This window comes from Schistocerca gregaria, chromosome 11 (genome assembly GCF_023897955.1).
Source record: "Schistocerca gregaria isolate iqSchGreg1 chromosome 11, iqSchGreg1.2, whole genome shotgun sequence".
NCBI lineage: Eukaryota > Metazoa > Arthropoda > Insecta > Orthoptera > Acrididae > Schistocerca > Schistocerca gregaria.
In genome coordinates this window covers 138,821,710-138,965,888 of record NC_064930.1, presented here as the reverse complement: position 1 = coordinate 138,965,888, position 144,179 = coordinate 138,821,710, and the positions used below count along the sequence as shown (strand labels likewise).

The window sequence follows — 144,179 nt, the reverse complement described above, 5'->3', positions numbered from 1 at the left end:
GAACATCAAACACACCCATGCCCGAGGCATCTACATCTACATCTACATCCATACTCCGCAAGCCACCTGATGGTGTGTGGCGGAGGGTACCTTGAGTACCTCCATCGTTCTCCCTTCTATTCCAGTCTCGTATTGTTCGTGGAAAGAAGGATTGTCGGTATGCCTCTGTGTGGGCTCTAATCTCTCTGATTTTATCCTCACGGTCTCTTCGCGAGATATACGTAGGAGGGAGCAAGGGAGCAATATACTGCTTGACTCCTAGGTTAACGTATGTTCTCGAAACTTCAACAAAAGCCCGTACCGAGCTACTGAGCGTCTCTCCTGCAGGGTCTTCCACTGGAGTTTATCTATCATTTCCGTAACGCTTTCGCGATTACTAAATGATCCTGTAACGAAGAGCGACGCTCTCCGTTGGATCTTCTGTATCTCTTCTATCAACCCTATCTGGTACGGATCCCACACTGCTGAGCAGTATTCAAGCAGTGGGCGAACAAGTGTACTGTAACCTACTTCCTTTGTTTTCGGACTGCATTTCATTAGGGTTATTCCAATGAACCTCAGTATGGCATCTGCTTTACCGACGATCAAATTTATACGATCATTCCATTTTAAATCACTCCTAATGCGTACTCCCAGATAATTTATGGAATTAACTGCTTCCAGTTGCTGACCTGCTATTTTGTAGCTAAATGATAAGGGATCTTTCTTTCTATGTATTCGCAGCACATTACACTTGTCTACGTTGAGATTCAAATACCATTCCCTGTATCATGCGTCAATTTGTTCCAGATCCTCCTGCATTTCAGTACAATTTTCCATTGTCACACACTCTCGATATACCACAGCATCATCCGCAAAAGCCTCAGTGAACTTCCGATGTCATCCACAAGGTCATTTATGTATATTGTGAATAGCAACGGTCCTACGACACTCCCCTGCGGCACACCTGAAATCACTCTTACTTCGTAAGACTTCTCTCCATTGAGAATGACATGCTGCGTTCTGTTATCTAGGAACTCTTCAATCCAATCACACAATTGGTGAGATAATCGATATGCTCTTACTTTGTTCATTAAACGACTGTGGGGAACTGTATGGAACGCCTTGCGGAAGTCAAGAAACACGGCATCTACAAAGAAGATTTCTAGTCTCCAGAAAAGACACCATACTCGAACATAATACGTGTTCCAAAATTCTACAACTGATAGACGTTAGAGATATAGGTCTATAGTTGTGCACAACTGTTCGACGTCCTTTCTTGAAAACGAGGATACCTGTGCCATTGTCCAATCCTTTGGAACGCTACTCTCTTCTAGAGATCTACGCTACACCGCTGCAAGAAGGAGACAAGTTCCTTCGCGTACTCTGTGTAAAACCGAGCTGGTATCCCATCAGGTCCAGCGGCCTTCCCCCTTTCGAGCGATTTTAATTGTTTCTCTATCCCTCTGTCGTCTATTTCGATATCTAGTGGCAACAATTCCACGCAATTTGGCTGCATAGATCCTGAGAAATCAGTACCCACAACAACCAAATCTGGCCGTAATAACGGCCTTGATACGCCTGGGCATTGAGTTAAACAGCGCTCGGATGGCGTGTACAGGTACAGCTGCCCGTGCAGCTTCAACACGATACCACAGTTCATCGAGATTAGTGACTGGCATATTGTGACGAGCCAGTTGCTCGGACACCATTGACCCGCGTTTTCAATTGGTGAGAGATCTGGAGAATGTGCTGGCCAGGGCAGCAGTCGAACATTTTCTGTATCCAGAAAGGCCCGTACAGGACCTGCAACATGAGGTCGTGCATTATCCTGCTGAAATGTAGGGTTTCGCAGGGATCGAATGACGGGTAGAGTCACAGGTCGTAACACATCTGAAATGTAACGTCCACTGTTCAAAGTGCCATCAATGCGAACAAGAGGTGACCGAGACGTGTAACCAATGGCACCCCATACCATCACGCCAGGTGATACGCCAGTATGGCGATGACGAATACACGCTTCCAATATGCGCTCTCCGCGGTGTCGCCACACATGGCTGCGACCGTCACGATGCTGTAAACAGAACCTGGATTCATCCGAAATAATACTATTTTGCCATTCGTGCACCCAGGTTCGTCGTCGAGTACACCATCGCAGGCGCTCCTGTCTGTGATGCAGCGTCAAGGGTAGCCGCAGCCACGGTCTCCGAGCTGATAGTCCGTGCTGCTGCAAACGTCGACGAACTGTTCGTGCAGATGGTTGTTGTCTTGCAAATGTCCCCATCTGTTGACTCTGGGATCGAGACGTGGCTGCACGATCCGTTACAGCCGTGCGGATAAGATGCCTGTCATCTCGACTGCTAGTGATACGAGGCCGTTGGGATCCTGCACGGCGTTCCGTATTACCCTCCTGAACCCACCGATTCCGTATTCTGCTAACAGTCATTGGATCTCGACCAACGCGAGGAACAGTGTCGCGATACCATAAACCGCAATCGCGATAGGCTACAATCCACCTTTGCCAAAGTCGGAAACGTGATGGTACGCATTTCACCTCCTTACACGAGGCATCACAACAACGTTTCACCAGGCAACGCCGGTCATCTGCTGTTTGTGTATGAGAAATCGGTTGAAAACTGTCGTCTCGTCAGCACGTTGTAGGTGTCGCTATCGGCGCCAACCTTGTGTGGCTGCTCTGAAAAGCTAATCATTTGCATATCACAGCATCTTCTTCCTGTCGATTAAATTTCGCGTCTGTAGCACGTCATGTTCGTGGTGTAGCAATTTTAATGGCCAGTAGTGTAGATAAGTGTTTCAAAGTTTTACTGACCTTCAAAGTAGTCACCAGCAATGTGTATAACCTGCTGCCGGCGGTGTGGAAGTCGTAGGATGCCCTTAGCAGTGCCAGTTGTGTTGACAGTTCGAGCGGCGCGGTCTGTTGCCCGACGAATTTGTAGCAGTTCTGCAGCGAATGCCGTGTAGTATTTCCTTCATTTTAGAAATCGAGTTGAACTCACGAGGGCTTAAGTCAGGGGAGTGCATCAGGTGGTACAGCAGCCCGATCAGTCAGACAAATCAGTAACAGGTTGCACTGTACGTGCTTGTTGAGCATTGTCCTGCAAAATGATGGTCAGGTCCTGCCGAAAGTGTCACCACTTCCGCCTCTAAGCTGGTCGCAGGTTGTGTTCCAAAAACGAACAGCACAGAGTCAGGTGACACGGTACCACTCTACTGGCACACGTTGGAGCCAACATCTTTCTGCACCAGCAGCCTCCCCACCATCGACACACTGCTTCCTGCAGTGTGTGTCTTTCATTCAGCCAAACAGATGGGAGGTGCGCCATCCGGGCGGTAGGGTGGATGAGGAAGAACAGTCCATTGTTGCGATGATGACAGGCGCCTCGCCCAACGACTCGCTGTGCTTTTGTTCGCTGCCAGGTCTCTTTGTACATTCTGCAGGTGCCTATAAATATCTGATATGTTCTGATTTTCCGCGAAAACGAACTCCGTGACAGCTCTGTAAGGAAAGCACTTCGATTACAGACGCCATTTTCAAGGCTACCTATAGCGCCACCACCTATCGGAAGTTCATGAAACTATAGGGACAGAAACTGAAACATTCCACGATGTCCCGCAACAAATTTCGCATTTTTTCAACTGAAATTGATCGAGAAAAAAAAACGTGTTACCTAAGAGAAATGAGGTGGCAGGAATTTCCTGCGACCTCACAAAGGACTTTGATTCTGTAAACCATGCATTGCTTGTTTACAAACTTGAAAAGTTTGGAATTAGCAGCAGTGCCCTACAATGGCTTAAATCCTAACTATCCAACAGAAAGCAAAGAGTTAGCATCTCTTCAAATGGCGCACATCATTTTTCTGACTAATATCTCAGAGTGTTCCACAAGGCCCCATATTAGGCCCAGTCCTATTTCTTTTCTATGTTAATGACTTACTATTAAATATCAGCTCCCCATCAGTTCTGTTCACAGATGATGCTTCTGTCTTAGGTGAAGATCAGGATTCGGAAAAAAATCCCCAAACTGTGATCGGTACCCTCAATACCCTTAAAACTTGGTTTCGGCCAAATGGGTTGAATCTAAACATATCTAAGACTCACTTCATGCAGTTCAAAACTAAACAGTGAAAATGTTAACAGATTAAGATTGTACACAACAACCATTATATATAAGAAGGTGACTCAGCCAAATTCTTAGATTTAAATGTAGGTAAAAATTTGAGCTGGCAGGCAAATATTGATTACCTGTCTAACAAACTGAGCAGCTTTACATTTGCAATGCAAATATTATCAACTGCATCTGACATGGACACACGAAAAGTAGCATATACAAGATACTTTGAATTCATTATTATGTATGGTATTGTTTTTGGGGTAAATTGACAAACATAGCGTGGGTACTAAAAGTACAGAAAAAAATCATTCGAAATATGTGCGCTGCAATGTCGATCATTAATTAGAAAACTTAAAATATTAACTCTGCCATTGTTATACATATATGAGATTATTATATTTTTATACACCGGACATGAATTATATGACGCTGGCAACAATCAGAGACATGAATTATTTGAGGGAAACCATTTTGTCCCGTCACATGATAATAAATACAAAGAAAATTTTATGCTCCCCACCCATCACACCACCTCAGACTGTATGCCCAGGGACCTCAATACATGGGAATGAAAATTTGTAATAAATTAAAAGGGAAACAGTTGATGCAGATGAATTTAGGTTCACTTAAAAGAAAGCTATATGAGGTATTGACACTGAAGTGTTATTACTCAGTGGATGAATTCATGGAGGACAAACTGGAAATTTGAGCTGGATACAATGTGTTACATATTCCAAGAAATATCCTTATAGCGTATTATTTGTTGTAGTGCTATTAGTTATTACTGTAAAAATAATAGTAACTGTATTATAAATTTTTGACATGTCTCTTGTACGCAAATCGAATTGGATTGCAAATGTATGTCATGAGATGAATAAAACACAATTCGCAATACACATTGAACACCCCTCCTAACAGAGTTCACAAAATATGTGCACGACAAATATGTGAAAGTCTTTTGTGGGAAGCCAAGTCACAAAGCCTTAACAGTTTAGGAGCAAGAACATCGTCCACAATCATTTCCGCTTTAATGCGTCCATACAAAAAGTTTGGACTCAGTTGCAAAATCTCTAGAAACGTGGGACACACGTTTATTTCTGCAGTTCACACTTGAATAACTTAGATTATGCCTGACTGCATGATGTACTAAACCAAGATCTGACAAGGTGCTTTCATCGCACTTTTCTTTACTGCTGAAGTAAACAAAACAGTTCGACAATTTATTTGAGTGTTCGGGATTATTTTCCCTATTCTGACGTTACTTGTACTGTGCATGTCGTGTAAGGTCAGTTTGTCCGCCGTGTGAAATACTAAAATGCTTCCTACACTAAGTACAAAACGCTCGGCTGTCGTCTAGGCGAGGGTTAACCCACGAAAACGTATCCTCGTATCTCACTGACCAAAAGAAAATTGCAGCACCGAAAAAATAGTTAATGTAGAGTAATGAAATTTCTGGAATACTTTTGTCGAGGTAGCAGAGTGATTAACATGCAAAATCACAGGCAAACGTAACCATGAGATAAGCCACTGCACATGTGATTGATAAACAGTGTAACCGCCAGAATGTTGAATGTGTGCGTGCAAAAGTGTATACATTGAGTCGTACAGATGCCGGATGTCAGTTTGTGGGGTGGAGTTCCATGTGTGTTACTCTTGGTGGATCAATACAGCGACGGTTAATGCTGTTTGTGGATGGCGCTGGAGTTTTTTTCCCTTTATTCTATTTCGATTACCCCCCCCCTCCCCCTCAGAGGGAGGGGGTGGGCTGGCAACAGCGTAATACGCCGCTCTGCACCCGACAGATAAAGTTAAGAAACATATTGAGGAGATATGACAATAAAAAGAGGTCATGAAACGGTACATGGTGAAAAAGTTGTGAAGAAAACATAAAAAAACAAAGGAGTCAGAGATGCTGATTAAAAACAATTTGGAAATAGACAGGCACAATTGAAAACACGGCGAAAGTCTGGTTTCTGTTCGCAGTAACTTTAGAAAGGGACACACAACACTGGAAACACTGCACTATAGAGTACAAAGGCATATGGGTATGGAGATGGGGGGGGGGGGGGGGGGGAGGACCCAGACACATGTTGTTGTTGTTGTGGTGTTCAGTCCTGAGACTGGTTTGATGCAGCTCTCCATGCTACTCTATCCTGTGCAAGCTGCTTCATCTCCCAGTACCTACTGCAACCTACATCCTTCTGAATCTGCTTAGTGTACTCATCTCTCGGTCTCCCTCTACGATTTTTACCCTCCACGCTGCCCTCCAATGCTAAATTTGTGATCCCTTGATGCCTCAGAACATGTCCTACCAACCGATCCCTTCTTCTAGGCGAGTTGCGCCACAAACTTCTCTTCTCCCCAATCCTATTCAATACTTCCTCATTAGTTATGTGATCTACCCATCTAATCTTCAGCATTCTTCTGTAGCACGACATTTCGAAAGCTTCTATTCTCTTCTTGTCTAAACTACTTATCGTCCACGTTTCACGTCCATACATGGCCACACTCCTTACAAATACTTTCAGAAATGACTTCCTGATACATAAATCTATATTCGATGTTAACAAATTTCTCTTCTTCAGAAACGCATTCCTTGCCATTGCCAGTCTACATTTTATATCCTCTCTACTCCGACCATCATCAGTTATTTTGCTCCCCAAATAGCAAAACTCCTTTACTACTTTAAATGTCTCGTTTCCTAATCTAATTCCCTCAGCATCACCTGACTTAATTCGACTACATTCCATAATCCTCGTTTTGCTTTTGTTGATGTTCGTCTTATATCCTCCCTTCAGTACACTGTCCATTCCGTTCATCTGCTCTTCCAAATCCTTTGCTGTCTCTAACAGAATCACAATGTCATCGATGTACCTCAAAGTTTTTATTTTTTCTGCATGGATTTTAATACCTACTCTGAATTTTTCTATTGTTTGCTTTACTGCTTGCTCAATATACAGATAGAATAACATCCGGTATATGCTACAACCCTGTCTCACTCCCTTCCCAACCACTGCTTCCCTTTCATGCCCCTCGATTCTTATAACTGCCATCTGGTTTCTATATTCCAGTTAACATTGTCAAAAGCTTTCTTCAAGTCTACAAATGTTAGAAACGTAGGTTTGCCCTTCCTTAATCTAGCTTCTAAGACGAGTCGTAAGGTCAGTATTGCCTCACGTGTTCCAACATTTCTACGGAATCCAAACTGATCTTCCCCGAGGTCGGCTTCTACTAGTTTTTCCATTCGTCTGTAAAGAATTCGCGTTAGTATTTTGCAGCTGTGACTTATTAAACTGATAGTTTGGTAATTTTCACATCTGTCAACACCTGCTTTCTTTGGTATTGGAATTATTATATTCTTCTTGAAGTCTGAGGGTATTTCGCCTGTCTCTTACATCTTGCTCACCAGATGGTAGAGTTTTGTCAGGACTGGCTCTCCCTAGGTCGTCAGTAGTTCTAATGGAATGTTGTCTAATCCGGGGGCCTTGTTTCGACTCAGGTCTTTCAGTGCTCTGTCAAACTCATCACGCAGTACCGTATCTTCCATTTCATCTTCATCTACCTCCTCTACCATTTCCATAATATTGTCCTCAAGTACATCGCCCTTGTATAGATCTTCTATATACTCCTTCTACCTTTCTGGTTTCCCTTCTTTGCTTAGAACTGGGTTTCTACCTGAGCTCTTGATGCTCATACAAGTGGTTCTATTATCTCCAAAGGTCTCTTTAATTTTCGGTAGGCAGTATCTATCTTACCCCTCGTGAGATAAGCCTCTACATCCTTACATTTGTCCTCTAGCCATGCCTGCTTAGCCATTTTGCACTTCCTGTTGATCTCCTTTTTGAGACGTCTGTATTACTTTTTGCCTGCTTCATTTACTGCATTTTTATATTTTCTCCTTTCATCAATTAAATTCAATGTATCTTCTGTTACCCAAGGATTTCTACTAGCCCTTGTCTTTTTACCTACTTGATGCTCTGCTGCCTTCACTACTTCATCCCTCAAAGCTACTCATCCTTCTACTGCATTTCTTTCCCCCATTCCTGTCAATTGTTCCCTTATGGTCTCACTGAAGCTCTGTACAACCTCTGGTTCTTTCAGTTTATCCAGGTCTCATCTCCTTAAATTCCCACCTTTTTGCAGTTTCTTCAGTTTTAATCTACAGGTCATAACCAATAGATTGTGGTCAGAGTCCACATCTGCCCCTGGAAATGTCTTACAATTTAAAACCTGGTTCCTAAGTCTCTGTCTTACCATTAGATAATCTATCTAAAACCTGTCAGTATCTGCAGGCTTCTTCCATGTATACAGCCTTTAATTTAATTTAACCATACAGTAAAGCTGCATGCCCTTGGGAAAAATTACGGCCATAGTTTCCCTTTGCTTTCAGCTGTTCACAGTACCAGCACAGCAAGGCCGTTTTGGTTACTGTTACAAGGCCAGAATAGTCAATCATCCAGACTGTTGCCCTTGCAACTACTGAAAAGGCTGCTGCCCCTGTTCAGGAACCATACGTTTGTCTGGCCTCTTAACAGATACCCCTCCATTGTGGTTGCACCTACGGTACGGCCATCTGTATCGCTGAGGCACGCAAGCCTCCCCACCCACAGCAAGGTCCGTGGTTCATGGGGGGGAGGCCAGAGACATGAGGGGGGAGAAAGGGGGAAGAAGAGGAAAAGCAAAAAAACGGGGCAGCCGATGGAGGGAGAGGGCACAGAAAGAGGGGGGGGAGCAGGGTGGATGGGAGGAAGGAGTGGGGAAGACAGTGATGGGGAAAGAAAAAGGACCTGGGGGGGAGGAGAATGAGGTCAAGGAGTGGGTAGGTGGAGAAAGAAAACAGTATGGAAAGGGGGGCGCTGGAGTTGTCATTCAATGATGTCCCATATGTGCTCGACTGGAGACGGTTCTTAGTACATCCGTAGTTGGGGAACAGTGGGACGTCAGCTGGTATAATATTATATAAATGAAGAAATTCCCATAGAACTTAGAACTACTTAAACCTAACTAATCGAAGGACATCACACACATCCATGCCCGAGGCAGGATTCAAACCTGCGACTGTAGCGGTCAGACTGAAGTGCCTAGAACCACTCGGCCACACCGGGCAGCTCCGTGAGGAAGATTGGTAGACATATCTGGTGATGAAGCAGACTGAGGCAACACGTCGACACTCTGTACAACATGTTGGGTTACAATAGCGGTATGTGGGTGAGCGTTATCCTGCTGAAAAGCACCCCTTGAAGTGCTGTTCATGAATGGCAGAACAGCAGGTCGAATCAGCTGATTGATATGAATGATGTGTGCCAATGCTAGCTGGTCACTTGGCCTGTAAGCAGTTCTGTTGACGTAAGTGATATCAGGTAGCTGTTGACCAAAGCCTTCACATACAGAACCACCCACAGCTATCATTTCGGAATGTCAAGACGGCACACATTGCTGAACAGAGCTTCCTCTATGGGAATTCAATGTAGGAACCATGTACAAAAGTAAATAATATCGATTACGGCGATAGACTAATCCTGTAGCATAATCAGAGTTATAGATTATAGTTTTACGTGATTGACTGAGCCTAATGAAGTGACTATGAATTAGTAGTTTAATCGCAGAATGACTTATAACATAACACATACGAGGGTCATGCAAAAGTCATAGCAACTATTTTTTGTCTCGAAAGAGGTAACGAAATAAGAAATTCTAAAATGCACAAATGGAAGGTTAGTTCATATGTAAGCAATATATGTAGGGGGATGAATGAACACAACCACTCTGGAATAAAGATATACACACATCAAAAAAAGTTTTGTGTGATCTCAGTTCCGAGGGTTAAAAAAAATGGTTCAAATGGCTCTGAGCACTATGGGACTTAACATCTGTAGTCAGCAGTCCCCTAGAACGTAGAACTACTTAAACCTAACTAACCTAAGGACATCACACACATCCATGCCCAAGGCAGGATTCGAATCTCATACTGTAGCGGTCAGGTGGTTCCAGACTGAAGAGCCTAGAACCGCTCGGCCACAACGGCCAGCCGAGTCCGAGGGTTCCACAATCTCTACAGAAAATTGGAACAGAGATCAACATAAACACCATTTCAGTCCTTTTTATTGCTCACGATTACCACACATTGCATGCTGTACCACCATACAGAGAGACCTTCAGAGGTGGTGGTCCAGATTTCTGTACACATCAATAACTCTAATGGCCAGTAGCACGTCCACTTGCATTAATGCATGCCTGTGTTCATCGTAGGATACTATCCACACGTTCATAACGGCACTGTTGATCCAGATTGTACCACTCCTCAGCGGTGATTTGGCGTAGATCCATCAGAGTAGTTGGTGGGTCACGTCGTCCATAAACAGCCCTTTTCGATCTATCCCAGGCATGTTTGATAGGGTTAATGTCTGGACAACATTCTGGCCACTCTGGTAGAGCAATGTCATTACCCTGAAGGAAGTCATTCACAAGATGTGCACAAATTGTCGTCCATGAACACGAATGCCTCGCCAATATGCTGCCGATACGGTTGCACTATCGGTCTGGCATTCACGTATCGTACAGCCATTACGGAGCCTTCCATGACCACCAGCGGCGTACGTCGGCCCCACATAATACCACCCCATAACAGCAGGGAACCTCCACCTTGCTGCACTCGCTGGACAGTGTGTGTAAGGCGTTCAGAATGACCGGGTTGCCTCCAAACACATCTCTGACCATTGTCTGGTTGAAGGCATATGTGACACACATCGGTGAAGAGAACGCTATGCCAATCCTGAGCGGTCCATTCGGCATGTTGTTGGGCCTATCTGTACCGCGCTGCACCGTGTCGAGGTTGCAAAGATGGATTTCACCACAGACGTCGGCAGTGAAGATGCGCATCATGCAGCCTATTGCGCTCAGTTTGAGTCGTAACACGACGTCCTGTGGCTGCACGAAAAGCATTATTCAAGACGGTGGCGTTGCTGTCAGGGTTCCTCCGAGCCACAATCCGTAGGTAGCGGTCATCCACTGCAGTAGTAGCCCTCGGGTGGCCTGAGCGAAGCATGTCATCGACAGTTTCTGTCTGTATCTCCTCCACGTCCGAACAACATCGCTTTGGTTCAGTCTGAGACGCTTGGACACTTACCTTGTTGAGAGCGCTTCCTGGCCCAAAGTAACAATGTGGACGCGATCGAACCGCGGTATTGACCGTCTAGGCACGGTTGAACTACAGACAACACGAGCCGTGTACCTCCTTCCTGGTGGAATGACTGCAACTGATCGGCTGTCGGAATCCCTTCATCTAATAGGCATTGCTCAAGTATGTTTGTTTACATCTCTGTACAGTCAAAGGGACTTTGTCTGTGATACAATATCCACAGTCAATCTCTGTGTTCAGGAGTTGCCGGCCAGAGTGGCCGTGCGGTTCTAGGCACTACAGTCTGGAACCGAGCGACTGCTACGGCCGTAAGTTCGAATCCTGCCTCGGGCATGAATGTGTGTGATGTCCTTAGGTTAGTTAGGTTTAAGTAGTTCTAAGTTCTAGGGGACTCATGACCTCAGAAGTTAAGTCGCATAGTGCTCAGAGCCATTTGAACCATTTCTTTGTTCAGGAGTTGTGGGAACTGGGCTGATACAAAACATTTTTTTGATGTGTGTAGTACGAGGAAAAAGATTAAACAATTTTTTTCATTTCAGTGATATTTTACTGTCAATTACAACAGTACACCACGATACAGGCCGAAACATGGGCCTTTGACATCTTAGAGTTCCTCGAAATAGTCTCTCAACGCATCTATCACAGACTGCCAACTCTGTGGAAGACGCCAAATTCCTGTGGCCTCACCATGAGTGAAACATTGGATTTCACGTGTCACTGCTGTGGCAATGTCTTGATTTGTTTGAAAGCGTGTTCCACGTAATGGCTATTTTCAGTTTTGGTATGAGGTCACAATTGGCAAAGTGGTAGGTCTGGCTGCAGTACTTCCCATCCCCACCAAACGAGCAGATTTCGAATGCATGGTGCCGTATGGGCTCTCGCATTATCCTGAAGAATTAATGCGTCATGTGGACTTTGGTTGGTTGGTTGGTTTGGGGAAGGAGACCAGACAGCGTGGTCATCGGTCTCATCGGATTAGGGAAGGATAGGGGAGGAAGTCGGCCGTGCCCTTTCAGAGGAACCATCCCGGCATTTGCCTGGAGTGATTTAGGGAAATCACGGAAAACCTAAATCAGGATTGCCGGACGCGGGATTGAACCGTCGTCCTCCCGAATGCGAGTCCAATGTCTAACGCATGTGGACTTTCAGCACCCTGACTAGCCCATTGTAAGTGTCACTGCAGGAAAGTGCGGCAGTATTAGAGTGCACTAAGTGTTCGTCCATGTGGATTGAACTGACACAAAATCGCTCGTCTAAACTCATAGGCTATGATGACCACTACCTTAACAGTAGAGGGATTACTATGAAATTTCTGCCTACATCGTGAACCTGGATGAAGCCATCCCACAGACTGACGTTCCAGTTCTCGCTCATAGGTCCTGGCCCAAAATTCATCGCCGGCCGAGGTGGCCGAGCGGTTCTAGGCGCTACAGTCTGGAACCGCCCGACCGCTACAGCCGCATGTCCGAATCCTGCCTCGGGCATGGATGTGTGTGATGTCCTTAGGTTAGTTAGGTTTAAGTAGTTCTAAGTTCTAGGGGACTGATGACCTTAGTGCTCAGAGCCATTTGAACCAACCCAAAATTCATCAGTGGTGATGATTCTCACAGAGCACATTGTCTTCCTGCTCCTCGTAACATGCTAGATGCACACGACATGTTTCGTAATGTGCCCATTTCTCCACTACATTTTGTGCGTGAGGCATCCACTTTGCCCCAACTTTGCAGACATGTAGCTCATCGCGTAAAATCCAGTATGGTGCTTTAATTTCTGCAGCGCCAAAGTTCTGCCGTTCTCCAGGCATCAGCCGATCTGGGTACAAGACGCTGTAATGCTACTTGAATTACGTAACCATTACGGCACCTTATCTTAACCTCTCGATACCAGTAATATTCTACTGTGTTTCTGTAAAGTAGTTGACATATTTCTGAGACAACATTCAGATTTGATTTCATTAATGTAGACGTACTGTGATACATCGATATGTTTATGTTGCAATGATATTATTCTTATGTGTATTCTTTCTTTTATTACTATGATCTTTGACGTACTTGTAACTCTGATTTTTGGGCACATAAGTGATTATTAGTTTTGTTAGAGAGTCAGACCTTGAAAAGGTCAACTCTTGGTCATGATGCTGGAAAGACGCCTATTGTAGTCAGCTTATAAAATGTGAACTTTATCAGTGAGGAAGAATTGTTCAAGTCTGTCTTGAATTGTGAAGTGATGTTTTGTGTGTTACGTGATATGGCAACAAAAGCAATAAAAACGAAGTGTTACTTAAATTCAGAGGGCTGAGTATTTTTTTACATCACCACTGTGCTAACTTTCAAAGGTTTAATCTTCAAGAATGGTTTGTGAAACACATCTATAAAACTTTTGAATATAGCAGAATAAAACCTAGGCCTCTTTGCATCCGAGCTTGGAATCATCAACACCTAGATTTTCGATGATTGAGCCCAAATGGCTGCTCAGCCCACTTTGTGGCCTCTCTTCACACTTTGTTCTCCCGGAAAGGACTGCCATCTAGTGGCACATCACACTACTGTGGATTCTTGGGGAGTCTCTTGATGCCATGGATGTTCTAGTATACTGTTGCAATTGAGAGTAGAATATGTCTCTGAAATCTGGTTTCGCAGGACAGAGCACATCAGATTGTGGAAAGGGGTCAAGGTCAGTTACTGTTAGTTATACAAGAACACACAACTTTATAGCTCAAACCAGTGCACAATTTATCTTTAAAACAACAAAGATCAATTCATGGCTGAAAGCCCAAGTAACTTCTACACAATAAGTTTGAATGATAGCTTTTAAAACCAGGATTTAAAGTAACAGCTGAAGGCCTTATTAAAGCAAAATTACAACATCTTCTCGGCTAACAGCCATAATAATATTTCAGATCATTTAAGGAATCGTTTAAAAGCCAAGCATTTACAAATTCTGGCTAAAGGCCATATTAAGGAAAATTCAAGTTAATTCTTCGGTTGAAGGCCCAATAAAAAAAATTTTCTTCACATAATAAAAGAGAGGCTTTAAAGATAAGCTTTTGCACAGTACAACAGAAAAATATCTTAAGAAAACTTGAAATATCTTGTCGGCTGAATACCCAAACAATTACTCAAGAATAATTAAAGACAACCTTAAGAGTCCGGAGCTCGCCGTCGTGCGGTAGCGTTCTCGCTTCCCGCGCCCCGGTTCCCGGGTTCGATCTCCGGCGGGGTCAGGGATTTTCTCTGGCTCGTGATGACTGGGTGGTGTGTGATGTCCTTAGGTTAGTTAGGTTTAAGTAGTTCTAAGTTCTAGGGGACTGATGACCATAGATGTTAAGTTCCATAGTGCTCAGAGCCATTTGAACCATTTTGAACAACCTTAAGATAAACATTCACAGAACACACCTTAAGGCCATTTCAAGAATTCAAGATCATTGAAGGGAAACCGTACAGACAAGGATTTACATATTACAGCTACAGATTCTGAAACAAATGCAAGGCCTAAATACAGAGCAACAAGAATTTTAAATGAAACATGGCTGAAGGCCTAATCTTAAAGTTGTTATGAATTTCGGCTGAAGGCCATATACGAAACATAAACCAGACAATATTGACACAGGGCTGAAGGCTGGCATAGTATCTGCGACCAAATAAAATGACCATCACAAACAACAAACAGTGGTGCTCGGAAGTGTTCCAAGGGTCGGCCTGGGGAGCAAACTCTAACCACAGTTTAGGTGAGACAGACAGCCAAGCGTAACACTAAACAATCGGCTTGCAGCACGCCCCATAGACAGCTGTTGAACCAACCAACCACCTAATCAATTCCCTTCCATCCGACCAACAGCACTACAACCAAAAGTATCAGCGAAGATGAAGATTGCAGCAGGAGTATGTCTTAATAATTGGCGTATAAGCACAGTCAAGGCACAACAAACACAAAAAACACCAAGCTGTCAAACTACAAGTCGTGCCAGACAGCATCAACACTGTGAGGCAATCACACTGCCGCAAAACTGTGATAACGACTCGGGAAGGTAACCGGAACGTTAACGGCCACAAAGGAAAAGATACCGCTGGTGCACTTCACTAATAAATTATAATCACTTCAAGGTTAAACACCATACAAGGTGACGGGTGCAAAATTTTGCCGACTCCAACACACCATCATGTTACTGCTTTTGGGGACAGCCCAGGATGCAACAACCAGCAATTAACGAAGAGCTGTTACAACAGTTGAGCCTTCACGACAGGTTCACTGATTACTCGACTCCAGGACGCAGGTGCGGTGGGCGACGAACTCGGCAGTTCTCGCAGCCAATGCCACACGACTCCTGCCGCGCGCCCACGCCGCCAGCGGCCCCGGTCTGACACAAACGCCACAGAGACTTCCTCGCTGCTCCGCTGCAACCGACCAACTGCGCCACACACAGTACGACACAGAAATATAACTCCTACACCAAAGAAGTTACGGCAATACTAGTATCGTATCTATGGTTCTCGGGCGAGACGTCGGATGTCATACTGAAAACTCCACAATGTTTCATCAGCGCAACTGGCCGACATCTTCAGGTGCGACGAACACACTGCTAAGGCAGGTTTTTTTTCTTTGTTGTGATTTCATTCCCCTGCCCCATATGGACAGGGGAGGGGTGCTAAGGCAGGTTTTTTTTCTTTATTGGAATTTTAAAACCTGTACAACAGGCACGCTGTCAGCAGCGTTCTATACTGCTCGTCAGCCATAGGATACAAAATGAGAAAAAAACAGAAAGATTACACATAGGTTACAGAACGGTGGGCAAGAAAACAGTTGACACAGAAAGACAAACACGGAGCCGTTCACATTCGACGATAGTCCACACTTGAAATTGTTGACACGACGCACAAATACGGAAGACGGCGATGGCACAGGTGAATGATGGAGTGCGACGGTGAAGACTGAACACTAAACATGACGGCACACACGAGACACTGATGGCGATGATCTCCGGCGCGAGAAAGTCCACGTAGCGTGTGCGAGTCTGGGGACCTGCCAAGAGGGGAAGAAGGGTGGGGGGGGGGAGAGGTGAGAACAAGACGCCAATGGCTGAAGACATAGGAGGAGGAGTAGAGGGACAGGGGAGGGGAAGCCCGGGGGAGGAGTGGGGAGAAGGGATGAGGGAGGGAGGATGCCCAAAGGAACAGAGACAGGAAGAGGGAAGGAGGATCAAAGTTGGTAGGAGGGGTATATGGAGGGAAGGAGGAGATCATCAGGGAGGGGGAGCTGGCGGAAAACACCTTGGGAGAAGGTAAGGAGGGTAGAGAGATGGAGACCAGGTGGGACGTGGGAATACAGGTGCGGCAGTGGGCGGGGGTGGGAGAGGATGGGCGAGACAAGCGGGTGAGGAGGATCGAGTTTGCGTGAGGTGTACTGGATCCGTATCCTCTCAAGGAAAAGGAGGAGGTGGGGGATTGGAATGAGATCGTACAGGATCCGCATGGGGGAGGGGAGACGGATGCGATAGGCGAGGCGGAGAGCATGGCGTTCAAGGATTTGGAGGGATTTGTAAAAGGTAGCGGGGGCAGAGATCCAGGCCGGTTGGGCGTAACGAAGCATAGGGCGGATCAGGGACTTATAGGTGTGGAGTATGGTGGAGGGGTCCAGACCCCACGTACGGCCGGAAAGGAGCTTGAGGAGATGGAGACAGGAGCGTGCCTTGGCTTGGATTGTCGAGAGATGTGGGGTCCAGGAGAGTCGACAGTCGATGGTGACGCCAAGGTACTTGAGGGTGGGGGTGAGGGCGATAGGACGGCCATAGACGGTGTGATAGAAATCAAGGAAGCGGAAGGAAGGGGTGGTTTTGTCTACAATGATCGCCTGGGTTTTGGAGGGATTGACCTTGAGCAACCACTGGTTGCACCAAGCGGTGAACCGGTCAAGATGGGATTGGAGAAGGTGTTGGGAGCGCTGCAGGGTGAGGGCAAGGGCAAGGAAGGCGGTGTCATCGGCAAACTGGAGAAGGTGGACGGGGGATGACGGCGGCGGCATGTCCGCCGTATACGAAAGGTACAGAAGGGGGGAGAGGACGGAGCCTTGGGGCACACCGGCGGAGGGAAAAAAGGTGTAGGAATCTGTGTTATGGATGGTGACAAAGGAAGGACGGCGGGAGAGAAAGGAGCCCATCAGACGGATGTAATTAATGGGAAGGGCGAAGGTTTGGAGGTTGAAGAGGAGACCGGAATGCCATACGCGGTCATAAGCACGTTCGAGGTCCAGGGAGAGGAAGATTGCAGAGCGACGGAAATTAAGCTGTGCAGAAAGGAGATGAGTGAGGTGAAGGAGAAGATCATTGGAAGAGAAGGATGGCTGAAAGCCACACTGGGTGATGGGAAGGAGGCGGTGCTGGCGGAGATGCTGGTGGATGTGGCGGGTGAGGATAGATTCCAGGACCTTGCTGAAGACTGAGGTAAGGCTGATGGGACGGTAGGAGGAGATGGCGGATGGCGGTTTATCAGGTTTAAGGAACATCAGGATACGTGAGGTTTTCCACAGGTCGGGGTAGTAACCAGTGGACAGGAATATATTGTAGAGCCTGGCCAGGGTGGAGAGGAAAGAGACAGGAGCTTCACGAAGGTGACGGTAGGTGACTGACCAGAGGCAGTGTTGTGTTTTGTGCGGAGTGTAGCAATGAGATCCTGTGTAGTGATAGGGGCATTGAGTTCTATGTGTGCAATGTTGTCCAAGTACTGGAAACCAGGCGCTAGGGGAGGGACAGAGGTGTCAGTTCGATCGCGGACATCCGGGAAGAGGGAGTAATCGAACTGGGGATCATCGGGGATGGAAAATACATCGGAGAGGTAGGAGGCAAAGTGATTGGCCTTACTAAGGGTGTCAGGGAATGGGTGATCATTATGGAGGAGAGGATAGTAGGGGGAGGGTTTAGTTCCGGTAAGGCGACGGAAGGCTGACCAGAACTTGGACGAGTTGATAGGGAGGGAAGCATTCAAATGGGTGCATGTCTGTTGCCAGTCCTGGCGTTTCTTGGCTGTGAGCAAATTACGAATATGTCGCTGGAGTTGCCGGTGGCGTCGTAGTGTGTCCGGGTCACGCGTGTGGAGGAAGGCATGATAGAGACGATGGGATTCACAGAGGAGGAGGACAGCCTGTGGGGGTAAGGTAGGATGGTGGGGGTGGATGGCGACAGTAGGGACGTGGGTCTCCACGGCCTCAGACAAGGTCTGCTGGAGAAAGGAGGCGGCATGGGTTACATCGTCAGGGTGGCGGTAGGTGAAGGGGTGGCTATCGACCTGGGTGGAGGGGGTATCCCGGTAGGCATTCCAGTTGGCACAGGAATAGTCATGGATATACTTTGGGGGAGAGTCATTACGAGGGTCAGGGCAGGGGCGACGACAGTCGGAAACGGTGAGGAGGACAGGCAGATGGTCGCTACCAATAGGTTCCAGGACATCCACTGTTATGCGGCCAAGGAGGTTAGGGGAGGAAAGGATAACATCTGGAGTGGAGTTGGAGTCGGGACGGGTGTGCTGGGGGATGGGAATGAGGTCCCCTTGAAGGGAGGAGAGGAACCGATGCCACCGCTGTAACTGGGCGGTGGAACGACTATGGATATTGAGGTCGGCGGCGATCATGTAGGAGGAGAAGGTACGGTCAATGTGGGAGAGGAAGTCGAAGGGAATAGGGACGTTAGGGCGGACATAGATGGTGGCGCAGGTGGCGGTAAGGCCAGGGAAGAAGAGACTAAGGATCAGGTGTTCGGTGGGGTCGGGAAGGAGAGGTTGGAGCCGTACTAGGATCTGACGGCGGTGATCAATGGCAACTCCACCACGCGCAATTGGGATGGGATTATCGGAGCGGTGAAGGAGGTAGGGCGACGTGTGGACGGTGTGGTGGGGTTGGAGGAAAGTTTCATTGAGGAGGAAGGCATCCATGCGGTGGGTGGCAAGGGCGTGCAGGAAGAGGTTCTTGTTGGCGGGAAGGGAGCGGATGTTGTTGAAAAGGATACGGTGCTGTCGCGCCATGACAGGGATTTAGACAAGGGTGTCAAGACGGGAGAAGGTTAAATGGGCCTGGTTGTTGGAGTAGGTGGCATACATTTTCAAGTGGGAAATGGAACGGGCGGTGAGGGAGATCTGTTGAAGGGTGTGAGGGCGCTGGAAAGGGTGGACGTTTTGTAAGACAATGGTGAGATACCTGATGATGTCCTCAGGGGGGGGGGGGGTGACGAAGGGAATTGCCAGGAGGGGTGGGAGCGTCCAGAGGACGGACAGGTACAGTGAGTTCAGGAGTGGTAGGAGGGGGTCGGGCTTTACACTTTTGGGAGTAGGTGGGATGGGGGAGATTGCAGGTATTGCAGGAGGGAGGGGATTGTAGGTTAGGGCACTGCCGGAGGAAGTGGGTTTGCTTACAATGTGGGCAGGTGGGGGCCTCGTGGCACTCAGCTGTTGGGTATGCGTTATAGTGCAGACACCTCTGGGAGCGCAGGGATTGAGGAGGAGAACGGGAGGGGTCGACATAATAGCGCTGATGGAAGAGGAGGTCACCCTCCTTCAATAGACGGTGAATGGAGGGGGCGTCCTCGGAGAAAACCCGCATAAGGCGGGTGGGGCCGGAGGAGTTGAAAATGCGGCGGACTGCCCGCACCTCCAGTGTGGGATGCGCCTTGAGCTCCGCCAACACCTCCTCCTCCGTGATCGTCGGACTGAGCCGAGTGATCACAGCGGTGAAGGTCGGCGGGCAATGCGGGGGTTGGGGTTGGCGGGTTGGAGATGGAGAAGGAGCAGGGGTGAGGGAAGCATTGGGGCCAAAACGGGTGATGGGGAGTCGGGAGAGGATGTCAGTATGGAGGGTAGGGCTGGGGGAGGAGATGAGAACGGAATCCCGTCTGGGAGTGAGGAGAGAGACAGGGGCACCAGGGACGTGTTGATGGAGGAGGAGGGAGAGATTCCGGGCCTCGAGAAGGGATGGATCCGGACGGGAGAGGAGGTGTTTGTATAAAGAAGGGGGGAGGAGGAGGAGGAAGTGAAGGGAGCAGGGGCAGGTGGGGAGACATCCATGGCATCCTGCGAGGGGGAAGGAGGATGGGGTGGGGCCTTTTTGGGAGCAGAGGAGGTGGCGGTGCCACTAGGGCGTTTAACGGCGGCAGAAGGGTGGGTGGTGACATGAGGGATGGGAGCTATAGGGAGGTGGTGGGAACGGGCAGGTCCTGGCGTGGACGCAGCAGATGGCGCTGGAAATGGTGACGGTGAAGGCGACGGCGGAGGCGGTGACAGCGAAGGCGATGGGGAGAGTTGGGCGTGGGCAGTGGCCCGATGGGCCACCACCCTAGCGGGAGCTGCAGTAACAGGCAGGGGGAGTGGGGGGAAAGGATCAGAGGGAGAGGAGCGGGAGGAAGAAGCTGGAGAGGGGGCGACAAAGAGTGAAGTCGAAGGGAGAGAGAGGGATGGAAAAAGAGGGGTGTGACTGGGCACACCATGTAGTGGTGGTGGTGGCGGCAGAGGGGGACGTGTAGACTATGGCTGTGGTAGTAGTGGTCGTAGTGGTGGTGGGGGCTGACATGATGACAAGGATATAGTACACAGGACAAAAAGGAAAGGGGAAGAATAAGAAGAAAACTGGGGACAGATGAAGACGGATGAAGACAAAGACGAAGACGGACGACAAAGACGGACGACGACCAGAGGTTCCACGCTGCTGGCGCGGAAGCTGAAGCTGACGCCAACTGGCAGGAATGCCGCAGCTGGCGCTGCTGCCGTGGACGGGGCCGGGGCTGCTGCTGCTGGAGGTCGGGCTGGCTGACCGGACCGCTGCTGCTGGAGGGGTGGCTGGCTGCTACAGGCTGGACCGTGATGCTGGTCGGGACCGCTGCTACTGCTGCTGCTGCTGCTGCTGCTGCTGCTGGAGGGCTGGCTGGCTGGCTGGCTGGCTGGCTGGCACCTGAAACCGTAGCGTTTCGATTAGTGCAGGAACTGCACAATCGAAGGGCGGTAACCTTATGGAATACCGCCGGAGAATGTGCTAAGGCAGGAGCAGAGCCCCCTATTTATGCCAGTCTTAGGCAGGAAGTGTGCATGCGTGGAGGCGCCAAATTCGATGGCCAATAGCGACGATATCAACCGATAGCTGGAAGGACAGGAACGCCACCTACAGGATGAAGAACCAAATACTTCGGCACACGCACTGAGAGTGCCCCAGCTCTGTCGGAAGCTGCAGGCAAAAATCTACATCTACATTTATACTCCGCAAGCCACCCAACGGTGTGTGGCGGAGGGCACTTTACGTGCCACTGTCATTACCTCCCTTTTCTGTTCCAGTCGCGTATGGTTTGCGGGAAGAACGACTCCCAGAAAGCCTCTGTGCGCGCTCGAATCTCTCTAATTTTACATTCGTGATCTCCTCGGGAGGTATAAGTAGGGGGAAGCAATATATTGGATACCTCATCCAGAAACGCACCCTCTCAAAACCTGGCGAGCAGGCTACACCGTGATGCAAAGCGGCTCTCTTGCAGAGTCTGCCACTCGAGTTTGCTAAACATCTCCGCAACGCTATCACGCTTACCAAATAACCCTGTGACGAAACGCGCCGCTCTTCTTTGGATCTTCTCTATCTCCTCCATCAACCCGACCTGGTATGGATCCCACACTGATGAGCAATACTCAAGTATAGGTCGAACGAGTGTTTTGTAAGCCACCTCCTTTGTCGATGGACTACATTTTCTAAGGACTCTCCCAATCAATCTCAACCTGGTACCCCCCTTACCAACAATTAATTTTATATGATCATTCCACTTCAAATCGTTCCGCACATATACTCCCAGATATTTTACAGAAGTAACTGCTACCAGTGTTTGTTCCGCTATCATATAATCATACAATAAAGTATCCTTCTTTCTCTGTTTCGCAATACATTGCATTTGTCTATGTTAAGGGTCAGTTGCCACTCCCTGCACCAAGTGCCTATCCGCTGCAGATCTTCCTGCATTTCGCTACAATTTTCTAATGGTGCAACTTCTCTGTATACTACAGCATCAGCCGCGAAAAGCCGCACGGAACTTCCGACACTATCTACTAGGTCATTTACATATATTGTGAAAAGCAATGGTCCCATAACACTCCCCTGTGGCACGCCAGAGGTTACTTTAACGTCTGTAGACGTCTCTCCATTGAGAAGAATATACTGCTTGCTAAAAACCCTTCAATCCAGCCACACAGCTGGTGTGATATTCCGTAGGCTCTTACTTTGTTTATCAGGCGACAGTGCGGAACTGTATCGAACGCCTTGCGGAAGTCAAGGAAAATGGCATCTACCTGGGAGCCCCTATCTAGTATTTTCTGGGTCTCATGAACAAATAAAGCAAGCTGGGTCTCATACGATCGCTGTTTTCGGAATCCATGTTGATTCCTACAGAGTAGTTTCTGGGTTTCCAGAAATGACATGATACGCGAGCAAGAAACATGTTCTAAAATTCTACAACAGATCGATGTCAGAGATACAGGCCTATAGTTCTGCGCATCTGCTCGACGACCCTTCTTGAAAACTGGGACTACCTGTGCTCTTTTCCAATCATTTGGAACCTTCCGTTCCTCTAGAGACTTGCGGTACACGACTGTTAGAAGGGGCGCAAGTTCTTTCGTGTACTCTGTGTAGAATCGAATTGGTATCCCGTCAGGTCCAGTGGACATTTCTCTGTTGAGTGATTCCTGTTGCTTTTCTATTCCTGGGACACTTATTTCGATGTCAGCCATTTTTTCGTTTGTGCGACGATTTAGAGAAGGAAATGCAGTGCGGTCTTCCTCTGTGAAACAGCTTTGGAAAAAGGTGTTTAGTATTTCAGCTTTACGCGTGTCATCATCTGTTTCAATGCCATCATCATCCCGGAGTGTCTGGATATGCTGTTTCGATCCACTTACTGATTTAACGTAAGACCAGAACTTCCTGGGATTTTCTGTCAAGTCGGTACATAGAATTTTACTTTCGAATTCACTGAACGCTTCACGCATAGCACACCTTACGCTAACTTTGACATCGTTTAGCTTCTGTTTGTCTGAGAAGTTTTGGCTGCGTTTAAACTTGGAGTGAAGCTCTCTTTACTTTCGCAGTAGTTTCCTAACTTTGTTGTTGAACCACGGTGGGTTTTTCCCGCCCCTCACAGTTTTACTCGGCACGTACTCGGCGCGTCCACGCAGGCACCTTGACTACCCTCCCGGTGTCAACAGAACATTTATGGTGGCGATTCGTCATCCGTCGTATGACCAATGGTACTCCTCTCTGCTCGAAGCGACTTCAATATGGCCAGTGCTGGATCCCAAGCTGTACTGAGCTCAAAGCCCGTGTCTCTGTTTACAAGATTCGTCGAGCTACATATCGCCACTGCTTCCTTAATAACACTGTCACAGTACGGACTCGTCGATGCGAGAATTTTGGTATGTTGATAATTCATAGAATGGCCTGTACTGAGGCAATGCTCAGCCACTGCAGACTTCTCTGGTTGCCCCAGACGAGTGTAGCGTCGGTGTTCAGTACGTCTCTCTTCTACAGTGTGACAAGTTTGTCTGATGTGCGACATGCCACAGCTACAAGGAATCTCGTAAACGCTGGGCCTTCTTAGGCCAAGGCTGTCCTTAGATGAGCACAAGAGAGCTCCGAGTTTTGCCGGCGGACGAAAGACACATTTGACTTGATGGCTCTTGAATAATCTTAATATTTTTGAAGAGACACCGTAATGTATGGCAAGGTGACCATTTCCCTTCGGTTTTCGCCTTCTTCCACTTCCTCACGTTGGGTAACCTGGCCATTCTATGAATTATCAACATACTAAAATTCTCGCATCGACGAGTCCGTACTGGGACAGTGTTATTAAGGAAGCAGTGGCGATATGTAGCTCGACGAATCTTGTAAACAGAGACACGGGCTTTGAGCTCAGTACAGCTCGGGATCCAGCACCTGACATATTGAAGTCGCTTCGAGCAGAGAGGAGTACCATTGGTCATACGACGGATGACGAATCGCCACCACCATAAATGTTCTCTTGACAACAGGAGGGTAGTCAAGGCCCCTATCGGCTGATGTCGTCGCTATTGGCAATCGAATTTGGCGCCTCCACGCATGCGCACTTCCTGCCTAAGACTGGCATAAATAGGGGGCTCTGCTCCTGCCTTAGCAGCCCTCCCCTGTCCATTTGGGGCAGGGGAATGAAATCACAATAAAGAAAAAAAAACCTACCTTAGCAATGTGTTCGTCCCACCTGAAGATGTTGGCCAGTTGCGCTGATGAAATTGTTGTTGTAGTGGTCTTCAGTCCTGAGACTGGTTTGATGCAGCTCTCCATGCTACTCTATCCTGTGCAAGCTGCTTCATCTCCCAGTACCTACTGCAACCTACGTCCTTCTGAATCTGCTTAGTGTATTCATCTCTTGGTCTCCCTCTAGGATTTTTACCCTCCACGCTGCCCTCCAATGCTAAATTTGCGATCCCTTGATGCCTCAAAACATGTCCTACCAACCGGTCCCTTCTTTTTGTCAAGTTGTGCCACAAACGCCTCTTCTCCCCAATTCTATTCAATACCTCCTCATTAGGTATGTGATCTAATCTTCAGTATTCTTCTGTAGAACCACATTTCGAAAGCTTCTATACTCTTATTGTCCAAACTATTTATCATCCATGTTTCACTTCCATACGTGGCTACACTCCATACAAATACTTTCAGAAACGACTTCCTGACACTTAAATCTATACTCGATGTTAACAAATTTCTCTTCTTCAGAAACGCTTTCCTTGCCATTGCCAGTCTACATTTTATATCCTCTCTACTTCGACCATCATCAGTTATTTTACGCCCTAAATAGTAAAACTCCTTTACTACTTTAAGTGTCTCATTTCCTAATCTAATTCCCTCAGCATCACCCGATTTAATTTGACTACATTCCATTATCCTCGTTTCGCTTTTGTTGACGTTCATCTTATATCCTCCTTTCAAGACACTGTCCATTCCGTTCAACTGCTCTTCCAAGTCCTTTGCTGTCTCTGACAGAATTATAATGTCATCGGCGAACCTCAAAGTTTTTTTTCTTCACCATGGATTTTAATACCTACTCCAAATTTTTCTTTTGTTTCCTTTACTGCTTGCTCAATATACAGATTGAATAACATCGGGGAGAGGCTACAACCCTGTCTCACTCCCTTCCCAGCCACTGTTTCCCTTTCATGCCCCTCGACTCTTATAACTGCCATCTGGTTTCTGTACAAATTGTAAATAGCCTTACGCTCCCTGTATTTTACCCCTACCACCTTTAGAATTTGAAAGAGAGTATTCCAGTCAACATTGTCAAAAGCTTTCTCTAAGTCTACAATTGCTAGAAACATAGGTTTGCCTTTTCTTAATGTTTCTTCTAAGATAATTCGTAAGGTTAGTATTGCCTCACGTGTTCCAACATTTCTGCAGAATCCAAACTGATCTTCCCCAAGGTCCGCTTCTACCAGTTTTTCCATTTGTCTGTAAAGAATTCGCGTTAGTATTTTGCAGCTGTGACTTATTAAACTGATAGTTCGGTAATTTTCACATCTGTCAACACCTGCTTTCTTTGGGATTGGAATTATTATATGAAATATTGTGGAGTTTTATCTATTACATCCGACGTCTCGCCCGGGAACCATATATACAACATGTCCGTCGGGAAAGCCTCAAGCAACACAATACTAGTATCGATAAACGCTGCTGCTGCCACTGACGGAGGCTCGTTGCGACAGTAACTGAGGGAGGATTAGGACACCACTTGATGGTGACAAAATGCCCAAAAGAAAACACGGCTTTAGCACGAGCCAACCACGGCTCAGTCTCAAGCGACGAACTTTGTTTCGTCTTTTTTCTTGTGCTATATTTTTATTGTGGTGGTGGTGGTGGTGGTGGTAGAGAGAGAGAGAGAGAGAGAGAGAGAGAGAGAGAGAGAGTTTTCATCTACCTCCACACATGAGATGTTTACATACAAACATCCTCCCACTTGCATATTACAGTTTCCTTGACTTTTGCAATAACTCACATAATACACCACTTTCATTGCAATGTGGTTCTATGTTTTTCAACACAAAATGCTGCTTACTAATATAATTACCACTCAGACGTTTGGAGTACTTGAATATGAATTTGTCTTTGTATCTGGGTAAAAGCTACATAGTGGTAAGCCTCTTACAATTTTTTGCGGTTTATGTACAATATACACTCCTGGAAATGGAAAAAAGAACACATTGACACTGGTGTGTGAGATCCACCATACTTGCTCCTGACACTGCGAGAGGGCTGTACAAGCAATGATTACACGCACGGCACAGCAGACACACCAGGAACAGCGGTGTTGGCCGTCGAATGGCGCTAGCTGTGCAGCATTTGTGCACCGCCGCCGTCAGTGTCAGCCAGTTTGCCGTGGCATACGGAGCTCCATCGTAGTCTTTAACGCTGGTAGCATGCCGCGACAGCGTGGACGTGAACCGTATGTGCAGTTGACGGACTTTGAGCGAGGGCGTATAGTGGGCATGCGGGAGGCCGGGTGGACGTACCGCATACGACCGAGGCACAAAGGGCCAACACCCGGCATCATGGTGTGGGGAGCGATCTCCTACACTGGCCGTACACCTCTGGTGATCGTCGAGGGGACACTGAATAGTGCACGGTACATCCAAACCGTCATCGAACCCATCGTTCTACCATTCCTAGACCGGCAAGGGAACTTGCTGTTCCAACAGGACAACGCACGTCCGCATGTATCCCGTGCCACCCAACATGCTCTAGAAGGTGTAAGTCAACTACCCTGGCCAGCAAGATCTCCGGATCTGTCCCCCATTGAGCATGTTTGGGACTGGATGAAGCGTCGTCTCACGCGGTCTGGACGTCCAGCACGAACGCTGGTCCAACTGAGGCGCCAAGTGGAAATGGCATGGCAAGCCGTTCCACAGGACTACATCCAGCATCTCTACGATCGTCTCCATGGGAGAATAGCAGCCTGCATTGCTGCGAAAGGTGGATATACACTGTACTAGTGCCGACATTGTGCATGCTCTGTTGTCTGTGTCTATGTGCCTGTAGTTCTGTCAGTGTGATCACGTGATGTATCTGACCCCAGGAATGTGTCAATAAAGTTTCCCCTTCTTGGGACAATGAATTCACGGTGTTCTTATTTCAATTTCCAGAAGTGTATATACATACAATACATCAAAATGTTGGCTAATATATTGTTTCGGACTTTACTTTGACACAGAATTATATGCCATCTTGCGGGCATTGGAGCAGATGAGACATTCTCCCAGTGTTAGATTTCTCGTCTGTTGAGATTCTTCAAGCGTCCTTTACTCTCTCCAGCGTTTGTACCCAGCAGATAAAGGAACCCAGTCTATCCACGACGCCCTCCTCCAACTACAGCGACTGGGAAAGCAGGTGTCTTTCTGCTGGGTACCAGGCCACGCGGGAACTCTGGGGAATGAAAGGTCTGATCGAGCAGCTAAGGAGGCGTGTTGTGCTATCCCACTGCATGCCCTCATCTCGCTGTTGAGGTATGAAGTCCTGTGTCGTTGGGAACATGAGTGGCTAGAAGTGATCAATAACAAGCTCCATGTGATCAAGCCCACAACTCGGCTGTAGAGTACTTCCTTCCAGCCATATTGACCGCACGAGGTCATCCTTACTCGTCTTCACATCGGCCACAGCCCAATGACGCATGGATTTTTACTCCGTCGAGAGGACCCACTGATGTGTAGTGCTTGTGGCGTGCAGATCACGATGCACCCCCATTTTATTGGACTGCATTTTATTTGCTGACCAGCGGACTTCAGCAGATTTGCCGGCGGATCTGCGGTCTATTGTATGCAATGCTCAAACGAATGTGGTTCAGGTTTTAAAGTTTTGAGAATTGTCCCACATTTTTGACAAGATTTTGGGGAGATATTTTTAATGTGTTAATGACGTGGCTGCCTCACCCAAATTTTTTTGTAAGTGGTCAGCCAGGCAGACGAGGGGAAAACAAATGGACTTGTGGGGGGGGGGCGGACAGGATGGAAGGGGGGGAAGAGGGAGCCCAGGGAAAGGACAGAAGAAAGGAAGGGGGTCAGGATCAGAGTTGATAGGAGGGAATAAATGGAGGGAGAGGGGGCATGATCCGGGAGGGGGAGTTGACGGAAGCGACCTTGGGAAAGGAGATGGAGGGTGGGGGGGGGGGAGGGGGCAACAGTGAAGGTGCGGCAGTGTGTGGGGGTTGGAAAGGAGAGGAGCAACCAGGGCGTGAGGGGGATCGAGGCGGCGGGAGGTGTAGAGGATGCGGAGATGTTCGAGGAACAGGAGCTCATGGGAGAAAGGAATGAGGTCATAGAGGATCCGTGTGGGGTATGGGAGGCGAGGACACTTCCTGGGGTGCCCCGTATAACAGAGAGGAACGGTTTGCATTACATGTTGATTGGGTAAAAGACGGAGAGGTATGTCTTAGAAGTTGATTGGGTGAATGGCGTGACACAGAATCTCCCCCCCCCCCCCCCCCCCCCGACCCCTCCACCCACTCACTTGTAATTGATGACGTCACACCAACATCAACCAATCGGCTACAAAAGACATTACTGGGTACAGTCGCTCCTGTATTTACTCAAAATGTGATGGGCTAAACTGCGATTTTCCGATATCAGTGATTTCTCTGAACGCAACTTTTATTTATTTATTTATGCATTTATTTTACCTGGAAAGATTAGGGCCTTCAGGCCCTCTCTTACTCCTAACCAGGCATGCTCAAGATTGAACGAATTTCAGTTCTACATTAAGGACATATAACATGTTATACAGTATTAATGTTAAAGAAAAAAGTAGAGATTATAACAGTAGTACAATGATAATTATACCAATCAAAAAAATAATTATAACAATCAAGAATAATAATAATAATACTAATGTCTATGTATGTGAAAGTAAACATATTTTTCTTTTATGAATGTCAGTCCCATTGTTAGTTGGGAATTTTCTCGTTATGTTCTTGCAGATTGTGAGTTATTCTCATCGAGCAGAGAGATAAGACGATAGAATGGAGTGAAAGAGATATAGAAGAGGTAGCTAGGTTAGAGGACGAGAAATAGAATTTTAAATTAGAAGCTATGATGGAGAGGAGAAAGAAAGAGATGAGAGGTGCACAGCAATGGTGGCTATACCGTCCCTAATATGTAAGTTTTGAGATCCCTCTTGAATGTTGAGTAGTTCTGGATAAGACGCAGATCACAGGGTAGCGCGTTCCATAGTCGCATGGCTGACATGGAGAATGACACGGAGAAAGATTTTGTGTTACGTAAAGGTACAGCCAAGGGGCTAGACGCATCCGATCTGGTGTTGCGATTGTGGAATGATGATAGGTGTTTAACGTGAGAAGATAAGTGTTGGGGGCACCAGTGGCTAAGAAGTCGATGAAGTAAGCACATCGAGTGGAGATCGCGTGCCGTATGTGGGCGTATCCAACCTATTTGGGAGTATGAAGGACTGATATGATCATACAACCGAATATTGTACACGTATCTAACGCAAGCATTCATCACTACCTCGAGGCATCTAGAATTTTCACTATTTGTGCCGTGTTGAACTACATCACAGTAGCAAAGATTAGACAAGACTAGTGTTTGGACTAATTTTTGTTTAAAATTGGTTGGAACTATTTTTCTAAATTTTTGAATCGCATGTAGGGAGGGAGAGCAATTTCCGGTAAGCTGTGACTACTTTTCAGTATCTGTTATTCTTAACTGTGATTTGTCGCAGCTAAGAATCACAGTTAAGGAATCCAGGTCGTGTATACCTCCACACTGTACCACTGGTATTTCTGCGATTTCTGCTACTCCAGCGATTTCTGCGACTTACCACAGTATGAAAAACTTACATATGTCCACACAGAAAATTACTCCTCAAGAAACCTGTCATTAGCAAGTATGTTTTACATTTGTTCTTCCGTTGTCTTTAATTTTGTATTAAAGAAACATTGAGAAAATATTAATACTGTAATTAATATGTAAGTAGCCATACAGTAACATAAAAGTTCGTGTTTAGAAAATGAATTCTAACATATTATTATCTTCACATGTACCCTTACCACATTTCAGTCACTCAGTAAAGAGATAATTCAAAATATCAGTGTGAACAGATCTGGAGAAATTGCCACTGCGTCTTTAGACTCAGCCGAGAGGTTGGTTTCCAAATGTTTCGATGAACTTAATTACTTAAGTGGGATAGTTCTTGCAAATGTGAAATATACCCCATTGGGTGCCTTTCATTACAGCAAATATTAGCAATCTTCTTTGTCAATTACACTGCTTGTAATTAGTGACAGCAAAAATGTTTAATAATCCTTGTGATTTTGCAGGCGCAGTTCCGCCTCTGATTACTGGTTGCTGTACGTATCTATCCACATCAAGGCTGTTGAGAGAGAATCGTGAAGAGTCAAGACAGCTCTTAGTGGATTTGCATTTTGAAAGTGCCATAATTGTGAAATAAGTGATTAAACTGTGTTTAATTGAAGTTGTTATGGGATTTTAAAGGAACGATAAATGTTAACTACAGTAAGTGAATAATGGAAACCTCATTTTCCACATGTTAAGCCGTCCTATACCCGTAAATTTTCCGCCACTTATTTATTGGTAAACACTTGCTGGAGAGTGACATGCCCCCCCCCCCCATCCCCCCTTTTCCACACAATCTCAGTGTGTCACCGACCTGTAACATAGCCCGAGGTCTAGAATATGCATTTTGAGGCTGTTGATATGAAAGTGGGAAGTACAGATCTTCCAGTTAAATTAGGAATAGTTTAAGTGCATTACTTGAAAGTAACACAGGAAAAACTTCCTTATGTAGGTGATTGTAGTGTCGGCAAAATGTTCTTGTGTGTGAAGTTGCCATGTAGAACACCAGGTGTAAAACTCTTCTCCCGGATCTTGAACTGTGTCGGAACAAAAGTGAGGCATCCATATGACTCAATAATTCTGTTTTCATTTAATTTCACTTGTACGGATGTCTGAGTTCTGTTGTGTTGACATTGCATAGTCCTGTAGGCATGTGGAGTGTTAACCGAAACTGCCATATCGGAAACAGAATCAAACACATTTTTTAGGTTACTTGTCTCCATATGATATTTTCAGGAGAAAAAGGTAATGTTGCTTCTTATTAATATAATACTTTCTGAGTCACACCTGTGTTTGACCAACCATAACTGGTGCTGAATGTGCATGTCGTCATATAATATGCACACACAGCACATCGATCTCGTGAGGCACAAGGCTCTCATAACGAAGTACGTGCGTCGGTCAACAGATGGTACTAGGAAAAGAATGTTAACTGCGCTCTTTAGCTGCTATTTGTTACTTCAGGTTGCGATTTGTCGCAGAAGTCACAATTAGACTCGATAGCGAATCGCAGAGAAAGCGTAGTACGAACTTTGGCCAACAGATGGCGCTGTTAACTGCGCTTTTTTAGATGCTGCTTGCGACTTGTCACGGAAATCGCATTTGGACACGATAGCGTATCGCAGCGATGAGCGTAGTACAAACTTTGGCCAACAGATGGCACTGATAAACTACCTTGTTTAGTTGCTACTTATGACTTCTAGGTGGCGTTGCTTGTAGCCACTACTTGTCACTGAAATCGCAGAAAGCAGTACGAAATTCGGCCAACAGATGGCTCACGGCGTTGACCGTGTAATGCTAGTTGCGACTTCTGTGACTGAAATCGCAGTTACATTCTGTAAAGTTGTTCTTGTGATATCTGTGACTTTCAATCACTGTGATTTCTAACAGATACGTAATTTTCTGTCCACTATTAACTCTCTAAGTTCGCTGTCAGGCCACTCCGGGCGCTACTGTCGGTAACGTGACTCTACACTTTTCGTGTTTTGTGTTTGCCTTCTTGTGCTCTTGCGAAAATCCAAACATTACGTTCTTGAGGTAATACATAAGAGTCTATAGAGTTGATAAACATTAAATGAAAGTGTTGGAGCTAAGTTAATCCCTCGTTTTATTCTTACAGTCGGTTTGGGTGTGTGAAGCAGTTTGCCGATACTAGACTGTGGCCGATACCTTGTCATCATGCTGTAGTTACTGTTTTGTAACACTATTGTGCTGGTTTATCTTGTTTACTGCGCAGATTTGAATGTGATTTTATTTCTTACGTAATGGACTGTGATTAAATAAGATTTGCCGCCTTCGGTTATCGTTCGCGAAGGCTTGTGAATTCCGTATATAATCCTGTCGGGCTACGATTATCACAACAGAATACCTGTGTTATTTTGTAAAGGGAAGTAGATAATTTTTCAAAAAGGATGTTAGCGTGTATTTTGTATAGACAATAACCTGGTTATGATGGCAGAACGATCAATACCTGTGCCCGATTGAAGGTAATCAATAACACGTTATAGTCGCCATATTATTTATGGCGTTTGTCGCATGTTTCCTATGTGTCTGGTCGAAGCCGACGAGTCATATCGAACATTCCTGCCTCTCCCACTGTCCGTCAATTATGACGATGTCAGGTCGACGTGTTATATAGCTGCATGTCAATTGGTCGCGATTTTTTGCCTGTTCGATTTAAATCACTACATGTATCTTCCGTTGCTTCGTAACACAAGCGGCACAGGCTGTAATTTGTTGTGGGAGTTACTGGAGAATTTGCTCTACGCCGCGAATTGCAGCTAAAGTGGTAAGTAAATATTTAGTGCTTTGTGATCGACGAGAAAATGGGAAAACTGACATTTACTGTCGTTATAAAGTTGACTGGCATACACCACGTGACAGATTCTTTATAAAGAGACGATCCGAAACAAGGCGAGAGTGGATTGTATTGCTCCAGATTGCGTGAGCATTTTCATTGTCTTAGTCAGTAGGCTATTTCAGATTCAAGCACCAGCAGTTATTTCGTCATGTCAGAGACTGATTATATTGGATAAAAGGAAATTCTGTAGCATGTAGTTATTCTGATGCATTTTCTGCGAATTTCAGTGTACTCGAGTGTGTAATTTGTTAATGCAGATTCCAATGACGTGTGCCTTTTATTGTAGTTTTAAATAAGACTAGGGGAACAGCTGTGTCGAAAGATGTGATGGGGTGTACTTGGAACAGAAAAAGCAGTTAAGTGCAAGTTTCATTACAACAGAGCATTAAACAACACCAGAACTCAACAGAACATTCACCATAGGTATGGACAGGTGGAAGTAATTTTCCTAAATCAGTTTTCTTAGCGGTAATTAACCAATATTAACATCTCGATGATAATAAGGAATCCTTTATTTTTCCTGGGATTACAACTTGATAATAAATTCAGTTCGGAGGAGCACACCACAGAACTGCAGAAACGCCTCAACAAATCTGTGTTTGCAATTAGAGTGTTAGCAGACATAGGCGACATAAAAGTGAAAAAGCTTGCATGCTTTGTCTACTTTCATTCCATAATGTCATATGGTATAATATTTTGGGGTAACTCTTCAAGTCAAACAAAAGTTTTCAGAGTCCAAAAGCGTGTAATACGTATTATTTGTGGAGTAAACTCATGGACGTCTTGTAGAAACCTCTTCAAAGAACCGGGTATACTAACTACGGCCTGTCAGTATATTTACTCCTTAATGAAATTTGACCTAAATAATATATCTCTTTTTCTAACAAACAGCTCAGTTCATACATACAATACCAGGAACAAAAATGATCTGCACAAGGACATAAAAAGCACTTACTTTAGTTCAGAAAGGGGTCCACTACTCAGGAACACTCATCTTCAATAATTTGCCAGCAAACATGAAAAATTTAGTTACAAATAGAGATCAGTTTAAAAGGAGCCTGAAATACTTACTAGCGGTCAACTCCTTCTACTCCATTGACGAATTTTTTAATACAAACAAATGATGTGTTGTATATATTTATACTATTAGTCTTGTTATTTCAGCTTAAAAAAAAAAAAAGAAATAGAAAAAGGTGACATGTTCCACATCCACGAGGATCTCCTCAACACGGATCTATGGAACGAAAAACTAATCTAATCTAATCCGTGCAATGTGTGTGTGTTTTTCCTAATTTTTTGGTTTTAAGCCTGTGGCACTCCCAGTATTTTAAAGACATCTGAATGGCAGTAGATGCTTTAAGTTGAGTATATAACTATGAATGTGGGCGAGAAAAGAATAAAAGAATAGCTCTGTCAAAAATGCATATTTAAGTGGACTGCAAAGAGTCTGTGAGTTTGGTTTTTCTTTTCGTGCCTGTCAACCCACAACTAAATTCAATGAATAAATATGATAAGGATTTAAACTGCAGCCTGTGTGATGGAGAAATACAAATTCTGTTGTTTCTTATACTGATGAGAATATGAAGGTAAACCTGTGGGATTATATAATAGTATACGTTAAGGCATTCTAAAAATAAACAAGCAAGTATTGGTGTAGCATAGAACTGCAAACTCAAGTCTATTTTAACATTTTATTCTTCATGTAGAACATTGATATCAACTCAGTATGTGGTTTAATTTCGTAAATTAACTTTAATAGCTTAAGAAGTTTCTTTGATTGATCATAATTCTGAATTTAGAATTTATGTGGGAAACACAAGATACGCCACATGTGATGTTGACAAAAGTATACCACAAGCCACTGCTATGAAGAAACAGCAGCAACCGATACTCTTTTGTTTCCATTGCATATTATTTTTATTTTCTGTCATTTTGTGATTGTGTGTTCCAACTCTTCATAACATGAAATTTTTAAATTGTTTGTCACTGCACTCTTCGTTCATCAGCGTGTCTTAGATTTATTTCCTGCGGAATGTTTAATTTGCTGCAACTGGCAGGCGATTCAAAATATTGCCTTTTAGCTGTATCTTGTAATAATAATGGAAATTGAATATTAATATTTTTAACTGTTAGCTTGCTTTTCAGGGACTTAGAACTGCAATTGTGGAGGAAAAAATAAGTGGATAGAAAAAGAGGAAAAAAGCACTGAAGCACACTCCATGGTAAGTGGCTTCCTTGCATCTCTTACCACTGCTTCATTAGCTTTGGTATGTGCTATGTTGTGCAAATAAGCCCATGTGGATCCATCAAAATGTACAGCATCAGACGACTGCTTGGACTTGTTACATAACAATGTTGTGTTCAGTGATGTCAAGCTGTGCAGCATATTTAAAGTAGATTGTGTTTCAGCATTTTTTTTTTTTTTTTTTTTTTTTTTTAATGTATGACTGAGTGAGTGACTGGGTCTTGGAATGTCAGCAGTCAGTGTGCTCAGGTTTGTTGTATTCTTTTAAGTTGTCAGTTTATAGTGGTATTTGTGAATTATTGGAACATTTCTCTTCAAAATTGGCATGATTGTGGCTACACATTTGTTTTATTTTTAGAAATGGCTACTACGATAAATTTTCTGCAGTTATATGGCAACAGGATGATCCACTTGTTTCTTGGCCACAGTTTGTTGATGGCCTTTTATGCAGACAGCTTGTTGGTTGTCATGCCCACATAGAAAGCAGCACAGTGGTTGCAGCTTAGCTTGTACATCACATGACTGATATCAGAGGTAGCCCTGCCGTTGATGGTATAGGTGATGTTTGTTAGTGGACTAGAGTGGTTGGCGGTGGTGGTGGGTAAATGTATGGGACAGGTCTTTCATCTAGGTCTATTGCAAGGATAGCCTATGAGTCATGAGGTAAGAGGTTGTGAGCACGGGTTGGTGGGAATGGCCAAGTATATTGTGTAGGTTCGGTGGACGGCAGGATACCACTGTGTGGGAAGGATAATGGGCAGGACTTTTCTCATTTCAGGGCACAATGAGGGATAGTTGGAACCCTCGTGGAGAATGTAATTCAGTTGCTCCAGTCCTGGGGGTACTGAGTTACGAAGGGAATGCTCCCCTGTGGCTTGACAGTGGGACTTTGGGAGGTGGTGGGAGACTGGAGAGATAAGGCAAGTGAGATTTGTTTTTGTACAAGGGTTGGGAGGGTAATTACGGTGTGTGAAGGCTTCAGTGATATACTATAAGTTTGTTTCGAGAGGGACTGCTTGTCACTGCAGGTGCGTGAGCACGGTTGGCTACACTATGTGGAAGGGACTTCTTTCTATGGAACAGGAAGCACCCGTTGAAGTGGAGGTATTGCTGGTGGTTAGGAGATTTGCTATGGATCGAGGTACTGATTTAGCCATCTTGGAGGTGGTCATCTAGGAAGATGGCTTGTTTGTTGAGTGGGGCCCACCACTGCCTACTCCAGTCAGGTCATAAACATCACCAATCTCATAAAGGCAGAGCTACCTGTGAAACAAATCGTGTGATCTATGTGTACATGACAACCAACAAGCTGTCCATGCAAATGGCTGCCGACAAACTGTCGCCAAGAAACAAGTGGATCACCCTGTTGTGAGCACGCTGACACTCAGTCACCTCTCTCATCTTGCCCTGATGCTGCTGCTCATAGTGTGGTTTCAGTTGCCTGAGACTGCAGTTGTGTGTGTGTGTGTGTGTGTGTGTGTGTGTGTGTGTGTGTGTGTGTGTGTGTGTGTGTGTGTGTGTGTGTGTGCGCGTATTTTTGGCAAAGGCCGTACTGTCCAAAAGTTTTATTTGTGACAATTCTTTTGTTATGCCTATCTGCAACTCAGCATCTCCACTATATGATGAGTAGCAACTTTCCTTCTTGTAATATTATCACTTCTCTCTATTTTTATGTACTTTGTGCGAGAATTGACCAGGCCATACTCAGGGCATTCATACATAGGCCATAGGTCTCAAAAAATGAGGTACTAGAAAGTGCAAGTAGTATTTTTCGTCACACCTACCTTTTATACACTCCTGGAAATTGAAATAAGAACACCGTGAATTCATTGTCCCAGGAAGGGGAAACATTATTCACACATTCCTGGGGTCAGATACATCACATGATCACACTGACAGAACCACAGGCACATAGACACAGGCAACAGAGCATGCACAATGTCGGCACTAGTACAGTGTATATCCACCTTTCGCAGCAATGCAGGCTGCTATTCTCCCATGGAGACGATCATAGAGATGCTGGATGTAGTCCTGTGGAACGGCTTGCCATGCCATTTCCACCTGGCGCCTCAGTTGGACCAGTGTTCGTGCTGGACGTGCAGACCGCATGAGACGACTCTTCATCCAGTCCCAAACATGCTCAATGGGGGACAGATCCGGAGATCTTGCTGGCCAGGGTAGTTGACTTACACTTTCTAGAGCACGTCGGGTGGCACGGGATACATGCGGACGTGCATTGTCCTGTTGGAACAGCAAGTTCCCTTGCCGGTCTAGGAATGGTAGAACAATGGGTTCGATGACGGTTTGGATGTACCGTGCACTATTCAGTGTCCCCTCAACGATCACCAGAGGTGTACGGCCAGTGTAGGAGATCACTCCCCACACCACCATGCCGGGTGTTGGCCTGTGTGCCTCGGTCGTATGCAGTCCTGATTGTGGTGCTCACCTGCACGGCGCCAAACACGCATACGACCATCATTGGCACCGAGGCAGAAGCAACTCTCATCGCTGAAGACGACACGTCTCCATTCGTCCCTCCATTCACGCCTGTCGCGTCACCACTGGAGGCGGGCTGCATGATGTTGGGGCGTGAGCGGAAGACGGCCTAACGGTGTGCGGGACCGTAGCCCAGCTTCATGGAGACGGTTGCGAATGGTCCTCGCCGATACCCCAGGAGCAACAGTGTCCCTAATTTGCTGGGAAGTGGCGGTGCGGTCCCCTACGCCACTGCGTAGGATCCTACGGTCTTGGCGTGCATCCGTGCGTCGCTGCGGTCCGGTCCCAGGTCGACGGGCACGTGCACCTTCCGCCGACCACTGGCGACAACATTGATGTACTGTGGAGACCTCACGCCCCACGTGTTGAGCAATTCGGCGGTACGTCCACCCGGCCTCCCGCATGCCCACTATACGCCCTCGCTCAAAGTCCGTCAACTGCACATTCGGTTCACGTCCACGCTGTCATGGCATGCTACCAGTGTTAAAGACTGCGATGGAGCTCCGTATGCCACGGCAAACTGGCTGACACTGACGGCGGCGGTGCACAAATGCTGCGCAGCTAGCACCATTCGACAGCCAACACCGCGGTTCCTGGTGTGTCCGCTGTGCCGTGCGTGTGATCATTGCTTGTACAGCCCTCTCGCAGTGTCCGGAGCAAGTATGGTGGGTCTGACACACCGGTGTCAATGTGTTCTTTTTTCCATTTGCAGGAGTATATATGAGTCTTCTCTTATAACTCCCATATATGAGGATCCAATTGCACCTTCAACTTGCAACATGAAATTGCTTGTGTAACAGTTTTTTTGTTCTTAATTAACTCAAAACTATGTAATTTCTGGTAGGTTATGTTAAGTGTATATGAAGTAAATTTGTTAAACAATAGGGATTCATACTGATGCTGAACTTGTTGGGAAACACATACCAACCAAGTTTGCAAATAAAAAAAAATCATTCTCAAGAGCGTCCTACCTTATGCGAAAACTTAGACATGTGGTTTAATGGTAATCATCTCTGTGCAACGTACTTGGGGCTCTTTCAGTGATGTATCATTTAAAAATTACAAAAAATTCCATGAGACTGGCTGACGGAAAACTCAAATTAAATTTTAATAGTTTGATAATGTGTACAATGTTAATATGTAAGTTTCTATCTGTACCCTTTGATCTGACTACACTACTGTTATTTACAAGTGACAAATCCTATTCCATGTAAAATAACTGGTGAATAAATAAAAATCATGAAACTGGAATATATGATTAAAAATGGTAGCATATGGAGAAGGCTGAAATGCAATATCCTAATTAATTTTCAAATATGTTTTCATTAATCATTCATATAACATTTTGTTCACTGTCATTAAAATACTTTGTCAACTAGAAATTCTCTCTTAGAAAAGAATAGAAACATGGAACAAGTTATTTATTTTTGAAGAGTACCATAGTTCATATTAAATACATAATACATGTAATATGTGGAGACTGTGTCTGCTTAAATGCCCTCCTTACAGCTTGCTCCACATTTGCCCATCTGTGAAAGTGAAAGAAAAATCTGATGATGGTGTGAATAAAGAGGTAATTCTAGAATTTATGTGACTCTGTGGAATTAAGCAGTGTTTTGGAGTGGCACAGTTGAAGTGGACATAATGGAATGGACGACCAATATATGTTTACTCACATTAGCATCCTGGTTTATACTGTAGCAGGAATAAAGATGGACGCACAGTAACATTGTACTCCCCCAATGAGAAATGAGGAAAAGCAGGCAAAATATTGATTTTTTTAAAAAAACTGTATGCTGTATGGATTAAAGTATTGTCTCTGAGCAAGTGAAATAGTTTAAGCAAGTGCCTTTGTAGATTAGCTTCCTCATATATATGAACACAAATAAGAAATCAGCAAGACCATAATGATACACATACAAAACAACACATGAAAATTGTTGCAATGTTTGGGATTCACACCAGAAATTCCTTCTTTTGCCTACATTGCCTTAACAACTATGCTATCCATGCATCCTTCCTGATCAAACAAGTGAACATTACAGTCATGATCTCTCTGATTTTTCTGAATTCTTACAGGGTTTAAAGGTAAGTGGTAAGAAAAAAGTTCCTGAAAGCAGTATGACAGAGTTCTGGGGAAAAAATCGAAAAAATCAAATTTGAAGAGTGGGAGATTTGAATGCTGTAAGTACAAAAGTAGTCATTATATAGTCACTGGTAGCCCAGATCTTGGAGTAATACTGTAGTAATCATAAAGGTGGTGGTTCAGACCGCACTAATAGCAACCACGTTTTACTGTTATTCAAATGCTGTATTTTTAACAAGCATGAAAGTTAATTAACAAACACTGAATCATAATTTTTGAATAAAAACAAAATTTTAAATTTCTAATCATGTGTAAATATGAATAATCCTAGTAAATTAAAATTTGGTATAAACATGTGATGCATCAAATAGAAGATAAAATAATCTCATGTGTGTTTATCGAATTTTAATTCCTTATTTTAAGACTAGTAATTAAAAAAATGTAACATTAATTAAAAAATTACAATTTAGTATTTATTAATAAACTTTTCCATTTGTTTAATAGATATGGGATTCAAAGAGACATAAAAAGTTGCTACTAGTGAGATACAACCAGTGACTTTATAGAAACTGTTGGCAAGGCATTGACATTCAATTCATAAGTCTGTGAAGGAGTTCAAAGGTGGGCAGTGTGTAAGGTTCCCTTATCAATTAGTTACCGAGTTTCACATTAAATGGATTATTTGCAGAATAAATTGTAATCTGCATCTACACAGAAACTCTGCAAACCTCTGTACGATGTGTGGTGCAGGGTACCTTGTACCGTTAATCGTCATTTCCTTTCCTGTTTCACTCGCAAATAGAGCGAGGGAAAACTAACTGTAGATATGCCTCCGTATGGGCCTAATTTCATGTGCCATATTTTCATGGTCCTTATGCACAACATATTTGGGTGGCAGTAAAATCATTTGGCAGTCAGCTCGAAAGGTGGGTTATATATATATATATATATATATATATATATATATATATATATATATATATATATATATATATAATGAATCCATCCACGGATTCCCATTTGAGTTCCTGAAGCACATCCATAATATTAACATGTTAAAACCTAACAGTGACAAATGTAGCAGCCGACCTCTAAATTGCTTCGATGTCTTCCTTCAATCTTATCCAGCATGGATCCCAAACACTTCAGCAATACTAATGAATAGGTGTCCTATATATGGGTCCTTTACAGGTGTGCCTCTCTTTCCTAAAATTTTACTAATAAACCAAAGTCAACCGTTCACCTTCCCTACCACAGTTCTCACATTCTCATTACATTCAATACTGCTTTGCAACACCACGCCCAGGTATTTAAACGGCTCTACAGCATCAAGCAGTACACAAGTAATACTGCATCCAAACATAAGAGGTTTGTTCTTCCTACTCATCAGCATTAAGTTACATTTTTCCACATTTAGGAATAGCTGCTGTTCATCACACCAACTAGAAATTTTGTGAGTCATGTTGTATCTTTGTGCACTCATTCAACTTGTGATACCTTACCATACAACACAGCATAATCAACAAACAACCACAGGTTGCTCCCCACCAAATCATTTATGTATATAGAGCAGTCCGACCACACTTTCCTGGGGAACTCTTGACAATAGTCTTGCCTCTGAACACTCACTGTCGAGGATAACATACTGGATTCTATTACTTAAGAAGTCTGTGAGCCACTCGCATATCTGTGAACTCATTCCAAATGCTTTTTCCTTAATTAACAGCCTGCAATGGGGCACCGTGTCAAATGCTTTCTGGAAATCTAGAAATCTGTAGTATGCATTATATCATGTGAAAAAGGGCAAGCTGAGTTTTGCACTAATGATGCTGTCAGAAATCATGCTGATTCATGGACATAAACTTCTCAGTCTAAAGAAAGTTCATTATATTTGATCTGAGAGTATGTTGAAGGATTCTGCAGCAAACCGATGTTAGAGATATTGGCCTGTAATTTTGCGGGTCCATTCTTTTGCCTTTCTTATACATAGGAGTCACCTGTACTTTTTTCCAGTTTCTTGGGACTTTGTGCTGGGGAGAGAGTCATGATAAATGCTGTAGAGTACTCTCTGTAAAACTTAACTGGGATTCTGATGTGGGATGATTCAATTTATGTTCACATCACAAATTTATTTGTAAATACAGGGTGTTTCAAGAATGACCGGTATATTTGAAACGGCAATAAAAACTAAATGAGCAGCAATAGAAATACACCGTTTGTTGCAATATGCTTGGGACAACAGTACATTTTCAGGCGGACAAACTTTCGAAATTACAGTAATTACAATTTTCAACAACAGATGGCGCTGCAAGTGATGTGAAAGATATAGAAGACAACGCAGTCTGTGGGTGCGCCATTCTGTACGTTGTCTTTCTGCTGTAAGCGTGTGCTGTTCACAACATGCATGTGTGCTGTGGACAACATGCTTTATTCCTTAGAACAGAGGATTTTTCTGGTGTTGGAATTCCACCGCCTAGAACACAGTGTTGTTGCAACAAGACGAAGTTTTCAACGGAGGTTTAATGTAACCAAAGGACCGAAAAGCGATACAATAAAGGATCTGTTTGAAAAATTTCGACGGACTGGGAACGTGACGGATGAACGTGCTGGAAAGGTAGGGCGACCGCGTACGGCAACCACAGAGGGCAACGCGCAGCTAATGCAGCAGGTGATCCGACAGCGGCCTCGGGTTTCCGTTCGCTGTGTTGCAGCTGCAGTCCAAATGACGCCAACGTCCACGTATCGTCTCATGCGCCAGAGTTTACACCTCTATCCATACAAAATTCAGATGCGGCAACCCCTCAGTGCAGCTACCATTGCTGCACGAGAGACATTTGCTAACAATATAGTGCACAGGATTGATGACGGCGATATGCATGTGGGCAGCATTTGGTTTACTGACGAAGCTTATTTTTACCTGGATGACTTTGTCAATAAACAGAACTGGTGCATATGGCGAACCGTAAAGCCCCATGTTGCATTACCATCGTCCCTGCATCCTCAAAAAGTACTGGCCTGGGCCGCCATTTCTTCCAAAGGAATCATTGGCTCATTTTTCAGATCCAAAACGATTACTGCATCACGCTATCTGGACATTCTTCGTGAATTTGTGGTGGTACAAACTGCCTTAGACGACACTGCTAACACCTCGTGGTTTATGCAAGATGGTGCCCGGCCACATTGCACAGCCGACGTCTTTAATTTCCTGAAGGAATATTTCAATGATCGTGTGATTGCTTTGGGCTATCCGAAACATACAGGAGGCGGCGTGGATTGGCCTCCCTATTCACCAGACATGAACCCCTGTGACTTCTTTCTGTGGGGACACCTGAAAGACCAAGTGAACCGCCAGAATCCAGAAACAATTGAACAGCTGAAGCAGTACATCTCATCTGCATGTGAAGCCATTCCGCCAGACACGTTGTCAAAGGTTTCGGGTAATTTCATTCAGAGACTACACCATATTGTTGCTACGCATGGTGGATATGTGGAAAATATCGTACTATAGAGTTTCCCAGACCGCAGCGCCATCTGTTGTTGACAGTTGTAACTACTGTTATTTCGAAAGTTTTTCTGCCTGAAAATGTACTGTTGTCCCAAGCATATTGCAACAAACGGTGTATTTCTATCGCTGCTCGTTTAGTTTGTATTGCCGTTTCAAATATACCGGTCATTTTTGAAACACCCTGTATGACTACATGCTGATCATTTATACTTTTCTGTTCCTTTCATCATTATTATTGCTATTAAATATACAGATATGTGGTAGCATTTGTTATCTACAATCTTTTACACATCACAATAATAGAAATACACCTTTGGAATAGGAGGAGTTTTCAAGGAGAAACTAGTACAGCTTGTTTTCAGATTTCACTTTGCAGTCTGTCAGACATTTTATATCACCAGGTGAGTTTCAAACATTTTAGTTGCGGCATTGTGCAGCCCTTCTGTCTTAGTCAATGTGTTGAGTGCGATTGAAAGTGGAGAAAAGGGAGTTTTCTGCTGTTATTTCACATTTCCATTTGAGGGGGTGAACTGGACAGATCAAAACAAAATTGAATGATGTTAACATGGGTTCTGCATCCTCATTGAAGACCATTTACTGTTGGATTAATGAATTTGAACGTGATCATACAAGCACCAAAGAAGAACTGTGCTTTGGTGGTAAGATGATGGCCACTGTTACTTGTGATTCCCAAGGAATAATCTTCACAGATTCTTTGAACAAGGTAGGACCATAATGGGATGCTACTATTTTTCATTGTTGGATCATCTGAAACTTGCATTGGCTGTAGAAAGACCAAGGTTGGCACACAAAACAGTGCACTTTCACCAGGATACGCCACCATCTCACACATCAGTGATAACAGTGGCATGAACTGGGCTTTACATTAGTTCCTCATCCACCCTATTCACCAGACCTTGCTGTGAGTGAGTTCTTCCTGTTCCCTAGCCTGAAACTTTGACTTGCTGGGAAGAAATTTCATAAAATGAGGAGGTGATAGTTGCAGAGTTTGACAGAACGTGTTTTTTCCGCTGGGGTGGAAAAGTTGAAGGATTGCTGGATCAAATGTATTATCCTCAATGAAGGTGGTGTCGACAAGATGGGTAAGCTGATTATGAAACAAACGTTTCTTTCTTGCCTTTTTACCACGTGCGTCAAACCACCCTCATACATCATGATCATTTACATATACGAAGAACAATAGGAGACTTAAGATTGAGTCTTGGGGAACCCAATATGTGATTTCTCACAACTCAGAACAATGTTCCTGGACTACTTTGGTTGAGTGGTGAAGTACAACTTTCTGCATTCTCTTAGTTAGATACAAACCCAAACTGATTATCTGAGGATGTTATTGTTGCTTAGATGAGACATCTTCTAGAATACATCACCTCAAAAATTGTGGAAAATGAGGTTTGCAGTGAAACAAGTCAGTAGTTATTGACATCTCGATCACCTTTAATCTAGGGATTGACAATATTGTATTTCAGTTGTTTTGGAAAGGGCTTTGAGGTAGTAATGCATTATATATTTCAGACAACACATGGCTTATTGTATGGGAACAAATCTCTCATACTGTGTTGGAAACATCATCAAACCCAGATGGACTTTTATTTTTGAGAGACTATATTATTTTGTTAACATCGAAAGGAGAATTTGATGACGCATTCATATTCATTCATATATCTTGTTCCACATGGCACTCTCCTAATCATTATTGATGCCACCTCTCATTACAGTAACAACCGTAATGTCCATGGTCTTACTGCTATTGAACAAAACCTTTCCCAATGCCCGACAGATTCCAAACTGGCAACCTCCTTCCCAGTCACCATGACCCACTATACCCTCACCCACAATTAATTCTCCTCTGAAAGTATTACCTACAAACAAATCTGGTCTGGGATACTGCTATGGGCACCCACATGGCACCATCATATGCCAACCTATTTATGGTCTGTCTAGAGGAATCCTTTCTAGACACAAGGAGCCCTGAACCCGTCATCTAGTTCAGATTCATTGATAACATATTTGCTTTCTGGATCGAGGGTAAGGACAACCTAGCTGCATTCCTGCAGAACCTTAACAGATTCTCCTTCATTCGCTCTACCTGGTCCCACTGAGACCAACAAGCCACCTTCCTAGATGTTCACCTCTCCTCAAAGATGGCTACATCAGTACCTCTGTCCATATCAGACCTATTAACAATGAGCAATACCTCCACTTCGTCACCTGCCATCTATTCCATACCAAGAAGACCCTTCCGTACATCCCGCCTGCAGGTTCGGGGGTTGGAATAGACCCGCGGTATTCCTGCCTGTCATAAAAGGCGACTAAAAGGAGTCTCAAACATTTCGGCCTATACGTGATGGTCCTGTCTCGGGTTCAACTTTCATCTTTCCAAATTCTTCCACAGAGCGAGCCAATTGGGGAAGGGCGCCTTACGTGGTGCATTTTTGTCCATCATGCATTGAGACCTCTAGCCAGCTTTATCGTCAACACATTGCTGTCCCTCTCATTCTCCATCTCCTGGGTGCAATTTTCACTATGCAGTGTATCTTTTTGGGGAGGCGATGACCATGGACTTTATTGCGCCAAATATTCAGCATGGTAGCCAGTCCTTTGTAGTGGGGCCGCCATGTACCCTGTTGGTTGTAGCCCTCTGACAACACATGGATCGCTCTACTGATGCCTGTGCCGTTAACTCCCCGCATATGCCAAGGAGTAGATGCCCATCTCGCTGGGGCATCAGGACTCCCGGCAATGGCCATCCTGTCATGTGGCCTTTGCTATAGCTGGGTGGTGCCCCTTGGTTGGAGTCGGTGACATCAGGGTGGATGACACGCAATGAAATGTGGCACATCATCTCTTGCTGGTGGCTGGCCACCAGCAGTCTCTAAGCATTCGAGGGCTCACTTTAAAGCTAACGTGTATGATCCCAAACTGTTCCCCTCCCTGACCACACCATGGGAGGAAAGATAGGCTATGAATGACAGCGAAACGTATTCGCACTGGTATCTCATCTGTACCAGAGCTGATGGGGAATCTTTTGTGTCTGTGAAGCCTCAGTTCTTTGTAGAGCATTTAGAGGACACATTCGGGGATTGGGGGGGGGGGGGGGGGGCTTATCCAAAATGTGGTCCAGGTCAGTCTTGATAAAATCATCATCCTCTGCTCAGTCACGAGCCTTGCTCGCTTGTGAGAAGCTGGGGGATGTTTCAGTTACTATCACGCCCCATAAAAGCTTAAATATGGTCCAGAGCATTATTGTCCACAGGGATCTTCTTTTACAGTCCAATGACAAGCCACACGCCTACTTAGAGCAACGAAGTGTCCATTTCGTCCGGCACTTCCACCTGCGTCCGAGGGATCATAAAGCTGCCACCAGTGCCTTCATCTTGGTCTTCGGGTGACACACATCCCGAGAAGGGCAAGGTGATGGTCTACCACTGTAATGTCAAGCCATATATTCTCCCTCGATGCAGTGCTTCAAGTGTTGTAAGTTCAGCCATATGTCTTCCAGCTGTGCTTCCAGCCTCATATGTCATGATTGTGGTTGTCCATCCTGTCTCAATACTCCATGTGCCCCATCTCCCATCTGTGTCAACTGTGGAGAGTACCATTCCTCTTGCTCGCTGGACTAAGATTCTACAGAAGAAATGGAAAATAATGGAATAAAAGACCCTGGACCAACTGACCTACACTGAGGCAAAAGGGAAATTTGAACGGCTTCATCCCGTGTGCATGACGTCATCTTATGCTGCCACTGTCACTCCTGTTACAGTCCCATCAGCTGCACCACAAACAGTCAGCTCTCTTGAGTCAAAGGACCACACGTGCCCCCTTGATGGTGGGGAGCACTTCCCTCCCTGTTGCTCCCGCACCACCTACCTCTGGAGCAGCACCCCCTCAACCACCGGTCCCCACTTCTAAGCCGGAGAATTGGAAGTCATCTTCAGCTTCTCTCACTAAGAAGGCATCCCTTGGGTCACTCCCTTCCCAGGTTCCTACCAGCAACACAGCAGACACCCACCAGTGGCTGAAGAAGCCACAGGTCACTGGTCATCGAGCTTCACGATCATCTTCAGTCCCAAAGACTGACTCCAAGAGGCCCTCCCAGCAAGGCCAACCCAGGGAACAGCGCAAGAAAGTGAAATTGAATACCCATAAAACCAAGGAAACTGCAGTGGCACCTACTCCACCGCTACCTACAAGCTCTGCGTCTGAGGATGATATAGAGATTCCGGGCGTTTGCTGAGGACCTAGATATCGCCGGATCCTCAGATGCAATGGATGTCACTCGTGCGGGTACTCAATCGGTGGCAGCAGGTGTCCCAGTTGCGTAATCTACCTCCCGAGTCCCTTCACGCCTTTCTCAGCTGTGGACAATGTCATCCTCCAGTGGAACTGCATCTAGCTTAGCTCCAACAACTTCTCAGCCTCCACCCTTTCCTCTGCATTGCTCTTCAAGAAACTTGGTTTCCGGCAATGTGCACCCCTGCCCTCTGTGGCTACCGGGGTTATTATAGAAACCGGGCAGCTTATGAAAGGGTGTCTGGTGGCGTCTGCATCTACGTTCTTCACTCCCTTCACAGCGACTCTTTCCCTCTACAAACACCTTTAGCGGCCGCCACTGTTTGGGTGTGGATGCCTCAGGCTGTTACTGTCTGCAATCTGTGTCTTCCACCAGATGGTGATGTCCCACAGTATGTCCTGGCTGCGCTGATAGCCCAATTGCTGCCCCCTTTTCTGTTACTGGGCGACCTCAATGTCCATAATCCTCTTTGGGGTGGATCAGTGGCAACAGGCTGAGGCGCCACTGTTGAGCAAGTATTGGCACAGCTTGACCTTTCTCTTTTAAATACTGGTGCCTTCACACATTTCAGTGTGGCACATGGCATGTCCTCAGTCATCGACCTTTTGATCTGCAGCCCTAGCCTATTACCATTTATCCAATGGAATGTGCATAACAACTTGTGCAGTAGTGACCACTTTCTGATCTTTCTGTCACTGCCTCAGCACCACTCTTCTAGCTGCCCGTGCAGTTGGACTATGAATAAGGATGACTGGGACTTGTTCTACTCTGTTGCCACTATTGAGCCTCTTTCCAATGAACCCATTGATGCGGTGGTTCACTCGGTCACCACTGGCATCGTTACTGCCACACAATCTGCTGTTCCCGTTCCTCTGGGTGTCCTTGGCAGAGGACTGTGCCTTGATGGTCGCCTGAGATCACTGAGGTGATTAAAGATTGCAGGCAGGTTCTCCAGTGTCGCAAGTGGCATCCATCATTGGCACATCTCATTGCCTTTAAATGGCTCCGTGCTTGAGCCCGCCGCCTCATTCGAGTGATGGTAAAGGTATGTCTCTCCCATTGGCCTCTGTACTTCTCCATTGCAGGTTAGGTCCAAGATTAGGCAACTTATGGCTATCGATCTCCTTCAGTGTACTTGCGCTTTCACTGAATGGAGCAGTCTCTACTGAATCTGACACAATTGCAAGCCTCTTAGCAGAGCATTTTGCTCAGAGTTCCACTTATGCAAATTACCCACTGGCCTTCTGCTCCCTGAAAAAGCAGTTGGAATGTCGGAACCTTTCATTTCATACATGCCACCCTGAATCGTACAATGCTCCGTTAGTGAGTGGAAATTCAAAAGTGCCCTAGCTGCTTGCCCTGATACAGCTCCCGAACCAGTTTGCATCCACAGTCAGATGATCAAACACCTCTCGGTGGACTGCCAGCGATGCCTCCTAGACCTTTTCAACCATATCTGGGTTGAGGGTGAGTTCCCATTGCAATCCCTGTGTTGAAACCTGGAAAGAACCCACTGGAGGTGGACAGCTACCACCTCATTAGCCTCACCAACATTCTTTGCAAGTTGCTCGAATGCATGGTGAGCTGGAGGTTGAGTTTGCTACTTGAGTCTCGGGGTCTTCTGGCTTTGCCTGAGGTCGGGATCCGTAAGGTCCACTCTGCCACCGATAATCTGGTGTGACTGGTGTCTGGCATCCGTACAGCCTTTGCCCTCCATCAGCATCTGGTCGCTGTCTTTTTTGACATTCGGAAAGCATACGATACAACACGGAGACATCACATCCTCTCTACACTTCATGGTTGGGGTCTTTGGGGTCCATTCCCAATTTTCATACAAAATTTTCTGTCACTTCATTCCTTCCGCGTGCAAGTTGCGGCCACCCATAGTTTCTCCTGAGTTCAGGAGAATGGTATTCCAGAAGGATCTGTTTTAAGTGTCTGTCTCCTTTTTAATTGCAATTAATGAGCTTGCTGCAGCAGTGGGAACGTCTGCCTCAGCTTCCTTGTATGCCGACGACTTCTGGCTATACGTTAGCTCCACTGGCATTGCAGCTGCTGAATGTCAGCTGCAGGGCGCTATCTGCAAGGCACAGTCTTGGGCTGTAGCACATGGCTTCCAGTTTACGGCTGCCAAGACCTGCATTACCCATTTCTGCCTACGACGTACTGTTCGCCCTGAGCCATGGCTTTATCTTGATGGCGAACCTCTTGCTGTGGTGGAGACACATTGGTTTTTGATACCCAGTTGACTTGGCTTCCTCATATTCGGTAGCTTAAACAGTCATTCTGGTGGCATCTTAATGCTCTTTGTTGCTTGAGTCACACCAGCTGGGGGGTGCCATTGGTCTACCCTTCTATGGCTGTACCAGGCGTTAATTCAGTCCCATCTAGATTATGGGAGCCTGGTTTACATTTCGGCATCCCCTTCCGCATATCGCTTGCTCGACCCCACCTTTTATAGTGGGATCCGACTCGCCACAAGCCCTGTCAACGGCGTTCTTGTGGAGGCAGGTGTCCCTCCATTTCGGTTCCGCCACCAATTATTACTGGCCGTTTATGCTACAGACGGTTGTAACTTGCCCGGGCATCCCAGTTATCGTCTCCTGTTCCCTCCGTCGGTCGTCTGTCTTCCAGAACAATGGCCCTGGTCTTGTCTATGGGCTTGAGGTTTTCCCTCTTAAATCTCTTTTCCAGGCCCCTCTGTGTATACCCTCATGGTGTGTGCCCCGCCCATGCCTTCGGCTCGATTTGGCACGGGGCCCAAAGGACTCAATCCCTCCTGGGGCCCTCTGCTGCCGCTTTCTTTCAATCCTTGCTGCATTTCAAGGCTCTGACATTGTCTATCCTGACAGTTCGATGGTTGCTGGTCGTGTTGGTCATGCTCTTACTCTAAGGGATCACTATGAACAACACTCATTGCCAGCTGGCTCACTGCCAAGCTGGTAGCCATCTCTCACACCCTAGAGTATATCCTTTCCTACTCAGGTGAGTCCTTCATTATCTGTAGTGACTCCCTCAGCAGTTTACGAGCTCATGACCAGTGTTTCCTTCGTTCTCGTCTGGTGATGGCTATGCAGGAGTCCCTCCATACTCTTGCCTGTTGCAGCCACTCTGGGGTGTTTGTGTGAAGCCCGGGTCATGTCAGCATCCTGGGAAATGAACGTGTTGACATGCTGGCCAAACGGGCTCTCGGTGCACCAGCCTTGGTGACTGGCCTGTCGGAGAGTGACATCAGGTTGATTTTGCAGCAGTTGGTACTTCGCTGCTGGGGTGAAGAATGGCGCACCCTTCCTTCTCCCAACAAACTTCGAGCCATCAAGGAGGCTACCAGTGTGTGGTGCTTCTCCTTGCAGGTCTCTCGCAAGGACTGTGTTGTCCTCTGCCGGCTGTGCATTGGCCACACCTGGATAACACACAGCTATTTATAGTGCTGCGAGGACCCACCTTTATGTCGCTGCGGGTCAGCTTTGACCGTGGTCCACACATTGTTGGACTGCCTGCTTTTAACTCCAATCAGGCGTTTCTTGGTTTCCCTTTTTTGTCAGCCTTTTTGGTCAGCCAACCACTATCACACTCGATGTGATTTTAATTCCTTTTTCCTGGTCACTGTCTGTGTCTTCCTTGTCCTGTGTCATCTCCGTTGTTTGTTTTTATTCATTGTGTGTGATTAAAGTTCATGGAAAGAGGGACCAATGGCGCTAGTTGTCTGGTCCCTTCAATCCCACAAACAAACCAACCAACCCTACTATCCCTCTCCCTCCCTGCCCCACCTCCTCCTTAACCTCACACAGTTGCCACTCCCATTATACACTGGTGCTGCTGCTTGCAGTGTGGTTTCATTTGATTGCAACCGCAGTCGTGTGTGTGCATGTATGTACATTTTTGACAAATGAGTTATTGGCTAAAATATAACTTTGTGACAGTCTTTTTGTTGTGCCTATCTGCATCTCAGCGTCTCCACTCTATGGTGAGTAGCAACTTTCCTTTTCATAATATTGTTACATTCCATGCTGGATTTTCCATTATTTGATTCATATGCCTGAATTCAATGAGAGTTACTTTCTCAATGTACTGTTCTGATTTTTCTCTTGAGATGTTTGTATCTATACTTTCTATTGGTTGTAAAATGTAATTGCTATATTTGATTCATCATTTATAGCCCTTCCATTCTGTTCAATAGTGGTGTTATCCTATTCTTTATCTGGTTGCCCTGTCTCTTGTTCCACAACACTGTATATAGCCTGTCTTTTGTCAGAATTACTGACGTTTGACATTATATGCATGTCCTTTGGATTTTAATAACTTTTCTTAGTAACTTTGAGCAGTTTTTGTAATGTGCAACTACTGCACAATCTCTATTCCCTGCCAACAGATAAAATTTCTCCTTTCCTTTCATGAGGTACTGTAATCCCCCTAGTGATCCATCATTTTTACATGGCTGCTTCATGTCTTCTCTGCTTAGCTAAGTTTCAAATAATGATATGAATTTATCGTGAAATAGATTAGATTTAGTCTTGGAATTTGGCTCATTATAAAATTCAGTCCAGGTTGTCTCTTGTAAACTATTCTTAAAAACATTAGTTCTGGAGTAACTGATTATTATAACTAGTTTCCACTGGACAGTATCCATATTGTAAAGCACTATGTTATTCATCCTAACTATAGCTTACGTCACATAAGGAGACACTTCCGAGCATAGAGGCAGAGCAGTGGCAGGATGAGAACTGTGCATGCGCAGCAGCAGAGAGTGGGAAAACAAAGTCCATGTTGCCCAACTGCATTGCTGTGGACTAGTCAGGCTCATTTGCCTATGGTACATCATACATTCAAATCTATGAGGGGAATAGTAAATATTAAAACCAATTTCGATCAGTCATCTTGAGAGAAATATTAATTCAAATCTTGACGATGTTGCATCCATTACTCCACGGATTTACTCTGCGTGACATCGGGAGGCGAGAACAGCTTACACAGCTTTATGAAGATGTGAAGTACAATTTTTCTCAAAATGACAATTGTCTAATGACCAGATCATTGAAACTGCTTGCGATAATTATCATTTATTGCAATTTAAATTCTATTATAAGTAAAAATTTAACACACAACAAAATTAGCTTCTAGCACAAACCAAAATCATTGTATTTGCTTGACAGAATTTTTAGGAATGTGCATGGAGAGAGAGAGAGAGAGAGAGAGAGAGAGAGAGAGAGAGTGTGTGTGTGTGTGTGTGTGTGTGTGTGTGTGTGTGTGTGTGTGTTTGACTGTAGTTAAGCATAATCACTGCATGTAAAAAAGAATTAGTGGTAGAAAAGACTAATCAAAATACTATCGTAAAAATGCTCAGTAAGTTGTCATATGTTTCGCTGTTGACGGACATTTTGAGTATAAACTAACTCATTTGAAATTGCACAGAGACACCGCATTTATAATTCATCATCTGGGAATAACTCCAGATAATGATGACTGATAACATTGAACTCACTGATATCTCGAGCACTAACAGTAATTGTCATCTTAGGGCCTTATGCAGCTCTTGCCTTGAAAATGACAGGCGTTTACTTGTGGAAATATCAGACCTTTGATGAATTTATCCAGCTGCAATCTTGTGTGTTATTAGAGCATACAACATGGTAGGAGAAGCTTGACTTCTCCTTGGGAAATATGTTGAACATCATAGTCTGCATAATTTAAAGGATATAAAGTCCAAATCAAAAAGGCTAGGAAGTTCTAATTACTGTGCATGCATCTGGTATGTTGACAAATACATTTTTTAAACCACGGGTCTTCAAAATTCAGAAATATTATTACTTTGTTCCAAAGCCTACATCATAATACCACCATCACTTCTATTTGGTCTGTTCCCCTCCCCTGCCATCCCCTCACCTCCCCTTACTTCATGCAACAAGACAAATTTATTTGATACTGTAAACTCAAATGTAGATAAATGAGATTTAGAGCTCTTCCTCTTTCACTCATTGTTTCTTAACTTTGCCAGTTCGTACAAGCTATTTCCCCCTTCAAGTTATCTAGTTCAAATTTCACGTGTTCTAATTCAGCCTGAAGGGCACAAATATTTGCCTCTTGTTCAGTGATTTGATTGTCTCTCTTGCAGGTCTTTCAGCTCTGTGGGAGAATCTGAGTTCCCCATTTGGTTCTCCAACTAGAGTAATCCAAGTGAAGCTCCAACCCACAGTTAACACATACTGCTCTCACTGTGATTATTCTTTGGCAATATCCACATTTATAATGCCTTGCAACACAGATTACACACTTAAAAATAGAATTAAATCACTTAACAAACTTTGCTGTACACTAATTTTTGTTACATATGAGCTGCAAAAGTTAGGCCTACAAGTTAGTGCTTCAGCTAGTTATTTCCATTTATGACAAGAACTTAGCACTTATTTGACTGCCATATCTGTTAATGAACTTACTCACAACAGAGTGAAGCCTATAATGTAAATGTATATATGCAAATTGTATGTAAGCAAACAACCACACTAGTGTTAAAGCTTCTAAATAAAACAACTTAAGCTTAAGCTTGATGCTACTTTCCAAAAAATATGAACTTAACAATGAAAGGACACCCTCAACTTAAACTGCTGGAAAGAGAGAGAGAGAGAGAGAGAGAGAGAGAGAGAGAGAGAACAAATAAACCATATTCTCTGTTTACTCCGCTGAAAGTACGCAAGAATATGACTACAACCCAACTTTATGATCTTTTCACTCTTTGCCTTTAAATATGTCTGCTTGTGTATGCGTGTGTATATATATATATATATATATATATATATATATATATATATATATATATATATATATATATGATGATGATGTCAATAAAATAGAAAGAAACTTCCACATGGGAAAAATATATTAAAAACAAAGATTCCAAGACTTACCAAGCGGGAAAGCGCCGGCAGACAGGCACAATGAACAAAACACACAAACACACACACAGAATTACTAGCTTTCGCAACCGATGGTTGCTTCTTCAGGAAGGAGAGGGAAAGACGAAAGGATGTGGGTTTTAAGGGAGAGGGTAAGGAGTCATTCCAATCCCGTGAGCGGAAAGACTTCCCTTAGGGGGGGAAAAAGGACAGGTGTACACTCGCGCACACACACACACGCACACATATCCATCCGCACATACACAGACACAAGCAGACATATTTAGGCAAAGAGTAAGGACAGAGATGTCAGTTGAGGCGGAAGTACAGAGGCAAAGAAGTTGTTGAAAGACAGGTGAGGTATGAGCGGCAGCAACTTGAAATTAGCGGACATTGAGGCCTGGCGTATATCGAGAAGAGAGGATATACTGAAGGGCGAGTTCCCATCTCCGGAGTTCGGATAGGTTGGTGTTGGCAGGAAGTATCCAGATAACTCGGACGGTGTAACACTGTGCCAAGATGTGCTGGCCGTGCACCAAGGCACGTTTAGCCACAGGGTGATCCTCATTACCAACAAACACTGTCTGCCTGTGTCCATTCATGCGAATGGACAGTTTGATGCTGGTCATTCCCACATAGAAAGCGTCACAGTGTAGGCAGGTCAGTTGGTAAATCACGTGGGTGCTTTCACACGTGGCTCTCCCTTTGATCGTGTACACCTTCCGGGTTACAGGACTGGAGTAGGTGCTGGTGGGAGGGTGCATAGGACAGGTTTTACACCAGGGGCAGTTGCAAGGGTAGGAGCCAGAGGGTAGGGAAGGTGGTTTGGGGATTTCATAGGGATGAACCAAGAGGTTACGAAGGTTAGGTGGACGGCGGAAAGACACTCTTGGTGGAGTGGGGAGGATTTCATGAAGGATGGATCTCATTTCGGGGCAGGATTTTAGGAAGTCGTATCCCTGCTGGAGAGCCACATTCAAGGTCTGATCCAGTCCCGGGATGTATTCTGTCACAAGTGGGGCACTTTTGGGGTTCTTCTGTGAGAGGTTCTGGGTTTGAGGGGATAAGGAAGTGGCTCTGGTTATCTGCCTCTGTACCAGGTCGGGAGGGTAGTTGCGGGATGCGAAAGCTGTTTTCAGGTTGTCGGTGTAATGGTCGAGGGATTCACGACTGGAGCAGATTCGTTTGCCACGATGGCCTAGGCTGTAGGGAAGGGACCGTTTGATATGGAATGGGTGGCAGCTGTCATAATGGAGGTACTGTTGCTTGTTGGTGGGTTTGATGTGGACGGATGTGTGAAGCTGGCCATTGGACAGATGGAGGTCAACGTCTAGGAAAGTGGCATGGGATTTGGAGTAGGACCAGGTGAATCTGATGGAACCAAAGGACTTGAGGTTGGAGAGGAAATTCTGGAGTTGTTCTTCACTGTGAGTCCAGATCATGAAGATGTCATGAATAAATCTGTACCAAACTTTGGGTTGGCAGGCTTGGGTAACCAAGAATGCTTCCTCTAAGCGACCCATAAATAGGTTGGCATACGAGGGGGCCATCCTGGTACCCATGGATGTTCCCTTTAATTGTTGGTATGTCTGGCCTTCAAAAGTGAAGAAGTTGTGGGTCAGGATGAAGCTGGCTAAGGTGACGAGGAAAGAGGTTTTAGGTAGGGTGGCAGGTGATCGGCGTGAAAGGAAGTGCTCCATTGCAGCGAGGCCCTGGACGTGCGGGATATTCGTGTATAGGGAAGTTGCATCAATGGTTACAAGGATGGTTTCCGGGGGGTAACAGACTGGGTACGCATTCCAGGCGTTCGAGAAAGTGGTTGGTGTCTTTGATGAAGGATGGGAGACTGCATGTAATGGGTTGAAGGTGTTGATCTACGTAGGCAGAGATACGTTCTGTAGGGGCTTGGTAACCTGCTACAATGGGGCGGGCGGGATGTATGCGTTTGTGAATTTTAGGAAGTAGGTAGAAGGTAGGAGTGCGAGGTGTCTGTGGGGTCAGGAGTTTGATGGAGTCAGGTGAGAGGTTTTGTAGGGGGCCTAAGTTTCTGAGGATTCCTTGAAGCTCCGCCTGGACATCAGGAATGGGATTACCTTGGCAAACTTTGTATGTAGAGTTGTCTGAAAGCTGACGCAGTCCCTCAACCACATACTCCCGACGATCAAGTACCACGGTCGTGGAACCCTTGTCAGCCGGAAGAATGATGATGGATCGGTTAGCTTTCAGATCACGGATAGCCTGGGCTTCGGCTGTGGCGATGTTGGGAGTAGGATTAAGGTTTTTCAAGAAAGATTGAGAGGCAAGACTGGAAGTGAGAAATTCCTGGAAGGTTTGGAGAGGGTGATTTTGAGGAATAGAAGGTGGGTCCCGCTGTGATGGAGGACGGAACTGCTGCAGGCAGGGTTCAATTTGGATAGTGTCTTGGGGAGGTGGATCATTAGGAGTGGGATCAGGATTATTTTTCTTCGTGGCAAAGTGGTATTTCCAGCAGAGACTACGAGTGTAGGACAGTAAATCTTTGACAAGGGCAGTTTGATTGAACCTGGGAGTGGGGCTGAAGGTGAGGCCTTTGGATAGGACAGAGGTTTCGGATTGGGAGAGGGGTTTGGAGGAAAGGTTAACTACTGAATTGGGGTGTTGTGGTTCCAGATTGTGTTGACTAGAATTTTGAGGTGTTGGGGGGACTGGAGCTGGAAGTGGGAGATTGAGTAGATGGGAGAGACTGGGTCTGTGTGCAATGAGAGGAGGTTGAGGTTTGTTGGAAAGGTTGTGGAAGGTGAGTGAGTTGCCTATCCGGAGGTGGGAAACCAGGAGATTGGATAGTTTTTTGAGGTGGAGGGTGGCATGCTGTTCTAATTTGCGGTTGGCCTGTAGGAGGACGCTATGTACAGCCGGTGTGGATGTGGGAGAGGAAAGATTGAGGACTTTGATTTGGGATAGGAGTTGACGGGTGTGTTCATTGGCAGAGTCGATGTATAGGTGAAGGATTAGGTGGGTGAGGGCTATGGACTGTGCTGTTTGGAACTGGTATAAGGACTGATGGAAAGAACGATTGCAGCCAGAGATGGGAACTTTAAGTGTGAGGCCTTTGGGAGTAATGCCAAATGTCAGACAAGCCTGAGTAAATAAAATATGGGAGCGTAATGTGGCTAGGGTGAAGGCATGTTTGCGGAGGGAATGTAAATAAAATTTAATGGGATCGTTGTAGGGATGTTGTGAGGTTGACATGGTATTAGAAGGTGGAAAGGGTAATATGAGGTTAAAGTGAAAGTAAATAGAAATTTATATAGGAAGAGATAAAGGTGTGAAAAAAGTCGAAAAAGTGTTGGTCTGAGATGAGCTATGTTGATCCTGTGTTGAACTTAGGTTGGTGAACAACAATGGGTGCAAAGGTTAGGTAGTTATGTTGTCTCTAGATCACGTTAAAGGGTGGGGAAATTCAAGAAAAATTCGAAAAACATTTTTCGAAAAAAGTTTCGAATGAAAAAAGGTTTCGAATGAAAAAAGGTTTCGAAAAAAAAATCGAAAAAATAATTTCCGAAAAAATAAAATACGAAAAAGTTTTTCGAGTAAAATCTCGACAAATATGTGTGTAAATGTATACAAAGGACTGGTTGTGGACCGGCAGGTTATGAGAATGAGGCTAACAATTGTTTGATGAAGAAATAATAACGTGTAAACCTGTGGGAAGCTGCTAAAAAATGATCGGTTATGTGGGAAAAACGAGAATGGAAATAAAACGAAAGTTGTTGGAAATAACTGAGATGGTTGTTTAATGGGTGAAAGGAACTGAAGCTGTGAAATAGTATTCACGAGTTTACACAAAATGTTTGTAAACTTGGAACAGTGGATTTTATAGCAGCGGTTATGTTGAAAGCGTTACAAAATTTTTAGGTTATGGTTTGGAAGTAAATTACGTATTATTGAGTATAATTAGGCAGGATAAAATGTAGGGTAGATTCGGAAAAAGGGAAGATGAATACAAAATGAAACTACTTGTACAAACGAGAAGAGAAAGTAAGATGACAGAGAAGATTTCGAAATGCAACAGAGACAATAACAAACGTAATTGTTGGGTTCAAGTTAATGATGATGTCAATAAAATAGAAAGAAACTTCCACATGGGAAAAATATATTAAAAACAAAGATTCCAAGACTTACCAAGCGGGAAAGCGCCAGCAGACAGGCACAATGAACAAAACACACAAACACACACACAGAATCACTAGCTTTCGCAACCGATAGTTGCTTCTTCAGGAAGGAGAGCGAAAGACGAAAGGATGTGGGTTTTAAGGGAGAGGGTAAGGAGTCATTCCAATCCCGGGAGCGGAAAGACTTCCCTTAGGGGGGAAAAAAGGACAGGTGTACACTCGCGCACACATACACACGCACACATATCCATCCGCACATACACAGACACAAGCAGACATATTTAGGCAAAGAGTAAGGGCAGAGATGTCAGTTGAGGCGGAAGTACAGAGGCAAAGAAGTTGTTGAAAGACAGGTGAGGTATGAGCGGCGGGAACTTGAAATTAGCAGACATTGAGGCCTGGCGTATATCGAGAAGAGAGGATATACTGAAGGGCGAGTTCCCATCTCCGGAGTCCAGATAGGTTGGTGTTGGCAGGAAGTATCCAGATAACTCGGACGGTGTAACACTGTGCCAAGATGTGCTGGCCGTGCACCAAGGCACGTTTAGCCACAGGGTGATCCTCATTACCAACAAACACTGTCTGCCTGTGTCCGCCAGGCCTCAACGTCCGCTAATTTCAAGTTGCCGCCGCTCATACCTCATCTGTCTTTCAACAACTTCTTTGCCTCTGTACTTCCGCCTCAACTGACATCTCTGCCCTTACTCTTTGCCTAAATATGTCTGCTTGTGTCTGTGTATGTGCGGATGGATATGTGTGCGTGTGTGTGTGTGCTCGCGAGTGTACACCTGTCCCTTTTTCCCCCCTAAGGGAAGTCTTTCCGCTCCCGGGATTGGAATGACTCCTTACCCTCTCCCTTAAAATCCACATCCTTTCATCTTTCCCTCTCCTTCCTGAAGAAGCAACCATCGGTTGCGAAAGCTAGTAATTCTGTGTGTGTGTTTGTGTGTTTTGTTCATTGTGCCTGTCTGCCGACGCTTTCCCGCTTGGTAAGTCTTGGAATCTTTGTTTTTAATATATTTTTCCCATGTGGAAGTTTCTTTCTATTTTATTTACATCATTAATATTTACTTTTTTTACATTGGTATTTTAAAAAAATAATTACCTAAATCTGTGTAAATACTAAGCCCTGTTACAGTACATTAATACTTGCCTTTATAAACAACACACTTACTTGCCATGTTGCTAGCATTTCAACCACTGAATCCAGTTATATAATTTGAGGAAAGAGTGCCTTATGTGGTACATTTGTAATTTCATTTTAACCGGATGGGATTTCCAGTCTATTACTTCATTACTCTGGACCTTGTTGTGTGCTCTTGCACCAGACTCCGCTGTGAACTGTAGAAAATATACATGAAAATTATTTTTGTCTTGTATTGTGATTGTGCAGATAGCAATTCAGCCAACACAGATTTTTGCAGCAGAAACCATTAGGGAGTAAATGTTTGGGAAATGGATATAGGAAACTAAAGATCCTCAAAAATGTTTCTCAAGATGTGCAGTGATTTCCTTTATACAGTATTCTTACTACTCACTTCTGGCAAAAAAGACTTAATTTACTGTAGGTGGAAGATAATTCAATAGCACAATAGGGAGGCAAAAAATGCAAAATAAGTAAATACAGTATTCGACTAGAGAAGCTTGAATATTGTGGTAGCAGAGATCTTGATGGTAACATGTTTTAAATATGTCTAACTAAAAGGATACAGAAAATATAATGTAAAAAAATCTACTCACCAAGCAGTGGCAGCTGCGCGCACACACACACACACACACACACACACACACACACACACACACACACACACAAGGATTTAACTTTCACAAGCTTTCAGAGCCAGTGGCTCCTTCTTCTCTTGGAAGATCTGGATGATATGAAAAGGAAAGGCTGTATTATATTGATTATATTGTTTATATTGTTAATAATTGATTGTTTCATTGTTATGAAAGGATGCAGAGTTTCACATTAAGAAATTCATGAAGTGTGCACAAGGAAGCAGCTTCTTCAGAATAGGGAATAATCACTACAGATGTACCACAGGAATCAATAGTTGCTCCATTTTTGTTCTTGTTACATTTCAATAACGTTATTTATTAAAGAAGCAGTAATAATTCTTTTTTCTGTCAGTGCAAGTATAGTAAACAAAGCTTCTTCGTTGTTTTATATTGATAAGAGTGTAAGCTTGAAGTTACATGTTACAGGTCTTAAGTTTGCAACTTTTGTGGTAGGGATAATAGCAGGTTTTGGAGATGAAAATTTCAGAAATTTGACCTTTTCGTACTTTCATTTGCTTATCTTGTAAGGTGTAATATTCTGGGGCTACTTGTCACAGATAAAAAACGTGTTTTTTTTTTCTCAAACAGAAGCTTGCTATCCACTCTAGAACATCTTATAGAGTTCTTTCAACAGTTGGGCATTCCAGGAACAGTCTGACATTAGATTTGCTCCCTTAAGAATGTTGCTGTGAACACAGTTTGAAAATAACAGTAACATTTACCAGGATGGTATTGGAATAGGAAATTATTTATAGTACCTGAAAATATTTGCCTGATTCTGGTAGGAAACAAGCTAAGTAGAACTGAATTACTGATGAAGGTAAGAGTCATACACACAAAATAATGATGCAACATTCAACTGTTAATAAATGTGTAACACACAAATATTCTGTCTTGAAAAGAATTCCACTTGAGTTAGGTAAAGTGTCAATTCTGTTTAATACCTTTATTATACAAAGGGATCAGGATGAAAGTGGAGCATAAGCCCTAGAAGTCAGTTTTTACAGATATGTCATTACAGATTTGAATGAATCAACCATGAAATTTTACGTGCTTTCTAGGTTTATGCGTGTACAGCAGGAGTTTAAATGAGTTACTCTGCCACATTTTATCACTAAATCTTTACAGTTTTTACATTGAAAGGTAAGGTTTAACAGTGCAGCAGATTTGGTTCAGTTTCTGCCTGAAACCTACTATGGAAGTATTTGACATAAAATTTATGATTGATTGGTGTTGGTTTCATGTTAAAAAGAATACAGATGTTTTCTTATTAATGATGCATTTCGCGCTGTTCAGCCAAGTTGGTCAATGCCAGTTTTTTTGCTCGATATTTTGATGACTGACCATCTCTTCTTCACCAGGGGATGCAAGTTGTGCTGTTGTGTGTACTAGCTGCCTGAGTCCAACCAGATTGTGAACTATTGTTGGCTTCACATCGTTATTTACAGCTGGTTGAGAGTTTGACTCATAGCACTCATTATGCCCTTCGGTCATCTTTTATTTTTTGAGTCTACACTGCTATTCCACAAAACACACACATTCTCTGTGTTTTCCATCAAATGGCTGTGATGTCTGGCAAGATATTAATAAACTAATGCCAAACCCACACCTTGTTTAAATTGAAACCTCTGTCTTTATTTATTAAGTTTTCATGCATCTTTATTTCATTGGATTCCTTGATTATAGTGTCCCACACACTAGACATTTTTGCCACAGTATTGGATAGAAATAGAAGTAGCCATTCAATGTGTAGTTGAGATCTGTAAATGACATTGCTGTTCTCACTAAATTTACAGAGTTCCTCAGGGATAACAAGTTGTGCACACATCTGTATTGTCTTGGTTACAACTCATCTGGAGTGAGCAGCTGTGTAGGTCCCCTAAATATTTGTACTGCACATGCTAGTTTGATAGAGCCTGAAAGAGTCAGTGTAAGCTTTACCAGGGGAAACTAAATTTTTGCATGCCTCATGTGTTGGCAGATAAATGGTAAATGGCAATGATTTCAGGTAATTTCTTGTAGTGCAATCAGTGGCATATAGTATGACAAGGCAAGGCATTTGATAGATTTTAAATATCTATCAGTATGTCAGATCCTGTAGAATGGAATGAACACACAAATGAAAATAATGCTTTTATGTAAAATTACTAATCACATGAAACTAAATTAAAATTTTGTACAGGTATCTGAAATGCTTTACCATCAAAAGAAAAATTAGGCAGATGAGTAATAGTGTTATCTCCTGTTTAGTTTTACACAATTTTATGCAGTAATTAAAAATGTTGTGTTATTTTCATAATAAGTTTTGGTTCAACATTTTCATCAACATTGATAATAATTGAATAATTTATAAATAAAAATATTTATACTTTTGAGAATCAAACCAAATTGATATCTGGGCACTCACCTTCAAGTCTTGAGAGCAGAATATTTATGATGACCATCAACAAGGTCCTCTTGTGAATTACAATTATTTCTCATAAGATTAAACTGTATTAAATGTAATATGACCAGTGGGGCCCAAAGAGACAAAATAATGTTAAGGATTTGAAGATGGACTCTCAAAGCTCTAAACAATCTTGCTTTTCAATTTAAAAACACGATTTTTGAATGAAGACAGATGTATTTTTCCCTGTACATGTTTTACAAAAATTGAGTGCCAGAGTTTGCCAGTTTTTTGTTGTGTGGGGCCTCTGCATACACAACTTTTGAATGCATCGAGATATATCTGCTTTGTAGTTTGTCTCAGCCAAACATGCTACAGTCATCTAATTTTTGTGTCTTTTGTCAGGATTCCACAAAGGCAGTGCTGGATGCCATACTGGAAGCAGAGAGTGATTGCTGCCCACCACCCTCGCTGGTGCCGAGGGAAGATGTGGTGAGTGAACTGGTGATGTGGTCACACACCGTCCTCCCAAGTTTGTTTATTTTTTTGTGCCTAACTGCAGTGTGTGTTTGAACATATGTAGCACTTATTTTTGTCTTAATTTGTTGGTGTTTGCTAATAAGTTAAAGATAATGAGGAGATTGAGCTTACTTGGTATCATTGTTACAATTGATATTGGGCCTCAGGGGTTGCCTCTAGTTCTTTTTGGGCTGTTCGTTTACAGATCTCTTACACACAGACTGTTCTGTTACTCAAGGTCAGGAACAGCAATGACAACTACCGTACTATGCAGTTTACACCGTATCTACCCTGCAAGCCCAGTTACGTTACTGTTCACTGACTGTGAGGCTAGTTGTAAAGTTTCAACCATCTCCTCAAGCCAGCGTAAATTTCCTGATCATCAAAATATTATTTTCAATGAGTAGGAGGGAGCAGTGACAATGCAAATGGAAAAGGCACCAGAATGTGTAAACACTTGTGTTAAATGAGCAATGTCTGTGGTGTGGAAATTAGGGCAGAAGGGGTGAAGTGCTGAGATGAGTGCAATTGATAAATACCTACCTCGAAGAAAAAGAAGCAAACTATGCACAATATATAAGCCTTCACTGTTGTGGCTGGTCCCTCTTGTAATGTTTTGTGGTTCCTGGCTTGATGAGGAGAGGATGGTATGATAGGTGGGTGGCCAGTGTCCTCTTACAACAACACAAAAAGCACACATGGTTAAAATACACTTTATTACAGGAATCAATCGTGTATTTAACTTAAACGATGTCCTGTCTGAAGTTCTGTGGTTAACAGCAATCAAATAACATGTACTAATTTTTGAATCTTGTCCATGTCCTTATCACAACTATATACATCTCCCCCCCCCTCCCCCCCCCTTGTGGGTTCAGGGGTTAGAATAGGCCCGCAGTATTCCGGTATTCCTGCCTGTCATAAGAGCTGACTAAAAGGAGTCTCAAACGTTTCGACTTATACGTGATGGTCCCATCTCGGGTTTGACCTCCATATTTCCAAATTCTTCTGAAGAGCGAGCCAATTGGGGAAGGGTGCCTTAAATGGTGCATTGTGTCTATTGTGCATTGAGACTTTTAGCCAGATTTCTCGTCGTCACATTTCTATCCTGCTCGTCCTCCATCTCTTCGGCAGGTATACATTCCTGGGTGCGATTTCCACCATGCGCTGTGCAGTGTTGCTTTTTGAAGAGACGACGGCCATGGACTCCCTTGCACCTAATATCAAGCACGGTAGCCAGTCGGTTATGGTGGGGCCACCATGTACCCTGTTGGTTGTAGCCCCCTGACAACACAGGGATTGCTCTGCTGATGCCTGCACCGTTAACTCTCCATGTGTGCCAAGGAGTAGATGCCTATCTCCCTGGGGCATCAGGACTCCTGGCAACGGCCGTCCTGCCAGGTAGCCCTTTCTGAGACTGGGTGGCACCCATGGGGAAGGCCCTTGGTCAGAGTGGGTGGGACCGACTGACCTATACTTAGGCTAAGAGGAAATATGAATGACTCCATCTTGTGCAAATGACTTCCTCATATGCCTCCACTATGACAACCATGATAGCCCCGTCAGTTCAGCAAATTCCTGTCAGTTCACCCAGCCATAAAACTGCACGTGCCCCCTTGCCCATGGAGGGCACTACCTACCCTGTTGCTCCTGCGCCACCTACCTCAGGAACAAAACTTCCCCCCCCCCCCCCCCCACCCATAGTGGATGTCTGTCCCTGCTTCTAAGCAGGAGGAGTGTCCAACTTCTTTGGCTCCTCTCGCTAGCAAGGGGTCTCTTGGGGTCTCTCCCTTCCCAGATTTCCACAAGTGGGAAGGATGACACCTGACAGTGGCATAAATGCCCACAAGCAGCTGGTTGTAGGGCTTTGCAATCCTCCTCTGTCCCGGAGTCTGAATTGGTGAAGTGCTCCCAGCCAGTGAAACCCAAGGAGCAGAGAGAAAAGTCCAAGAAGAAGACTTCTAAGGCGAATTAACTTGCAGTGGCACCCTCCCCACCACAACCTACAAGCTATGTGTCGAGGGCAAGGTAGAGACTGTAGTGTCTGCTGAGGACCTAGATCTTGCTGGACTCTCACACACAATGGATATCACTTGCACAGGTACTCAATCAGTGGCAGCAGGTGACCCAGCAGCGTAATCTGCCTCTCCGGTCCCTTCACACCTTTCTAGGCCATGGACAATGTCATCCTCCAGTGGAACTGCAGCGGTTTGTTCCACAATCTTGCTGAGCTCCGACAGCTTCTCAGCCTTCACCCTTTCCTCTACACTGCTCTTCAAGAAACTTGGTTTCTAGCGATGTGAACCCCCACCCTCTGTGGCTATCAGGGTTATTATAGGAACCAGGTAGCTTATGAGAGGGCATCTGGTGGCGTCTGCATCTATGTACTTCTCTCTTTACAGTGAGTCTGTCCCTCTACAAACACCTTTAGAGGCTGTCGCTGTTTAGGTGTGGACGCCTCAGGGTGCTACTGTCTGCAGTCTCTATCTTCCACTGGATGGTGATGTCCTGCAGGTGCTGATAGCCCAGTTGCAGCCACCTTTTCTATTATCAGGCGACTTCAACACCCATTACCCTCTGTGTGGTGGATCAGTGACAACTTCAGAGGCAGCTTTGTTGAGCAAGTATTGGCACAGTTCGACCTTTCCCTTTTAAACAATGGTGCATTCACACATTTCAGTTTGGTGCATGGCACGTACTCAGCCATCCTTTCGATCTGCAGCCCTAGCTTATTACCATCTTTCCCATGGAGTGTGCATGTCGATTTGTGTGGTAGTGACCACTTTCCAATCTTTCTGTCACTGCCACAGTGTCACTTTGGGGCGCCCTTGCAGATGGGCTATGAATATGGCTGACTGGGATTTCACCTCAATTGCCACTATTGAGCCACTTTCCAATGACGCAATCCATGCAGTGGTTCACTCAGTCACCACCGGCATCATTACTGCTGCAGAATCTGCCATTCCCTGTTCTTCTGGGTCCCCTCAGCTGAGGACTGTGCTTTGGTGGTTGCCTGAGATCGCAGAGGCGATTAAAAATCGCAGCCAGGCACTCCAGCATCACAAGCAGCATCCCTCATTGGAACACCTCATCGCCTTTAAACGGCTCTGTGCACGAGCCCGCCACTTCATTCGCCAACACATGCAGGAGTGCTGGCAAAGGTATGTCTCCATCATTGGCCTTTGTACCTCTCCATCACAGGATGGGCAAACATCAGGTGACTCTATGGCTAATGGACCCCTGTCAGCATCTCTGGGCTTTCCCTGAATGGAACAGTCTGTACTGATTCTGACACAATTGCAAACCGCGTAGCGGAGCATTTTTCTCAGTGTTCTGCTTCTGCGAATTACGCACTGGCCTTCCGCTCCCTGAAAGAGCAGTAGGGACATCGGAGCCTAGATTGCATCCACTGTCAGATGCTCAAACACCTCTTGGTGGACTGCCAGCGACACCTCCTAGACCTTTACAACCATATGTGGGTTGAGGGGGTGAGCTCCTGTTGCAATGGTGGGAAAGCATTGCAATCCCTGTGTTGAAACCTGGTAAGAACCCAGTGGAGGTAGACAGCTACCGCCCCATTAGCCTCACCAACGTTCTTTGCAAGTTGCTCGAATGCATGGTGAGCCGGAGGTTGAGTTGGCTACTTGAGTCTCGGGCCTTCTGGCTCCGTATGAGGGTGGCTTCCATAAGGACGAGTCTGCCACCAATAATCTAGTGTACCTGGAGTCTGCCATCCGTATGGCCTTTGCCCACCGTCAGCATCTGGTCGCCGTCTTTATTGACATGCAGAAGACATACGATATGACATGGCAACATCAGATCCTTTCTACACTCCATGGTTGGGGTCTTAGGGGTCTGCCCGATTTTCGTACAAAATTTTCTGTCGCTTCATTCCTTCCTTGTGCCACTTGTGGCCTCCCATAGTTCCTCCTGAGTTCAGGAGAATGGGATACCGTAAGGATCTGTATTAAATGTCTGTCTCTTTTTAATGAGATTAATGGGCTCCCTGTGGCGGTGGGAACATCTGTCTCAGCTTCTTTGTTTGAGGACTTCTGCCTATACTTCAGCTCCACTGGCATTGCAGCTGCCAAACGGCACCTGCAGGGTACTATTGCAAGGCACAGTCTTGGGCTGTTGCGCATGGCTTCCAGTTTTCGGCTGCCAAGACCTGTGTTATGCATTTATGCTGGCAATGCACTGTTCTCCCTGAGCCACAGCATTGACGGCGAACCTCCTGCTGTGGTGGAGGCGCATCGGTTTTTGGGAGGTTTTTGATACCTGGTTGACTTGGCTGCCTCATATTCGGCAGCTTAAACAAATGTGTTGGTGGCAACTTAACGCTCTTCGTTGCTTGAGTCACACTAGCTGGGGTGCCGATTGGTCTACCTTTCTATGGCTGTAACAGGTGTTAATTCAGCCCCATCTACATTATGGGAGCCTGGCTTACAGTTTGGCATCGCCTTCTGCATTGCAGTTGCTGGACCCCACCCTTCACAGTGGGATCTGACTCACCACTGGAGCTTTCCAGACCAGTCCTGTCAATAGCATACTTGTGGAGGCAGGTGTCCCTCCATTGTGGTTTTGGCACCAATAATTACTGGCCACTTATGACACATATGTTTGTAGCTTGCCCGGGCATCCCAATTATCGTCTCCTGTTCCCTCAGTCAGTCGTCCATCTTCCAGAACAGGGGCCCCGGCCAGGGTGTAAGATCGAAGTTGGCGTGAGAGCTCTTCTCTCTGGGCTTGCGGTTTTCCCTCTTCCATCTCTTTTCAGGGTCCCTCTGCGTATACCCCAGTGGTGTGAGCCCCGCCCATGCCTTTGGCTCGATTTGGCATAGGGCCCGAAGGATTAATTTCCTCCTTAGGCCCTCCACTGCTGCTTTCTTTCAATCCTTGCCACGTTTCAAGGCTCTGACGTCGTCTGTACTGATGGTTCAATCGTTGCTGATTGTGTCAGTTATGCTCTTACCCTTCACTGACGAGCTGGTCACCATATCTCGCACCCTAGAGTATATCCGCTCCTGCTCAGGTGAGTCCTTCATTATCTGTAGTGACTCCCTGAGCGGTTTACGAGCTATCGACCAGTGTTTCCTTCGCTCTCATCTGGTTATGGCTATCCAGGAGACCCTCCATATTCTTGCCCATTGCGGCTGCTCTGCGGTCATCGTGTGGACCCTGGGTCATGTCGGCATCCCGGGAAATGAACGTGTTGGTGTCAAACAGGCTGTCGGTGCACCAGCCTTGGAGATTGGCCTTTCAGAGAGTGACCTGAGGTCAGTTTTGCAGCTGAAGGTACTTCGCACCTGGGTTGAGGAATGGCACACCCTTCCTTCATCCAACAAACTTCGGGCCATCACAGTGGCTACTGATGCGTGGCGCTCTTCCTTGCGGGTCCCTCGCAAGGACTCTGTTGTCCTGTGCCAGCTGCGCATTGGCCACACCTGAGTAACACACAACTATTTATTGTACCGCGAGGACCCACCTTTATGTCGCTATGGGTCAGCTTTGACCATGGTCTGCATTTTGTTGGACTGCCCGCTTTTAACTCCACTCAGGCAGACGTTTGCACTGCCTGATATGCTTCCTGCACTTTTATCAGATGACGTTGCAATGGCAGTTTTAGTTTTGTGTTTTATTTGTGCAGGGGGTTTTTATCGTTTGATCTAAGTGTTTGTCCTTTTTTTTTTTTTTTTTTTTTTTTTGTCGAGGCTGGGGACTTTAGTGCATTTCTTGGTGGTTAGCTTTTCCTTTTTTGTTTCTATCGTTGGCCAACCACTAACACTGGGTGAAAATTTTAATTCCTTTTTTCTGGTCTCTGTATGCGTCTTTCTTGCCCTGTGTCGTCTCTTGTCATCACCATAGTTTGTTCTTATTCTTCGTGATGTTTAAAATTCGTGGAAAAAGGGGATGATGGCCATAGTAGTCTGGCACAATCAATAAAACAAACAAACAGACAAACCAACCAACCAGCCAACCCACCCTCAACCCACCCACTCACATGTAGCTGACTGATGCTTTATACATAGAAACATGCAATAGAAAACTTCATACTAACTTCTAAGTTCCTGCTCTTCCTCTTGAACACACATTCATACACCAACAACACGTACACCCAGACACGTAATGCCCATGGCCATGATGAGACTTGCCCATGGCCAAGGATGTGTGCATTTTGTATCTCTGTCGTTGTGTATGGATGTGTGTAATTATACTAGAGAAGCAACAAGAGCTCAAAAGTTAGTATAAATAGGTTACTGTTGTTTTTGTGTGTGCGCCACACATCAGTCAACTGTAAAAGAGGGGTTACCTTTATTTTGTGTATTATTCCGTCCAGGAGTTTCTATAATGGTGAGTAGCTTACTTAGATGAAATGTATAATCATATTATCTGTCAGTGAATAAATACTGGTAAAGTGATATTGTCAAAGAATATTACCAAACAAAAGTGCCTGATTACATTTATTGGTTGTGCTATGCAGAGCATTTATGTGTGGACATGGAGATTGTGAGAGTGCTCTGCTTTTAAGGATATCAGATTGTGCACTGTTACTATCCCTCTCTCCCAACCTCCTGTTCTTGCTATCCTGGACAAACGACCTGTCTGCTTTGCTGGTTAACAGGTCAGTGCAAACTGGGCAGTTACACTTTTCCATCTACTTGTACTCTCAATTCACCCCTCTCATTTACATGGCTAAGTATTCTGGACTAACACCTGAAAAATTGATGAAATGTAAGATGCAAGTGTAGATGTTGTGGGCTTTCAAAAAAAAAGAAAAGAAAATGGTGTGGTGATGGTGGGCCTCGACTATCTACCCTCAAACTCGAGAGTTGAAATATTAAAAATTTTGGCTGTTTTCGTTGTCTAGGTGCTGCGATACATAGTTGCTGCATTACAGGCCTAATACTGCTGAGTCTACAGTATGCAATATGAATATACACATGAATTGAATGGTCGAAAATTCCTATCACTCAGCAACTGTGAATGTAACGTAGAAATTTAAAAATGAAAGATTGCAATTAAATAAAATCTGCTGGTACTGTCTTAATGACTTTAAATGGTGAGTACAATAGTAGAAGTACTTTTGAGAATGCAGTCTGTTTCTGCAGAACACTTATTGGTGTCGATGGTCCAGCAATTAAATAAAATATAAATTGAATGACAGGGAAACAATTGATTCCTACTGCAAGTAATTAGTTATGAGCGACAACATAGCTCATGAGATATTTACTTCAAAATGCATACTACGTCTTCACTGTAGAAACCTCGGATATCTCACAACTCCGCGCTCTGAAGTATTTCTTTCTCTCACAACCATGCGCGAACCGCTCCACACTAAAGTCTCTCTCGCAACCATGCATCCCTTGTGCCGGACTGTCCAGCCCTCCCCGTGTCCAGAGACTCTCCTCTCCTTTCCTCTCCTCTCCTCTCCTTTCCTCTCCTCTCTTCTCCTCTCTCGTACTATTCTCCCACTTTCATCCAGTCTCCCCATTCACGAGCAGTGTGACTGGCTAGAGTGCTCCCAACCTGTCAAGCCAACACACACTCACAGTCATAATGAAACACATTCAAAATACTGGACTTACATTTAACTAACTTGAAATTGAATAAATATTCCTATGGCTGGACCATAAACAAGCTCTAACACACATTCTTGAATACATCAACAAATCAAATAAACATATATCAATGGAATAGAAACAGAAGGTAGGCCAGTAGCCTAATGTCTCTGTGATTTCTAAAACACAGTAAATATTTAACAATTTCTTCATGAATAGTATATCTCGATATAAACAAAGACATAGATGAATAAATATGTTTGTAAGCATGCTGCTACCAGTTTTTCGTTTAACTGTGGAGTACTTATGGCTTGATGCGATCGGTAGTAATCGGCCACTTTGACCTCCAATAACTCACTTACTATTCAAGTTACATGACTTAATTTATACCGATTTAGGTTTACACTAATGGCTTTCTAAAGAGACGTCAATCGCCAAAATCGGATGAACCATTTAGATTTTGAAAATTCGTTGCTGGGTGTTACTTGTATAATTTACCATCAGATACTAAACTTTAAACTAATAATGATAGTAAAAGTCTGATTACACCATCGGAATCATCGTACAAATACTGGTAATGTACATGTGTCTTTTTGAGATAGCATGCTTCATCTGGCTACTATTAATTTCTCTACGAACTGTGAAATGTCTGCCATTAAGGTTTCACAAAGTTAAAAACCTTTTTCACTCCTGGTATTTCCCCTTCAGTGACACAGTGTTGCCATGGAATTCCCATCCACGCGATGGCCCTACCTATCCCTCATCGTCAGCTAACATTGGGCACCACGTTGTTGCTGCCGTGCCGTGGCCCACCGAGGGGCCCTCGCGCATCCAATCTGACTCTGAACTTGGAATATATCCAGGGCACCACAACTCTCCCGTTATGTCACATCGTAATACTTTAGCAGTCTGTTACAGCTGATTTATTAACCCTTTGACTGCAGAAAGTGCGTCACCTGCTTGGCATGCTGAAGTGCAGTGGCCTGTGGTGTAATCCATCTGCCTGCCTGCCTCTCAGAGCCGCTGCCAGGATCGGATCAACCTGTGCTGCACAACCCGCTCTGTGCTGAATATTTCTTGGCTGAATACAACTCGTGCAGAGCCAGCGTAGTTATTGGCGAATTTGAGCTGTAATATCTCAGGCAATAGTGTTTTAAATAAATAAAATTTGGACATCTTGTACAACTTTGTATGTTTTACAAGCGACATTGGGCCAGAAAATTGTAGATAAATTTGCCAAAAAATAGGCCCCTGAAAAAATTTCAGAGTATGGCTTCTTGCATCTTCTGAACTAATGCTATGACTAACGTGAAACTTGGCATGTAGTAACCTAATAACACAAAGTTCTTGAATATAAAGTTTCATTTCCATAGTACGTACGTACTAGCATAGTACGTAATAAATTAAGCACAAAATTGAAGATTTTGTAAAAACATCAAAAATGCGGTATTTTCGTTCTGATTTTGCTAAAAAAACTATGCTCCATAAAACACACCAAGCTGTACAACTGGAATGAAAGTTGGGTGCAAAAATCACCTCCAAAAACAATGTAAACTTCAGGTTAGCATATCTAGTAGTGTGAACGCGTGATGAGGGTGAAATTTAGAGTGCAATAGATGACTGCACAATGATAAGAAATAAAAGTTTTTATTGCTCTACTATTTTCCAATAATATACAAATTAGTTGAAAGATGTTGATTTTTATGAAAAGATGAAAGCAGAGTGTATTTGATACTTCTTTTTCTAATACCATTTTCTATTAATGGTTCAAAGCCAGCCACATGCGAACAACAAATTTTAAGCCCCTACCCTCCCCTGAACAACGAGTTTAATTTTCAGTATTGGCTAACAACAGTGGCAAAGTAGGAAGAAAAATCACACTGAGAAAAGAGTTTTAACTTTGGCATGTTATTTCTTGTTGATCAAAGGCGTTTAAATCAGTTGTGGAAAACGTGTTGTACAAGTAGATGGAGTGTGATCTGTATTTGTACTACCTAGGATAAAAAATATAACTGTCCATGTTACGTGTTAATAATGTGTCATACACAGATTAATGTATTTTGTTATACTGGCACAATGTACTCGGTGTAATTACATTGCTACAGTACAGATGTTGCACCATCGCAATCACCAAGTCCATTCATTTGCCAGCAGACTTCTACATATGAAGTAGTCAGGCTTCGTTTGAACTATTTTACATCTGTTGAATCTGTTTCTCGTCCTTATTTTCGATCCAGCCTTTGGACTGTTACTGGCGAAGTTAAAAATAGATTTATATTTCTTTTTTCCATTTCTGCCTCTTTTTTTTCTTTAAGTAATTCATTCAGAAGCGTCAATAAATTTCCTCAGATTTAGTTCCCAATGATTAGTAATGCTGCTTTGTATAAGTCTCACAGCAGGGTGCAACATATAATGGAACGTTGCAAGTTTTGCATCAGTATCTAGTTTCCTGGCACACTTTCTGTTTCTTGCAAACAACACATCTGCACATTAGCATACTTTTTTTGTGAATGTTCACTCACGATAACAGCCGGAAAATGTCTCCCTGTAAATCACAGAGGGTTCTTGTCATTTTAGTGCCTTCCTGTACCATCTTTTCTCCGTTCTGTAGCATATTTCTCTACAGTCTCCCTTATAACAGAAAGGTGAAACTTTGCGCGTGCCATTTTTCGCCCTGTTACTAACCAATGGAGAGCATAAGCATTTAGAATGCACAAAATCCAGAATGTGAAAAAGATATTTCTTATACCATTTCACAGTCTTATGCAATGATCCCACTGAGCTCAATAATGTGTCACAATGGTCAACTGCACTCATACTCGAATTGTAATCTACAATAAATTGTGGTTTCTTTATTTTTTCACCAGTATTTCTTCCAGTCTTGTCTGTTTTGACTATTTGTGTTGTGTGACTTGTGGGCAACATGTACACCTCTTTCTTATCGCACCACTTGATAGCAAGGACTGTGTCAGTGGACCTAAACTCAGTTTCTCCTCATTTTAATTTCTTCTGCAGTTTTGGCATGTTGCACCTGTTCTTTTAAACGGTGTCACATGCGGCTGTTCCATGGTTGTGAAGCCAGAGGAACAGGTCCGGGCTGGAGTACCAGTTACCAATATATAGAATATGTCCCTATTCCAAATATGGTCCCGTAAGAGTTGCCACTACGTTGCCACTTTGGGAGAAAGTGTGGAACCCAATTTCTGTTGTTGTCTGTATAAAGAATAAAATCTAAAATATACGTACTCTGACAGTCACACAGTACAAATGTATGTATTCCGAATCTGCTTCGCTTGGTTGGAATAAATAGCTGAAAAGATAATCATCCTTTGAACAGCAAGACACTTTCATCTATACAAAGCTTGTGATGTGGGCGAAATGAATTATGAAACGTCTTACGAACTTTGTCAACATTCGTCCTAATTTTAAACAGTGTGTCGCCTCCAGTACTTGCAGAGTTATCACTGAAGTGTAACATTCTCAGAAGTAGGCAAAAACAGTTTCGGGACATAATTTCACTGAAAACAGGTGTGTTCAGAAGTGATCTCTGGACCAATTTTAACTTCTTAACTTGCGCCATTAGAAGGCAAACAGCAACAAAACAATACATTTCCTCAAATCCAGTGTCTTTCCGCTGCGACAGTCAAGAATTCAGATTCTGTAATATTTTCTCTGGTGTTAACATAAAAACAATTTGTTTCATCTGCAATAAATTGCAACAGTTGTTGAGACATGAATATCACAAAAAATGAGAGAATGCTTGGGTCAATATCTAATTGACATGTGTGTCCTGAACTCAAGTCATAGAAGTAATAGTTTAAAGGCTGGAAATTGGATTCTTTCCAGTCGAATGTGTCACTTGAGCACTCTCTTTTTCTGAACCGTTTCACTGTCACTTTCTGATTCCTCGGATTCAGAGGTACTGCTGACTATAATTCGTGCTCTTCCCTTTGCTGTAAAGGACTGAGGTCTACAGCTTTGAGATTCTGTTGAAGACTCGTCTGTATTAGCAACGTTAAATAATTCATACTCACTGTCGCTCTTATTGAGCATATCCAGGATTTCTTTATCTGTTCAACCATGATGACATCAGATTTCTCACATAGGAAACAAGAAAACTGATGAAAATACAGGAATCTAAGTCGAATTCTGCAAAGAGCGAACACAACAACAAAAATGTACGTACTCTCGAACTACACACTCAGACCACTGAACAGATACTAGAAGGGGAGGGCAGAAAGACAGCTCTGCTTGTATACATGTCCGTAGCATTCAGGTAGCTGTGACTCAGCACACCCAAACTCGTCCCTAGCGGTGGCAAGGCCGGTGGCGCGGGACGTGTAAACATGTCCTTAGTGCTGTAGGGAAGGCCCGAGGCCGGCCGTATGTATACGCATCAGACGTACCAGGAGAACGGCGAACCATGACGAGTTGTCACATCCGCAGCAGCCAAAGGGTTAATATGGCAGCATGTCACTAGTTGATAAAAACTGAACATGGGGTGATGGTAGTTGTAAGACCTGCAGAGATTAAACAATAATTTGTGATTTGATGGTTGACAACCTTTTGAGTGGATACTCATTAGCGGAGGGGCTGTTTTTCCACATGCATAAATTGTGATACAGAATAACCACTAATCTTTAATAAATGGATGTCGCATTACCTCCGCAGAACCGCATGGGGCTATAAACAGTACCGTGGGTAAGATTGCTACCAGTTTGAATGTGGGGCATCAGAAACACATTGCTATTAGGACTATATGGAGGTCTGCATACAATGACCGAAATGTCATCCAGTTACTACCCATTGCTTTTGGACCACTCAGTGTGTAATAAGACAGCCTTCAGTAAACTTTTTAGTAAAAGTTGTTGTCCTCATAAAATAGTGCACTCTTTTTTTTCTGAGATTTCAGCGCAAAGTAATTTCAGAGCAAAGTAATTATCTTCCTAGTGTTATATTTGTGTTTGAGTTATTGCCATCCACTGCATGTAAACACCCATGATTAACCTTCATTTAACATCTGTATCTACATGCTATGCTAAGTACAAGAAGTATTCTTAAAGATTCAATTATCTTGAAAAAATGAAGTAATTAATTGTTGGTTTGTTTCTGAGTACATGTCTACAGTCCTGGTACACTCTGAAATCCCTATACTGCAATAAGCAACTACAGGAGCCAAGAAGAACTGAGCAGCTGTATAATGCAATAATTTATTTTTGGCAGCAGCAAAAATGTCAGAGTAATGTCAGGCTGATGCAGACAAATTCCTTATCTGCCTGGATTGGCTGCTCTAGTAGTGTGCTATGGTACTGTAGTGTAGGGATGTACCTACAAACAAACAAAAAAATCCGCTGTATAAGTTTATTTCTTTGAGGCAATGATTAAACGTTTGAGTGCCACATGTATATCTTAATTCCCTTTTTTGTATATGTAGTTGGAGTCGTCTCCACCTTTTGGATAGTTGTGCATAACTACAAAATCATACCAGTACTGTAGCCCGTTCCCTCTTATCTTATGTAGCACATATGACCCATCTCCTTGAACAAATATTGTGTTCTAATGTTATGAAATACCTTGAAGAAAATGGTCTATTTACTTATAACCAGCGTGGATTTAGACTGTGTCATCTCTGTGAGGCACAACTGGTTCTTTATTCACATGAAGTGATGATGACCATCGACAGGGCAGCTTAAGTTGATTCCATATTTCTAGATTTCCAGAGGGCTTTTGATACTCTTCCTCCGAAGTGGCTTCTGATCAAATTGGATGCATATGAAGTATTGTGTCAGTTCTGTGATGAATTCTTTATTCTATCAGAAAGGCCAATTCATGATGATTGATAGGAAGCCAACTAGTGAAACGAAAGTGAAATCTAGTGTTCTTCTAGAAAGTGTTATACATCCTCTGTTGCTCCTATTGTACCTACAATTGTTTGCAGGAGGTGGTGGTGGTGGTGGTGGTGGTAGACAAGGTATCTGTATGTTGTGAAAATTGGCAGTTGATCTTAAACAATAAAAAATGATGCTCTTCACATAAGTACTGTAACAATTCAGTTTAATTTCAGTTACATCATAAATCACAAATTTAAAGCTTGTAGGTATACAGGGACAACAATTACAAGAATCTTAAATAAAAACTGTCACATAGAAAATATTGTGGGCAGGACAAACCAAAGACTGTGCTTTATTGGCAAAGCTTTGAAAAGGTTCAACAGATCTACTAAAGAGATTGCATACACTAGGTTTTCCATCCCCTTGTGGTTCATTATTGTGTGATATAGGATCCTTATCAGATGGGATTGACAGAGAAGGATGGCTGCATAAATGATTTAACTTGCATGCCTACAAATTCCAAATTGTGCAAGCATTGAAGCAAAAAGCTTGCACCTTTGCCACAAATTTGCTGTTGAGATGTTGGGCCAGATCAGGCAGAAACTCAACTATCTAGGGAATGCTGTTTTCACTAATGAAGCGACCTTCTTTACATGTGAGAAGATTAATTGCTGCAGCATTTGCATCAGAGGCTTGGAAAGCCCCCAAAGATTTTGGGACATGTCAGAGGCACAGAATAGATGAATGTGTGGTGTGCTCTAGTGGAAGAGAGTGTAGTTCAATCATTTTTCTTAATTGAGCAAACAGTAATGGGAATCATTTATTAGGGAATGCTTGAGAAATTAGCTACTTCTCAGCTTCTTCCCCTACAGCCAGATGTGATGATCTGTTGGGCTAGTGGAGCACTGCACTGAAGTTTGTATGTCCATATCTTCCAAGACCAAGCATTTCCACCACAATCTCTTGACATAACGCTTCTGGTTTTCTTCCTATGCAATTATGAGAAAGGCACTGTGTATGTGTTCATCTGTACATGCCTTTAATGATCTCTACCAAAAAATTGTTGATGCAATATCCTCCGTCACCCCACACATGCTTTACTGTTTATGGAAGGGGCCCATATGGAAGTGTGTTAATGTTTTCTTACCAAACATTTTGATTTAGTTTGTGATGGCACAAATTCCAAGTATCTATGTCTCATAATTTTCTCAGAAATTTGCATAGGGGAATCTGGGTGGTTTCATGTGAACCCTTGGTTTATATTGGATCTTACATTCTGTTATTACTTCTATGTATACACTACATCTATAGTCCACAAGGGACAGTAATTTGTGTACCACTGTCACTTTCCCCTTCTATATGTGTGTCTTTTTAATGCCTCAGAAAGCCATAAGTAAATCAATAAATAAATAAGTGAATGCTTCTGGTTGCAGGAGTCCATGGAGAGTGAAGTGCAGAATGACATGAAGCCAGTGTTCGCATTGTTGGTTCCTCTTACACCCAATGAAGAACCAGTAAGTACCAGTATATGTGAGAATTCTTACCTGTCCTGCACTTTATATTTTATGTATATATCATACAAAATACAAACACACAAACATCTGTATCTTTTAAGTGCTGTCGGGCACATCTTCTCTCATGTTAGACCAGATACGGGGTCACTCAGTAACCAAACAGACAAATAACTGTACAACAAAACAATCTGATTAGATCAATACAGTATTATCTCTACATTTCTATGTAATGTCCACCAACTTCTACATATTTGTCCCACCTTCCTCTAATGGTTCTTCTTATCCCCTCAGTTAATAATTCTTTACTGTGATCTCAAACGTAGTTTTGTACTTATTTCTTTACCTCTTCATTGCTTTTGAATTCAATGTTATCATGGCGTCTCTCATCACAACAAACAAAAATGCATAGGAGGAGGTCAGGGATGTAAGGAGGAAAGTTATGAGTTCCCAATCCACCCTGCCAGTAGTTTCCAGCCTGTACTGTATGAGGTAGTGCATTGTTAAAATACTGCAGAAATTGCTGCCATATATTCACTGAAATGTCAGAATAATCTGCTGCTGACACTTTGGAAACACTCAGTAACTACAAGTTGATTCTAATTAAACTTTACTACTTGAGTCATTGTAGATAGAAGACTGTGTACCATATGGATTCCCAACTTTGTAAAAATAATGTTGAGACTGTGCACTGCAAGATTTGCATTCTTTTTGGTGTTAGTGTGATGGCTTGTTGTTAGACACCGGTACTGGTATGGTGATGTAGGGTTGAAACACAGGTCCGGAGAAGCTGAGCAGGGCATTACTTGTAAAGTTGTTTTACCAAAACAACTGTAATACTGCTGCCACTCTTTGCGAGTATTGATGTATAAAGGAATATGAAGATGTCCTCATTCTGTACCAGTGTTGAAGATAGGTATAATATAAATTTGTGGTTGGAGGGAGTCTGCCTTCAGAAAAACACTATTATTTCTTTTTCTTCTGTTACCAAGACGAATTTTTCTGAAGTTTGTGTCACCAGTGGTGTCTTATTTTCTTTCTGATAAACAGGAAAAACGCTGTTTACTAGTTGTACACGCATAATTTTACTTCTTAAGAAAGTAGTAAAAAAAAAAAAAAAACAAATATTCCTTGCAATCACATTCCATAGGTTTCTTTGTTTTGTATGTTTTGCAGTACTCTTGTTTTCCTTTCACAGTTTTTCATCAACAGTGTATAACTTACTGTAAAAAAGTCATTTACTTTGAAATTTTACAACTAGGAATATTGTGGTTAGGCCTAACATTAAGTCTGTGTGGAAGGCTGTGTATTTGTGTTTGCATTTGCAGTGTGTTTCACTTACTTTTTCTGGTTTTCCTTTTTTCACTGTGAAAAACCACTATGTAACTTTGTATCACTGTTTACAAACTACAAAATTGTGGTGATGGAAAATGGAACAGCCAAATGAGTATCTTCCGTGTGTGTGTGTGTGTGTGTGTGTGTGTGTGTGTGTGTGTGTGTGTGTGTTTGGCAGTTTTCTTCAATTATTAGTTTTTGTGGAGGCCTGTTGAGAATATTCAAGCCAGTATTGATGTTTTCTGGGCTGTGATTCTTGAACATACCATGTTCAGCAAATTTAGAATGACAACTGCTACTTTTTAATGCTATTTTATGTTCTGTGTATTTCGTATTAAAGTTTCGGCTTGTCTGTCCTGTAAATCAATTTGCTGTCCTGAGGTGTCAGTTGGTAAATATCATTTGTGTTGTGTTTGTGTTGATTGCCATTAGTTTTCTTTGTATTGAGTTATGTCTGTAGGCAGTTTTTAGGCCTTGATTTTTGTATGTGTCACCTATTCTGTGGGCTGCTTTGTTGATATGCATGTTGTTTTGGGCATTAGTTTTTTACGTGTGCTTGTGTATGTTCTCTGCATTTGTGTTGTTGTGTGTTTATGGTCTGTATGTGTCTGTATGTGTCTGCATGTTGGGGATGAGTTGTTAGTTTTTTGTTTGCTATGTGCTCCCCCTTTTTTCATTTTAATTTTGCAATTCTGTTTGTCTGTAACTGGGCTCACCACTCAGTGGACTCCTAGCCAACATCTTCCTCAATCGAACTGAGAAGAAGACACTTGAAACAGTTGTAAGATCCAAACAATGCACAGTAGTGTATTGGTAATGCTATGTAGAGGATGTAATGTGTCTTCAATATGGAAACACTCAGTCACATGCAGCAACTCTGCAGTGACATAAACACAGTTTGCCCTAAAGCAAAATTCACCATAAAAACAGAAAATGAGATAAATGTTAAATTTCCTTGACCTCACAGTACACAATCACAACCAACACTTATTCTTCATATTCAGGAAAGTCATTACCACCAATAGAGCCACACAAAAAGACTCAGATCATCCAATGGCAAACAATCTACTTTCCAGTACCTGCTTTGGAGAATGAACAAAATTTTTCTCCATGAAGACAACTACAAAAATGAGTCACAGATAATCAAACACATAGCTGTAGAGGCTTTATATGACACAAACATTATAGAGAAACTGAATCACATAAAACAAACAGCTCGTCACCAACGTGCAAACATAGACACACACAATATGCACATAAAACGCAAATGCACACGCACACGCGCTCACACACTGCCCATAACGACACACATATACGAGGTGCGGCGATAAAGTAATGAGAGTGATGTGAAAAAAAAAAATTTCTTACCATTTTAGTCGTTTAGTGTTGTCTCCTTCAAAGTAGTTCCCTTCTGATTGCACACGCTTTTTCCAGCACTTCTGCCATTGATGGTAACATTTCTGGAACTCATCTTCTGTAATAACCTCAAAGACCCTCATCACAGCTTTTTGGATACCTTGTGTTGTTTGAAAATGGTGTCCCTTGACCGCCATTTTGACTCTTGGAAATAGAAAAAGTCGCACGGAGCAATATCTGGCGAATAAGGTGGTTGTTTTGAGGTTAAAAATTGTTGCACTGACAGAGCAGTATGGGATCATGCATTATTGTGATGCAGAATCCAATTATCAGCAATGTTGGCATGGATACGAAGAACTCTTTTATGAAGTCTTTCTAAAATTTCTTTGTGGTAAGATTGGTTAACTGTTTGTCCAGGAGGCACCCACTCTTTATGAAAAATTCCCTTGGAATCAAAGAAGCACACAAGCATGCATTTCACTTTTGATGTTGACATGTGGGCTTTTTTTGGTCTGGGTAATCCCTTTGAGCACCATTGTGAACTTCGGCGTTTTGTCTCTGGACAGTACTGAAAAAACGAACTTTCATCACCAGTGATAACACGGCTCAACAATTGTGGATTAATTTCCATGTGCTCTAACAGATCAGCTGCCACATTTTTCTGTGTTCTCACTGTTGTGGTGTGTGATTTTTGGGGACAATTTTTGCACAAATCTTCCTCATGCCAAGATCTTCAGTTATTATTAGACGAACCATTTCTCGATTGATGTTCAGTTCTTCTGCAATCATTTTCATGGATAATCTTCGATCAGATTGTATGAGTTGACATCTGTTTGTGAGGTTTATGGTCGTTCACTGTGGTCTTCATCTTCAACATTTGTTTTGCCTTCACTAAACATTTTGTGCCGGCGAAAAACTTGAAGTCTTGACATAACCTCCTCTCTAAAAGTCTTAAGAAGCTTACCGTAAGTTGTCATCGTGTTTTCACCCAATTTAAAGAAAAAAGAAATGGCATACTGTTGCGCAATATTATGCGATTCCTTTTCCGTGACAAGAGACACAAACATGTGTTAACTTATTACAGCACAACTCATGACTGATTAGTTGCATCGATGTGCCGCTTGGACTAGAAGCAGCTTATAGACCAATGTCAAAGATATTGTGCATACGCAAGCATGCAGGGTTGCCACATTTTGCAAAGAAAGTCAGTGTCATTACTTTATTGTCGAACCTCATAGAACGTTCTCACTTATAACAACAAAGCAGCCCAAAGAATAGGCAAATTACTCAAAAATCAACAGCTAAAAATTGTCAGGATAGATAACTAGATACAAAGAAAACTAAGGGCAACCAATAGAAGCACAGACAAACACAACACATATGGTATTTACCAACCAACATTCTAAGACTGGATATCAGTTTAAGGAGGACAGACAAGTAGAAACTTTAATACCAAATACACAGAACACAAAAAGAGCATAAAAAGTAACAGCTGTCATTAGAAATTTGGTGAACACTTTATTGACATGAATCACAGTCAAACAAACATCAATACGAACTTGAAATTGTCAAAAACAGCTACGGCCTTTTACGAACACTAATAATTGAACAAAACTGCCAAACACAAAAAGTCATAAGTGAAGGAAAACAAATGATCTCTGCAACAGAATCCTGTTCTCTGCCCTTAAAGAAATATCAGAAGACATAACCCCTACTCTCCCTCACACACACACACACACACACACACACACACACACACACACACACACACAAGAAATACACCTTACAGAGATTGGAAATGTCTGCCCAGATCACATTCGGCTGTTCCACTGCCTATCTTGTTTTTGTAGTTTGTAAACAGTGACAGTGAAAGTTACAGCGTTCAATTTCACACTGAAGATAAAGGGGAAACCGAAAAAGTGAAACATATTGCAAACACCGACACAAAGACATAGTGTTCTACATAGAGTTAGTTAATATTAGACATAACCATAAGAATCTAGAGTCATAAAATTTTGAAATCAATAACTTTTCTACATTAAGTTCTATACGGTTGTAGATGAAAAACTGTGAAATTAAAAAAAAAATGTAACGCAAAACAAAAAGAGCGAGGAAAACAACAGCATATGGTAGCAAATTGTGTATATATGTAGAAAACCTTGTTTGATTTTCAAGTTTGTAAATATTTATTTAAAAACTCAAGTTTGTATGCATTCAACAGTAGAGTAGGAAACAAAAGCCCACTGATGATGCTGAAACTCCAGCAAAATGTGTCTGGGTAGTAGAAGAAAAGAAGTAATTGTATTCTGCTTAATGTGGACCCCCTCCAGAAACAATTTATTTGTAAGAAAACATGGATAGAAGAGCTTCAACCTCAATATAATCATTCAGAAGTTTAAATTAACCGGCAGTTCGTGAATTGCACCAGGGACGGGCTATCGGCCAATTGCACCATGGTGCATTGTTGAAGCTTACCATCGCCATGGCTGAGAAAGCGATACACAGTGTCTGAGCTTGAGGCAGTGCACAAGCTGTGTCACAACAGCTGACCATCCCATGGTCTATCATTCAAAAAGTTCAAAAAGGTGCTGCGAACAATTGTGAAATAGCAGTCTTATAAACTTCAAAGTGCGTACCAGCTCAGATGGTAGTCACATTGAGTTTGTAACTTAGAATCTAAACATGGTATTTAATTAAAAAATATTACCATCTTGTGTGGAAATTAATATTTGCATCTTTCAACGGTTTGTCTATTTCTCTTCTGCATGTTCTTGCAAATGTTGGCACAAAATAACTCATTTTTCACGGGGTCCTCTCCAGTTGCAAAAGTTTAATATAGCCAGTATGTTACCTTACATAATTTCCTGGTAGTATCAGTTCAAGGTCCTTGTTGGAAAATATCATGCTATTCAGTTTTCATTCACTTTGTGCCTACTGCCACCTAAAACTTAGGTTCAGCAAACACCTGAGTATTTACATTCTTGTGTTTATGACCATGAGCCACCTACACCTTATCTGCACAACTCATCAAAAGATAAGATTTTACCAGTTATTATGATATTACAGTTCAAATTGTGTTGTGTTTTTAGTTAACTGTTAAAGTAGTGTTGTGTGACAAATGTGAATGTTTTCATAGGTTAATTAGTAAGAGAGAAACCTGTCAGGACTGTGGGCTCATGGTCAAATGGGGTGAATGTAGAGAGGAAGCCAGTAAAGTACCAATGAGACTCTTCCATGGAATTTTAGATTATGTATTCCAGACAAGAAACTCGTGGAATGTGTGAGGGAAGATTTGTGCCATTCTGTCAAAATTAGAAATAGCATATTTTGAATTAGGTATCTTAAAGGGGGAAACAGACAGTAGGAGCTAGGAGAAGGTGGAAAAATAATAGGGAAAGGAAGAAAACATATCACATCTCGGATTTAGGTTAGCAATTAGTTTGACTTGTTACCCGAAGTAGAAGTGTGTCAACCAGTTTTGAGCACAGTGGAGTGCAGCAGACTCGTAGGAATAACTTTAAGGCTGTGTTGGTAGAAAAGTCATGTAGAAGGAAAAGAGTCTTTCAGAGAGGTAGTAATCATATGGCAAGTGTAGACAGAATACTACAGGTAAAGCTAAGTGTAGAATGCCAGGACACAACCACAAGGAAACCTAGTGCCAAGTTTAGCCAGGTGGTAGGCCTTGGATAGAGATTTTGATGTGGAGATTCAGGTACATACAATAGGAGTAATGGGAAACAGCCTGTTTAACAGCCTGGAACATAGCATTAAAGGTGACTTAGAGGAAACAGGTGAAGCAACAAAGCACTCTTGTGGCTGTTAATAAGGAGCTCATGTGATTCCTTTTGATTAAAATTAAGTCATATTTGCATTGTGCTTGGTGTTGCAATTGGGAGAAGGTGATATAAAAATCCTGGCCTGCATGTGAATGGAAAGGAAAAGTAAAGTTAGACGACAAAATCCCTTACATTACTGGAGTTTTTGGGTTTGGTATGATATAACTGAAATAAATTAGAACAGAACAGACTGCAGGCTCATAACAACAGATATTCTGTGCCTCTCTGAATACCACATAATTGCAAGGGTGGAGAAATTAAATATCAGAGATCAAAGACTGTCTTCATTTTCATGTAGAGTTAGTGGTGGGGGGAAGGAGGAATTGCAACATATGTAGAAATTGCACGCAAAGTCAAAAATATTGAAACAAATAGTTTTTGTGTTAATGGAAACTAGAAGAGTGAGCTTGTGAGTTGTTACTACAGAATATTTCACTGATAACAGTAATGGTTTACATATCTCCACTTGGAAACTTTCAGCTATTTTTGAGAACTCTAAATGCAATAGTGAGCCTGTCAGACAAAAAGAAACAGTAGTTTGTGGAGACATCCATGTAGACTTCTTAAAAAGATATGAACAGAAAAACGAATTGGAATCATTATCTGGGCATTTCAACCTAATTTCAGTAGTCAGTTTTCTAATTTCTGTACAGGAAGATAGTAGGGCACTGATTGATAATGTGTTTGCACCCCAAGACAACCAGGAAATCTGGGAAAAACTTGGAAATCTTTCATAATTGTGTCAAAACACAATGCACACACAAGCATCTGCCGACAGTAAAACGTATCAAAGACTATACAGTACTGCTTTTAATGTCTTTCTTGTGGGCCTTGGTTCAGTTAGTGTGATGTCACACCTGTTTACATTTGTCACATGTTGTGGGAAAATATTGCGAAGGGGGGTTTGAGAAGTGTTACTTTCAAAGTAAATTCTCTTTTACGTAAGATGAATTATGTTATGTTTGAGAATGTGTGATGAATTTCTTAACTTCCAGAGTGCTAGACTCTCATGCAAAACTTAACACTGGTGATGAGCCATGTAGAAAAATTTTGAAGCCAGAAGACGAGCCATTTATGCCATTATTTAAAATTTTACTGCCACATTTGAGCTTTGTGTCCTACAGGGTAATACACACTTAAAAGTCCAAGGTTAGTTTTGCATATTTATTTTAGTTCTTTCATCCTATACCACCTCTTTCACTGAAATTAATAGAATTGTAAATATTGTAAAAAGCAAAAGCTTATGTGGTGCTGAGGGAATTTCAAAAATAATTCTGAAAAGTTCCTCCAACTTGATAAACTGTGTCTTGAGTGATATATGTAAGGCATTACTGACTTGGAGAACTCGTCTAGACTAGTTAAAATTTGTAACTGTTAAGATGACAAGAAAGATTTAAAAAATTATCATCCTATTTTTTACATCCATCTTTTTTCTTTAGTCTCTCACATAGAAAATATTTACGTAGCAATCCCATCTTGGAATCCATAAGGGTTACTCGAGTGAAAATGCTATTTATGCATTCACTCATAGAATTGTACAGCCCTAGCTAATAAAACCTCACCAATTTGTATTTTTTGTGATGTTTCCAAGGCGTTTGAATGTGTAGAACATGTCATTCCCTTAGAAAAACTAAACTTTTTTGGATTTGATGGCTTTACATGCAGGTAGTAGGAATCATACTTGAAAAAACAGAATGCAAAATGTTGGGCTGATGGATTGAAATAATGTTGAAAGGGTAGAAAATTTTAGTTACTGGAGAGAGATCATAAATTGGGGCCCACAAGGTTTGGTTTTTGGTCCACTCCTATACCTCATATAGTGACGGAAAAAAATCGCAACACCAAAAAACAATTAGTGCAGAGTAATGAAATTTCAGCAATACATTTGTCTAGGTAACAAATTGAGTTGACATGCAAGATCACAGGTTAATGTAAGTGCAAGATAGCTGTTGCAAATGTTATATGCTGGTACATTAATAATCGGTATAACTGCCAGAATGATGAATGAAATCATGCAAACATGCATGCATTTTGTTGTACAGGTGCCAAATGTCAGTTTGTGGGATGGAGTTCCATTTATTTCTGTTGCAGTTAGTCAGTCAATACAGGGACATTTAATGCTGTTTGTGGATGGTGCTGGAGTTGTCGTTTGATGATGTCCACTATGTAATCAACTGGAGAGATGCAAATGTAGGCTTCTGTGGCCATTGTCACAGTCAATAAAATTCTTCTGGTTTTGACACCGCATTGTCAGCTATAAAAGTCCGACATTTTGGCGACTGTTGCAAGGCACCTTCTTCAGCAGTTAGCAACACACCCTGAGAAAGGCGCCTTGCAACAGTCACCGAAACATTGGAATTTTATAGTTGACAATGCTGCCTCAAACCCAGAAGAATTTTATTGACAATTGGAGCAAGATCTGGTGATCAAGCAGGCCAAGGCAACATGTGGATACTCTGTAGAGCATGGTGGGTTACAACAGTGCTATGTGAGCTAGCATTATGCTGTTGGAAAACACATCCTGGAATGCTGTTCATGTTCACGAAGGCTGCACAGCAGGTTGAATCACCAGATTGACATACAAATTTGGGATCAGGGTGCATGGGTTAACCACTTAACCATGAGAGTGCTCCTGCTGTCATACAAAATTGCACCCCGGATCAGAACTCCAAATGTAGGCTCAGTAAGGTTGGTTTTGGGCTCTCAACTGGCCTCCCCCTAACGGAAACAGACATTACTAGCACCAAGGCTTTCATTAGAAAAACTGACAGACCTCCAACCTGCCCTGCAGGGAGCTGTTGGTTGTCACCACTGATGTCATAAATGGCGGTGGTTGGGGTCAGTGGAATGGACACTATGGGACTCTGGCTCGGAGCTTTCCTTGAAGTAGCCAATTTGTAACAGTTCACTTTTTCATTGTGGTGCCAACTGCTGCTCAAATTGCTGCTGCAGATGCAGCACGATGTACCAGAGCCATGTGTCAAACACTATGGCCTTCCCTCTCGATACTGCCATGTGTCTGTCTGGAGCCTGGTTATCTTGAGACCATACATTCTTGTGGCAACCATCGCAGGAGTCATGTACAGTGGCTACATTTCTCTCAAGACTTTCTGCAGTATCACAGAAGGAACATCCAGCTTCTCATAGTCCTAGTAAACATCTTGTTCAAATTCAATGAGTTGTTCATAATAGCATCTTTGTCACCTTAGTGCATTCTTGACTAACATCAGCTCACCATGCTCAGTCTCAGAGGTAACTAACACGCAAGCGTGCTGTTATAGCATGTATTTGAAGCAGAATTGATTTGCATCCTACCATTGACACTCTTATGCGATTGGCGCACAGTTTGAATAGACATCTTATTTCAGATGTTGCAATATGCCGACCAACTTTTGTTTCTTGCACAATTCCTTTGTGATGCTGAGACTTTTTTTTCTGTCAGTGTGTAGGTGAATGACCTTCCACCTAACGTTCAACAAGCAGAATTTATACTTTTTGTAGATGATAGTAGTGTTACAACTCCCACAGGTGAGACAGCATCAGAAGACATTGTAAATGTTGTTTTCCAAAGAATTATTAGAATTATTAAATGGTTCTCAGAAAATGGACACTTTAAAATTTGAAAAAAAAAATCTCTGTATTTAATTCTGTAAAACAAATTGAGTTATACCAACAATTAATGTCACACATGAGTAATAATCAGTTAATAGGGTCAAATGTTCCAAATTTTTGAGTGCACATATTTATGAAACTTTGAACTGGAAGAAGCATGTTACTGAGCTTCACAAACAATTAAATTCAGCTGCTTTTGCTCTCATGTAATAGCTACTTGGAAACAAACGAATTAACATCCTAACATATTTTGCCTATTTTCACACAATAATGTTTTATGGAATAATCTTCTATGGTGACTCAAGCGTTAGAAAGTATTGATTGCACAAAAACAAGCAGTAAGAATAATATGTGGTGCATTTTAACTGCCCAGTCACAGTACATATAGTTGCCCTGAATGAAATTTGTCATAAAAAATCGATAAGAATTTGAGAGGAACTGAGAGGTCCATACCTACGACACTGGAGGAAAAGAGACTTATTATTCATCATTAAAGGTGCCAGTAACTCAGGGAGTTTAAAATCCACCAACAAAATTATTTGATCATTTGCATTGTAACATAAAATGCCTGAGAAGATAACAAAGCAAATTTTAATTTTAACTTAAAATCATCTCTCCATTACAACTCTTTCTATTTCTAAATCTATTTAAAACTAGTAGCCTGTAAAAAAAAAATTAATAAACTTGTTTTAAGTGTAACTGCATGAGTAGGACAAAAATGTGTTAATTAGTGTTAACACATATTGGGTATACATATCCTGTAAACTGAATTGCTCCACATATCAATAAAAGAATTGTTCAAATGATCTTTGGAATATGTAACTAATGAACTTAAATTTAACAGTGTTCCTACATTGAATACATTGTTGATACTGAATGTAAAATGAAATAATTCTTCTCCTTCTAGCTAATGTGTATATAACCAACACCTTTTGTTGTAAGAACATTCTTAGTCACATAAAAGCACACTGATAAGCATTGTCTGTTTTTTACTTTTTTTAGATATACGTTAGATGACATTAAAATGTATGCAATGTGATGTTTTCCCAGCATATTTCTTATTTGTAGAATTCTTGAGTGTCCACCTGGACCAAATTGGAAGTTCTCCATGATGTTTCTGCAGACATTCCATGTTAAAGTGTTTCCAGATGATAGTGCTCTGCTAAGGTTGACATCTTATATATGTTGACAGTTACCCTGGCACCAGTCATCTATTGCCGTCTGCACAGCCACTTGTGCTGGGGATGGCAACTGCAGGCTGCAAACTGTTGGCCCCCAATCTCCATGCCATTTGGTTTATTAGAGCATCTTGGGCCTTAATTACAATGGTACCTTCAGTTATGCAGTCCAAGAAAGAGAAAGATCATCTAAATATGTCCATTCTGTTTATAATCTCTTGTAAGGCCAGTTTCTATACTTATACTATGGTCAGCCATGGCTAATTTGGTGCTCTGGAAATTTGGTAGAAGTTAGTTTGTGGAAGCCTTTATCAACCTTAGCTGAACCTAGTCATGTCAAGGTCTTTAGGAGATGGGTAGGCACCCTCAATATCATCCTCATAACATAAAAAACCAATGGCAGTGACCAAACAAAAATATCAATAACTTAAGGAATGAAGCAAACATCACGTATTTGTGACATGCTGTCAGTTACACCAGATCCTATAACTGATAAAGCAATGTACCAACACACTTTATGAGAGAATTTGACAATACATGTCATGGTTGTACAAACAGATCCACATTAGAGTACCTGTCAGTAAAGACATACAGATCTACTACATTCAGGAGTGTAAAAGGAGTGTCTAAAAGAACCATAAGCTAAACAGTCACGTGTATTGAATAGTAAAAACCAGCTGGAACAATCTGCCATGGCATATGTGACCTGCACATCAGTGACAAGATCTGCTTTAATTTTTAACGTTCGTTACTACTTATATTCTACATTATGAGAACTGTGATGGGACCGATTTTACACTGATGAGACAAAATATTATGACCACCGTATTAATTTAACAAGTCCTTGCTCGGTTTCCAGAGGTATGTAGGAGCAGACTACTAGACACACTCATGCAGTTCCTTTAAATTATGGGCTGGTGGTTTGTGGACACAGAGCTGGTGTTACACAGTGTCCCAAGTGTGTTCCATCATGTTATATTCAGGCAAATGTGGTGGCCAAGATATCAGCACGAGTTCACTATCACACTCCTCAAACCACTCTTGTCACCTTTGTGGCCATGCAACATGGACAGTCATCCTGTTGGAAGAGACCATCCTCAGCATAAGAAGGGATTCATCTGGTCCTCAATAATGTACATGTATCTATACAGGTGTCATTCTGTCTTTGCTTATTGCCACAAGCCCCATGCAAGACCAGGTGATTGTCCCCCAAGTATAATAATTCTTCCACTGGCCTGCATCCGTGGTGTGGTGCATGTTTCAAGTGGCTGCATGCATGGTGGTATCTCTGGACATGACTGTGAACATGGTGTAACAATAAATGTGATTCATATGATGAGGTATCATTTTGCCATGGTACAGCCCTGATGATTCCTTGCTCACTGCAATCATAATTCATTATATCATTGGTTCAACATGAGAAACTGAAGAGGTTGTCTGCTGAGGAGCTATTTGTGCTGTATGAACTGTTCTGAAACACCTGGGCTTACTTTGTTTACAGCATATCACACACACACACACACACACACACACACACACACACACACCTCTGTGCCCCTACATGGTGTGCTGGCTTGCTGGCTACACTAACAGTGCCAATGCTATTTTCTGGCAGGTGGATTGGTTGTGACGGGGGAGTGTTGGTACAGATGGGTAAAGGTAGATGAGAGACAAGGCAGAGTCTGGGGCTAGTGGCTCATAGGGAGGTGGCTGGTTTGTCAGCTAGGAATGCAGAAGGGGGGTGTGGCAGCTATGGGTTAACATGATTCATAATGGCTGGTGGGAAGTGACACACACCAAAAGTGACATGGGGACACAATTGAGACTGAGTGACAAGACAGAGGAAGGTTAAAGTATTGAGTGGAGAGTGTGGGGAAAGTGGGTTACCTGAGACTGAGACCAGGGTGATCACAGGCATAGAAGATGCATTGTAAGGATAACTCCAAAGTGTGTAGTTTAGAGAAGCCAGTAGTGGAGGAAAGGATTCAGATTGCTTGGGTTCTGAAGTAGCCATTGAAGTTGAGCATGTTGTGCTCAGCTGCATGTTGTGGCTCAGTGTTATCCACTTTGCACTTGGCCACAGTTTGGCGGTGCCCGTTCATGATAGGAGAAGCTGGTTGGTAGTCATACCAACATAACTTGTGCAAAGATATGGTCCCTGTGGCAAGGGTTTGGAGGGGTGGGGAGGGGGGATGCATAGGGATGGGCTAGGGCATTGTGTAGGTTGAGTGGGTAACAGCACACCACTTTAGAAGGGGTGGGAAGGATGTTGTGGAAGATGTCCCTTATTTCAGGGAAGGATGAAAGATAATCAAAGCCCTGACAAAATCTATGGTTCAATTGTCCCAGTCCAGAGTGATGATGTATGACAAAGCAGGCATCCTTTGTAGCTGATTCTTGAGGGTAGTGGGAGGATTGAGTGATGTGATGATACAGCAGAGAAATCTGTGTTGGGACCAGGATTGTGAGATATTGCCTGTGTGTGAAGACCTTGGTGTGGCCTTCAACGTGCTGGGTAAGGGAATTCTTGTCACGGAAGATAAATTATCCCTACAGTACTTACTTCCAGATAGCAAGTGGTACATGTAACAATTTTGGGTGAAATTGATCTGGTGGTTTAGATGGTGATGTGGATCATACAAACACATACATATTTTTATGTGTGTGGATGATGAAGACTACTTGATACAAAAAAAAAAATGATGGATGAGTAAAGAACATGAAATAAGAAAATAAGAATGACAATAGCAGCATAGGAGGGAGAAGGCTGTGAAGTTGAAGACCATAATAAATTTTCAAGTCAGCTGTTCATTTAACTTTTGTTCACTGTCATTGAAATATCCCATTGCAGTTTTATGTCATCCATAACTTATTTCTCAGAAAAGAACACTTACCTAGAACTAGTAATTTATTCTTAAGAAGTACAACTTATCAGCGAAAAATGTGTGATACTTTCATGTAATACTTGGAACTCATGGCTGCTTAAATGCACTTGGAGTATACTGCATTTACTGATGCACTCATTGGAAATACATTACCATAGATCTGAAAAGCATTGAACATCTTTCCATATACTAGATGCTGCTTTCTTTTATGCAGCATACCTGTTGGTAATTGCTTTTTGCAATTTGTTTACCTTCTCAACTTTAGTAATTTTGACTTTATTTTCTACTGAGAGGATTGTTAGTTTTATCACCAATATCATTTCCTACTAGTATACACTTGTCTTCCTTTATTTACAGTACTTTCAGTTAGTGCACTTAGTTCACTTAATCACCATTTTTTGAAATTTCAGATTGTTCCTACGTCTGGCATTATGTCACAATTTCATTAACATTATCATTTTTTCATTTTAAACTTCCGTACAATGTATGCCCACATCCTTTGTTAGCATCTTCTTACTGAGATTGAGTTTTCAGTTCATTGCAGCTGTCACCACCACCACAATAACAGTCATCATCATCATCATCACAATCATCACCATCACCACCACCACCACAATCATCATCATCATCATCATCATCACAATCATCATCATCACCACCACAATCATTGCCATATCAAGCTTATACTACCACAACTGATTTTTCCTGGCAAAAATTAATGATATCCATTTGATGTTTTCAATTATCCTCAATTTCTGTTGCCTTGTAGTCACTTTTGGCACTGGTAGATGCATTTTTTTTTTTTTGCTTCAAAATTTCATTTACATTTTCTAATAAATTTTCAGCCAAAGTTTACTCCTTTGTTGTTTGTTTCACTATTAATTACATCCATTATGTGAAGTCTCCCCTCCGAACAAATGAAATGACAATTTTTTTTTTCAAAATTCTCTGTCATCGTCGTCCTGAATTTGCTAATCTTACTGCTAACTTCAGTCATATTCTTTCTATTAGTTTTCTTCATTTTATCAATCAGATCTTCTTGTCACCTCTAATTATGTCTACTTTTTATATTATGTTACGTCATTCTCTACACTGCTGATTCAATTCTGCATTAATCTTATTTAAATATTGCTTCATGAAATTATATAAATTTAGTAACAATTTGTCGTCATAACAAACAAATCGTTTATGTTCTCTATTGCACAACGTGTTACCTTTATTCCAGTCATTGAAAACAGTTCTAAAATTTGAGCAAACATCAACCCTTTTACCGGTGTTAATCTAAGGTGTATTCATTGATGGCTTGATCGGTAGTGGACACTTGTTTGTGTACATCAGACAGGTTTCTCATTGATTGAACACTCTATAACGTGGCAGCTGATATTCTGGACTGTTGATTTTTCTGCCAGGTGCCAAATCCCAGAATCATTCTACTATTTCTGTGGCAGCCCACTTCCTAGCTTTATCTTCACTATCAGTTTTCATGGAGTCACTCTTTATATAATTTGACAATTGAATGTTTTAAGACATTTTAATTTCCTCATAACGTTGCTGCTAGTCCAGACTTACCAGATGAGGTAACATCCTGCCTTACCAGACACTGTGTAGATAAAGCTGAACAGTGCTACAGCTGTTTTGTGGCAAATAGTTTGTCTTAATGTTAAAGAGACTCATATTATTGTACATCAAGCAAATAAGTGACGTGATAACACAAGAAGCAGTTGATTGTCATACACTAAATGAAACATACTGTATCAAAGTTTCTTAAGGCCCACTTGGGTAAGAAGTGAAAATGGATTCAACTCAAGGTTGTTGACTTGTTTTTCATATTTTCACTCCTTTTCTTGTGCCAGGTCATTCAAAAATAAGTGAGCCAAAAGCTGAAAAATGAAAACCACTGAAGGTATCATAATACCATTGCTCATGGAAGAAGATGAGGTCCCTAGAATAGGCGCACACCCTTGTGACGATAGTGATCACTTGCATGCGTCAGTTATTCACAGCACTCAGTCGTGTTGAAACCAGAGAAATGAAGACATCAGAAGAAGAGAAAAGGGCTGTAGTGCATTTCCTGATAGCCAAAGGAGTGCGAGGAATGGAAATTCATGAAAGATTGACACAAGTGTACAAAGAGTGATTTGTGTCAATGGCAGGGGTCAAGGTATGGCCCAAGATATTTAGAGAACAGATGATGTTGCTTGTTGAGGACCAATCTGGAATGCCACACTGCATTACTATTACCATTTTCCAGCAGGTAAATGCTGCCATTATTGAAGACTGGTGAGTTACATTGGCTGCCATTGCCCCTGTGCTCAGACTAGTGTTGAAATTGCAGCGTAGGTGCTAACTTCTAAATAGACTAGCTTGTTTTCGATGGTCACTGTGTGATCACAATCCAGCCCATGTTGTGGTTGATATGATGTGCCACACACCTTCCTAGGGCAGAATGTTAGTTTTTTAATTTTTCAAAATGTGGTCCTGTTTTTCTTTCATGATCATCACCACTCATTCTTGGGATGTGCCCATAGATCATAACTGTTATTTTCCTATTTAACATGTATTTTTGCTGTGCTGTTGTATATGACTGTGATACTCCTTAATTCAAATCATGTTTTTACTGTTGTTCTGTTTCCTAATATCTTCTTCACAATTTTCTTTTATTACTCCTAAGATTAGCGTATTGAATGCGTAGATGCATTCTGGCAGTTTTACTGGCTTGTAATGTTGCATTTTTGCATCTCTGGAGAATGATTTTTGTTATAAATATCTTTTGTTAAGTTAATGCTAAAAAAATACGTCTTTTGTAATGTTACTTCAATAAATTGATTCTTCCCACCATTAGCCTGGATGACTTCTACTGGACACTTCAATTTCTCTTCTAATATTTCCACGTGTGCATAATTTTTGATTGTATGGGCATACCCCTGTTTTTTAATATACACTCCTGGAAATGGAAAAAAGAACACATTGACACCGGTGTGTCAGACCCACCATACTTGCTCTGGACACTGCGAGAGGGCTGTGCAAGCAATGATCACACGCACAGCACCAGCGGGCACACCAGGAACCGCGGTGTTGGCCGTCGAATGGCGCTAGCTGCGCAGCATTTGTGCACCGCCGCCGTCAGTGTCAGCCAGTTTGCCGTGGCATACGGAGCTCCATCGCAGTCTTTAACACTGGTAGCATGCCGCGACAGCGTGGACGTGAACCGTATGTGCAGTTGACGGACTTTGAGTGAGGGCGTATAGTGGGCATGCGGGAGGCCGGGTGGACGTACCGCCGAATTGCTCAACACGTGGGGCGTGAGGTCTCCACAGTAGATCGATGTTGTTGCCAGTGGTCAGCGGAAGGTGCACGTGCCCGTCGACCTGGGACCGGACCGCAGCGACGCACGGATGCACGCCAAGACCGTAGGATCCTACGCAGTGCCGTAGGCGACCGCACCGCCACTTCCCAGCAAATTAGGGGCACTGTTGCTCCTGGGGTATCGGCGAGGACCATTCGCAACCATCTCCATGAAGCTGGGCTACGGTCCAACACACCGTTAGGCTGTCTTCCGCTCACGCCCCAACATCTTGCAGCCCACCTCCAGTGGTGTCGCGACAGGCGTGAATGGAGGGACGAATGGAGACGTGTCGTCTTCAGCCATGAGAGTCGCTTCTGCCTTGGTGCCAATGATGGTCGTATACGTGTTTGGCGCCGTGCAGGTGAGCGCCACAATCAGGACTGCATACGACCGAGGCACACAGGGCCAACACCCGGCATCATGGTGTGGGGAGCGATCTCCTACACTGGCCGTACACCTCTGGTGATCATCGCGGGGACACTGAATAGTGCACGGTACATCCAAACCGTCATCGAACCCATCGTTCTACCATTCCTAGACCGGCAAGGGAACTTGCTGTTCCAACAGGACAATGCACGTCCGCATGTATCCCGTGCCACCCAACGTGCTCTGGAAGGTGTAAGTCAACTACCCTGGCCAACAAGATCTCCGGATCTGTCCCCCATTGGGCATGTTTGGGACTGGATGAAGCATTGTCTCACGCGGTCTGCACGTCCGGCACGAACGCTGGTCCAACTGAGGCGCCAGGTGGAAATGGCATGGCAAGCCGTTCCACAGGACTACATCCAGCATCTCTACGATCGTCTCCATGGGAGAATAGCAGCCTGCATTGCTGCGAAAGGTGGATTACACTGTACTAGTGCCGACATTGTGCATGCTCTGTTGCCTGTGTCTATGTGCCTGTGGTTCTGTCAGTGTGATCATGTGATGTATCTGACCCCAGGAATGTGTCAATAAAGTTTCCCCTTCCTGGGACAATGAATTCACGGTATTCTTATTTCAATTTCCAGGAGTGTATGTAGTCTTGCTTTCTGTGACGCTGGCTTTCCATGATGTTAATTTTTGTATTTTTATCTGTTTTTGTACTGCCTCTATACTGTTTGCAAGAATTGTTAAGTCATCTGCAAATGTTACACAATCGTTTTTCGACTTTTCCTTTTCCAGTCAATTTGTATTCTACTACCTGTGGTAGATTTTGGAAGTAACTTTGTCTATTCTCTGGTCACTTTTTCAATTACACAGCGAAACAGGGTTAGAGGTTTGTGTCTTAATTTCAAATGGATCCGAAATTTATCGTCTGAAGTTTACTGTAGATTTTCTATTTGTTATTTTGTTTTAAGAGCTTGTGTACTTATTCCAAAAATTAATATTGATAATTGCATGATAGTCTCACAATATGATAGTCTCACAATTTAACACCTCCTTGAAGGGTAAGTCTTTCTGCTCCTGGAATTGGAATGACTCCTTACCCTCTCCCTTAAAACCCAAATCCTTTCATCCTTCCTGATGAAGCAGCCGTTGGCTGCGAAAGCTGGAATTTTGTGTATGTGTGGTGTGTGTGTGTGTGTGTGTGTGTGTGTGTGTGTGTGTGTCCACAGAACATATTTTTCAATTTATGAATCAGATTATACAAAATTCAAGTCACAGAATTATAGTAATTCCCTTTGAATTGTGAAAAGAGTTTCATTGTATGGTTCTAAATATTCTCATTGAGAAGCTCAAATAGTAAGATATCAGAGCACTTGCTAGTTACTGGTTTTCATCCCGTCTTATGAAAAAGATGCTGAGTGTCACACACAATGAAACAGCATCTTCAGAATGGAATAATCACCACAGGTGTACTACATGAATGGATATTGAGTCTGCTCTTGTTCTTGTGTTGTGTAAATAATTTGCCACCACACATAAAAGAAGTTGCAATAGTTATTTCCTGGTGATTAAAATCAAGCCTAATGGAGAAACGTTAACACTTGAAAATGTAATTTTCTTGGAAATGTCCAGTTGCATGCCAAATGTAGATACAACACAATACGTTGAATACTCTACTAAACAAGGCTTGAAAACAGCCTTAAAATGTTGTGTAAGAATGAATTATTAAATGAAACAAAATATTCTGATGTTTTTATGTTCTTCTATTGATAAGAACCTGCAGTGGAACTCGCATATTAAAGATCATGAGCTCAGCAGCTTTAAGAAGAAAGGTCAGAAAGTCGACTTACTTATCCTGTTGTCATTCACTAATGTGTAATAGCATGATATTCCAGGGCAACTTGTCGCATAAACCCTTTGACTGAAATTATGTCAGTCTCTTGCTCTATATATGAAAAAATTACAAATGTTTATGTTCTCAAAGTTTGTCTTAGCTTTCTCAGTAATTTAGTTTCTTTTTTTTTGTTACTTGTTGTTGTGGTTTATAGTAAAAAAACTGGTCTATTCTGTGCAAGCCTCTGCATATCTGCCGCACCCTTATCTATTAGAGGCAACTTTCTGTATTCATGCCTTGGTCTCCCTCCAGTACCAAATTCGTGATGATTTCTTGATGCCGCGGGTATGTCTTATTAACCAATCCCTTCTTTCAGTCAAGCTTTGCCATAAATTTCTTTTTTTCCCACTTTCATTTAGTACTTCTTGATTACTTATTCAACCTACCCATCTAATTTTGATCATTCTTCTGCAGCACGGCATTTCAAAAGCTCATATTTTCTTCTTGTCTGAATTACTTTATTGTCCATGTTTTACGTGTTTACAAGACTGTGGCAGACAGATAGTTTCAGAAAAGATTTCCTAGCACTTTATATTAGATGTGACAAATTCCTCTTTTTCTGAAATGCTTGTGATGTTTCAATATTCTTAAAATTTATTTATTTTATTTTATTTTTTAGTGTATCATTTTTCTAGCACTTCATTCTTCGTTCTATTGCTGTGACACACTGTATTTCCCTCCTCTGGTAGCTTCTTACTCTTTTCACTGGGATTGCTTCTTTTTCTCTCCTCAGAAAGTCAAAGTAGCCCCATGCTTGGGGAATGAGCTTGGATGACCAGAGGCAAAAATCTCGGATCACTGTTCATGGTGAGGTCTCAGTGATGGTGGTTTGCCATTGCCTTCCTGTGATCTAGTACAAAGTGTAAAGTGTGTGTGTATATGTGTCATGTGGATGACTGTGATGAGTGTTAGTGATATTGATGGAAGGAAGGATGAGGGTGAAACTCAGTGCTGGCACACAGCCTATGCCTTTCGCTGCAGCCAGGGGTCCATTGAGCTTAATGTCCCCCACCCTGTGTGTGGAAACTGTCAATAATATAACATGCCATAACATTAGTGACACTGCAGAGAGGTCTGTAACTGAATACAGGACATTTGCATGCCCAACTTTCTTAACTTATATGATCTGGAGTGAACCTATGCATTCAATGCAGCAAGGCTGTTAGCTGAATCTTCTCTTATTTCTTCCCAATTTCCTGAATCTGTTTTTACAAAGCTCTTGATAATTCTGTTTTATCATCTTTAAATCTTAATGTATCATTTTTTCATCTTTTGGGAATCTGATTTCCACCTATTCTGGGCAAGAATTCTTTATTTTGTATCTGAAAGATTGTTCAGTTTCTAAATTATGGATCCCTTTTCAATCTCTTTCTTCCATTGTGTCTGAAATTTTACTCTGTCATTGCCACATGGCCTATCTGAAACACTCCAGTCATGCTATAAATTGAGCTGAATTTATTTTTGTTGTAAATAGCTTCTTGAATGCTATTGGCAGTCTTCTCATATGATATACTACTGGCCATTAAAATTGCTACACCACGAAGATGACGTGCTAGAGACGCGAAATTTAACCGACAGGAAGAAGGTGGTGTGATATGCAAATGATTAGCGTTTCAGAGAATTCCTACAAGGTTGGCGCCAGTGGTGACACCTACAACGTACTGACATGAGGAAAGTTTCCAACTGATTTCTCATACACAAACAGCAGTTGACCGGCATTGCCTGGTGAAACGTCGTTGTGATGCCTCGTGTAAGGAGAAGAAATGCATACCATCACGTTTTCGACTTTGATAAAGGTGAGATTGTAGCCTGTCGCGATTGCAGTTTATCGTATCGCAACATTGCTGCTTGTGTTGGTCGAGATCCAATGACTTTTAGCAGAATATAGTATTTATGTGTTGATCACACCTATTGGTGACAGATGTAGCAACCTGGCTCTCAATTGCTTCAATGTCTTCCTTTAACCCAACTTGGTGGTGATCCCAGACACTTGAGCAGTACTCAGGAATGGGTTGCATTACTGTTCTATACATGGTCTCCCTCACAGATGAACCTCACTTTTCTAAAATTCTTTCAATAAACCAAAGAGAACCATTCACCTTCCATGCTACTATCCTTATGTGCTCATTCCATTTGATAGTAATTACATTGCACCTAGATATTTAATTAACATAACTGTGTGAAGGAGCACACTACTAATGCTGTACTCAATCATTGCCAGCTTATTTTTCCTACTCAGCAACATTAACTTACATTTTTCTGTATTTATGGCAAGGTGCCATTCATCACACCAATTAGAAATTCTGTGTAAGTCATCTTGTATCCTCCTCTAATCACTCAATGGTGACAACCATAGCATCATCAGCCAACAGCTAAAAATTATATATGTCATTGCTCTCAGTTAATTCAGAGTTATTTGGCCAAATGCAACACAGCTGTTGTATGTCAGCCTTTGTAATCTCCTGACAATGCACAAATTGACTTTTGGCCCAGCACATACACTGCAAGCCACCATACAGTGTGTGGCAGAGGGTACCTTTTACTGCTAGTAGTGATTTCTTATCCTGTTGAAAGAGACCAGATTTCAGGGCGTGGAAGACATTATTCAGAGTTCGACAGAGCAGTTGTGTACCATATCAAAAGAGGCTTTCTAGTGATAGTTCCAGTGGTGGCAACAGCATAGTGAGAGCTGTATAGAAGCTGAAGGGAACTACTTTGAAGGTAACTAGTGTCAAACAATTATGTCTCAATAAAGATTGATTTTATAAAGTTAGGTACTTTTTTAACAGCCCTTGTAGTATCAAGTTTTTTTATGTCCATCCTTTTAGCAGGAGGTATCTGGAATGATGGCCATTTGCTATCGTGATAAAAAATAAAAACACCTACAGTCGTCCTTATGATTTTAATTTATTTAGACACTGCCAGTTTGAGCGCTTCATTGTGTCATCTTCAGGCTGTCTTTGATGTGGTACAGGTTGATAAGATCCCCATGCATAACCCACCAGTTTCCAGCATTACTGGATATGCAGATAATGTGTCAGCACTGTAACCAATCAGCTGCCAATAGTAGTATGCTACTTCACACAGTTATGTTGATTAAATATCTAGGTGCAATGTAATTACTATCTAATTGAAGAAGCACATAAGGATAGTAGCAGGGAAGGTAAATGGTTCTCTTTGGTTTATTGGCAGTTGATGGTTGGAGTGCTGACACATTATCTGCGTGTCCAGTAATGCTGGAAACTGATGGGTTGTGCATGGGGATCTTATCAATTTGTACCACATCAAAGACAGCCTGAAGATGACTCAATGAAGCGTTGAATTTGGTAGCAACTAAATAAATTAAAATCATAAGGATGGCCATAGGTTATTTCATTTTTTGTCATGCTCGTAGTAGATGGAAAGATCCAAATGTCCTGTGTGATGTAGTAGTTATGAGATTAAAGAGAACTGACAGTCATGCTGCAGGTCAAGTGTAATGACAGGTACTTGGTGGTCCCAATGTGCACCGATTTTCTATAGCCATTCTAATATTTGTCTGTTAATTATGAATGCAGTGAGTAGGTGTGGCATACTTTTCATAATTTTTATCATAGTTTCTTTTAGAAAATATTGTTAATTTCTTTTTTATTTATTTATTCATTCATTCATTCATTCATTTATTCAAGTTTCTTATATCCTGTCAAGGAGAAGAATGTTCACATGTGGAAAGAGTCAAGGTGTACATTAATATGAGCCACAGACAACATAGAAACTTAATGTCTGTACCATATTAATAATGAACTGTCACTATACTGCTTAATGTTTTTTCACACTTCTGCCCTCTAAATGTAATGGAGAGCTGCTGTTTGAAAAAGCTGCTGCTTATGTGATCTAGTAGTCAAATGTTTATTTTGTTACAATGGTGTTCTTCAAAGGAGATAGTTTTATAAATAAAAATAAAATAATTTTTTGTGAATATTGAGTCCTGTTTGTAATATTGTATTACTTGTTCTGCAGCTTTATAACAAACTCTCCTATTTGCCATGTATCTATCAAATATTTAAATCATTTGTAGGAAGAATGGCTAATTAGGTACTTCTTACATTTTCTTTTGATCTGGTAAGAGTTCCCAGTGTCTTGCTTTGTGTTGAGCAAGAGCTTGTTGTGAATATTTTACTGCTAGAGTATATAACTCCATTTTGAACCCTGGACAAGGGTGCAAAGACAAATAAAAATTGTTTTTGTGTTTTCTATTGTCACTGGGTGACTCACAGTTCAGCTGAGAGTGGTTATTCTATTATCAGCAACAGAAAACCATTATGGAGTAAAAATTTTGGGAAGGGGGTATAAGAATTCCAAGATCTGTAAGAAAGGCTTCTATATGTTGTTATGCTCACATCTACTGAACAAACACTTCAGCTACTTAAGTTGCAGTGCCCCAGAAGATAATTTTGTAAGGCAACATAAAGTGAAAATTAGACAGTTTTCTTTAAGTCAATTAAATGGGAGATGTATCTTAGGGTATAATGTGCTGAATGGAGCATCTTGATTAGCTTTTGTGTGTGTTGACTTCATTTTAAAACGTTATACAGATGGACCACAAAGAATTTTACACACTGTTTCATTTAGAGTATGACGAGTAACACTGATTGTGATGCTAAAATGTTACTGTTGCTTGTCTGAAACTGTGTAATCGGAGTCTTTGTGAAATGAAGAGTTAAACTGTTAGCTGTGAAGCTCTTGTAAGCATGTTCAGCTGCCACTTGTGGTTTGCATGCCACAGTCAAGTTTTGACCCTTAAGTAGGCGGCTTGTCATCTGCAAACATTACATGTTTGGAATTGTTTCTTAAGATCATTGGAGCATCATTTATGTAAGTTAGAATTAGAGTTGGCCCATTGATGACCCCTGTAGTGCTCCACATGTTACATTGTCCCATTTTGAGGCTGTTTTCATGACCAAGAGCTAGTCAGTTGCTGAGATCCTGTGCCTCATGTAATAGAGATAAAATTTTATATCTGCAACGGGAAGCCATTATGCCATAAGTAGAATTTTGTGATGCACACAATCAAAGCCTTTGGCAAGGTCACAGATTATTCCAATAAAATAATTTTTCTTGTTTAGCTATGTTTCCACTTCATTTGTGAGCTCTTGTATTGGTTTATTTACAAAAGCCAGTTAACAAGTTTTGCTCAGTCAAATAAGTCAGTATTATATCAAAGGCCATTTCCTCAAATATGTTTGAAAGGATTGCAATGAGTGATATTGGTCTGTAATGAGAGGTTGTTTGCTTAGCTCCAGTTTTGCAGATGTGTTTTACTACAATGTATGTAAGTGTGTCAGGAAATATGCCATGAGTCATTGATTGATTACAAATATGAAGTTAGTGCAAGATTTAAATATTCTTCCATAAACACTATCTGCGACTGTGGAATTACAGTTTTCAGTGGCATGTTATTACCTGAATTAGTATTTCTTCATCTTCAAATCTAGTTTTTGTAATGTCAGTGTTATAATTCGTAGTGAATTGAGCATGTCTGCTAGTTTTTGAGTTTACAAACTTTATCAATGTTTGTAACATTCCAAGCCAATGTTTCATTTAGATCTGAATTTTGTGATTGGCATTACAAAACACTCCAACTTAACTTTGCAGATTGGTTTGGGCTCACTAAAATCCATGACTTGTGAAGAGTGACAAACCATGCAGTGACCTACACTTCTATAATGAGAGAAAAGAAAATTTTCACACAAGGCATAGCAGGTGAAATATGTTGAAATGAAGTTTGAATTCGTACTTATATTGTAGTCTATTTCAGTAGCTGCCATGGTATTCACAGAAAGTTTTCATGTTATTTGTGAGCACTACAGATACTAAATTATGTAACAATTAAGTGTTATTGGGTATTTGTAGAAATTTATTTATCTAGTTTTCCAATACATATATCAGTAATAGTTTCTTGATATATTTCAGATGGTATCCTCAATGGGATGTGCTTACGATAATATAAGGTAAGTTCCTATGGTTCATTGCAGAATTATTAGGAGCAGTATAAATTTTTGTTTATTCCAAGTGAGCGTGCTTGAAGTATGTGATATGCTTTTATAATTATTTAGTATTATCAATAGATAAATTATTACAATGCAGTAAGTAAAATAAGGGAAAGACAACCAATCACCTCTCTCTCTCTCTCTCTCTCTCTCTCTCTCCTGTAGCCATTGCAACACTAATTATTCATAGTTCATTATTTAAAGCAGTTGCTTGAGCTCTTGGTGGTGCAGGGGGTGGGGGTGGTAGTTGTGGAAGGATGCAAAGAGGGGGTAGCAGGAAAGAGGCAGGTTTTTGGCCAAATGACTTCATGGCCACACAACAAGATGAAAGAAGTACAGACAGTACAACAAGAGATATAGGAAGGGGTAGGGGGACTGGGGGTGGAAAATGGAGAGAGGGAGGAGGGGAAGAATGGTGAGAGTTAGCAGTGGGGGTGGACGGGGAAGAGTGGTAGGGAAAAAGCAGTGGTGTGGACATGTGGAGAAGGGGGACTGGAGGAATACATAAAATATGGAGTAAAGTTGCAGTTCCTTCAGTTTGATGAATGTGGTGTTGAACAGCTCTTTGAATGTCATGCCAGGGTAGTGTATGAGAAAACACAAGCCAAGCATGTAGTACTTACAGTTTATAGGCCAGCAGCAAGAACTATCTTAACTTTGATAAAGAAGCTAGACACCATTTTAATAATTTTGTACAGAGTTTAGTTGGGAATCACTGTTCTTGTAAGCTTCAGTGTTGATTTACTGTTGTATTGTCTGGACTGAGGACTCTTGGAGTTTTTGATGTCCCACTTTGGATGATCTGTCTCAGTAAAATTCCCAACAAGGATTGAAGAACACAATGCAACAATAACTGTTAGTTATTTGGATGTGAAAGCCATAGTCAGCTTATCTCTGCATGATTGTCAAATATTGATATAAAATATACTGATCAGATATGTATAGTGCACAGTAGTAGTATTGTATTACAGAATTGTAAACAATGACTCATTCACAGTGTGTAGAGAGAAATGATGGGAAGAACACTTGGAATAGATCAACCTTATTCATTATGGGTATTTCAGAATCTGGCACTGTGCATTCAAAATAACTGAGGTAAACTGGAATCAGTCACTTTTTTGAAACACTTATTGATTCCATAAACTGGTTTTCAAAGCTTTACAGACTTGGCTTCAGATGTTGAATATGTAAGTTACATGATGATTTCATAGTTTGATGATGAATACTGTTTTGGTAATTACAATGGGAACTGCTAGGGGGATGTTATTTACTGATACATACTGTCACAGGTATTGTAAGAGGTACATGATCCCTTACTCAGAAATACACAGATTTTATGTCACACAGGTTGATGGTAGCAAGAATAGATAGTCAAGCACCATGAACACTCAGTGAAGTGTTCATATCAACTATGCTGGCCACATGTTGGATTACAGTGAGGATTTGTGAGTTAACCATTGTTACAGCTTGTGATGGTCTAGAGTACTGACCTGTGATGAGAGCAACTCTAATCAGAAGTGTAAGATGAAAGTAGTGTCTATCTCAAATTGCCTAACCACAACATACCAGTCAAAGACTGTGAAATGGATTGACACTGATTACTGAAAAAAAAAATCTTCATTGCATTTAACATAGCTGCACCCGTATTAGAAATGACTCTTGAAGCCTCTAAATCTGATAACCACTTATCTATTAGGTCACAATCACATGAAAATAAATCACGGACTACTGTGCTTCGTATCTATTTCATGATAGATGGATGTAGAAATAATTTGTTACTCACTGTTACTTTGTGCCCTTATATTTTTGTTTGTAATATTGTCGTGGAGATCAAACAAAGCTGGATATTTAAAACCCTTAAGTTCCCTAAACCAGTACTATAAGAGAAAAGAAAATATTGAATCTGGATGTACAGTGGCTTAGTTATTGCTGATGAGTAGTACCAATACCACCTCTAATTGCCTAAGAAAGTTAAAAAACATTTCCAGTTTTGGGCCATTACAGTGTCAGAATTACTGTCTTGTAAGTGTCACAAGTATGTTAGTGAATTGTATCTCTCATAGAGCTGTTCAGTGTAGATTTTGGCTTGTATGCTAGCTATGTCACTTCTTGAGATTATGCTTGACGTCAGTAATTAGTCTTCTGTTTATAAACTTCCCCTTAATGGTAATAAATGTTGATTCAGCTTTATCTGTATTGTCAATACTTCCAATACTGCAAGAAGCATCTGATAACTTATAAATGATGTTACTTGAGTTGCTAATTTGAGAGCATACTAACTGTGTAGTGTAGTGTAGTGTGGTGTGAGAGAAACTATTAACAAATGATAACCTGAAATATCCTTTGCATATTATGAACAGGCTGTGTCGTGTTTCCTGTTTACAATTGTACTGCTGACCTCGTGTGTGTGTGTGTGTGTGTGTGTGTGTGTGTGTGTGTGTGTGTGTGTGTGTGTGTGTGTGTGTGTGTGTGTGGGCGCGCGCGCTCTATTATGCATGCACAGTTGCTGCAGCATTGATTTCTACTGTCACCTGGTGCACTACAAATTTGCAAATATTAAAAAATAGCTTAAAGTTGCCAGTGCCTTGTAGTGGCAAAAATTTTGACCGTGCATTTCGTTTGGTGTCTTCTTCATGTGTAAAAAATTTGAGGGTAGTTTTTGACATGTTTTGTTGGACCATTCCTATATCAGAAATATCTTAAGCTTTCATGTTTGGCATAACTTGATACTAATTTGAATATCTGTTTCTAACTAATTGACATAGAGAACTAACTTGCAGCACCATACTTTAAAGAAACTGGAGTCCGGAGTTAAAGTAGCTGCTGAAAAATAAGCAGAGTGAGTCAGAAATGAATTATTGAGATTTCTCTGGACATTTTGCTTTTAAAAGGGTTGAACCTAACTGAGATTATATTTCCTTAGACATTTACTTGGATGACTTGCAGCGTACAGCCCTGGATTTGGTGGATGCCTTAGTGATATTATTGTGTCCTATTATCAATATTTAATGTATTTCTCTTCTTTCTTCAGGTTGACTGAAAATACTGGTGGGAGCTGTGGCATTTCGTTTGAAGACTCTGTTAATCAAGGAGAAGTCATTGATGAGCTGGGGATAGGTGCAGAGGGGTCGCCACACGTCTCCATGTGTGGTAGTCTCACCCAAGGATTACTGTCTCAAGAGGACGACTCATTCAGCACAAGATACAATTGTAGTTTGGAGGTAAAAGAAGTTCATGAATTTAGCTGTAGTTTCTGTCTACAGCAATTTCCATCAAAATACTCCCTCGTAATGCATGTATTTATCCACATAGATGGTGTGCAGCCACCTAAACATGTTTGTAAGTCATGTGGTGAGGTATTTCCCAGTAATGACAGCTTGAACAAACATTTGAAAATGAGTGAAGGTGGTAAAGTTTTACCTGCTGATAAGACATTTGACAACTGTGATGACCATGAAAACATTATCTTCTTGGAAGGTGACAGAAAACTTTCTATCATGGTGCAGACGGAGAAGCAATCTTCATCCAAGGAATGTTGGAAAAGTTCAAAGAAATCCTTTAATGACACACATCACACTCAGACTGTGACATGTGTTGCAGAGAAACCAGACTGACATGATCATTCCGCAACTTCATCTACAACAGGTAATATCAATGCCAACAGTGTTTTAATTACTCCAGTGAAAACACACAAATGTGATGGTTGTGAAAAGTCTTATACTCAGTTGGGCAAGCTAAGGCACCAAACATTAATAAACACTGGGATGAAACCTGAAAAATCTGGTATCTGCGACAAATCTCTCACTTTGTCGTTTGGTCTCAAGAGGCAACCACTGATACACACTAGAGAGAGACCACATAAATGTGATGCTTGTAGCAAATCTTTTACACGGTTAGAACATCTTAAGAGGCATTTACTAATACACATTGGTGAGAGACCCCACAAATGTGACATTTGTGGTATGTCTTTTACTCAGTTGGATTACCTCAAGAGCCACGCATTGAAACATACTGGAAAGAGACCTTACAAATGTGATACTTGCGGAAAATCTTTTACTCGCTTGGAACATCTAAAGGGGCACGCATTAATACACAGTGGAAAAAAAGATCACAAATGTGATACTTGTGGCAAATACTTTAAGCAGTATAGTAGTCTGAAGAGGCACTTACTAATACACACTGGTAAGAGACCCCATAAATGTGATACTTGCGGTACAGCCTTTACTCGGTTGAGTCATCTCAAGAGGCATATGTTGTTACACAATGGATAGGGATGCCACAGGTGTGAAACTTGGGGGCAAATGTTTTCCCCAGTTGGATAATTTCAAGAGCCACAGATCACACAAACTGGGATGAGGCCTCACAAATGTGATATCCGTTGCAAATATTTTATTCCTTTGGGACATTTTGAAAGGCATGCATTAATAAAGGCAGTTATGATGTAATATTTGTGGCACATCCTTCCACCAGGCTAGTAATTTCAAGACTGGAGTAAGAGCAAAGAAATGTGAACGTAATGGCATTTGTTGTGCTGATTATGTAATTATTAGTGTGTGAAATTGTGCTGTGTTTATTTAATAATATATTACAAAATATCTGAGAATGTCAAATATATCCCAACAGAATGAAATATGTTTTTAACTTGTGTAGCGCTAAAAATTTACATTATGCTTGGCGCTTATACCAGTACTTTAGTGGGGTTCAGTGAACTGTGTTTCATGTGAAACACTTGTGTACATGATTCAGAGCTCATGGACGTGAGTGAGCTTTTATTGTAATGACTTCCTATTATTTAAATATGATTTTTTACTGTGCTTTCTGTGAATAAACATGTTTTTGCAAAAGTGGTGTGTTGTATTTTGTTTGAAAGTAGTTGTTGTTGTTGTTATGTTTTGTTATTAAATGTCTGGTTTGACGTTTCATCATTCTGACAATAGTTCAAGCGTATGGGCTTTATCTGATCGCATATTTCAATTTTGAAATACTCTTAAGATCATGGCTTTATGGTGATAAGACAACATTTTATTCTTCTAGGTCTTAAAACATGATGTTGTGTTGCCATCTGTAGTACCACATTGGCTTTTAAATATTTAAGCAATGTTGAAATGTTTGATAGAAAATTACTGAATAGAAAAGTGTTTTGGACTCATATACATGTATAATAAAGTCATTACGAAATATCTATCATACATTGAAAAGTGTCGCACAATAAAACAATTTTTTTAGTACTTTTTAGGTCCACCTCTGGGCTTGCTACAAGTCCTAATCTTGTCTAGAATAGACTGAATCAGTTCCCTGCACTCTTAGAATCATTCCACAGCATACGGACTGTCAGTCTCAAATCATTGTAAGTTCTTGGGTTGTTTTGGAAGATGGTGATCTGTGGCATTCCACATGTTTTTAATGGAATTGATGCCATGGGTATGTGGTGCCCATGGATGCAGCTTAGTGTGTTTATTCTGAGACCATTCTTTTGTCATTGCAGGTATGTGACATGACACATTGCCTTACCGAAAAAATGAAGCTTTCATATAGCCAGCACAAAGAAGGTGGCATTGTAACCTCCAAACCTTCACAGTATCTGAGAGTGTTAATTGCAGCATTTACCACCATGAAGTGTCCTGGCTCTGTAATGTTATACACCTCCAGGTCATGACAGCTTCACCATTCTGTTGTACATCATGAGCAACACAAGGCTGAAGCAATATCTCTGTCATCGTTCTCAAACCAGACACCAATGTAAACAGAACTCTTTCCTACACTTCTACAGTCCATCCTAACCTTTCTAAAACTCTAAACCATATATTCTTGTGAACATCATTGAGTAAAATGTTGTGAGATACATAGGATTTTATAAGAGCATTATTTAACCCATTACTAACAGTGCAACCTGTGATTAAATGCCATTGCAAGGTGATATTGTTTCTGCCAGTACTTCAGTAGCACTTCCAGTTTTATCATATTTATTTATTTGAAATAACTTATGGTCCTTTCCAAGTGTTGCTTTTATCAGGCAGATTTTCCTTTACAGTTGTGAACTTATTGTACAGTTGTTTGATGACTATTGGTTTTTGATACCCCCAATCTTGTACTGATTACTGTGTTTCCTTTGCCTTGATTAACCTGATAATTTGCCATTTTTACCTCTTTTGAAACAATGTATTGAGATGGGTGAGTGAAAAACAAACATAAAGCAGACAACTTATCAATAATGGAAGGCAGGTGGACCATCTGAGTGTGTTTTCAACTTAGGATGGAATATTAAAAATTTTAGGGAAAACCAAAAGCCAACAAATAAATGGATCATTTTAAGAACATCATCAGTTATCTGCTATATTAGCAGGTCCTTTCCCTCTCCATTTTCTGTGATCCATTGCTTCCTTCTTAAGGCTGCTGGCTGCTGTATGTTGTACCATCCATCATGTCCTCTAGTATCTGGAATCTCTTCCTACCTTGCTTCCATTTCCCTTCTACATAACCTTCTAAAACTGTTTTTATCAGTCAGTCATTCTTTCTTAATATATGCCCAATCCAATTTCTTTTTCTTCTCTTTATTACATCTAGTAACTGTGTTTTCTCTCCCACTCTTCTCAGTACCTCTTAATTTTTTACTCTGTCAATCCAACTTGTTTCCATCCTCCGCCATGTCCAGATCTCGAAAGCCTCCAGCCCCCCCCCCCCTCTCTCTCTCTCTCTCTCTCTCTCTCTCTCTCTCTCTCTCTCTCTCTCTCTCTTTTCCTCATAGTCCATGTTTCAACACCATATAGAACAACACTCCATACAAAACATTTTATAAGTCTCTTTCTGAGTTCTCTGTCCCAACTGCTGCAGAAAATTCTCCTTTTCTTATAAAAGGCCTCTTTTGCCATTGCTATCCTTGTTTTAATTTCTGTGGTGAATGTCCAGTCGGTGTCTGTCCTGCTTCCAAGATACTTAATATTTTGCACCTGTTCTAGTATTTCTCCATTTAGCATAATTATTATTTCCTTATTTCCTCCTAGTGCCAATACTTTAGTTTTATTTGTGTTAATTTTCATTCCATATTTTTTACGTTAGTTGCAATGGTGTCCATCAAATCCTGTAATTCTTCTTCCCCTGTGGCTAAAAGGACCATGTCGTCAGCAAACCCAAATACCCTACTCTTCTTCCTCCAATTTCTACTCCTTTGTCATCTAATGAGCATTTGTCAATCATATTTTCGAAGTAAAGGTTGAAAATAGTGGGTGATAGACAGCATCCTTGTCTTACTCCTTTTCCTAGTCTGATCCAGTTTGTACTTTCTCCTCTCACTTTAACTGAAACTTTTTGATTAAGATAAGAGTTTATAAGTCTTCTGGTTTTCCAGTCCACTCTCTTTTCCCTCATTATAGTCACCAGCTTGTCCCAAACGGCATTGTCAAATGCCTTTTCAAGATCGATGAAGCACATACATAGGTCTCTTCCTTTTTCAATAAACCTTTCTCCCAAGATTCGTAGGAACCCTATTGCATCTCTGGTGCCCGTATTCCGTCTAAAGCCAAACTGCTCCTCTCCAAGATTCTCCTCCATTACTTCTTCAAGTCTCTTATTAATCATTCTTAACATCGCTTTGGCTGCATGTGAAATGAGGCTGATTGTCCTGTGCTTGCTACATTTCTTGGTTCCTTGTTTTTTCGGTAATGGAATCATTGCTGTTGTCAGAAAGTCCTCAGGCCATTCATCACTGTCATATTTTATTACATAACCTCAATATTTCTCTTATTCCATCTTGGTTCAAGTGTTTTAGTATTTCTCCCTGTATTGTATGTGTACCTACCACTTTGCCATTTTTCATTGCAGCTAAGGCAGACTTTACTGCTTCCATGACGATGGTTGGTCCTTTCACGTCACCACTTCCACTGGTTTGCTATTTGTGTCATATAGCTCTTTTAGATATTTTTCCCATGTCTGGAGGACATCATCACGATCTTTACACACTACCTTTTTGTCTTTACTGAAAATTTCCATAGTAGCACTTGCTGCTATGTTTTGTTCCCATGCCATAGTAAGTCATATCTTTCCTTCCTGTCCAGTTCTTCAAATTCATCACATTCCTCTTTTAGCCATTTTTTCCTAGCCTGCCCTGTTTCTCTTTGCAGTTCATTATTTAACCTTTGGTATATCTTTCTTGCATCTTCAATGTTCTTGTTTTTCAATTTTCTTCTCTCCTCCATCTTGGTAATCATTTCTTGTGTGGCCCATGGTTTTTTTTTACGTATCCTATATTTTGCTGTCCTGCTTTAATGATTACTTCTTTCAGCATATTCCAGTACTCGGTGGCATTATCAGGTGGTTCTTTGTCTCGTAATGTGTTTAGAAACTCCAGAGACAGCATTTCTGTAATTTGTTCTTTGTTGGATCTTATCTTCTCTAAATCCCACTTCTTCACCATGGTCGCCTTCTTCAGCTTTTTTCATTTTTATTTCTATTTCTGCCATAAATATCTGCATCTGGTAATGTGTGCACCTTCTCGATTTCATTCCTGTATCTTTCTTCTACCAGTATAAAATCGATTTGGTTTTTGTATTTATCCTCTGGTGATTTCCAAGTATCGAGCCTCCTCTTGTGGTTCGTGAACCATGTGTTTGCCGCTATCAGCTGCATTTCCTTGGAGAAGTCAATTACCCATTCTGTCATTTCTCTTTCCAAGACCATGACTGCCTACTATGTTTCCCTCTTTCCCTTCTTCCACAATGGCATTCCAGTCTCCCATTACTATTTTCCAGCAGTTTTTATTTTCGTCCATTATTCTCTCTATTACACTGTATGTTTCCTCTACAATTTGGTCATCATGTTCTGAAGTTGGCATATACACCTGGACAATCAGTAAATCTTTCTGTGCTCCTTTCAGCCTTACACCAATAACCCAGTCATTTGCATAGTCTACATATTCCACACATTTAGCCAATTCCTTTGTCATAATCATTCCTACTCCATTCATTCCTTTTACTTCTCCTCCTGAGTCTCCTGAGTAATACAATACATATTCATCTGACTGCAACTCTCCATGTCCATATGATTCTTTTCCCTCTCTCTTTTAAGGTTTTCTAGTTTTCCTGCTTGTAGCAGACTTCTAACATTTCAGGTACCAATTCTCATTTTGATTTTTTGCCTCCTTTCAAGTTGTCCCCCCACCGGAGATCCGATTGGGGACTATTTTACCTCTAGATATTGATTTAACATGAGAGGAAGCCATTTTTGTGCATAAAATGGAGACTGCATTATGCAGGGAAGATAATCTGCAGTGGTATTCCATCGCCTTCCACAGTTCTGGAGGCCGCCCCTAACATGGGATACAGGCGCCTTTGGGTCAGACGCTGCATCAGAAGTATAGGTTGAAAAATGAAAGACCCCTAGCCCTCAAAACCTAATAGTGTCAGGGTCAGAAAAGAACAAGAGCCAGTCGAGGTTGGCCAGATAGGAAAGATAAAAGTGAGGAGCCTGGCATAAGTAAGTGGAAGCAATGCCAAGACTCAGCTCGGGGCTTGTGGTCACCAGCGACGTATCACTAGGTGTGACTCCCTTATTTTAATAACAAAAAACCCAAAACATTGGATGAAACTAATTGTAATTTTTTGTACTGTACACTAATAAATATCTGATAGCGTTCTTTTTTGTACCAAAACTGAGTTCTATGGTGTCCTTTCTGAGATAAATCATGCTTCCCCTTAAAAATCAGGTGATAATATCATTCATGAAGAACTATGAGAGTTAAATGGTTTAGAAGTTATAAATGTTTAAGGTAAAGATTGTTCTGCAGAATGTTTTGCTAACACTGAATACACTAAATAATATACAAAAAGTAAATTAGACATAAGTTTAAAGGCAACTTTTAGTCAACTGATATTAGGTCGTGGTCTTAATTTCATTGAAGATAATTCATGGAATTTTTCTTATTGTAATTTTGTTACATTATTTGCACAATTATTTATTGACTTTTTTTCTTGAGTTCCTGCTGGGACTATACTGTTGGTGGATGGGCTACTTTTATAATAAAGAGTGAATAGGTTATTTTCTTTGTGGTGACTTAGTTAAACAGTAAACTTAACTGTTATTTCTCGAGTAACAGAAAATCTTTCAGAGCAGTGATGCATTAAGAAATTATCAATTGCATAATGATTCACTGTTGAAGTACTTTACCTTATGAATCTTCAATATTGAGTCCTAAATCTTCCATTCTAAAATGAACACACTTTTCAAAAACTGTCTTGAGCAGATATTTTGACAGCTCACACACAATGGGAATACTTAAGAGCTTGTAGCTGCAAACAGGCCTTAAGTTTACAACATTTAGTTCTAGTACAACAGAAATAGAAGAATTAGGGGAAATGTTTAAATGTATTGTAAATCATACTCTAGTGAAGTATGTGCCAAATAAATGGCTTAAGGACTGAAAAGACCTACCATGTTTTAATAACAAAATTCGAAAAGTGGTGAGGAAGCAAAGGCTGATGCAACTCTCAGTTCAAAATAGAATTGAAATGACGAGAAGCAGAGGTTAATAGAATTTCGTGAGTCTGTAAAAAGACTGATGTGCAAAGCTTATGATGACTACCACCATCATAAATTATCACTAGATCTTGCAATATTCTGGATGGAGGGAGGGGAGCACATGGTGGTTGAGTGTCTGTCAAGCTGTGGCGCAGGTACATGCATAAATCATTAATTTTGAGAAAGAATGCTTTAAATTAGCACAAAGAAGTGTTTTGAGCAGATGAGATTTCTTGGAAGCTATTTTGTGAATATAATTGTGAAGAATTATATAATTATTTTTTTCAGCATGAACTTCATGAAAGAAGCTGATCTATATGGCTAAGAGGTGTGTTGTTTGACTGACAGACTAATTAGGCACAGTATTGGTGCAAGTGAAGTAAACAGTGTTTAAATGTAATGATCTTTTTTGTTACTGAACAGTTGTCAAATATTGTTCCCTTGAGTTAGAAGTTATAGAGCACAGAATGGATGTATGCACACAGTTTTAGAGGATGGCCACCTATATATCTGCTTCAATGAACTCCTCTTCTTCATGGGTGAACACTTACAAACAGGATATAGTAAGTATGGTGTACAATATTTTGATCACTTGCTATAATGCAAGTGTTAGGCTTCACTTAAGTATGCACATTATTACCAGTATATTTTTTTTCTCTTGAGGAGTGTGTGGCTTTGTCTAAAAAAATAATTACTGGAGAATAAATATACAGCATTTTGTCTGAATAACTACACAGTGAAAAACTTAATTACTGAGATAAGAGTAAAGAGGACGAAATATGAAATATTTCAGCACACTGCTGTACCCACCCCTGTCCCCCTTTAACAGAAGTAAATTAAAATGTAAGTAGTCTCACAAGCACCAATGTAAAAGTATGTGTGGGTGGCAGCCACCACCCCACTTGTCCTGATTGTCTGGTGAAAGAATATTGGGTTATTCTGTGTCTTTATATGGTGTCTGTACTGCCTCCAGGCTTTGGTCCACCAAATCAGCACTCATGCAGCACATTTCTGTAGACCAAAACCAAAATATAGTTTAAGTAGAAAATAAACTTCATTATAAGTGTAAATAAACATGAAACACACACAAATATATTTGTCATACATTGTGAGTATTGTATCTGCCTTATCACATTCATGTTAATACAATTATTCGACCAATAACAGTGTAAAGCAATCAGTATGAACTATTATAATGCCAGAAATGATAATTAGTTGTTTGCCAAGCAAAGTAAATAAAGAAAAATAAACCATCACTTTTTTTTCCCTGTTACAGTATCAGCAGAAAGCAAGTTAATCACTTTTGTTTTACTACAGTTACATCAAGAATGCAAATAGTTTAGACACAAAGGATTTGACTGGACATGGGATGTAAATTTTAATCTTGAAGAACACTTTAAATGAAGTGTCACCTTAAAGTGCCAAATCAAAGTACAAACGTCTAAATTACACTTGTCAAGACATGTAACCTCAGATGAGGTAAACTTATGTATCAATGTGAAACATTAATGAAAAGTAAATCATTTAGAAATATTTGTTATTTAAAATTATAAGTAACTTAGCTACAAGAACAGATGTGGACTGTTAGATGATATTTAAAGGAATACATCAGAAATAGCCATATGTGGATGGATGAAGAGGGTTTTAAGGGCGCATGATGGTAAGGTCTTCAGCACCCACTCAGTAACAGATTGAGATGGGCGTCAAGAAAAGACTCGGAACAATAAGATTAGGCAGGATGTGAGACAGGAAACAAGCTTGGAAAACTATGTGCCTACTCACACTGAAGCATGGGACGAAGCGTGCCGCCAGCAGTAAAACATGGACAATTCAGGAAGAAAGTGGTAAAGGGAGCTAAAGCAATATAGCAGACGGTAGTGGCTGGCTGACAGCAAGAAGGGGATGAGCCAGTCACTGTGCAATACACTAAAAATCTCCAGCCTAAAAGTTTAGGCCAGAGTCCAGGCACATCACAAAACTTTAAAACCCTAGACACACACGTCTCATCATTAGCTAAAACACAGGGCAGATCCCCATCAACTTGTGCTTCTGCCCTTGCATCACGGTATAAGATACAGTCTGTTAAAATGTGCTGGACAGAGATGTGCACACCCGCCTTAATAGAAAGCTAGATGTGAGAGGATAGTGCCCAATCCAGACGCATGAGGGTCACTTCTTTCCGCCTGAGCACCCGGCAGGAGGTACGCCACGGCCGAGTTGTTGACTTCACCAACCGCAGTTTATTGGCCATCACCGCCAGCCATTCTTCCTCCCACAACTCCATGCCCTTCTTGTGAAGTGCAGAAATGACAGACTGCAAGGGAATAGGACACTGGACCATATCCTGCTCTCTGCAGGCCTCCTTGGCAGCCCGATCGGCCTGTTCATTGCCCCATATTCCTACATGACCAGGCACCCAGCAGGACACCTCCTTACCCAGGTGTTGGAGCAAGTACAGCTGGTCATATATCAGTTGGACCATCTCCTCAGTTGGGTACAGATTCTACAATGATCGTAAGATGCTAAGAGAATCTGAGCAGAGGAGACATCAGTTGCCCCAAACACAATTCATCCGCCGTGCCAGAGCAATCTGAACAATAGTTATGGTATGCAGGTGTGTGTGGTGTGGACAAAGTTTTATACACCTGGTGCAGCGTAAGTAGCCACCAGCACATATGAAGTGGCAGTTCACCAGCCTCTGCATGGAGGCTTGGTATGTGTCTAGTTCTGAATGCCCCAGTGGCCAACCGAAGCCCTTCATGGTGCACAACGTCCAACATCTTTAAGTAAGAAGGCCTCGCAGACCCATACACCGTGCACCCATAATTGAGCCAAGATCGCACAAACGCCCTGTAAAATTGGAGCTGACCAAGTCCTGTCGGCTCCCCATGTACTGTGGCTAAGCCACTTTAAAATACTTAAAGCCTTAAGTGAGCGTCGTTTCAGGTCTTTAAGATGAGGTAACCATGTAAGCTTTGAATCAAAAATGAGTCGCAGAAATTTCACCGTGTCTTTAAATGCGAGGACAGTGTCCCTTATCCTCAACTCAGAAAAGTTTAAAATCGAACGAGAACGGTGGAAAAGAACACACAAGTGCTTATCAATGGAAAACTTAAAACAATTCTTCTGCAGCCAGTCATCCAACCGTCTAAGAGCAAGTTGCAACTGATGCGTTGTCGTTGCAAGGCTTGAAGAAGAGCAAAACAAAGAGAAATCATCCACAAACAAGGAACACTGGACAGGACTTTTCACTATGGAGGTGATGCTATTGATAGCGATGACAAAGACAGTCACACTTAAAACGCTACCCTGAGGGACACCATTCTCTTGCTCAAAGCGGTCAGACAGGACGTAACCAATTCGGTATCTAAAATATCGTGGCGAGAGAAAAGACCGAGTAAAAAGAGGAAGACAACCACAAAAACTCCATTCGTGAAGCTGCTCCAGAATGAGACGCCTCCAAGTGGTATTGTAGGCCTTCTCGATGTCAAAAAATACACCTAGAAGGTGATGATGGCGTAGAAAAGCTTGTTGTATAGCCGCCTTCAGGGGGGCAAGGTTATTGAAGGTGGAGCGAAACCACCTGAACCCACACTGAAAGCGACTAAGGAGTTGACAGGATTCCAACATCCAGACAAGGCAGTGGTTGACCATCCACTCCAAGGTCTTTCCCATGCAGCTAGTGAGGGCAACACTACAGTAGCTACTTTGGCTCATGCTGTCTTTCCCAGGTTTTCAAAAAAAGAATTAAAACTGCCTCACGCCACGAGTCAGGAAAGTGACCTGATGTCCAAATGGCGTTAAAAAGTGCGAGGAGGATTTCTTTGTTGGACCTTGTGAGGTGCTGTAGCATACTGTAATGGATCCTGCCGTGACCAGGGGATGTGTCACGAGCTGTAGACAATGCAGAATCCAGTTCCCACATAGAAAATGGGCAGTTGTAATCTTTATGAGAGGTGGACTGGAAGTCCAGACTACACCTTTTAACAACTACTATATGGCGCATGAAGCCCGGATTCTGACTGGTTGTTGCAGTAACAATGGCAAAATATGCTGCCATAGTGTGGGCAGTGTCTCGCAGATACATTTGGAGAGTGCCGTCAGCCATTACAGAAGCCATGGGGCACCTCCCTCCTCTCCCAGAAATTCTGCTGATGGTCTCCCACACAATGGAACTTTTGGTGGAACGATTAATGGTGTTCAGGAACTGTTTTCACGACCTCTCCTCGCTCTCTCGAATAATGCGGCGACCCTAAAGGCTGCAAGATTCTTAGCAGTTGGCCGACACTGGAACCGACACAGAGATGCGCGCCTGGTCCTGATTGCAGAGCGGCATTTGGCACTCCACCAAGGAACAGGTTGCCTCTTCTGGTGGACTGTGGAATGGATGCTTCAGTGGTGTGGTGGATGATTTTGGTAATATGATCCACCCATGCCTAAACATTCGCAGTGTTCAAATTGGGCCAACTGGCTATAAAGTATCCAGTCGGCCCCAGTGAGCGCCCATCTTGGTGGTCTCCTGTTGAGGTCCACGCCATCTGGCAGGTGAATCCAGATTGGGAAGTGATCACTGCCATGCAAGTCAGCGACCACTTCCCGTTGAGCACTGGGCAAGGGCTGGAGAGCAAAGTGAGAGATCAATGGCAGAGAAGGACCCAGTCACTGTGCAGAAGTGAGTGCTCTGTCCTCCATTGAGCAAGTAGGCACAGGATGACATGAGAAGCCTCTCAATTGCTCTACCCCTGGGACAGGTAATTGCAGAGCCCAAAGCACATTTTGGGCAGTAAAATCACCATAAATAATGAACGACTGGGGGAGCTGTGTAAGATGATTTGTGTGGGCCGTTTCATCAAGTGCATCATGTGGGGGCAATTAAAGTGAACATACAGTCAATGGATGACGCATGTGCACAGAAGACACAGTGACGGCCTGTCATCATAAGCGAGAGAGGTGAGGAGCGGTAGTCCGTCCTAACGAAAATACCTACACCTCCTCTAGCTCGCTCTCCACGCAGGTCGTCCTTTTTGTGGAGTGTATAGCCTCGTAGCTCAGGGGAGTATGATGGATGGAAATAAGTCTCCTGGACACACACACACACACACACACACACACACACACACACACACACACACACACACAATGGTCTACCTGAGAGAGTAGACGAAGTTCCTCCACATGCGTCCTGAACCCGTGCAAGTTCCGCTGAAGTATGGGAGCCATCTACGATGGAGTAGCACCTTCATCCTCTCTCTGACTGAGTGGGGAGACCGCAGCAGGTGGAGGGGCAGGCATGGGGGTGAGATGATTGCCCCCACACACATGTCGTATTCCATCAGCTCTGGGGAAGTCAGGTGGAGCCTCACAAAACGACATCCGCATGGTCAGACAGTTTACCACGTGATTTGATCCACTGTTGTTGTATAGAAGCTTTCTGCGGTTTGGTGGGCTTTGTGGGAGATGACGTGGGAGGGGTAATGGCCGCACTGGGCTTTCCAACAGCCTCAGCTGTTGGAGGCGCCAGGGGCTGGCCCAAGTTCGACACTGTACCTTCGTCTGCCGTTCGAGTGGGGGCTACAGGCTCTGAAACACTGGCTGCATTGCAAGTGCACTGACATCTGCAGGTGGTAGTGCCGACACTCACCACCTCTGTCTGCATAGAGGCATTGGCTTTGGAGTAGGCTTCTGAACCATGGATGCAAAAGACGCAGCAAATGTGGGAGGGTGCATCTACTTGTAGATCTTTTTGGCTGCACCATAGGGGATATGCTTGGTTGTTTTTATTTCCTGGACTTTGCATTCCTCCAAAAATATTTGGCAATCCCTACTCCATATAGGGTGGTTCCCAGAGCAATTAATACATTTAGCTGGAGACGAGCAACCAACTCCTTCATGAGCAGCCTTACCGCAGTTGCCACAAGCTGCTTCGCCTTTACACCCTAAGGTGGTATGCCCAAAACGGTGGCACTTAAAACAGCGAATTAGGGTCAGGAAATAAGGTCTCACACTAAGGTGAAGGAAGCCAGCTTTAACATGTTCAGGAAGTTTCGTGCTACTGAAACTCAGAATAAAGGAGTTGGATTTGACAAGATGCTATGCTATGTTGTACATCAACGATGCCTTCCTCAGCCCACTAGCATTGCAGTTCTTCCCTGGGAATGTCGACTATATACCGGCATGTCACAACACCTTTGCTACAATTCAAGGTGCTGGGAAGTTCAGTGTCTATGGCATACTCCCCAAGGCATTTAGCAGACTGGAGGTTAACTGCTTGCTGGGAATATAAGTTTCCACTAGCAAGGTCCCATTACACAAGTGCTTCACTGATTTTAAGGATCCACAGATTCCCTCCAAACCCTTTTGTATATAGAAGGGCGAAACCTTCTCAAAACTACTCTCCTTCTGTTTCACAATGAGAAACACGTTCTGATTACCAGAATGCATTCTGTTACCAAAGACTTTACTTGTCAAAGAAGTACTGGAGTCAGTGGGACTGACTGCACGAGCCCTATTGAGAGACTGGGTGTTATAACCTTCCAGCAGCCCACCCTTTCCACTGGGAGGAGGACAAGAGGATTTCGAAGGATCCATCTCGGTCCCACAGGCAGCTAGGGAACTAGAAGTCCACCTAGACAGAGCCCTGCGTGCCTGGGTAAGCCTTATAAAACTGAGGTGCGGCAGGTACCCCAGAGGTTGCCCACTAACTACTCTTCCACCTCAACAGCCATGCATCTCATCAGCGTGCAGCACACCTTGATATTGAGGGGTTGTTTATAGAGGCGCGTACCTGGCACCTGAATGCCAAGCCCCTGGCGGCAAATAGCACATACAGATAAGAGGCAGCATATGGGTACTGGCTTATGGTAAGTCATTAATCCATAATGATTCTGGAACAATGTTGATGGGTAAAGTGAGGATAAGAGGTGAATGCTACATTCTATTCCTCCTACAGGATACATCTGCTCACCTAAAAAATGACTTTTCAGCACACTCTGTCCTGCAAAGGTATGGCTCCTATTTTTTTGAAAACTCAGATTTTTAAATAAAACGAACTTTATTAACATTATACATCTTTATTCTCCATACATACATATTTAAACTACTGGCCATTAAAATTGCTACACCATGAAGAAGCCGTGCTACAGACATGAGATTTAACCGACAGGAAGAAGATGCTGAGATACGCAAATGATTAGCATTTTAAAGCATTCACACAAGGCTGGCACCGGTGGCGACACCTGCAATGTGCTGACATGAGGAAAGTTTCCAATCGATTTCTCATACACAAACAGCAGTTGACTGGCGTAATGTTGTGATGACTCGTGTAAGGATAGGAAATGTGCACCATCATGTTTCCCACTTTGGTAAAGGTCGGATTGTAACCTATAGCGATTGCGGTTTATCGTATCACGACATTGCTGCTCGCGTTGTTCAAGATCCAATGACTGTTGGCAGAATATGGAATCAGTGGGTTCAGGAGGGTAATACGGAATGCCATGCTGCATCCCAACAGCCTCAAATCACTAGCAGTTGAGATGACAGGCATGGCTGTAACGGATCATGCAGCCACGTTTCGATCCCTGAGTCAACAGATGGAGACGTTTGCGAGACAACAACCATCTGCACAAACAGTTCAACGATATTTGCAGCAGCATGGACTATCAGCTCGGAGACAATGGCTGCTGTTACCCTTGACGCTGCATCACAGACAGGAGTGCCTGCGATAGTCTACTCAACAATGAACCTCGGTGCACAAATGGCAAAATGTCATTTCGTCAGATGAATCCAAGTTCTGTTTACAGCATTGTGTTTGGCGACATCATGGTGAATGCATAGTGGAAGCGTTATTCGCCATCGCCATACTGGCATATCACTCGGCGTGATGGTATGGGATGCCATTGGTTACACGTCTCTGTCACCTTTTGTTCGCATTGACGCCACTTTGAACAGTGGACTTTACATTTCAGATGTGCTGGCCAGAACATTCTTCAGTTCTCTCACCAATTGAAAACGTCTGGTCAATGGTGGCCGAGTAACTGCCTGTCACAATACGTCAGTCACTACTTTTAATGAACTGTGGTATTGTGTTGAAGATGCTTGGACAGCTGTGCCTGTACACGCCATCCAAGCTCTGACTCAATGCCCAGGCGTATCAAGGCCGTTATTACGGCCAGAGGTGGTTGATCTGGGTACTGATCTCTCAGGATTTATGAACCCAAATTGCGTGAAAATGTAATCACATGTCAGTTCTAGTATAATATATTTGTCCAATGAATACCTGTTTATCATCTGCAATTCTTCTTGGTCTAGCAATTTTAATCGCCAGTAGTGTAGTTCCGAACACAGTCACACTGGCGAACACAGCTCTTCCAATGAGGGACCAGTTTGTTGGTACCATAACTGTAGAATATTTGACTTTGTTGATGACCTCTGTTCTACTTACACTGCTTCATCATTATAGAAGTGAGGTCCTCAAACGTATTATTTAAGTTTGGGAAACCAATAAAAATCTGATGGGACCAAGTTGCTGCTAAGTAGAGAATGATCTATGACAGTGAACTGAAGGTGCCAGATTGCTGCAGTTGTCTCTGCTCTGTGTGTGGGAGAACTCTTTTGTACCCTCTCTTGGTCTTAAAATACACAGGCATCTAATCTTACACTCCTGCTTGCTATAATTTGGAGCCCTCTAGAGGCACAGGGAAGCAGCTTGCATCAGCAAAGCAGGAAAGTCAACCAAGTAATATGCATGACATGTAATACCCCCAACAGATTTTGAGAACAGGATAAAAAAAATTGGAGGCATTACTTTCATCACATCCCCACATTTCCTGTTTACAAGTTTGTCAAGAGAGAGATGCTGAGGATTTCGATCATGATCTGTTACCAATTTTATACATGAATTGGAAGGTCTTTATTTTAACTGTGAAAGAAAAATGAATGCAAGGCACATGAGAAGCCTGTCTTTAAAATAGAAAGTGATATAGTACATGACACCAAACACAAAAAGTATTGTACCAAACACCATACACATCTCTACCCACTACATTACACCAGACAGCCTGGGCAGGGCAGCCGTGCAGTCTGAGATGCCTTGCCCGCCGTGGTTTTTGTGTGTGTGTGTGTGTGTGTGTGTGTGTGTGTGTGTGTGTGTGTGTGTGTGTGTGTGTGTGTGTCATAAGAACTCACCACCATCCCAGACACTTTAATGCACTCCACATGTGATTTGCCTTCCAGCAGCTCTGATGGTAATTAACAACTATTATCAAAATCAGTATCCTCACACACACTATATTGAAATTCAGACAGCCCAAGTATAGTTTTCTGTTGTAAATGCACATTGATTCTGTATAGAACGTGCCCACCACATCTTGCTGAGTCAATGTAGTTTGAGGTACCATCCCTGTTCTGTCAAATTTAACTTAATGTGAGAAGCTTCCACTCTGAACTAATTTCTGAAAATATTTTGCACCTAACTTTTCTTATCCAATCAATATCATACCAACAATCCCAAGTACAGAATTATGAATACACTGAAACAAACTAATAGATAAAACACACGAACTATTATAGGAGATGCTGTAGTGAGAACTGCTGTCAGTTAACTGCAAGATACAAAAATATATGAATGGGCAAGATTTCAAATACTTTTTCAGAGTGATTATGTGCAGAGTTTGCGAACAGAATATTGTTGCTGATGTGTTATCCAATCAGTTTAGCAAAAGTTCTGATTGACTGTAGTGATCAAATGTCGATTACTGCGTGGATTGATAGCATATGACCAGCAAGTAAACCTACCCAAGGGATAAACTTAGATTTTCAATGGCTTTGAATGCTGTAGAACAAAAATGACACTTTTTATGTTCGCTCATAAAGCCATTAAGTGGTGAAACACTTGACTAAAAAAAACTGAGTTCTGTATTTCTGAATGAACAAAATTGGATCAGAACCAGATATAAAAATATAAACTTCAAATTGTTTTTAATGTTTGTTACTACAAGGCACCCAGATATTTCAAAGAATTTTTTTTTCCTAATTCCCCATCCCACTACTTTTTCATTTTGATGTTTGACTAATAGCAAAACTGATAGCAGCATTAATACCAAATGCAGTCATATATGATGAAATCATATTCCAGAGATGCCTTTCTCAGAAATATCACTACACACATACCTGATTCTCACGTGTGTCCATTTCAATGCCAGTTGTCATGCTGGTTTGTTCAATAAGTATTTTTCCTGGATAAATACATTCTAAATGTGTGGTCTATATCTATTATTGGATATATAATTTATGATACATAAAATAACTTGCATTCTTTTTGTGCTTTCTTTTTACATTTGCTGCATTTCTTTTTAAGTTTTAACATTTTCACACTTTATTATGTCCAAATAAAGTGTTTGTCCATTACTGCTGTAACATTATTGTAAATCTGTACAATAATGAGGAGCTGCAGAATTGTTCAGGTAAAAAAACTAAAAATGCTGAATGCACTTTGATTTTGCACGCCAAGCACATTGGGCAATTGCAATTTCATGACAGGGGTGGGAAGGGAGAGACAGTTGCCCCTCTCTTTTCCTCAGCTAACAACCTTATCCAAGCACATGGGCAGCAGAGTGTGGCAAATTTTGCATTCTGGGACACCTAGTTCGCTTCAGTGACTGATGCCAACATACCAAGTGTTACACATGTAGTTTGTTGTTTCTCTCAGCTTGTCTTCGACATTAATTTTGGCATTCTGGTAAGAACAAATTTGAAACCATGAAACATAGATACAGAAATGTCACAAAGCGAGATCTGTCTCCATTGGAAGCACAAACTGCTGCCGGTGGGGCAAGAAATGAGAAGTTCTTGGGTATAATCAAAGTATATATTAGTTAAATTTCTAATTGCAGTAGATAAATCAGTACCGATATGTGGTCAGGATATAAAGAGGGATGAATATAATTCATCCTATTATTGGTTCAAGGCTTCTTCAAAATGATTCATAATTTTAATGTAAGACACCAGATTACTTCAAGGAAAATCTATAAATTCCATAAGTCAATAAAAAATAACAAAGAAAAATCGAAAGAGAAAGCTTAACAATTTGTGGAGACTGTGAAATCGGTAGTTGTATTGCCAGGGTGGAAATGCCAATGTGTATAATTCTGAGCCAGCTGGAATGGCCGAGCAGTTCTAGGTGCTTCAGTCGGGAACCACGCAAATGCTACGGTTGCAGGTTCGAATCCTGCCTCGGGCATGGATGTGTATGATGTCCTTAGGTTAGTTAGGTTTAAGTAGTTCTAAGTTCTAGGGGACTGATGACTTCCGATATTAAGTCCCATAGTGCTCAGAGCCTTTTGAATCATTTTTTTTATAATTCCGACCTGTCACGTTTCAATTTGGAAATGCATCCAGAACGAACATTATCTTTCAAAAGCACATAAAAAGTTGAAATTCTATTAATATCCCGGAATGCCTTAAAACACAGTTATATGTGCAGCCCATTATATCTGCAAGAGGAAATTTGTCCCCCTTGCTCACAGTTTTGAAAGTAAAAGATCGCACTTTCAGACCAAAAGTTGAAAAATATTTCTACAAAACATTTAGTGTCTTTCTATTCGCTTCTATATCTGGTAACCTGACATCGGAGAGACATAATTATCTTATATGATTATGATGGTAACTTCCATTTAAGAAATAATATCCCAAAAATTCAATCAGTTTTCTTGTACCAGATTCATCAACTTTTTTACATGTGGATGGTACAAGACTGCTTACATTGAATGGAAACCACCTAAATGTGAGACACCTGTTCACTTTTGCTTTAAAAATTGTAATCCTCTTTGTGACTTTTGACATGAAATTGCAGTCATCTGATGTGCTTCATGTGCAAAATTGAAGCGCATTCAACTTGAACAATTCTGTGCTTCCTCATTACTGTACAGCTTTACAGTAGTGTTACAGTAATAGTGTACAAAAATTTGAAATACAGGGTGTCTCTAAAGTCACTATCCATTACCATGAATACGGTAATTTGTTTTTCTTTTCTCTGCAGATACTGGTACCTTTTTGCAAGATGTTTTGCACACAAGACCGGTTTGCCATTGTTTGCGCACAGCCACATGGATTGTCATATGAAGATGCCAGTGCAAAATTTACCAGTAAATTCTGCCAATGAGCCCCACCAAGGGCACACATTCGTGTGCCTGTGAACAAATTTGTGTAGTAGCAGTGTGTGTGTGATGAGGCATATCATTGGTGACCACATGTATTGGCAGAAATAGGGCAGCAGTCAGTGATAGGAGTCTGAAGGCATCAACTCGACACTTCAGTGGGGAAATGAGCGTTTCTTGCAGCACAGTGTGGAAAATCCTATGTTTCACTATATGAAAACATCCTTATCACATGCAGGTTCTGCACCACCTTGAGGCCAAGGATTCTGCGTGTCATTGGGCAATGTGTTATGGCGTCCCGGAATCTGTAGAGAATGAGAATTTAAAGGACAACATTTTATTATCTAATGAAGCTACATTCCATGTTTGTGGGAAAGTGCCACAACAACAGTCGAATATTGGCATGAGGTATCAGAGTGGGAATGTGATACACCAAAGGTCAATTTTTGCTAGTGTATGAGAAAAGCAAAACTGTATGGCCAATTTTTCTTTGCCAAAAGATCAATAAACGGTAACAGCTACCTCAAGATGTTAGAACTGTTCTTTGAACTTCACCTTCAATGTGATGACATATGGGATACAGTAGCATTTCAGCAAGATGGTGTGTCTTCACATGTTGCACACATTGTCCATTATTACCTGAACAGAACCTTTCCAGAGAGGTGGGCAGGCAGCGTGTCACCTCAGCTATGTGCTTCCCATTCACTGGACCTTACTCCTTTAGACTTTCTTGCATGAGGGTACATCAAGTCCAAAGTGTAAACTAGCACAGTGAATGGTCTGCTTGATCTACAGAATCATATTAGGGAAGCAGAAAGATGGATTATGTGCTTTGACCTAGATGGCAGTCATGTAGAAGGGCAGCAGAAATATGTAAAACTTCTCAATAAAATTGATTTTTCAATGACTGTCTGCATCCAGTGAAGGGGATAGTGACTTTAGAGACACTCTGTATAATATATCAGAAAAGGTTGTAATTTGAAAACAAAAACATACACCAAATGTAAAAGAAAAATATACTATATATATTTCGTCACAGAAGAAGCTGAGTAGCACTGTGGTGAAGTGGATATTATACTGGACTGTTGTGTCAAAGGTTGAGAGTTCAAAACTCACCTGGACTGTACAATTTTAATTTCTATATTTGATTCGAGTACATTATATAAATATCCACAAATGACAGGAATCATTGTACTGGAATGTTCTGTAGCTGTATATGTACTGTATGTGTTCTGGCTGGAGGCAGTTCACTCCGCACTCTTGTATGTGCACGTGCTGAACAAACCTTCGTTAAGTGAAGTTAGTGTTCGTCATTCATTTACTTACACCTTCCTCCACGTGACGTTATTCTGGTGGAGGCGCCGGGTAGTGGGACTTGTGATAGCGCACATTATCGACGACACAGTGGCTCCCATCATACCACGACAGAGCCGCCGTTTACATGGCGAGAAACCTGAGTTCGATCTACATTCAATAGATCGCAATCTATCAGAGACAGAAGAAGAAGACTTCACGATTAAAGAAACTGTGTGCCACCACATGAGATATCCTTCTGGGTTCTCTGGTGACGATGGCCAAGGTCAAAACAAGTGGCTGAAGGTGTATGAGCGTATAGCAAATTGTAACAAATGGGATGACACTGTGTGTTTGGCTAACGTATTTCTTCTACTTGGAGGACACTGCAAAGCAATGGTTGAGGACAACGAGGAGAAGTTCACAAGCTGGCAAGTATTCCAGGCGGAACTGCACGTGTATTTCGGCGACACACGACGACAGAAGAGCAAGGCTGAGGATAAATTAAAGTGCAGGGCACAGCGCCCAGGAGAAACGACAGCATCCTACATTCAAGATGCCTTGGAGCTGTGTAAAATAGTAATGAAGGAGGAAGATAAGGTTGCACATCTCATGAAGGGTGTTGCTGTAGACATGTATGAAACCCAACTCCTGAAGGAGGCTTCGACAGCAAACGACTTCATAAAATGGTGCCAGTATATTGAGACAATGCATCAGAAAAGAATTACATGCAAGAAGTTTGAACGGCTTCCAAACGCCGTATTGATGTCTGTGATGGAGGAAGAAACTGATTTCACAAGTGTTCATCAGATAGTGAGAGAGGAAGTTCAGAATGCTCTTAAATTGCACAGTGAGCAAAAAACCAAGACGCTTCAAGAGGTCATAAGGGAGGAAGTAGAACAGACATTGAACCCAATCTCTCGTCCTTCATTTCCTTTTAAAACAGTAAAAAAGTCCAGACCTAAGCGTAGTTACGTTCCTACAGTGCCACATGAGGAACCTGTTTGGACGCCAAGGAAGACTGATGTCTGGAGGACCCAGGGTAACCAAACAGTATGTTTCCACTGAGGAAAACTGGGATGTCATGTGGTGTGCTATTGTCGAGAAAGGCGGCAGATATTTGATAATGCCAGGAGACAGCAGACTGATCTTAGCCAATGCCAACTCCAGAACGACAAAGATGAACAAGAAGATGTGGGTCCAGGATGACATAGGTCACCATCGCCGCAAGTTAGCCACTGGCAAGGATGTTTCCCAACACGCCGATCAACATCTCCATCGCCGTTTAGAAGCTCCAACAAATCACCTGGCCACTGGAACCTGGAAAACTGAAGGGTGCGACCTTCCTTAGAGGTGAGGCCGCTGAAGAGAAAAATACCCCGCCATCGATCACTGCAAAAATGATAGGAAACTATGTCGATATCGTCATGGATGACCAATCAGCCCGAGCTCTTTTTGGAGTATGGAGCTTCATATTCTGCCGGCCGCAGCGGCCGAGCAGTTCTAGGCGCTTCAGTCCAGAACCGTGTGACTGCTATGGTCGCATGTTCAAATAATACCTCGGGCATGGACGTGTGTGATGTCCTTAGGTTAGTTAGGTTTAAGTAGTTATAAGTTCTAGGGGACTGATGACCTCAGGTGTTAACTCCCATAGTGTTCAGAGCCATTTGAACCATTTTTGATCTTCATATTCAGTCATTACGGAGAAGTACCATTGCCAGTTGCAGAAAACTGTATTCATCGACAACAAAACGTATCTAAAGGGAAATATGTAAAAATTGGTTCAAATGGCTATGAGCACTATCGGACTAACATCTGAGGTCATCAGTCCCCTAGAACTTAGAACTACTTAAACCTAAATAAGCTAAGGACAACACACCAACACACACATCCATGCCCGGGGCAGGATCCAAACCTGCGACTGCAGTGGTCTCGCGGTTTCAGACTGAAGCGCCTACAACTGCTCGGCCACACGGGCCGGCAAAATATGTAAAACCTACAGGAAGATGTGTCATTCATGTGGATATAAGTGGCCATACACAGCCCTTAGAATTCGTCCTCTTACAAGATTGTACTTATGATGTCATTCTGGGATGGGACCTTTTGAAAGCTTCTCAAGCAATTATAGACTGTGGTCGCTCGAAGATTATGCTAGACAAGATGAGATACTGTGGACAGGAATATGTGCATCCGAGTGTGGGGAGACTGTGTGCTGGATGGAGTGATCAGTCCTGCAGTCAGCGCTACAAAGGTAGCTGTCATGTGTCATGCCATGCATCAACCCATGGATGTTGTAGTGGAGTGTAAGAGAAGCAGACCACTGAAGAATAATTTGGTCATCCCAGCCTCTGATTCAGTGAATTGTGGATAGTTAACTGTCACTATAGTTAACTATAGATCCTTCCAAGACGCATGTGCATAGCAGACACTGAGCGTCATAGAAACAACCTATGCCGAGTCTGTGGGCGAGCTTAGCGCTACCACTGCTAGACAAGATCTTCTAGCTCAACTATCACCAGATCTCATTAAGGAGCAACAGAAGGAGCTACTTGCCATTCTTCAAGAGTTCTCTGAACGCTTCAATCCACAGGTGAAGAGCAAAGTCGACAAATCGATGGTGAAGCACCGGATCAGCACTGGAGACCATCAACCAATAAGCCAGAGAGCATAGCGCGTGTCAGTAGCGGGACGTCGAATAATTTGTGACGAGGTAGAGAAAATGATGAAGAATGACATCATTCAGCCTTCGCAGAGGCCATGGTCGTTACCAGTTGCTCTCGTCAGGAAGAAGGATGGCAGTGGGCGCTTCTATGTTGATTACAGGAGCTCATAAAAATAACTAAAAAGGACGTTTACCCTCTTCCATGAATTGACGATACACTACATTGTCTGAAGGGGGCTAAGTTTTTCTCACCCATGGACATGTACTTGGGACACTTACATATCTAAGTAGATGAGGCTGATCGTGAAAAAACTGCATTCATCATCACTGAGGGCCTGTATGAGTTTAAGGTAATGCCGTTTGGTTTGTGTAATGGACCAGGAACTTTTGAACTGATGATGGAAGACAGACTGAAGAAAGGCAGACCTAAGTTTATAGCATCGTTTTAGAAAAATCTTTTATCATTGTTAACTGAACAGTACTCTTTAGAGATCTGAATGTAACAGGAATGCAGTACAGGGAGCGAAGGTTTATTTGCAATTTGTATAGAAACCATCATCATCACAAAATATGGGAAGTCAGAGCTCACGTAGAAAGATACAGATGTTATTTTTTCCATGCACTGTACAAGAGTGGAATAACACATAATTAGTGTGAAGGTGGTTCGCAGGACCATCTGCCAAGCACTTAAGTGTGATTTGCAGAGTAGCCATGTAGACTGTGGAAAACGTGTCTTCGAAATGAGTGATACGCTCCATGTTGGGTGTAGCAACAGTTCTCTACTATATCTCAATAATATTCTGTTTACGAGAATTTATCAAATTTTAAAAAAAATTGCATATTCGATTCAACACTTTAAAATTAGTTTAATCCCATGGTGCAACTGTCTACTGAAGTGGACAACTGTTAATGGTGCTTCTGTGGCGTCTTATCAGTTCTGAGGCTCCAAATGCAGGGCACAGCGCTGGAGTGAACTGTGTCCATTTGCAGCCTCAGGATGGATAAAGAACGGGAAAGAAGCGCCATTAAGAGCTGTCCACTGCAGGGGACAACTTCACCACAAATTTAACACACGTGTTTACATGATGGCCTATCCACGTGGTAACAAACATCGGCAGTTCTTAACTTCCACTATTGGACAAGAAAATTTATTGAATAACATTTTTCTCTTAGTGTTATCTCTAAAAAATAAGTATGTTACTTTCTATTTGATGTCTTACATACGTTTAACCAACTTTTCATTCATTACGAACCTTTTATGATGCGAATTGTAATCAAAAACCAGAATGATTTGATTAAAAGTCACGAATCACGTCTACATTTGTTAATCATTTCAATTCAATAATATTTCAGTTCATATAAATGTTGGAGAAAACTGTGCCTCATTACAGATCAAAGTAACACAGTCACAATTACAAAATAAGAATGCTACTTTCAGCTACAAGCTATTCTGTTCACTGGGATGAAATGTTTTGTACTTTTGCGTACAAGGAAAACTGCAAAATCGATTTCTCTGGAGTGTTATTGAGAATTGATGTCATGCATTAAAGTCTTATCACTACAATATTACATTTAATAATCAGAAAGTTCCACCTATCTTTGAAGAAACGAAGTTACAGAATTTCAGTGGCCTCCTTACTGTAGCTTCAAAACACTTCCAAGAAACCTGTGCAGTGGCTATTTGATCATCTACAATTCAGTGGTTTACAAGTGCCAAGCACACAAATTTTGATTGTTTTATTTGTATCTCAGTAAGCAGCCTCCTTTGTCTGTATTGTCGACACATTCTCATTTTTGCACTATTATTCATAAAATTGTGCGGTAGTCTCTTACACATTCCAGACATATAAAACAGTCCCATAATCATCTTGTTAACATTAACAAAAGAACTGTCATTTTATGTTTATTATCATGTAGCTGTAATGAAACGGATTTTATCTTTATTAAATATAAATGGGTACATAAGTGAATGTATCTTTGATGCATCAGGAAAGTCTGAGTGTTTGGCTGCAATCCTATGTCACACATAACTGGCTAATTTCTAAACCACGAAAAGTGGCAAGTCCTTCATCTAGTCTCTCTTACTTTATTCACCATTAATAATGTTAATTGAGGAATCTTTGTCTAGTTTAACAGGATGAATGAAATTACACCTCCCCATGAACTGACACCCTAACGTTGGTGGAAAGGTTTGTATATCTCAGTGATCCACAGAGCTATGCTCCTGCTAGGGTCACCCATGCCATACTGGACAGTAGGTGAGAGATCAAAGAGTAGCTCCTTAGGAGGCTCCCTTCTTGGGGAGTATGTAGCTGGCAACCACCTGGACCCTTCGATAAGTCTAATATTACGTTCACTTACTTTTGTCAGGCTCCTTTTGTTTTCTTTTCTATTGGCCTTCCTTCATCAACTCTTGTTTCTTTGACCCCAAAGGTATTAAGTTTTAAGGCCTGAGAGTATCTTTCATTTTCCATTTTAGTAGAGCATTGAAAACAAAAGAAAGAAACTGTAGCATCTGTTCTCAAGGGAGGCAATTACAAATAGCATCTGACTCATACTGAGCAGCTGAACCGGCTGGGTTACCACCAGCCTATGTGGAAAGGAGCAGGATGCCACCACAATTTTTTTTTTCAAAGAGGAAGCTCATGGTATGGCTCTTTTCATACAAGAATCCAGAGGCAAAACATCCTCTCAATTGGATCTTTGGAGGGATTACATTGAGATCAAATACAGAAGTGCTGGAGGAAGGAAAAAGGAAATGGAATAGGAAGAGAGAAGGGAAGTTAAGGATTGGAACATGGAATTTGCTCAGACTATTACAGGTTAGCAAGCTGGAATATGCCAAACAAGAAATGATGTAGAATGGACTGGCTATATTCGGTATGTGTGAAGTGAGGTGGGGGAGTAAAGGAGAGTTGGACAGTGAAGTGTACAATTGTTTATCAGGCAGGGAGAAGAATGGCAACTATGGTGTGACAATTAAGATAGAAAAGCAGCTGATGAAAAAGTATTGAAAGTGGAGTACATATACGAAAGACATGATGATGATGATGATGAGGAGGAGGAGGAGGTGGTGAGAAGAAAGGTGTCATTTTAATAAAAAAGATACATGCCAACAAGTCAATACACTGATGGGGAAGTATAGGAATGTTACAAAAAGCTTGAAGAAATTATGGATAAAGAAAAAGAAACACGCCCATCATTGTAATGGCAGATTTGATTGCAGTGGTAGGAGAGGTAAAAGATGAGGGAGTGATTGGAAGATTTTGATTGGGAAATGGAAATGCCAGGGGTGAAATGTGGTTATTTTCTGCTGAGAAAATTCTCTTGTGATAGGGAACACATTGTTTGAAAGGCACAGAATATGAGTGTCTAGGTGGAATGATGAGAGACTAAATTTATTAAATCATAATTTACAATAGACACACAAAAACTGCCTAAAGAATGCCAGTGCACACCCTGGAGCAGACATAGATTTTTGACCACAACTTTGTGGTGGCAGACTTGCAAATAAGTTTGAAGAGAGTGAGAGGAAGAAAACAAAGAGAAATTTGACTTATAGAGATTAAAGGAAGAAGGTAAGGATACAAAGTTGGAAAACCCATTTACTTCAATATGGGATAGAGGACCCAATGAAGAAAATGAGAAATAGAAGAGGATGAGACTTAAGGCATCTGCAGAAAAAGTAGAAATGGAGAAAGGAAAAAGAACATACAGAAAGCTGAAGAATGAATTAAGGAAAGAAACAGAATAGGCAAGAAATACATGAATGAAAAAGAGGTGTAAAGAAATAAAGAAACTGTAAAAGGAAGGAAAGTATGAAATTGTGTATAGATTAGCTGCTGAAGCAAAGAAAGGCAGTACTAGTATGGGACTAGAAAGAAGTGATGGCACTATGGTCCATAAACCAGAGGAAGTATTGGAAAGGTGGGAAAAGTGTATAGAGTGCCTATTTGAGGGTGATTAAAAAACCAAACAATACTGAATTAGAAGAGAAAATGGGCATTGTAGATGATGGCTAAGAATGCTGCATCTTCGAAGGAGAAGTAGAAGGACTTTAAGACAGATTAAGAAATATGAAACATGTGGAATTTATTGATTACCAACACAGCCATTTAACAGCTTGCAGAGTAGTAGCATGGAAGAATTACCATATCTATGTAACAGGATATATGAAAAAGGTGAATGGTCAGATGACTTTCTCTCAACAGTAATGATACTGAATGATAAGAAAATTAGTGCCAAGAAAAGTGAGTTTAGATCTACAAGTTTGATTTCTCATGCAGCAAGAGTTTTGTGAAGGGTGACAAATAGAAGACTCCACAGAAGACTGGAAGAATTAGCACAGAGGAAAAATATGGATTTAGAAGCGGGAAAGGTACAAGAGATGCAACTGGACTTATGAGAATTGTAGGCGAGATACATTGAAAGAAGAATACAAGATTAAATAGTTTTCATTGACTTGGAGGAAGCCCTTATGGAGTATAATGCATTACATTAATGGACATTTTAAGGAAGAACAGTGTTGACTGGAGGGATATAAAGATAATTATAAACCTATACTACAACAGAAAATTCCGAGTATTGACTGCGAATAAGATGAAAGAGGAAATCACAGTCAAAAGGGGAGTGTGGCAAGGCTGCTGTCTGTTTGCAACATTGTTTAACATACATTTGGAGCATATTATTCAGAAATGTTTGAAACAAAATAAAGGAGTGCAGGTTGGTGGTAGCAGTATAGAATGTGTTCCATTTGTGGGTGATAAGGTATTATTGGCAGATAGCAAAATAACTATGGCTGGAATGTCAAAAGACATAAGTAAGACCTGTGATGAATTCGGAATGAGAATTAATAAATAAGTAAAAGACAAAATGTATGGTGGTTAGTGCAAGAAAAGGAAGGACAATTACAAAGTTAGGACAGGAAGATGCAAAATAAGGTAGTGTTTTCAAATCTCTAGGAAGTATTACAGTGGATGACACGAGGTGTAAAAAGGAGGCATTTAATAACCAGAGGTGGCTTTCATGTGGGTACATTGACAGGAAGCTTAGGAAGAGATGGGCGAAGTGCTTCATATGAAGTGTGGAATTATACAGAGATGAGACATGGACACTGAGGGAAGAGGAAGAAAGAATACAAGAAACTGAGGTGTGGATTTGGAGGAAGGAGACAGAGATAAAATAGGTAGACAAAGTGAATAATGAGGTGGTGCCCAAGAGTAGATGAAGAGATAAATTTTAAAGATGATCAGGAAGAGCACTGCAAAGATGAGAAAGGTAATTTGTAGCAAGGCTTGGCAAAATGATCCCAGGGGAGCTGAGGGTATGTGGCTCTTCACAGACTCATGGGAAGTAGATTGGCAGGTACAGCTGCCTCTGCTTTCTTGGGGAGAAGGTCTCTTCAGTGTGCAGCATAGTGGCTCCAAGGGTATTATACATTTTATTACACAGATCCTCTATGGATGGCCAAGCTGGAAGCGTTTGTCCTATATGACAGAACTCTGCCAGTGGGGGGCAGGCACAAATCATGTTAAGGAAAACCCTTTAGCAGATGAAAATTCACAGTCTTTGAAAAAAACATGCCAAAAGAGCTCTGACATACCCCTGGATCAAAAGACGCTGTGTAATTGGTGACTAGCCTGAGGGACAGCTTTATAGCGTTTTCCAAGAGCTATAATGTGACGCTAGTTGATGGTTCAGAGGGATGTAAGCAACATCAGGAGGATGTAACACTTAAAGGGAGAACATTCAGGTCATTGGTTTAGTGAAGTTTCAGTTTTTCTTGGCGATATATATTGTTAAAGAAACAATGGGTAGGCTGTTTGCGCATTTCAAGCTTCATTTGTAAATTCTTGACACTTAGAACTCTCTCCTGGGTGAGAGCATTTTTGTATGTACCTAACATCAAATATTACAGAGCATACATTCCTTAAATTAACAGGGCCCCAGAATCTTTAAAAAAGAGTGAAGGGGAAAAAGAATTAGGCATAGCAGGCTGCAAACCAATTCACAAGCTAAGAGTCCCTTTGACAATGTAACACACTAACCACTACACCACTGTACAGTGCTGCAACTTGCAACTCGTTTTTAAATTTAAACACCATGAAGGCTTCAAATGACATTACCTTATAGTTTAGTTATAACAAATGGTAGCAACAGTTATGCATTTTGAGAGAGCCCCATCGTTTGAAACGGCCTATATTCATAGGCCATACTTAGTGGTTCAAAATCAATCAGATATGGCTTCTCGCACTTCTCAGTTCTGGATATCATCATGAAACTTGATAGATGTTCCTGCTGGTCAAAACTACACGTCATAGTGATGTTACGGAGTAGTTGTACCAAGGTGGACCTCGCATCTTGCTGGCAATGGATTTTATCAGACAGGCAGAAATAGCAAGTGCTTGACAAGATTGTATGTACATAATATGCACAAAAATACTTGACCAATTATTTATCTTCCATTCAAAATTTGAAAACCTTAAGTTCATCGAGAACAACACAGATGTTTGACAAACATACCATGAAATAATTACATACCAAATTCAGTGTGTCCAAAACAATCAGCAAAGATGCCAGAGCTGAAGCTATCAGCCAATTAAATGTGAATAAAATAGCACTCAAATGTGCACAGTAAATAAATTTAAACTAACACAATACTAGTAATACAATAGTAATATTACAAACAGTTACAACAGCATCACCACAATATACTCACAAGCTGCTTCATCCATTCAAATAAACTATAATAACACTAAAATTTACTTACTCAGTTCCATACAATATGAATGTTCATTTAGGCTTCACACATGCTCCTAATCTTTAGTCGCACATTCCTTACCTAACTAAGATGACACAGCACGGTACCTGATGTCGCTCCCAGCAACCACAGTAGTAACTGTCAACTTAGTTTGCATGTGTAGCAAGTTATAAAATTCTGTAAAAGCACATGACAGCAACTACACAACGGACAATGTGGTGGACATTAATTTAACTCTGTCAAGATTTTGTGTGACATCATTATGTTGTGTACACATTGTATTGAAGAAGAATGAAGACATGTACTGATTTTTTGACTTTTGCTTCTTTGACTTCAAACAGTGTGGCTGGAGCCGTTCTGTGTTATTCACTTACTGCTCTCTCAATATGCCTACACCATTAAATACGATAATGAGAGAAAAGCTGAAAGATTTCAGGATTGATAGTAGGCACGATTTTGTTGCTATTGTGTTTCACACGAAGAAATTGATGGACATCCAGTGAAGCTTAAGTGCATTATGTTATTTTTACATGGTGAGAGGTAATACATCACAAAATACACAGTCCTGACCACTGTAAGTGAATATAGGTCTCATTTTCTTGTTTTTGCTGGACTGTGTTGCTCTCTCCAAACAAATATGGTTACAGTTGTCTGTTTATGGCAAACCTTTATTGTTCACCTACAATATGGTCATGAAAATGATTGTTTTAAATACATTGGCTGTACACAGAAAACTAATCAGAACTGTATGTGGCTAATCAAATATGACATGTTCTGTTGTTTAAGAAGACAATCTGTTTCATTACCTATAGGTCTAATAGTTTTCTGTTGCTGTCAAGACAATTACAAACAAATTACACATAGTGATGGATTCAAATTGACTTTGTGTGTAATTAATTACCATTTACTTTATTTACCAATACTTCCAACCTGCTGTTATCTGACAATTTTCGCACATAAAAGTGTAAAATCAATAATAAAAATTAATAATTTTCGTTATGTGAAACATGCAATAGTGATTCCACAAACTCGCTACAGTTTCATATCTATACAATTTTAAGTATTCTCCTGACATCTTTCTTTCAGGTTCATATGTGTGCTGCACACTAGGGTCAAGCAGAATAAATTTAAAACAATGCTGATAATCCAAGGAACTCATTCTTTATCCAATACTGTGTAGTTGAAATGAACCTAATAATAGGCTCTGGGACGTCAAATTAAGTTTTTAATTTTTTGCTAAACATGTTTCATCTACCTTTGACAGCCTACCTCACAGACACCATTTTATTTTTCCAGGTAACAAGGTTATTCTGGAAAGTATAATGAAAAATGCAGCCATATGGTATGTAGTACATTCTCTTTGAAGGAAATCAGACACTGATTATAATTCAGCTTCTGGCCCAACAACAAGAACCGAAAATTGGTATTCAACATGTGGGCATGTAACAACAAAATTTGTTCCTTGGAGTGTTTTTGAAGCAGCATGTCTGAATAACGTTTTTTCACTTTTCAAGTTACATCAGTTTGAATAAAATTTTAGACCTTTTGATTGCTATCTCCACCATCATCATCATGGGTAGAACCACTGACAGTTGGGCCAAGTGTAACATTTCTGCTTTTATAGCCATGATTGCAGCCACTGTCATCATTTGGAGAAGGCCGAATCGTGCATGGGAGGCGAGTGGACAGCTCATAGCAGTGGCAGACTGCAGCTGCTATGAGCTGTCTGACTCACCTTCCCCCCCCCCCCCCCCCCCGCCCCCCCTCCCACACACACACACTCACTGATTCAGCCTTCGTTCACCGGTGTCAGGGGTTGCAACCATAGCTGTATGAACCAAAAAATAGCTTTTGAAAGCTCAAGGATATAATTCAAATTGACATGGATTGAAAACTGTTAGGATTTTACTCGCCAAAATTTGTTCCACAGTACATGTAATCTCCAGCAAATTTATATCTTACATTCCAAAGTTTTAGATGTTTTGTTATATGTCTTATGCTGATGATGTCAACTCAAAGCAGGGACTCTTGGAAGTGGATAAAATGTTTGCCCTGACACCATACCATACTTTTTGCTGATTAAGAATGTGGCCGAAAGCTTTGTGTAATTATGTTTTAATCGTGCCTCTCTACAACTTAACATGTCTTCTTTAAAGTAAGTAGCAATCTACCTTTGCTTACATAGTTGATATTTCTACATGGTTTTTCCATCATTTTCATTTAACAGTGTGTGTGTGTGTGTGTGTGTGTGTGTGTGTGTGTGTGTGTGTGTGTGTATTTGTATTTTTTTCCATCTGTTAATCTGACAGAAATTTGTTTGGTAGCCTCAGAAGCTAGTGTATTGTATTCATTTGTGTGGTATCCACCATGTCACTGCACTTTCTCAAAAGTTTTAACAATAACAGCTGGCGCTTTTGGAAGATAAGCAGACTGTAAGTTTGGCTTCTTTTGAGGATGCAAAGGCCAGTAAATAAATTAAATGTTGCTTCAAATTGCAGTGGAGCAACATCTCTAAATCAAGTACTCAAGACTTTTTACAGCATATTTCGAAGAATAGAACAGTGAGAGCAAAGTCTGTCCTGCATACCTTGACTATGAAACAAAAACAATGTGCTGACTCCACTGTGACTGCATTGAAACTATTTTTTTGAGGAAAAAAAGGTCACATTTGACAAGACTTTATGTTATCAACATGAACCTACCATAAAACTTTTTGGAGTGACAGCATAATACATCTTATTCTTGGCAATTCCTCTCACTTACCTCATTATTCCTTCTAAATGAAATCTGCAGCCTGAAGGTACAGCCTTGATGTTGTTGAGATTTTACTCATTTCCAGGATCAATACAAGAAATTCAGTAGTATCAAATGTACAAGACATAATATTCCAAAGTCAAACAAACAATTATATACTGGAAATCAAAACACTGAAAGTGTAAAATTTCAGAATATAAGAAAACAGCAAAAAATTACAGATTCACATTACAAGTAATTTATTTGAAGAAATACAATTTATGATAGTTCCACATTATTAGTAATCTCTGTACCTCTGACAGAAGAAATGCTGCACAACTGTAATAAAACTTAGAATTTAGAAAACTTAGGTAAAGATGTAAGTCTTATGTTTCAATTCCAAGAAAACATTGAATTTCTACAGCATCACTTTGCTTGTTTCTGTACAGTAACAAACAAACAAGTCTTGACATCACCAACACAACAAGAAATAATATTTCCTGTATTTCATTTCAAGAATATCAACCATGGCTAATAGATCCTCCTTTTTACAGCACTTAATCTGTTGGTCTGTCAATGTGTGGTGAGGAATACTCTCTAGGATGGGACGATAATGCAGTTTGAAACCGAAACTCACACAATTTTTCTTTCATTACATTGAGCAGTACACTGTTGAATTCTAATGATTACAATGTTTGTGACATTGTGGTGGTTCCTTCTGAAAAACAGCCATCTGCTTTTTACATACTCCTTTTGTTGAATTCTTAGCTCAGTATTTTCTCTTATATTTATAATCTTGCCTATCCATTCCATCTTAAAGCACTGCACACATTACTGCTTCTTGTTCCTAGGAAAGTTTTTTTGTTTAGTTTTAGGGTGCAAAAACAACTAGGGTCATACACACCCATGTCAAAACTGGGGAACACAAGGACAAAGAGAGGAGTTAGAAATGACTACATGTTAATCAAAATTGATAGAAGAGAAGACAGCAAAAACAGGGCCACAGGAAAAGAGGTCCAGAACTAAAAACTAAATGGCCTTCACCATATTGCTACGATTGACAAAAAGTAAAACATGCTAAAAGGCCACGTGTCATTAACTAAAACAGCCAATAACTCAGACGGTAAACCAACACAGGAAGGTAAACAGTTAAATAATGGGCATTCCAACAGGAAATGGCATGCAGTTAAAAGTTATGCGCAAAGTGGTGTGGGAGCGCCACTTAAATAGCAATGGCTAAAAAGGCAGGGCCCAATATCCAACATAGTTAAAATGACCTCCTTGCTGTGGGAGGGCCAAGAGGAGGTTGTGCAAGATGCTGGGAGAGGCTTAATAACCTGGAGCTTATTCCCATGAAGGAAGGCCCTGTGGTGATGCCAAAGTGACACCACCTCCTGACAAATGGCTACACAGAGATCTTTGGAGGGACTGTAAGAACTAGCGGGCTCATATATATGAGAACTGCAACTTTGGCAGCAGTATCAGGCGCTGTATTTCCTGTCAGACCAAAGTGACCAGGAACCCACATAAACATCATAGGGGCTCCACCAAGAGTAAGCAAGTGACAGCTTTCCTGGACCTGTTGCAATAAGTGCTGGATGGTGTGCAGCACACAGAGGCTTTGAAGGGTACAGAGTGTCTGAGCAGATGACAATTGAAAAGCCTGTGTTGCTGGATGTACTCTGTGGCCTAATACAGGGCAAAGAACTCTGCTGTAAATACAGAGCAGTGTGCCGGAAGCTGATACCTAATGAAGGCGGCACACCCGACATCACAGTCAGTCGGAGAGCCATCAGGTTTCATAAGGGTACTATCACAAAGTTTTATGCGAAGGTCTTGAAACTGAAAGCAATAGAGTGAGGATGGAGTAATGTCCTTAGGAAGTGAAGGAAGGTCAAGGTGAACACGGGCCACTGCATGAGGCAAAGGTGATGAAGGGTTCACACCCACTGAAAAAGTTGCAGGTAGTGTGATGTTACGCTGCCAAAGAAAAAGCCAAAAGTGAACTCCAAGAAGTAGCAGAGAAGAGGAATGCACCCAATACTGGCGATCAAAGGAGTCATCGAAGGAAGAGGCGTAGGATGGGTGGCCATGCATTACAAAAGGCATGCAGATCGGGTGAGGAGAATGTCACGGCAGCAGGACAGAGGGAGTTCAACAGCTTCTATTTACAGACACTCAACCTGGCTAGTGTAAAAGGTGCCAGTGGGCAAACAGATGCCAAGATGGTGGATAGTATTGAGACGGACGTGCAGATGCATAAACAATGCACCTATAGTCTCATTTCGAACAGAGAAGGGACCAGTGCAAACAGAGAGGGTGGTTTGATCTCCACCCCAAGAAGTACCATTGAGGACACTTAAGACATTCAGGAACTACGTACAGTGGGCTGGCATCGTCATTTCAACAAATGAAAGGAGAACAGGCCCAAGACGTAAAGATGGTGGGAGAAACCAATTTTTCCACCAGAAATTCATACAAATGGTTTTGTCAATGGAAAAATGATAGCCACTGTCGATGCTCCATGTGCAAAGATGACCGAGACACTGCTGAAGAGGTCACTCTGAGACAAGTCTGTAGAGAACTGCAACAGCTGGCAAAATAGTCAACAAAAAGTGAGCCAGAGATGCCCAGCGGGAGACAGGCCATTGTAGGGTACAAGGCGACAGAGAGGACAATACTCAGGACGGAACCCTGAGGCACACCGTTTTCCTGGACAAAGGTGTCCGACAAGGCAGAACACACACGGACCTTGAAAACTCAGCATTTTAAAAATTCCTAAAGGAAATGGGCCTGGTGGCCACGGAAGGCCCCAAGTGTAGACAGTACAGAGGATACCAGTCTTCCAGAAGGTGTTACAGGGTTTCTACAAATCAAAAAACATGGGAATTTCTGCAGAAAACAATTCATGACATGGATAGACAAAGTGATGAGATGGTCAACTGCAGAACAGAGTGCTCAAAATTCATGCTGTGCAGTGGTTAGTAAATTATGAGACTTGAGGCACCATACTAGCCAGGCATGAATCATATGCTCCATCTCTTGCAAGTACAGCTGGTGAGGGAGATGGGGTGGTAGTTGGAAGGAAGGTGTTTGACCTTACCAGGTAAGACCCTGCTGGTTGTGAAGTTGGTGACATCACCCCATGAGGCAAGAGTGTGATGGCTTGTTGCACAGCTGGGCAAGGGGACAGCGACACTGCCATGACCCTGGGCAATTTCACAACCTCAGAGCTGAATTTGATGACACATGTCTGCATGGTCATGACCTCATGGAGCATTATGTAGCAAGATCAGACCTTACCAGGTCTTAGGTATGGGTATGACAGTGACTTCACGCCAGCAGCTGAGAAATGTGCCCGCTGCCCAGATGCAGTTGTACATATTAAGCAGAAAGCACTTGCCTGCAAGAGAAAGATGCTGTAACATTTGAATGTGAATAGCGTGTGGCCCTGGGACAGAGGATCAGGATGAAGTGAGAGTGTGATCTAGATCCCTGGTAGTACACTGTAACACTCACAACTCTGAGAAGAGAAGGGTATTGCTCGAGCCGCAATAAGGTCCATGATGACATCATCTGGCCCTGGGACAGAGGATCAGGATTAAGTGAGAGTGTGATCTAGATCCCTTGTAGTACACTGTAACACTCACAACTCTGAGAAGAGAAGGGTATTGCTCGAGCCGCAATAAGGTCCATGATGACATCATCTGCAACTGTTGGGCTGGAAAGTGGGGAAGGGATCTTGGTCCCAGAGAGCCATTGGAAGGTGGCCCACACAACATGAGGAACTGTTAAAGGAAATAGTGATTGAAATCAATCAAGCTTTTCTGCTAAGCCGAAAAAAGTGATGACACTTTGCACGCATCTGTTTACAATGAATGCAGTTTGCATCACAAGATGACAGTTAAAAACAGAGAGCATGTCTCCTTGCATGAATTGCATTTTAGCATACCTCCGTCCACCAA

The 144,179-nt window shown here is 42.1% G+C and overlaps 2 protein-coding genes across 11 annotated transcripts in view; one reads left to right on the top strand and one right to left on the bottom strand.

The window, feature by feature from the left end:
* Positions 1 to 31,915: 31,915 nt before the first annotated feature.
* On the top strand, positions 31,916 to 109,019 carry LOC126295352 (zinc finger protein 555-like). 6 transcript variants are annotated; one of them, XR_007552464.1, is made up of 7 exons: positions 31,919 to 32,173; positions 35,142 to 35,218; positions 63,255 to 63,341; positions 78,188 to 78,268; positions 103,711 to 103,818; positions 104,029 to 104,066; positions 107,137 to 109,019. XR_007552464.1 is itself a non-coding variant. In XM_049987821.1 (6 exons), the coding sequence occupies exons 2-6, from the start codon at positions 35,216 to 35,218 to the stop codon at positions 107,717 to 107,719; spliced, it is 792 nt and encodes a 263-aa protein (XP_049843778.1). In that variant the 5' UTR covers positions 31,916 to 32,173; positions 35,142 to 35,215; the 3' UTR covers positions 107,720 to 109,017. The 6 variants fall into 6 exon arrangements, 4 of the variants coding, with proteins under 4 accessions (XP_049843778.1, XP_049843777.1, XP_049843779.1 ...); XR_007552463.1 differs by lacking the exon at positions 31,919 to 32,173 and adding an exon at positions 32,500 to 32,924; XM_049987821.1 differs by lacking the exon at positions 103,711 to 103,818 and having other exon boundaries at positions 31,916 to 32,173; positions 107,137 to 109,017.
* A 5,801-nt stretch (positions 109,020 to 114,820) lies between these two features.
* LOC126295302 (uncharacterized) overlaps positions 114,821 to 144,179 on the bottom strand; it is a 217,997-nt gene continuing 188,638 nt past the window's right edge. For 3 of the 5 annotated variants that reach the window (XM_049987745.1, XM_049987743.1, XM_049987744.1), the window contains one exon: positions 114,821 to 115,625. In XM_049987745.1, coding sequence (XP_049843702.1) covers positions 115,604 to 115,625 — 22 coding nt within the window. In that variant the 3' untranslated portion in view covers positions 114,821 to 115,603. The remainder of the gene's footprint in view (positions 115,626 to 144,179) is intronic. The other 2 variants (XM_049987741.1, XM_049987740.1) reach the window with 1 other exon arrangement.

Excerpts from the sequence above, each read along its gene's own strand:
- LOC126295352 (XM_049987821.1), top strand. Across the intron at positions 63,342-78,187 it reads TGGTGCCGAGGGAAGATGTG|GAGTCCATGGAGAGTGAAGT; the intron begins GTGAGTGAACTG and ends TTCTGGTTGCAG. Across the intron at positions 78,269-104,028 it reads TTACACCCAATGAAGAACCA|ATGGTATCCTCAATGGGATG; the intron begins GTAAGTACCAGT and ends GATATATTTCAG.